Source organism: Varanus komodoensis, unplaced genomic scaffold (assembly GCF_004798865.1).
Source record: "Varanus komodoensis strain SLA01 unplaced genomic scaffold, ASM479886v1 scaffold10, whole genome shotgun sequence".
Classification (NCBI taxonomy): Eukaryota; Metazoa; Chordata; class Lepidosauria; order Squamata; family Varanidae; genus Varanus; species Varanus komodoensis.
The window spans coordinates 14970545-15114723 of record NW_025335269.1 but is presented as its reverse complement, the minus strand read 5'-3'; the positions used below and the strand labels follow the sequence as shown (position 1 = coordinate 15114723).

Below are 144179 nucleotides of genomic sequence, written 5' to 3'. Positions count from 1 at the left end.
CTTGCTTTTCTGATACTCATTTGCTTCTGCTATATATTCTTTGCCTTTTGTTGCTTGTTGTAACTCTGCACGTTATTTTGCAGGTACAAAACCTGCTTAACAGAGGCTTGTTCATGCAGAGAGTAGGAAGTGCAGTCTTTCCTGTAGAAGAGAGGCTGGTTTTGCCAGATGCTTTAAGTGTCTATGTTGCAATCAAAGGCTGGGGAGAAATGCATTTTAATGGCCTTATGCTTTTCAGATGCCTGGAACTTAAGCCCAACATTCTAAACTGGGTTTCTCCAACCTGCTTCCCTATTGGTGTTTTCTGCTGTAACTCCCAGGATTCCTGTCTATTCGTTATAAGGCCTGGGACTGCTGAGAGTTAACTCTGAAAACAGTTGGGGACACCAGGTTGGGGAAGACTGTTCTGGATCTGTACTGTTTGTGCCCCAGTGCTATAAACCAGTCATTTGTAAGGGTAGATAAGAACCTGGTTCTGTATCCTCATCCCAAGAGGATACCCTAGCCCAGCACCACCCACATTAAAAAAAAATCATAAGTGTGCAATCCATTATATGTTTAGATGGAAAAAGTCCTACAATTCTCAGCATATAGGGCCTTTATAGGGAAAAAATACTTCTAAGACTTTTCCCATCCAAACATGCATAGGATTGCACTTTAAGATAATGGGCCACATCCAGTGTTAGTCTAACCTAAGTCATACTCCTTTCAATGCTCTGTATCTAAATAAGTTTACAAGTGCAAAAAGCATGTTTGGCTGGTGCATGATAGGAGCTATAGGGCTTTTTCTAAACATGAATAAGATTGCACAGTGAGCTCATGCAGCACCGTCAGAAGCTCTCTTACTGCCTAAAGCAGGAGAGCACACATGCACCTCCACTCACCATTCTGCTTGGGCATCCATTTTCCTCCCCCCGCTGCAACCGTCTCCTCCCTTGATCCGTCTCCTGCCTATCCCTGGTCCCCCTCCATCCCAGCCTCCTCACTCCCTTGGCCACATACCTCACTCTGCATCTCTCTCCCCAACCCATGCTGTTATTTCAAGTCCAGCAATTGTGGCTCTTCAGAGATCCCACCCGTCTGCCACCTTTGCTTGCTCTGAGAGGATTTGTTGAGCAGGTGGCAGTATCAGTGGCACAAGGAGCAGGTTGGGAGGGCAGGTGATAGCATGCAATGGCAGGAGGTCCTCCTGATGGACAGGGACTGGAGCACACCATTCAGTGTTCGTCCTGCTCTGCAGCCTGAGGCAAGGGACTCACCCTTCCTCACGAGAGAGCCAGCTCCAAATGCATGCGTGCAATACTGATGGGGCAGAAATGGCTTGGCAGAGCAGTGCTTCAGAGGGAGAACAGCTGGCAAAAGAAAAGTTAAGCACTCTCCCACCCCCTTCTCTGCTGCAAAGCACCTGCTCCCATGGGGTTTTTGCGAGACAGAAACCCGCTGGTCATCATGACATGCAGCTGCAGCTTAACATGCATTTTGGCTGTGTGCAATGGAACTGGAGGGTTGGAACCAGTTACCCAGAAGGTCTGCTCGGCGGCAGCTTTGAATATAGGCAAAGGGTGGGAAAAAGTGCTCCTTCTCAAGCCATTGAGGCTGTCAAGTATTGTGCTGCTCCCTTTTGTATTTATTGTACGGGTTGGCTTGTTTTTCAGTGAGCTTTCTTTGTCAGAATAAAATACCTATCAAGTTGTTTTCAGCATTATATGGGAATAGGCAATGCAATACTTAACCCTGCTTTTGAAACCAGTGGCACTGATCTGCTGGTTTTTCTAAGCATGTGTAGCTTATAACAAATCACTTCATTGCTTGCTTACATTTGGTGTGTATTGATGGAAAGTTCCTAATATAACCCCTAATGTAAAGCATTGAAGGAGCCTGATTAGCTTAATAAATGCCATTTGTGTTTTGTAAAACTGCTTGCTTTGGAAAGGAAAAGGAAAGAAATCATACTTGTTTTTTTTAAAAAACAGGTCCCTAGGGAAAACAATTTCCATGTGAAGCCACTACAGGTAAGGACCACTGAAAGCACTCTACCAGTTGGGGTGATGATAGTGGACTAACAATATCCTTACAGCCAATTGGCATATGCTAGAATAGGTTCCCTGTGTGCGTGTGTGTAAGAGAGAGTTTGGTGCAGTGGCTAGCATGTGGCTTTGTTTTTGCTAAGCTGGAAAGGCCCTAACCTGCAGCTGGATGGGAAACCACATGTGGATGCTGACTGCTATGCATTATTCACACAAATGGGGCTAGTAAGTGCCACCTGGTACAGCCTGGAATACACACTACGGGTACAAGAAAACTTGGTACTGGTCAAAAGATGGAAGTCAGCAAATATGCCTAGTTCAATGGCTCTCATTGGCAAATATAAAACCCCACAGGAGAAAACCCTCTACAGAGGATCTCTGGACTCAGTTTCATGGCACCAGACCCCTATTTATATGCTGAATCGGATTATTCGCCTCCAAGCAGTACTCGAAATTATCACAAATGAAACCTCTCTAGCCTTGTTATTACTGGCAAAGACGAATACCCAACTCAGGACAGCAGTATACCAGAACCACCTCGCCCTAGACTATCTTTTAGTTCAGGAAAGAGGAGTATGTGGGAAATTTAATCTCAGCAATTGCTATCTCCAGATAGATGATAATGGCAAGGCCATTGAGGAAATAATTGACCGGATGAGGAAACTCGCTCACATTCCAGTTCAAACCTGGGAAGGTATAATGGACTCTAATGGTTTCTTTGGTGGGCTGTTTGGAGATTGGAAACGAGTTCTGTTTATGCTGATTTGTGCCTTTGGTGGGCTTATGCTCCTTCCTTGCCTAATTCCCATAATTAGGTCTATAGTAACTTGCACTATTGAAGGTATGATGGTGGTCACAACCAACCCAAAGGATCCCAATGCCCCGGCAAAACCCCTTGTACCGAAGGAATGGTCTTCCTTGCTTCAATGACAACCCATGGAGGCCACCTCCAGGGTTGCATATATGAAAAGGGAGGAAATGAAGGAGCCTGATTATCTTCACAAACTGCTTTGTAAAACTGCTTGCTTCAGAGAGGAAAGGCAAAAGGCTGTTGATAAAGTGAGACAAAGAGGCAGTGAGTAAAAGAAGACCCCCTACACAAGGTCTGGCACGCAGTGATCACGCTCCCCCTGTGAGGGGGTTGGATGTAGATAAGCGCCAGCACGAGGTCAGGCATGCAGTGGACATGCAGACCCCGCAAGGGGATTGGGTAAAGGGTCAGGCAGAGCCTGTGATTGGGTGAAGGAACAATGGGGCGAGACTGGGTGAAAAAAGGTTAAAAAGTATAAGAAGGGTCAGTTGGAGAAATGTGTGTGTGTCGCTTCTCGCCTGCATGTAGGGAGCGAACAGCTGGTTGCTTTGCTCAGCTGAATAAAGAAAACTGAACGAATCTCCGCCTGACTGAACCTCATTGGCACTTGGTTTAGTGGGTCTGTAAGTCACCTGGCTAGCAGGGACATCAACAGCATCCCAACATCTCCTTGAAGCATTCCTTCTTCTGTGTTAAATAATCAACCAGTTCAAACAGCATATATGGAAATAAGCAACCATATTCCCAGAGGCCTTTGCCTATGCCCACAGAAAGAGCACACATTATAATTTCCATTGCCATGCCAGTCTGTTGCAGTAAACACGACAAAATGTTTTCAGGCTCCTTAAATACTAACTTGCATCTGAAGAAATGGATCCTGGCCTACAAATGGTTAATCCACAATAGGTTGGTTTAGTTTTAGGCTGAAACAAAACTCTAGTGTTACATTACTGGACTGATTCTCCTATGTAGAAGGGAAAATGGCATTGTTCATAGCTCATAGTGGGTATCACAATAAAAGAGCATGTAAATGAACCCTTGATGCTGTACACTGTAGGAGTCTTGCTTGAGCAGATTTGGTGGCAGAACTGGTATCTGGGCTTATTGCAGGTACTGGTAAACTGGATGAGATTAGAGGTTCATCTGTGAACAAACCTAGTGTGGTATATGCTTTTAACGGCCAGCACTGTCCTTCTGCCTTCTATATAAAAGATAAAGTTCAATCTCTAAGCAAAATAATTAACAGACACAAATTAAACATTCAGAAACTAGGAGAGCAGAAGGACACATTCCAGTCTCCCAGGATTCTTCACGACTGACTTAATAGCTGAAATTCTTCTACAAATGCACTTTGAAGAGAAACTCAAACACGAAACTGCAAAATTCTAACTTACAAGGACACTTGATTCTACTCGTTTAGGAATAAACAAGGATCATGGTTTTCTGGGCTACTAGAGAGGTTAATAAGCTCACTAATCCTAAAAAGAGTGCACATTATTACAGCACGCTACTGGGGTAGACAGTCACTGGACTCAAAGGCCTACGGAGCCCGCCAGCCTGTTCCCACTGTGACCGACCGACTGCCTATGACAGGAGTACAGAACTGAATCTGGAGAGAGGCTGCCTTGCTTCCTCTGTGGGCCCGAGGTTGTCAATGGCCATGGCTGCCACCCCCATTCCTTCTGTCCTGGGAAGCTGGACTCAGTGGGAGCTAGGAAAGGCCGCTTTTCCCAGTATTGGCTAAGTCCCCAGCTTGGCCGCTCAATGTGAACGGTGAGTCAAATGTGAATGGATGCAGCAGCTGGCACTGCAAGAAGCTGCTCCTCCCAAAAACCAGTGAACTGAGGTACCTCCTCCACACGTCTCTCATTGTCCCCATCGGAGAAGGGTGTGAGGGAAGACTCACCCAATGCTGCAAAGCGTAGCAATTCCTGAGCCCCTCACTACCAACATCCCCACTGTTATTCCTAATATGAGATCCAAGATTTCTCTGTGAGCGTCCACAAGCCAAACATGGAAACTCTGTGGGGTGGAAGGTTCCACATCTCACATATTCCTGTGTAGGAATAATTACCATGAATGCTGATCGGTACTTCTTCTTCTTCTTCTTCTTTTTTTGGCTTGCTTGCTTGCTACAACTTGCTCTCTGCCGTATGCATTGCAAGCTCCTGTGCTATCTTTTAATCAGGGAGTCAACCTCTCTTCCATCCAAAGACACTTTATCATCATGTTGTTTTGAATAAGAAGAAAGGAAGGCATGTCCATATGAATTTAATATATGTGAATGCTGCTCCAGTGCTCTGCCCTTTTAACCTGCAATTCTTTATTTATCTACAGACCAGACAGAGAATAGACAATCCACATTTTTTTCACTTCAATCCTGACAGCATGCTTCATTCTCAGTCTCCTGTGGGACCATTTGTTGAAATCAGAGTGTAGTTTTGGCCTTGGATTATATGAGTGTTAAATTTATGTACCATCCCTCATAACATACAAACATGTTTGTTTATAAATTCCTTGCATAGTTTTTAAAATTTAAAAATGGTATTGGTGATTATGACTAGAGCTCTTGACTGAAATATGATAACATGAGCGTCTTCATAAAAGGAGAGGTGCTTTCTAATATCTTCCCGTCAATGCTTTGGCAATCTCACTAGCCAGTTTGCATGGAGTTTGGGCACAGTGTGTGCAGTTTCTGGGCTCCCCCATTTCCATATAGTTAAGGGAAATACAAAAGCAAAAGCATCCCAGTGTAAAAGAGTGACTTTGGGGAGGAGACTTTAACTTTTCCTTCCTCTGCAATTTCTGAAACAGTATCCCTGCACTACTCTGTGTGTGTGTGCAGACTGAGGTGTGTGAAAATTCTGAAAACTACCATGCTCACACTACCGCTCAGACACAACTAAATGCATTTAGCTTTGGCAGAACATATGCAACTTACAGAAGAAGCCCTATGTAAGGCCTTGTTTAAGCACAGTTGAAAATCACTTCTATTAATAGGAAGGAAGTGGTAAAAAATATGAAGTCATGCTTATGTCCATTCGTGCAGCTATGCAATTTTAGTTCCTGGACTTCGTGATCTTACTGGTAAGTGGGGGGCAGGGAGGGGGGCTTTGACAATCTTCTGCATAATTTCAATTGTGAAGCACAGCTAACATTTCTGTGTCTCCCACCCTCCAGTCTTCATTCCATGCCTTACAACTGCTTCTATAGGCCTTACATGTTATGGGTTTGCCAACCCATCTTTAAAAGCAACAATGCTGAGCATGTGCAGTTTTGCATTTTAAGTGCACTTCAATCATAGCACCTCCATGGAAATTGCTTCTGCTGCTGCCCATCCTCTGTTTCCATCCCTGGAGGGAGGAGGTGCATCTCAACCTGCGACACACAGTAGTACAGCTGAAGAGAGGAACTGGAGCTCAGTGGTGGAGCATAAGCCCTGGGGAGTACCTGCAGTTCAATGGTAAAGCACAAGCTTTGCAAGCAGAAGTATCCAGTACAATCAGAAGGGAGAGTGCAGGGCTCAGTGGACAAATAGCCTGGCCTCGTACAAAACAGCTTCATAAGGCAACTTCCTAGGTGTCAGAAAGTTCAGATCACTGAAGATGCTATAAGCATTAGACTGTACAGCCTAAGGAAATAGATTGCAAGTTGTGAAAGAAGAAACAACTATTAAGGACGCAAAGGCTCCATGCTAGGCTGTACATAATAGAAATTTCTGTGTGAAAGGCCTTGGCTAAAGGAAAAATAATTTGTCATCAAACAGCAGCATGTTAGAATTAGGGGGGTATGGTAGTCAGGCAGGAAAATAGGGAAGCTCTTTGCCCATTTCATTTTGCAAGTGTAGATTGGTAGCTTGTCCAGAAATGCTCATGAGGAGCCCCTAATAACCCTCATGAGCATCTGGGGAACCTCCTTTCCCCAGGACACAGTTCAAAAACCACTTAACTAAGCTATAATATTTTAATACACCTGAGCAAATATAAGATTGGAAGGTTGGTTGGTAAACACTCAGGAGCAAGTAAAGGAACATGAAAGATAAGAAATGCCACTTTCTAGATCAAGAATTCAAAAACGCTTTGAGCCTGAGGGCTGAATTCAACTAGAAGCTCCTAGGAGCCAGAATGCAGTGCTGGGTGGACTAAAAAAGAGGGACAGGGTTAAAATGCCAAAAATACCATTATAGTTTGCCTAAAAGCTCTTACTGCCAGTGTCTAATTCCTTGAAGCAGTGCCAACTCTGAAGGCACTAGTGAAACCAATCCTCAATAGGCATCTCCATTGGTAGGTATACCCTCTCACCGCCATGGTCCTCAACTGCTTCAGCTCCCAGCATTTCTGACCACTGGCCATGCTGAGAAAGGCTGGCTGGCTGGCTGGCTTATGTATGTATGTATTTATAGCTTTTATAGACCATCCTATTACTAGCATCTCGGGACAGTTTACAACAAGCTTCTGGGAGCTGAAGTCCCAGCATCTGGAGATCTACCTTCTGCCCACCCTTGTTCTAAACAATACTTGTCAAAAGTGCCTTGCAGTTTGCTGTCAAGGAAGTAGATCTGAACTTCAAAGTCATCTGTGGGTACATGTGTGGCTTAACTAAGTGCTTGAAAAAGAAATCTGTGATCAAGAAAACTGTGCTGTGGCCCACTGGAAGGAACTGCACTCTGCAGTTGAGTGTCTCGTAGCAAGACACATGTTTGGGTGAAGTTTTTGTGAAACCCAACAGAGCCGCAGTGATGTGCCTGCAGTTTCCTGCTGCTGTGTCACTGAAAGGCAGGTTCACCTCTGCCTTAATACAGCCAACATTAGTTCAAATTCAGTGCAAGATTCCCAAGGACAGCAATTGCCGTTGTTATTATACAACAACCAACAGTTGCTCCAGACACAATTCTGCATCTTAGCAAAGATCAAATAAATGATTGACTTTAGCATGCAGAATCATGAAACAAACTACAAAGAGAAAATGGCAAGAGATTGCAAAATATTTGAAAGCATGTTTAAAAGGGCACCTACTTTGTCCCTGCTTTCATTGTAAACAAAAGACAAAGCTAGAATCAATTATTTCATAATAGCCTGCTAATATTCAAATCCTGCATCTTATCCTTCATGTTGCCCTCCTTCCCTACAGCAAGTTACTTCAGAAATATCTCATCCTCTTCGAGCAAAGCAACCCACCCCCCTCAGCTATTTCCACAAAGCCTGAGAAAACAGATCAGTCGTGGAGTATGACCCAAGAGGTCAGTCCACTGGCTATTTCAGTCGTTTGTAAGACTTCAGGAGACAAATGTAGATGCTCGCAAGTTCAGTTTTGCAAAGCCTGACTGTGTTTGGCTCACACCGTAAAGAAAGCAGCAGGGTCTTCGACTCAAGGCCAGCTTCTTTCATGTTTTCCTAATTGCGATTCCACTCAGTGGCGAGCAGACTGAAATTCTGACAATCCCCATCCAAGCTGCTTTTGCAGGCTTCCTTTATCTACACAAACATTTCCTGTTCTGCTTTCTCATCCTTTCCCTGGAGCCCTATAAGGGGTTTCCTATCATCAGTCTTCTCCCACTTCTTTCACTTAGGCCCAAATTCTTCCTGCACTGTAACAAGTCTGGCTATGACATCTGTTTACACAGCACGGGCCCACTTTAATTACCACAGACACATTTCCGCCTATTACCCTTGAGTTAATATCCTTTGGCTCCCTCCACTGAACAAATGACATACCGGCATAATACAGGACATTCCTGTGTGCTCCTGGGTGAAGGAATGTTACAGGGATTGTGACTAGGAGGTCCCGATCCTATCATAATCCTTCAGCTGTTGCTGCTGCTGCAGTGGGAAGTCAATGAGGAAGAATGGGACCATCCTGCTGCAATAGTTTCTGGAAGCAACAGGAAGTCATTTTGCTAGGATGACCCATCCTTGTGAAAGCACACCGGCAGCTGGGAGCCACTAGGAGCCCCAGCATCACCTCAGAGAAGTCCTTTCTGCTTCAGCAAAGAGGGTTGTGGTGTCAGTTCAAAAGCTCATCTTGTCTAGCATCAGAGCAGGAAAGTATGATGAGGTGGAGTTTAAGCTTGACAGCCTTTGAGGTACCTATATCCCTCTATAAGTACCTCAAAGGCTGTCACAAAGAGGAAGGTCAAGATCTCTTCTTGCTGATGCCAGAGTGTAGGACACGGAATAACCAGTTCAAGTTGCGACAACCCAGATTCAGGCTGGACATCAGGAAAAGCTTCCTCACTGTCAGAGCAATACGACAGTGGAACCAGCTGCCTAGAGAGGTGGTGGGCGCTCCCACACTGGAGACATTCAAAAAGAACCTGGACAGCCATTTGAGTGGGACAGTGTAACATGGTGTCCTGCAACAGCAGGGGGTTGGACTCGATGGCCTTCATGGCCCCTTCCAACTTCACTATTCTATGATTCTAATCTGCTAATGCTCTACTGGCTCCCAGACCTGCATAAAAAGGACAAGATAGCTAAGACAGACGGGCAGATTATACAACATTCCCTTCTAGAAATCCTCAACAGTCAGCACTGAATAACAGGCCATTTGGTGACCTTCAGGAATGCCAAGCTCAGATTGAAATGGCAGGTGTGCAGAGGGCTTATCTTTAGCTCCTTTCAAGGCTTTGGAGGAGCTGAAGATAAGCCCAAGCTCAGCCCTGAATGATGAAGGAATCTGTGTGGTCCTGTGGTCACACTAGGAGACAGAGTCTACCACCAATGTGCTACTTATTTTAGGCATACAGTTGTCATAGATTGCTTCAACCTGAGGGGATAAACTATTAAGTAAATAGCTACATCTAGAACGACACACAGTAGGATATCTGGATCTGATTAATTAAAAACCAATAGCACAATCTGATGCAAAGGCAAATTTCCAGCTGCCACAAAATAGGCTTAGCTCTAAACAGCTCCTTTCTTTAACTGTGTGCTGCAAGAATCTATATAATAGCAAGATGGAAGAATCAAATCTATAAGCCCAGGCAAATGTAATAGGGAATAGCTTCACTGCACATCATAGTTCTCCCATCACAGTAAGCATACGTAGCAGCTGTATGCAGCCTTTTAAAAAAAGTTGGCATGTAGCAGGAATAACAACATGAATAATAAATATTAACCGGCTTGCCAAGTGAGGAATGTATACCAACAGGCTAGCCTATTTTATAAAACTGGGTGTTATTTATTTCTTAGCATTGGTAATGTTTCTGTACGACTATTTTCCATTTGTTTCCATACTGCAATGTTTTTGTATCCTTAATCATCTGGATTTTATGGATTCCTAAAAGGGAGAAATTGATTTCCATAATATATGGCAATTTCTTCCTAGTATGTACATGAGTCTCCAATTTGTCTTGTTCCACGCTTACATGCTCTGTCACACTCTTGCCTGTGACCTAACTAAACTCAAAGCAGTGTGGTCTATAAATTAGGAGCAAGCAGGTGGTACACAGGCTATTTGGTTTTCTGCATCCTGTTCAGGTGTCAGCAGTTGCAGAAAGAGAGAAAAATTGCTTTGGAAAAGAGCAGAGGGTTTAAAGTTAGCATGAGAAAACATCAACATGAGGGGAAGACCATGTTCTTCTGGAGAACTGCCTAGCAAAATGACACACGCACTGGTTACTTCCCTGTTTGATTTCTGTAACGCGCTCTACGTGGGGCTGCCCTTGAAGACAGTCTGGATACTTCAGATGGTGCAGCTGCCCAGGGTGCTGTCGGGGACTGGTTGTTATTCTCATATAACTTCAGTCCTCTGTCAGCTCCATTGGCTTCCCATCGAAGTCTGGGCTCAATTCAAGGTGCTGGTTATTACCTATAAAGCCCTAAATGGCTTGGGACCAGGATACCTAAAGGAACGCCTTTTTCCCTACATGCCCTCCCGCCCCGTAAGATCGGCAGCAGAGGCCCTCCTCCGGGAACCCTTTTTGACAGAGGTTAGGAGACAGAGTACTCAGAGGAGGGCCTTGTTTGTGGTGGCGCCCCAACTATCGAATGCGCTCCCTAGAGAGGTCCGCCTGGTGCCATCATTATATGTTTTTCGGCGCCAGGTCAAGACCTTTTTATTCGGCCAGTATTTTAACATATACAGTAGTTATTTTAATTGTGTTAGATTTATTTAAGTTTTTAAATGGTTTAGTTTTATGCTCAGTGTGGAACAGTTAACTTATTTTATTTAGGATTGAAATATTGTTGTAAGCCGTCCAGAGACAACAGTAATGGACGGCCTACAAATTTCCTAAATTAAATAAATAAAGACCAACTGTAATCTGTGTTTGTTTGGTAGACCTGTCTTCCAGCTTCCGTGGCTGAAACATGAAATACAAAAACAATACATGTGGTGGCTTTCTATTGCCATTTTACTTTATAACCGTCTTCTGTTCAATCTTACTCATGAGCTCTCTGTTCTTTGATATCTGTTTTCCCCCAAAACAACGTAAGCCGTACGTAGATCCGGAGATGGAAGAACTGCACCATCAGCATTTTCAGTGCAACTGAGCAAAGTCAAAGAGAATTCAAAGGAGCGAAATTAAATATGTATTACGCTGAGAAGGAGAAGAACAAAGGCATTCAATGTAACACATGCAGAGGAAAGAGTGAAATAAAAACACAACTCAGGAAAGCAAGCATGTTCTTAATATAATTTTTAAAAATGGATTGGAGGATGAACAAACAAGTATGACCTGGCATTTAAAAATGTCTTGGGTAGAGAAAAATATTAGAATTCTGTCTTATACACACACACATTCTCTTAAAGAATCCATTACTGAACAACTTCCTTAATGGATTCCTTTTCCCTCTATAAAAATGCTTATTTTCCAAAGAAATTAAAACATGCAGTTGGTGTCTTTAGCCAGACAAACTCTTTTTGTGGGTTCTGTTTTATTATTCTTTGCTGAGAAAGGACTATACCTAACATGGATAATTGGATGGAATGTTGTAAACCATGGAGTTATCTTGTAAATAGCTTTTTAGGCATTTACTGTATCCTAATATTATAAGCAGAAGTGCCCCTCTGCTTTCAGCTCCTAAGGGAAAAGCAAGAATTAGAAGAAAAATCAACCTTGCTGTAATTAAGAGAGTGGAAAGATTACTGACAGGGAGTGTGAGCCAGGTCAGGATTGCTCCTTTAAAGCTCTAATCTTGCAAAGCATTAGCTACTAATGGCAGTATATAGTTTGGTTGCTAGAAGTAGATGTCTAAGCCAGTGGGGTATAGTGATTAGAAAGCACTGGACTAATGCTGAGGAGCCCAGGGTTCAAGTCCACACTCAGTCATAAGCTCACTGGTAATCTTGGGTCAGTCACTCATATTCTGTCAGCTTAATTATGTCGCATGTTTGTTGTGAAGATAAAATTGGAGGTGAAAGGCAAGAAGAAATAGATTGTCCTGCATGTTGTCCTGAGAGAGGACAGGTGGCACTAAAATATCGTAAGATAAATTCTCCATGTTCATATGTATTTCTGGATATTTGTATATTACCCATAGACACACTTGTACCTCCCAGAAGAGTCTTCCACAAAAAGTTCTCTCACTTTGGGGAGTCATCAGATGTCAGTAAGTCACTGGGCTGGAGCCAGGCTTGCAGGTCAATCCTGTGCAGATGTAATGAGGCTTATGCACAGGGAAGTAATCTAAGTTACTTGTGCTTAGGACTCATTAAAGTCAATGGGACAAATTAATGACTTGCTATGCGGGTTTCAGTGAGAACTAAATGAAACTCACAGAGCGGTCCCACATATGTTTGAATTAAATCTCCTTGAGTTCAGTGAGGCATATTCCTGGATAAGGGTCTAGAATGGTGGCCTAACAGGTTGGATGCAGCCCAATCAATGTACAGAGGACAGACCACTCAAGCCAATCATGTATTTAGTGCCTTCTTAATAGTATGCCAGTATATCAGTGGAATAGTATTAGAACACTGATTAATATTAATATACAAACTTCCACTTGAAGATATTACAATATAAACATTAAATTTATACCCCACCTCTCTGCATGAAATATTCAATGTGGCTAATAAATACATAGCAGAAATTAGCCACATACAACAGAACCCCCATATCTGTGCCGATCAGTTCCAAGCCCACCGAAGATGCCTGAAACTGCAGATAATAGCAAACAGTAAGGAATATCCCGGGGTGGCCAGACTTGCTCAGCAGAAGAGCCCCGAACAGGAACTGTCAGATGTTTGAGAGCCGCAAAGCAGGTGCCTGCAAGCGGTGGCAACAGGCAGTGGGCAGCAGGCAAGTGGCAAGCTACAAAATAAACTCAAATAAATGATATACTTAAACTATGTACCTTTCTTTTTCTTGATTTGGTACATTCTTCCCTCAGCATACCATTTATTTCTTGCTCTATTAAATCAAGAACTTTTGCTTATAGGAAGGAGTTTCAGACTTCTCTTTGGCACTTTACAGCACTTCACGACTCGTTTCCAGGCCGAGGGTACCCACAGTTAACTGAAAATGCGGTACAAAGCCAATGGATGGATGGGGAAGTGGTCCTGCTGTATATAGTTAGTGCTTAAGGTTTGCTTTCGTCTTCCTCCATTTGAGTCCTTTTCCCTTTTGTGCCATATCTACACTCTAGGAGCTGTTTTCCGTGGAGAGAGATAAAAGAATGCTTCAGTGAAACAAACAATTACTGCAAAGCGTAATCAGATAAGAGCAGATTAACAGCAACACGGTACACAAAATCATATTGGCTGGGTTCAGACCACACAGCAAACCTTACTGTTTCTTTACAACTGTTGGTCTGAGCTTGTGTTGCTCAGTCATGCTATTTCACCATGGTAAGTTTGGTCTTTAAAAACCCTTATAAGGAACAACCGGTAGCTTTTTGTGTTGTTCAAACACAGGAGTGTGGTTTCTATGGTCCTGGTGTGCAACTACCACAGAGTTCTCTGGAATGAGTGGCGCCATTGGTAGCCTCTCCAGCCATCCAGCCAGCAGTATCCTCTAGCTAGCAACAGATGTGTGGACCAATGAGGAAGAGGCAGGGAGCAATGCAGTTTGGGACTGCATTTCAGGTGAGGTGGCTGATGGGGTGCTTGCCAAGCAGCTTGCCAGAGAGCACCACTGACAGCTGCTGTTTTGCACAGCAGTCAGAGGCACCCCTGCCCTGCCCGCCTCCTGCCCTATGGATTTCTTTAAGGCTTTTTCTTAAAGATGAGTGCCACTCAGTCAATTCCCCTGCTGCACACACCCCTGACACACACATGCACCTGAGAAAGCCTGTCACACACACAAGCTGGAGGAGTGAGAATTAGCTAGCAATGGTGCCCAGCTTGTGAGAAAGGCACTTGGGTGGTCGCCTCTGGAGCAGAAGGCCAGGGTGCCTGATCTGCTCCCTTGTCTTCCCTGCTGTGCTTCAGGGTATGAGATCTGTTTGCGATTGTGGCTGTCAAAGAGAGGAGATGTAGTGGATGAACCTAACCACCACTCTTGGCAGGCTTCCCAGAGTCATCATGACCTACATTCCAAAGAAGAAGACCTTGAAGAGTTGAGGATGGGAGTTGTGGAACTTCAGGGAGTAGAAGAGGCCTCTGAAGCACCCTCAAGGTCACTGCCACAGATTCCCAGGCCGACTAGGAGAACAGAGATGTTTCGGGAGAGTTGGGAAGGGTCCAAGAAGTGGGCAGGGAGAGCCATTGCTTTGCCTGGGCCCTGACCCAGTGACAAAGCATAGGGAGAGATGAGGTGCCCAATTAGAGGGCTTGCATGGGTCATGCCCACTGGCCCTTCACCAGCTGGAGCCACCCTGAGGGTGAAGGTCCAGAGATACTGAAAGGGAAGAATTTTGGGGAGAGGTTCCCTGTTTGGAGCAAAGGCTTATTTTCCAGCTTACTTGGAGGGCTTTTAGACTTAGTTTGTCTTAAGGGCAAAAAGAGAAGAGCTAAGCTCCCACCAGCATCCTCTTCCCTCACTTGGCATCTCCTGGGATACCAACTGGAGCGCTGAGAGGGAAGGAAAAGGTGGGAGAGAAGAGACTTAGCACCTGATTATCTGAAAGGAAGGCTGTGGGAATCACATGTGGTTGCTTGTGGTAATACAGTTTTCATGTAAAGTCATTTCAACGCTCTCCTCTTTGTCCTGCCACTCTGTCCTGCATTCCAGTTGTCCCCATAAGCAAAATCCTTTATTTGATTGTATTGTTCCCTATTGACTTCCGCTGGCTCTTCCTGATTGGTTGGCTGACATGGGTTCTCCCTCTTTCCTGAGTATACCTCCTCCTTTTTAACACTTCCTAGCCAATCCATCCCCCAGCGGTTTTTCTTGTACACTTTCTGCAATCCCCCATCCTTCTCTTTCCATGCGTGTACCCACTTTCTCCCTGTTGCAGAAAATAAACAGGGCGACAGGCATAGCATTCAGCCTATAGGAACAAAACAAATGTTAACATGCATGTGGCTAGGTTGCTGTGGGTAATAGAGATCAAATGCCCAGAGCAGCACCTTCTGTTACTGCTCTTTTCACATGACTCCATATTTTCCACAAACGGAAAACTGGAGCTCCTTGGTTCAGATGTTACAAGAAGCCACGGTGAATCATGGAAACCATACAACAGATCATTATTTCTCCCTGCAGTTTCCAGAAACCAGACATAGAATGTGTCAGGATTGGAATAAGTAACACAGTATGGAACCAAGAAAAGGAGGGAGAAAAAAGCAAAGTTTTATCCCGACCAGACTTTCAGTACACTGAAGCACATCTAGAGCTGTCAATCATTGCTTTCCCACTGCCCACTAAAAGCAGAATTCCCATGGACTGTCAACACTTCAAGGGGTGTGTTACATTTTTGGCATGTGCATCTCACTCAGTTTCGCCCACACAGTGAGCACAACATAGACAAGTCAGCAGGATTGTCCCTTCTTGGCCCTTCATGGATGCCACACACCCTTCTCCTGACATTTTGAAGTAGGTGCTTGTCAGCACCTCTTTAGTATGTGGGTGTAATTTTTAAAAAGCCCTGTGCCTGTAACATATGGCAAGTGGATTACTGCCTTACTTGCAAGTAAACATGGTTAGGAGAGAGTATAAATCTTTTTCCACTTAGTTTCCCTGCCCAGCTAGGGAAAAATACCCCCCCCCACACACACACACTGACACACTTGACTTTCTAGTCAATGTGAAATCCAACCCTTGACTTTTCTAGCCAGTTTCATAAACGGCCTAGGAAAGGCAGTATTTTGTGACATATGCACCACTTCTTCCAAACATTTGAAGGGGATCCTTTGATTCATTGTTTCCAAATACTCTTTCTTCAACTTGAGGAACAGAGTTCTTTCAGAGGACATATGGTACCCTATTTCTAGAATTTTACGGGGTGTGTCAATCCAGATGACATTTCAACTTGTAGACTTGCTGTGCTTGCCAGCCACTGCTCCATCTTTTAGTTTACCATGGAAGATGAGTTAAATAGGAAAAGACAGGACAGTTCCATGTTGTCTTCAGAATGCAAGCATTAGGACCGCTTGCTATGGAAGCACCAAGAAAGCAGCAGTGTTTACCTTTTTTAACGGTAAGTTCTTGTACAAATTCAGAACAAACACAGTTAAAGAATTGCACAGTAAAAGAATCACAGTATACATATGCATTCTTGGAATTAATGGTTGGTGCATTCCCTGAGGTCAATTCTATGCTTTTTTGGTATGGAGAACTCTTGGGGAAGGACTTGCTTTGCAGGTCATGATATAGCTCTGCCCAGCAAAGAGTAAAGAAAGTACAGGTATTCCCAGCATGTCCTCTACAAGTCCTTCCACCAAGCCTCAGTAGTGCTTGTCCTTCTACTCATCTACTGAAAAATTGATCGGTGGTTCTACTTTTAACCCCAATATTGGATTTTTAAAAATATTATTGGGGTGGAGGATGTAAGATTCAGCAGTGGCAAGACATGAGATTAATTACAACTTGATCACAACATCCTCTGGGGCTTCTTCCAAATGGAGCTCTTATGGGACCATTAACCTACCTGTTCAGGGATTTTAAGGGTGCAGACATCAGTTTCTTCAGTTCATAACCCTGTTGTGTCCCAAGTTTGTTCAGCCTTTCCCTACTGCAGTTCAGTGGGAGGAGAAGGAGAGATGAAACTGCTGCACGGTCTCACTGGCAGTCCTCCCCCCATTGAAAAATTGTGTAAATGAGGCAGGGCAATTGCACCCCCCCCCAAAAAAAAAGGTCACATCAGGAAGCACCCACTGACCCACTATGAGCAGAGGTGACGTCAAAGAACAATAGCGAGGAGCTAAAGAGTCGAGGAGCTCTTTCCAATATTCCATGTTAAATTTTCAGAGCTGTATGATAGTTAGAAACAAAGAGGGAACAGAAGATCTCAACTTGGTATGGGGATTTAAGGCAATTTGTAATTTTTCTGGACAGCATTTTTCATTATTTGTCAGAGTGGCCTTAAGGCTGGGATAGGCATTCATTTGTGCGTTTGCGGTTGGAATCTAAATCCTGAGGATAAATTAATAGGGAGCAGAGAGATGACTGGTGAGTTACAATGTCTGTCATGATAGCAACTCAACAGTTGCCTTCAAGAAAAGCAAAGGAAAATGAGAGATGATCAGCAGAAGGCTTGGGCACATATTTATATCCAAATGGTGAGCTTTTCCTGCCCCCCATTTCTCACTGGCTGGCTAAACATTTTCACTGGGGTACATGTTATAACATGGAGGGGGGGCAAGATCTGTGCTGCTCCCAGCCATGTAATATAGCTTACTTTTTGTAGAAAGGATTTGTTACCCCCTTTTCTGTGGGGTTTGACCCTTAGAATTGATCTGTGGAACTAAATTACTTTTTGGCATGGTAATAGCACATTACATTACCACTTCATAGGTGATAGCAGGAAGAATACATGACGGGAGGCCTTTTTACATACCTCCCAGCATCAAAAAGCCAGTGTGGTTCAGTGGGAGGAGTCCTGGACTGGGATGCAGGAAATCTGGGCTCTATAGTCCTCTCCCAGGCATGAAGCTTTGGTCAGCTGCTGACATTCAACCTAACCTACCTCACAGGGTTGTCGTAGGGATAAAGTGGAGAGGAGGATTATGTAACCTGTCTTGTGTTTCTTGCAGGAAAAATGGTCAGATATAAATAGGTATAACCTGTTTAACCAGCTACACCTCTTGAAATTCCCATTTATACACAACTATTAATGATGCAAAAATCAAGGGAAATGAAAACACGAAACTGACAAATTTCTCTACCTCCGTGTCTAATGATAGGAACAGACTGGATGTAAGCAAGAAGATTGACATTGAACATGGAAAGATCTGAATTAGGAAGGCCAGATGCAAAAAAGGACAGGCTCTTGCGTCATTAATTATTATGTAGAAGTGGGAGTTTTGGGAGATGTCGTGGTTAAACCAGTTACACCTCCTGAAATTCCATCTCCTACTATGTAAGTGTTGAAGATACAACTGCAGTGGAGGCTAGAAGCTCCAGCATCAGCAGGGCTACTTATCTGAACTGGATCATACTCTGCACTTTAAAGGAGTTATCCATGGTGCTACGTCCATTTTGGCAAGGCGGTACTAAGCACCATGGGTGGCTCTTTCAAACTTTTCTAACGTGTCTCACACTTTGAGAGTGAATTTTGAGGGTAGGTTCTCTCTCATTCTCTCTCACAATCACAGGATTGGTGCCTATTTGGTGCCTGGTTGGGCTTGAGACTGGTCTTCGGTCAGTTGGCTGGGTGGTTTTTAGCTGTAGGGAGCATGACAATAATAAATCGATTTAAATTTAATCCTCTGTATTGCTGCCATTGTTTTAGAAACGTTATACATTTTGTAAATTGTGTTTATTGTCTCATGTAGCTGATTTGATTTGATTTTGTTTGTTTGTATATTGTTTTATATTGTGTTTTAATGTATCTTGCATTTTTGTTGTTGTAAACTGCCCTGAGAGCCATTTACAGCTAATTGGTGGTATAAAATTTAACATAATAACACACACAGGAAAGCAGACATTGGCAAAGCAAAAAGCAGGATTACATGAGCTGCGGTTGGGTCTACAGAGGTAGTTATTTCACTCTTAGGATGCAATCCTGGGCATATTTAGATTGAAAGACGTCCTCAACCCCCAGCACGCTTCATCCAGCATGGTTGGCTGGTGTATGCCAGGCATTGTAGGTTGTCTTTCTGTCTAAACATGCACAGGATTGAACCCTTAAGATCTGGAGTTCATCAACATAGTGGGAACACCATGATCCAAATAACTGCATGATGTCCTCCAGCAGCTTCATACAGAAGACAAGACAAACATTCCAAATTCTTACAGGAATGGTGCCAATCCATCATTTCTGTTCTACAGTTTCTCTTTCACGAATGATCAGTGAGCATTCCCTTGAATTGCTGTCATGTAGCACTTGAATGACCTCAAAGAACTAACACAGTCAAGATCACCAGTCAATTTCTCCATCAATACATAGAGGAAGATCATTTTTCAAGAGTATAAAAAGCCACACACATGTCCATTTGGCCTTACTGCAAGAATACAAGAAAGTTTCCCTTAGCTAAGGAAAAAGATCAGCTAAAAACCTCTGTATTTTCCTGCCAGATCTAACAGCTCACTGTTTGAGAACAAAAATGCAACAAAAGCAGAAAAAACAGCTAATATGAATAGCGAGAAAAGAAAACTCCTGTCCAGAGAAGATCATTTTTCTTAGCCAAACAATGATTTTAGGATGTTGCTGGTGAGATAACAATGGAATGTTTGAAATATTCAAGAATGGGCAGGCATTAAAATGCAAAACCAATTACTTTGATTTTAAGAATGCAGAATGGGTGAGTGTGCACATAATGGGAATCCATCATGGAATATCACCTCGGACAATTGGGCTCGTTATGGTTTCTTTGCTCCCTGCCCCTGCCCCCCTCCCTCTTGTTCTTCTTGGTGGTACCCAGGGGACACCGCAGGAGGAATGCAGCTCTTCTCTCTGACATCTGCATCAACAGGCTGATTTTGGCTCTCCACAGCCGTCATCTTTTTTAATTACGTTACGTTTATAGCCCTCCTTTCTTCCTTTGGCAAGAAATGCAAGGCAGCTTACACGGTTCTCCTCCTCTCCATGCTATCCTCACAACAACCCTGTGAGGTAGGTTAGGCATTAATGAATCTTTGCAGTGCAAACGAGGTTCATGCTCTGAAAGTGCAGCATCTCTGAGTAGCCATTTGCCAAGAGCTCACTTGCTCTGGGGCTTCCTTACAATGAGTTGTGTTGTTTGAGTCTGATGACACAACGAGTCATTGTGGTAGGGAGAGACCCCAGAACAGACTGCTGCTTCTTATCAGGGCTCTCGGCCACAAGTCAGAATAGCACATCACTGCAACTGGGCTTGAGCAGCACAACAGGCACGGATGGCAGTGAATGGCTGCTTGTTGTGCTGTGCAAACCCAGTCACTGTGAAAGAACATTGATTGATACCGGATCGTTTCTGGTATTCTGTTATCTCAGAAAAGCAGTGAAGATCGACACCTACGCTGGTGGGAAATCTGACCCAGAGGTCAAGCAAATAACAGGATTTTACAAATGCTGTACAAACAAGAAGAGCGGGCCAGTATAATGGTGCTGGTCCTACTCTGCACTATAAAAGGACACTGCTTTTATCACCTTCACTTTTCTCTTCTGGATGGGAATGGAGAGCCCTTCGCACTAACACCCAAAAGGGATTGGCAGCTAGCCCATTGCCCCTTCTGCTAAGGAACGGGATGGAAGCAGCATTCAGCAAACATGGGAAGATTACAAAGAGAAGACAATGTAGTTTGGGATGCCTGTAAAAGTCCATTAATGGGACGGTACGATTGCATAATAAAAGCGTCATCCAGGAGGTTCCTAATGGCTTCTCTAAAGGAAGCTTTTAATCCACCACTTTGCTGAGGCTTCTGATTAAAAATTCTTTATGGGATTGAGAACAACTTTGCCCGTGGGGTTTTGGTTGGTTTTTGTTTGCTTGCCTGCTTTCTCTGCCTTTCTTTACATTCCATCATATGAGTGCAAGGAGGCATTGAAGTAGAGCAAAACTGCAAAAATACATGAGCTTGTCATACCAGTTCATTCTGCCATTTCCAGATAATACTACATATTTCTTCTTGCAAAAAAGGGCCTGGAAGTGCTTGGAAAGCATGGGAGAGGCCCTGGAGGATGACAGCATTATGAAAGCAGCCATAAACTACCATGTGCGAGGGGTCACAAGTGCACAATTGAAGTCTCATGTAGAGAAGTTCAAAGTCTCATGGCTTCCCTCAAATAATTCTGGACAATGTAGTTTTTGTGAGCTGCAGAGGATTCTGTCTTAGATGTCCTGAGGATTTTCTTCCAGAGTGACAATTATTTTATTTTATTCATTTCTATTTCTATTTTACCCTGCCTCACAAGGAATTCTAGAGTAACTACCAGGATTCCCAAAACTGTGTCAGGTTTGTAAACAACCACTCTTGTCTTCCCTATCATGTTTTCTTTCTCTGTTGTAACCCAAAAGCTGTCATGCTTTTTCAGTTTTTTAAAAAATGTTTTGTTATGTTTTCATTTCTTTGTGATTTATGTGTTCTGAATTTCTAGTAAACCACCTTGATTGTTTTTTCCAGAAAGGCAAGAAGTAAATATTTTAAATAAAATACCAAATGGGAGAACTGGAGCAGGAGGAATAGGAAGAGAAAGGGTCTTTTCTTTCCTGAACTTTTTCTTCTCTCTTGGTTTTCCACCTTCAAATCACTCCCCTGAGCAGCTCTGAAACCCATGTAGAAAAATATATAACTGTGTTTCTACTGATTTGGGCTAAAAGTGGCAGGTGGGGTGAGTGGGGAAGGACTGCAGGTGGAACTCTTGCAGAACAGAGGGAGTTAAAGTGCTTTTCTTCTCCCAGCACCATTACATTGATTTCTCCTTAAATGGCTTTTAAAAGGGGATTGGACAAGTTCATGGAGGAGGAGTCTAGTATATGGATATATACTACATTCAGTCTCACAGGCCATATATCTCAGTACCAGTTGATGAGGAATACAATTTGGATGGTATTGTTGCCCCTTTGTCCTGCTTGCAGCCTTTCCATGGGCATCTGGTTGGCCACTATGCAAATAAAATACAGGATAAGATGGAGTTTTGGTCTGATCTGGCCACGCTCTTAAGTTTTTACTTTTAAGCCTGGCTGGGGGAGGAGGGTGTTTTAATTTTTGCTTTGCTTTTTGGATCTGCTGTCAGAGGAAATCACATATGGTGAACATCATATGCCCCGAGCATGACTTTTGAGGAAGGGACAATCCAGTCACACCTGTCCTCACTTTTGCAGGGTGTTGCTTGCCCCTTTGATCCTTTCTAGTTAATTAATAAAAATGAACCAGAACTGTGGCAAAAGCAACAACAGTTACCACCTCCCTCTTTCTGCACTTCGAAAAAGGACAAGGAGGCTATGAACCCGTTGTGTTCTGTGCAGCTTTGCTGTTGCTTCATTTGCTATGTTTCTGAAACATGTACAGAAATAGAAATACACAGCTGACATCAGTTTATTACTGTAATGGGATCTCTTCCACTACACCTTTTACATTTTCCAATATTTGGATCTTGAAGTTTTGGTCTTGAAGTGAATCAACAGCTGAGTATTCTTGACCTCACACCTTATCTGACAAGAGATCATTTAGCTCCTTCTTTTACTCTAAATGAATGTCCTTTTAAGGACACTGCCAGAAAATCATATCCCACAGTGAATCACTCTGGGGGAGAATTCTTAAGGGATCAAACATTAACCTCAGAGTGGCTGATCTGAGATAAGACCAGGCTTTTATGTTCCAACTTCAAACCAAGGTGTTCTATACTACTTACCTGTGGTATGTGGATCTGGATGTCTGTGCTTTAAAAGAGCAATTTCTGAATCCAGAAAATTCATTATTTAAAACATTACAAAATTACTTATAGATGCCATTAGGTTTATACATAGAACTGATTGAAAATGTTCTGTCTTGAATGCATTTATTTTTTGTTTTCTTTGTGCACTGCTGGGAATTTTGTGTGCCATCCTGGATTGAGCACAGGCTGGAGAGGAAGGACCACCAAGATTTGTGGCAGGGATGTGTGTGTGCAAGGAGACATTTGAGTAATGTAGTTTGAGGATCTGTGAATATTTGAATTTTCACATATGGCCTGGCAGATAAGTCCTCTCAGATGTCTAAAGAAGGGGGATTAGTTTCATATTGTGGGATAGCATGAGTATAAATGCCAGTGGACAGGGATTATTAACTGTGTTGAAAGAATCACTCCCTGATCTCAGTTCAGAAACAGGCATGTATAAATGTCACATTGATATGTTCCTACTGACATGTAAACCAAAGCAGGAGACATGGATGTGTCCTATTTTACAGAGGAGAGTCCTTTGTTTGAAGAGTTACCAGGGGACTAGTTCAAGTCCAGTTTAAAGATAAAAACCAATCAACAAGCCATGGATAGCAGATTGAACAAGGCCCACAGCTAATCTGGGCATAGTTTTCCACACTACAATGAGATAAACATTATTTCAATTTCTATTATTCTAACAGAATAGTATTAGAATAATTATTCTATTATTCTAACAATAATAATTTTATTAATTGTAATAATTGATTGTATACCCTTTGAGAGTCTGCTGGGAGTGTACAATCAAAAGAATATTTGCATTATTTTCTGACATACCCGGAATACATGCCGGCTGTCGGCAGCCTCTGAAGGGTCTACAAAGATGGAGTCTGTACAAGTTGCTTTTATAACCTATCAGTTATGTACAAATTTTGGAGCAGGGTGGGGGGGTCACATAGGCAGTTTGCTGTAGGCACAATAGAGCTGAATGTGATTAAGACACACAACACAAAAAGAAGAGCCTTCACGACAGGCAAATATTAGCGTGTCTATGTTGTGCCAGCAAAGGACAGGCCTTTCAGGACAGGGACAATTAGCATGGATAAAGTGTACATGGGAAGCAAGACTTGTAACATGGATTTCTGATCAGGTCAGGAATCCCACCTTAAGTCTCAATCTGCTCTTACAGTGTCAGGATTTTAGCAGTCATATTATGGCAAAGCTTTTGCTCATTTTTCCTGACACTACATTGAAATTAGCATATCCTCTTTGGTCCTCTTTTTGGCAATTCACAAGCGGCCACTGTCAGGATGTGCATTTGCATCCATGTTTGAAGATGGACATATCACAATAGATACATATACCCAGAGGCAAAATCCACAGCTGACCGGTGGGTGTGATTTCCAATCCAACAGGGCACCTTAAGCATCACCCACAGCATGGACTTAATTTCAAGTTACTTTCCGGAACTGCAAGGGCTAGCAAAGAAGACAGTCTAATCCTATTACCTTGGGTTTCTAGCCCACTGAATCCCAAAAACCTGGGGAAAGCAACAACTTCATAATTTGATAAACTTACCAAAGTATAATGGAAGTAAAGAAATGCAAGATCAAAATTATCCCACTCCAACTGAAAATGCCTTTGCAGCAGGGATAGGGAACCTTTTTCAGGGTGAGGACTGAATTCAGTTTTGGAGACCCCAACCCTCTCAGGTTCACATTCCATTGGCAAGCAGGGCCAAAGGCAATGGGGTATAGCCTAAAATAATAATTCCGCCCCCCAAGCATATGGAGGCTTAAAGCTCTTGCGACTCAGGTATGAGATATCTGTGGAGGGCACATACTCCTCCCTTGCCTTACTTCCTCTGTATACCTTCTGTTTGTGCAACTCTGAGAAAGCAATAGGATTCCACACAAGAGTTCGTCCCAGGGGTGTGTCTCCTCTTTGTTCCAGAGGGCGAATGACAGCAGAGAAAGGGTGATCCATTTCAGGATCCCTCAAGGAAGGAGTACAGAGGTATCAGGAGAGGCAGAGCACCCTTGGGGGCCACAGTCAAGGGACTGGGAGAATCCAAAGATTCAAAGGGGAGCTGCGAGTTTCAAGTTTGTAGCTTGTTTGGCAAGAAATCCATCTAAGGATTCAAGAGGTACCTCTAGCCTACTTCAGTTGTACTGACATGGCTACCATTGCCATTGTATGAGTGGGAGAGTAGATTGTGCCCACTTTTCTCCTTCTGCTTGTAATTCCCCCTTAGCAGGGATCTTCCTCCTCTTTTCAGCAGCCAGAACTCCCTGAGACAGGTACAGCCATGAAATGACCTGTCAGGAGCCTGGGCCTTCAAGAGAAAAGACCATGGGTCTGTCCCTGCCCTTCAAAGGCAGAGCTGCGCATTCAACCAGAGAATGCCATCGCCTTAAGAGGCAGATCAATAGGGCAACTTTAAGATCAAGTTCCTAAATGGCCTATTAAGTTCATTCCACTCCATTTTTTCACTAATCAGACTTTTCAGAAAACAGAGACAATGGTGGCACAATTTTTGTGACAGTCTCCTGTATGCTCCGGGCAGAAAGGATGAATCTTCAGTGTAATGCAGTGGATCTGGGAAGCGTTATGGGAAAGATACAAATGCAGTGTACCCTACAGCTCTATTTCTTTTCTGGCAGAGTGAACCATAATCCAAAGGTCATTTCTAAGAAAGGAGGTTTATCTTTCCGGACTCAGAAAAGATACAAGAGGAATTTAGAGAAAGCCATAAATACTCTCATTTGAGCCCGGAAGATTTCAACGATTTGGCCAGGACCCAAGCACAGAGAGGAATGCTACGAGCCTTTTTAACTGGGGCTTCAGAGATTCCCACCCAGACAGCAGTCCCATCTCACAACCCCAGATGTGGCACTGTAGTCTGACACCGAGAATCCTACCCTGAAATCATTAATTCCTTATACTAAATATGAACTGGTTATTCAGTAGGATGCAATCTTGCTTTGTCTGTGTGCAGATAGGAGAGTACAGAGTGGCTTCATTAGAGGCCAGTGTGGTCCCTATTCCATCACAGTTAATTCTCGATGGCTGCCAGAGAGAACTGTGTGCTGAGGCGCCGTGTACATGGAGGGAAAGAGCTAGGCTATGCCAGCCTCACACCCAGAGGAGTTGTGTCCTGCCTTCCATGCGCCAAACAAACAGAAGTGTGCTTCTGCCTCAGGCCGCACTACAATAATTCATAAGTGACCTGGTCAGTCCATCGCAACTACCCATGGTTTGTTTAAACCACAATAGTCAGGAATGGGCAGGACTGAGTAAAAAATACAGGCAGCACCCCTAACCCCCCAAAAGCAGTAGGATAGTGCATAATGCTTAAATTATTCAGATCATTTGATAGTCAAAGAATGGGGAACTGCCAAGGACGATGCAGTGGTTAGCATGCTTGACCTCAGTTAGAGAGACCTCAGATTGCATGAGAAAGGGAGGAATGCAACACGTCCCCAAGCAGCGTGAGACCACCAAATTTTCCAGAAATTTCTTTTCCCAGGCCCCATAAGGAAATCCATTCCCCCCCCCCAGCTACTGTGAGACTGCAGCCAAATTCAGAGGGCCCACAGGATTCTGTTGGGGTGGCAAATGCTGTCCGTGTTAGTAAGAAAGCCCTGGTGCTTTGACCCTGCAAGCTTTGGCTCCACTACAACACTGGAATCTGCTCCTTGCAGATCATATTAGCGCTGCCAAATTGTCCCAGGGTACGTTCCTATAAGACACTGGAGCCTCCTTTCAGAGGGGAATTGCTAAGTCAAGGAAAGAAATCACTGAACTGTTGCTTCTGCTGGTGAAGCGACATCAGTGAGAGTAATGAAGCTAATTTTAAATCTGCCTTTGGAAAGGCTCACAGGAGAAAAATGTACCCATGTGAAATCTGACCTCTTGTCCAAATCAAATATATATGAAGTAAATCAGAAGAACGAAAGCATAAGCTCACTGCCTGCCAGGCTAGACTTGTAAGAATATATGAAGCTAGAACAATGCCTGCTTGCCTTCACACTGCTGTCTTCTGTAACTTACTGTATAAGATACTTCAGTGCAACTCTATGCATGTCTAGACAAAGAAAAGAGACCTACAATTCCCAACATTCCCCAGCCAGCAATATTTTCTATTCCGTAAACTAAGCCTAAAACAATCAACATGGACTTTTTGAGCATTCCATTTTGTTTGGTTGCATGCCGTTTATGTAAAAATTATCTTAAGAGATTTGCCGCATCAGCCAATACTCCCTCTTGTATTTCATAACTTTCTAATTACCATGAAGAGATATTTACTGATGATTTTCCATTATTTTTGCCAAACTGGTTGAAATGCACGCATAATGTAGATCCTTAAAGTAAACAACATACTTAGCCTTACAGCTCTGACCAAACAAGTCAGAGAAATTTTAAAGAACTGGAAAAGGGTATTATAAATTACTATTTATATTTTGGAAATGATACATTTCTATTTTCTGACAAATCTGCTGAATGTACGAGTATATTTGCATTTATGGGACTTTGCTGAAAGCCTGGAAAGCAGTAGGGTTCCCAAAAGCCTCCTCCTTAATCTTTGGCTTGGAAACAACAACCAAACAGAGCTCCCCCTCACGTTTTCTCTCTTTGAACAAGTTTGGATATATCTAAACTAAAAACATATACAGTCGGCCCTCTGCAGTCACAGGGTTTAGGGGTGCAGAACCCCCGCAAAAGTAGAAAGAAGTGAATATCTCTACCCCTACCCCACAAGCTTAACTCTTAATACTGTTGGCCATACATGCACTGGTAGCTGCATTCATTATAATTCCCTCTTTCAAAATGTAAATAACCTTTAGCTTAAAAAAACACCTGCAGGAGTGTGACCTGCTCCGGGGGAGCTTGCCCTGCATTGCATAATCAGCCACAATCGTGCATGGCCACAGGCCCAGTCCTGGGAGTGATGCACCATTCCAGGCCGGCTACGGCTGTGGCGGCGGCTGGGAAGGGGGGCATTCCCTGTGTAGCTGGCTGTGGCTGCAGTAGGCCACAAAACTCCAAAAACATCCCATTTAATTGTTGATGGCCAACTCGCAGATAATCATATCTGCAAAAATTGAAGTTCAATTCTACTAGTTTAACTACCATTGGCTTTCATCCAAGGAACTCTGAGAAGTGTTCATGCTGACCCTGAGAATGTCTATGTTAGATTCCTCAAGGCCACAACATCAGGCCTACTGTTTAAAAACTTTCCTGTTTCTCCCCCATCCCTTGTCCTTAAAGCCACCTAGACAAGAGAAGAGCACTCCAAAGCTTGCTTAACTGTTCGCAGCACTTTTTGTTAGTTCAAATGAAGGCATTGTCCAACTGTGTGGTTTAGATTTGCCACACCCCCAGCCCAGTCCCACCATCTTGGATTTAAATTACATTTCCTGTGATTCCTGGGGAGCGGGGATACTGTTAAACCATGGAAGGCTGTAGCGTAGAGACAGCCTGCGTAATTTTTAGAAGCCTTATTTTGTTCCACAACACTCAAAAGAGGAGAAAGCTGACCTTCAGCATCTCAACAGGAAAGGGACAGTGCCCCTATAAAGAAACAGTGTATGAACAATGTACTTGTGGCAAAAGGACAAGGACCCACAACAAGATTTACACATGAAATCAGCAACTTCGGGAAGTCCAGGTGGGGGCATTTTTGCTCCCCGGAGGCCTCATTGCCACTGCCTGCCTTCTTGCTACCCCCTCCCCACTGAATTCAGTGGCTTCTGGCTCTAAAAATATCTGCTGATTGGCTGCCTGTTTTCAGAGGCAAACCATCACAAAATGTTACAGTGGCCACATTTACCTTGTTTTCACGTTAAATTTGGTCGTTGCAGCATTGTGTGGTGGATTGTCACCCCAAAGTTTGGTGGGGATGTGTTGATTGTGGGCCGCAAGGGCTGTATGTGGCTCACTGGGTATTTGTTGGCTACCCCAATTCATATTTTCTGAGTGGGGTACAATGAGAAGAGGAAAGAACATGAATGGGATACTATTGCTGCAGCTAAATTAAGCATATATTTGTGTGCCTGTATCAGGATGCCATTGGTATGTCTCTGAAAAAGTGGGATCAAATTACTCAGCTGGTTCTTTTCAAAACCATTGGTTTCTCACTTTCTTTTCTATAAGCATTTCCAACCACATGTATGCATTTTCTAACCACTGGAAGATTTTATAGGCTCATCCTTTTAAGGTATACAGCACATGCGAATGTTTCATATGTGTTTTGCATTTGCGCATGCATGCAAGATAGCCGAAGTATGTAAATAGACTGAAAGTACCTTGCACCCAGAAAGCAGGATTAAGGCAACGTATTGCCTTCTGCTCTGTGCAGGGATGGGCTGGGGTCAGGCCAGAATTATAATACAGAAACCGCAAGCTGAAATCCTGCATCTACTTACTGAGCTCATGAAAAATTCCATTTCAGTCAGTGAAACTTTCCTTCGCATAAATGATGGCAAGCGTTGCATCCACAATGAATTACATGCCACAGCACTCCTCGGCAAGCATCACCCTCAGATTCGGTCGATGCAGGGAGTAGCTGTACTGTAGCGCTGTACTGTCCAGCGCTCTCTGTTTGCAAGTGGCAAACCAGCGGACCTTGGGGGCAACTGTATGCTGCTTGTCTTGCTCTGTGTGCTGCCTCTGCATATTATGTAACCTTTCTGTCTGGCCTTGTTTTCAGCATTGCATGAAGATGTGTGTCCAAGCAATGGTTTTGATGTTTTCCGTCTGCCTTCCCTAACCTGATGCCCCACAAATGTTTTGAGCCACAACTGCCAGCATTCCTGACCACTGGCCATGGTGGTTGTGGTTGATGGGAAGTGAAATCTAAAACAATTGAGATGTATCAGGCAGGGAAAGTCTGATTGAGATTATTAAGGGTGCCATCCTATGCAAGTTTAGCAGAAAGAAGTCCTACAGAAGGCATAGCTGGCTGGGGCATATTGGGTGCTGTGGGCCATTTTGCTGTTTAAACTTGCATAGGTTTGTACCTATGCAGCTTTTCTACATGAGGCATTTATTGTGCATTTGTGATTCCCTATTCACATTTGTTTATGGTTTCTTTAGACAGCATCTTTTCCCTCCAGTTTTGTTTCTATAAGAACCAGCACGTAAATGCAGTATTTAATTATAAATATGAAAGAAAGATCATTCTCTTGTGCATTTGCTTCATTTTGCTATACCACAGTGTCACCTAGAGGTTCTGTAACCAAAAGGCTGGGCAGGAAATGCACCTCTTGCTGTGCTCTGATTTCAGTCCTATGGCAAAAGCAAAACAAGATGCAGCAGATTAACAGCCTCATGTACAGATCAGCACATTTACCTAGGAGCAAGTCACGCTCATCACAATGGGACTTGTTTCTGAGTAAAGACCGGAGTGCGCTGTAACGGGATTTACCATCCAGAGATAATAACCATTCTCAATAAGTAAATCATCTACTCTAATTCTGAAGCTGTGCTTTTGATGGCACAGGGAGGATGAGAGAGGTAGATTAGACAAGACTAATCTAAAGACACTTTAACAGAAAGTTGAATCCACTGCAGCTCTACCCTTGAGCCAGTAGCTGAAGCTGCTCTCAGCATAAACGAAAATAAAAGCTCATCCCTCCAGGCATGGCCTCCAATGGAGCACTGGCCATTTTAGAGCCTGCAATGAGTTCTGCCTGAGTTGCTTGCCATATCAACTGAACTGATGACAAACTGCATTGACAAGCGGCATAGTCGTCCCATGGAATGAGCTGGATGCTTCTGATATGTATTGGGCTTGCCAGTAGTCAGGTAAAAACCACCATGTTATTGCTGAATTCAAATCAAAGCAAACAAAATCCTGGATATCTCTTTTAAGAATGCACTTACCAAGAAAATGTCATCAACTTAAAAGCAGAAATATGCCATAATAAGGTTCTGAAGGACAGGAACTCCAACATCCAAATGAGAGGATCACAATTCATCTTGTTGCAGCAACATCTATCAGATCAAACTCCACCCACCACTTGGTGCTCTATTTGGATCCAAAGGAGCTGGTGTGCAATGATTTCTTCTCAATATATATATATAATGTATTTGTGCCTTAACCCAGCCTTCCCTCCTCTTGTGCCTTCCAGACATGTTTGGACTGCAACACCCAGAACTCCCAGGCAATGACCCTGCTGGATGGGAATTCTAGGAGTTGTGGTCCAAATGCCTCCGAAGGCTACAAGGTTGAGGAAGGCTGCCCTGACCTCAACTACATTACATGTTGGAGGAGGGATCATGGAAGAGAAAGGCAAATCTCTGCGGCAAGGAGGACCATGAGAGTTAGGGCCGGGAGCTGCAATATGGAGGACATACCTGGTTTCCCAAACCTTCACTCTAGCTCTGTGGAATTGTGCAAAGGGGGAAAAAATTAAAGTCAAAAACAAATCACTGTTGGAAATGTAATGCACGTGATCATCACACAACATGAGGTGCAGTTGCTTTCTGGTATAGCTTTTCAGAAAGAGTTAGTCAAATAATCAAGAAAATCTTAGGTTCTGACCTTCCCTACCATGAATCCCACTGGTATTACAGTAGGAATGCATTATGAAATATGAGTTCACGGAATCATCACAGCTAGAGCTGAAATAACTTATAAGCAGAGAGCTTATTAGCCACTCTGCTTCTATTGGTGTGTGTAAATGTTTTAGTTGTAAGAACATAAGAAGAGCTGTACTGGATCAGACTCAGTGTCTATCCAGTCCAACGCTCTGTTCGCAAACCAGCTGCCCACAGGATCCCCCAAGCAGGACATGAGTACAAGAGCCTCTCTTGCCCATGTTCCCCAGCAATGGGTATACTGCCTCTGATACTGGAAGCTGCACACAGTCATTCAGACTTGTAACCATTGATAGCCTTTCCTGCATTAATTTCTCCAATGCCCTTTTAAAGCTGCTCAGCTTGATGGCCATCACTACATCCTATAGAACTGAATTCCATAGAGTATGCATTGTGTGAAAAAGTACTTCCTTTTATCTGTCCAGAATCTCCCACCTATCAGCTTCATGGGAGGACACGAAGTTTTAATTAGGGAAGTGTGAGGAATCCATTTTGGGAGTGGGAATGTATCGGATTCTGTGGGCTCAGCTCCTCAGATTGCAGTCTGCTTTGTTGTGGCCCTGAGTCTGTGTCCAGAGCAAGCACAGCCAGCAGTGGCATGGCACTCACTGGTAAACAAGAGCCCCCTGTGACGACCGTGCAAGCAGCAATCCCTCTTCTGCATCGTGTGCAGCAACTTCGCTGGTGTTGTACATGATGTGGAAGAGGGCTGCCAGTTGCCAACCTTCGTTCTGTGTGTGTTTGTGGACTAGCTCTCAGCTTGGCTCACTTGACAGGGCCAAGCATGAGAGGAAGTCGGCAATTGCTGGAGGGATGGATGCTTTGCAGCCTGAATACATCTCTAGTTCTAGTATTATAGGGAAGGAAGAAAAGTCTCCCTCTCCGCTACCATGCATAATGTTTATTTTAGTTTCCCTTTGATGACCCCTTTTTCTGAGTCTTTAGTGGCTTTTTTCATGGTCAGTGACCATAGCTGTACTCAGTTTGCAGTCGTACCAAAGATTTCTACAAAGGGAGTATAATCATGGTGGTTTTCTTTTCAGTTCGGGTCCTAATTATGCCTAATGTGGAGCTTGCCTTTTTCTCAGCAGCCATTCACTGGGTTGACATTTTCATTGAGCTGTCCACCACAACCCCAAGATTTTGTTTTTGTCAATTACAGCTAGCTCAGATCCCATCAGCTTTTTCTTGAAATTGGGATATATTTTTTTTTGCCCTAGCATGCATTATTTTACACTTGCTTAGTTTGAATAATACGTATTTGCCATTTTGATGTCAGTTTTCCCAGCTCAGATCAAGCCTTTTGTTTTAACCCCCGAAATAGTTTGGTGTCATCAGCAAACTTGATCACTGTTCACTCCTAATATCAGATCATTTATGAATCAGCTGAAAAGCAGTGGTCCTAATACAGAAGACAGAACCCTGCGGAAACCCAGTATTTACACCCCTCCATTGGGAAAAAATCTTATTCTATTCTTTAACCAAGATATTGAGTCATAAGAGGACTTCCCCTTGTATCCCATGCTTTATAATATTGCTAAAGGGCTCTTTGGTGAGGATTTGGTCGAAATCCTTTTTGAAATCCAGGTAACAATATTTACTGGATCACCACTGTCAATGTATTGATTGACACTCTCAGAGAACTCTAAAAGGTTAGCAAGATAGGACTCACTTTTTCAGAAGCCAGACTGATTCATTTTCAGTAGGGCTTGTCCTTCTATATGCTTAATAATTCTTTCAACCAATTTTCTCAGAACATACATTAAGCTAACCAGCCTTTAATTTCCCAGATGCCCTCTAGATCCCTTAACATTGATGTTACATTTGTCATTCTCCAGTCTGGTGCAGAGACTGATTTTAAGGACATATTACATATTTCAATAAGAGGGTCAGCAATTTCAGATTTTAGCTCTTTATGAATTCTAGGATGGATACCATCCAGGCCCAGTGAGTTATTAACTTTCAGTTTGTTAGTAAGGTGGAAAATTGCATCTTTTTGTCACCACTACCTGCCTGAATTCCTTCAACTCCCTTTCTGAATAAAGTTCAGGAGCAGGTGCCTGTTTTGCATTCTCTGCTGCGAAGACAGATGAAAGGAATTTATTCAGCTTCTCTGCAATCTCCTTATTCTCTTTAAGCCTTCCTTTAATTCTTTCATCATCCAATGGTTCAGCTGACTCTCTAGCTGGTTTCCAGCTTCTGAACTATTTACATTATTCTTTATTGTTGACCTTGATGATATTAGAGATATGCTCGTCCTTTTTTTAAATCTGCTTTCAGTGCAAACTTAGGTTCCTGTTTATTTCCTCATTTGGGGCATGACTACCATTTCTGAAAGAAGCTTTCTCCTCTCTAATACCTTCCTTGGTATGCTCATAACCATGCTGGTGCCCTTGTGAACTTCATGCTACCTTTCTTAACTTGTGATATATATATATATGAGCTTCCAGTATTGTGGTTTTGAGTAACCTCCGAGCACTTTGAAGGAAATTGACCTCTTAACTGCTCCTTACAACTTCTTTTTTGCACAATTTCCCTCATTTTAGAGAAGTTTTCTCTTTTAAAGTCAAATGTGTCTGTGCTGGACTTCTTTGGCAGTCTTCCACTTAAAGATATATATTAAATCTGATCTCCAATTGTACAGAGCAACATTTGCTCCAGTACACTTTTCCCTGCCCCTCCTATAGAGTTTATAGACATAACTACACCCCATTGGCCTTTTCTGATTACTACTACTGTTATTGTGAACACTACAGTTTATTTCTATAAACTGTGTAAAATACAGATAACAATGAAAAGATCAATTTCGCTACAATAAGTAAAACTCAGAGGTTGGTTTGTTTGTGTTGGGTTCGGATCTAGACTAAGAAAGTTACACTTAAATCCAACAGAAATCTGTGTCTTAACCTTGGTCCCATTGAGTGCAGATAACTTGGAGAGTAATCTTAACCTTCCATCTGTTAACTTGAGTGGGCTAGAATGGAATGGAAATGCCATAACAACATGGAAAGGAGACTCACTGCCAGAGAGCATGCCGACCTGGGAAGCCCCTCTGCAGGTAAAAATCTATTCAGGTGGTAGTTTCACCAGCGGTGCCTTTAAACAAGGCATTCTGGGGGGCAGCTTGCCAGCAGGCTGCTGAGCTTAAATCTTCTCTGCTGCCCCAAGAGGTCTCAGGAGCACGTCCATTACCTATGTCAGACTGGAGGTGTCATACATAATTTCCCTTCCATTGAAACCAAGCGGCAGTAGGGGAACTGGTAAAAATGAAAGCAAAACCTCACTGGAGCACCACTCTGACAAAAAAACTTTTTTCTGCCTGGATTCATTCCCTCATCCCCCAATTCAGGATTGCTCTGTCTGTCTAGATAAATATATCTCACACATTTAACCACCATCATAACCATCTTCCTCCCCCCTCCCCTCCCCTCCCCTCCTTCTTTAGTGTAAGTTAAGCTTCTTTGAGCACATTTGTACGAAGTTTCTGGTTTCAGGCATGTGTGGAAGTACCTTTGTGTACTTTGTACCTTTTGTATTGTGTAAGTAGTTTTGCATCCTAGGTAGTTGGGCATCCCTAAACTCATTCACTGGATATTGGCATGCGCAGTTTACCAAAAGGTTAGGCTGCCAAGTCCCCCATTTTGAAGATGGATTGTATAAGGCTATTGTTTTATATATGTACACATCCAGAGAGTAAACCTCATGAAACACAGGGACTCAGAGTAAACATGTACAGTATTCCTCTGTAAATGCCCATTTTTCAAGCATTTCTAGTAAACAAGGAAGATCCTGGATTATTGTTTGAACTGAGTTCCAACTTTCTAAATCATGTGGAAGTTTGAGACAATGTGTCAGTTGGCGCTTAAGGCAAAAACATCTTTGTGTGGAAGAGTGGAGAAAGAGTGTGATCATGTGGGGGGCATGGAAATATAAATAAAGCTACAAGTAAATGTAGTGCTCTGAATTATGATGATTCTCATGGGACCCGCAACACTGAAGTATGCAGCTGAGAAATTTGGAGAGAGTGCCAAAGGAAATGGCTTGGGTGGTACAAAACTGTGTGAACATAGAGACATGAGAAGGCCGACTGGAATCTTCCCGTACGCTCTCATCAGAGAAGAGTTGTAGAATGTGGGCTGTTGCCTCACCAGGTTCTCTGTGTTCTAGGCCAGGGCAGCCCAACCTTTTGTACCTCAAGGGCCTGGGGGCCGCACAATGAGTTGCATTTCCATATCGTAAATTAGAGTGCCTGCAATATATTCATTTAATTTAATATACACAGCTGGAGATCACAGGCCCCTCCTTCTCCAATCACAGCCCAAGCACAAGGACTGCTCCCCTAGGGTGGCCCATCCCATTCTTCCATGTTTCTCCCACCCAGAAACCCTCCCATGTATCCCCCTCTCCTCCCTCTTTCCTTCTTGGAATTGGCCTGCTGAGCCTCTTGTACTGAGGAACTCTCCCCAGTGGGACAGAGTGGGATAGGATGGCAGCCTTGGGAGAGCTCACCACACTCATGCCCGTGCCGTCACTGGGATCTGGACTGGGAGGGGAAGGGGGGGGCCCAAGTGGCAAGAGGGACCCAGCACAAGCCCTCATGGCCCTCATGGCACAAGTCCTCATGGCCCTCGTGTGGCCTGTGGGCTGCATGTTAAACCTCCCCATTCTAGGCACTAATGTGCCGCTAAATTTTATTTATTTATTTATTTAGAAAATTTCTATGCCGCCCCATTCGCCGAAGCCTCGGGGCGGCTTACAAATAAATCTGGATCATAACTTGTTATTTTTAAAACTATCTTACTTTCTCAGCTCTGCTTCTGCTTTGTAAGTTCTAAGATGCTTCCCTCCCATCACAGGAGATTAAGGTCCAGTACGTGAAATTGTGCCACTTTTGCAGAATCAGGCATTTATGCAATGCGACATCACTAGCAAATTATTCTGCACAAGATGGTAAACTGAGCAGACATCATTTTGGCAGCCTGACAAGTCTGAATACTAGCAAAGCGATTTAAGCCTGTTACAGTCCTGTAGACCCAATAACGCTGTCTTGGAAATCATATTTATTGGTGGCTTACACATTGTGGAGTGTGATCACTTTGGTTGAGAAGCAGTTGCTAAAGGCTCTTCAAGGGAGACAAAACATTGCTTTAAGAAAGAAACACAATGGACACCTTCACCTATACCAGTTGAACCTCTGCCCTGTAAGCCACACCTGGGCCATATGAAGCCATAATCTGGCCTCCGGTATTCCCCAATAGCTATGACCCCTTCCTTTTTCTCCAGCCTCTTTCCACCAACTGCCAAGTGTTCCACAGTTTTCTAGCTTTTGCAGATTTCCCCTCATTAATGTAGATTGAAATTATGCTTTGGTATAATTACTAGCAGTAAGAACTTTAAGCTAAACCACTGAAACTGGCGTTTTTGGTTCTTCTCGTATTTTGACTTCACTCCATTTCCAGAAGGATTACCTCGAAAAGGGATACATAAATCAAAGCAAACCATGCTGGTCTGTCCACTAATTCCCAGGTTTGGCTCAACACTTATAATAGGATAATGTCTTTGCATCTGCAGGCTCTCAGTGGTTAATACCTTCTGCACTTTGACATTTACCAGGACATTGTCCAGGCAAGCCTTCTTGGATATTCAGAGATGTGGAGTTGCACAACTCTGGACATATGGCTAAAAAAATAAGTATCAAAATATTTGCACATATTCAATTGTGGAAAAGAATTAAACTTAGGATCCAAACTACTGGTGCTTGGGACTGTTGGAGAGGCTGTCAATGACTTGCTTCGGAAATCATGAAAAGCGATCTCTGGTGGTAGGAGAAGCAAAGCAGGGGAATCTACCATGACTGAAAAATGGCCCGTGATCACAGCTGGGCAGACCAAACCATTTGACAGTCAACCCATCATGTGTCCAATCATACATAGAACAAGCCATGGGTTTGCAGGGTGATTTGTTACCCCAAAAATGCCACCCTATGGGAAACAATCTGAGTTGACATGACGTGGCAAATCCACCATGGCTAGTTATTCACAAAGGATTGCTGTGTTACTCACAAATCCACTCACAGAGTTGTGAATGAACAGCTAATAGACATGGTGCCAGAAGGAACAGTTCCATTATAAATTGTGCTGCACTCCTTGACTATGAAATAAATAACTCGCTTAAATGACACAAATATTTGTGATTTTTCTGCCCAATTAGCTGGTCAAGCTTAATTTTCCATTTCCAAGAACTGGTGCTAGAGTTTACTTCCCAGATATTTTCAGAAAGTAGAGCAGGTCGCTGATTCCACTGATAATCAAGTGTCATAATCTATTCATATCATAATACAGTTAAATTGACTGAGCTCTAAAAAACAGTTCAGAAGCCAGAAACCTTAGTTTCAGTCCCAGAAGCAGAAAATTATATACTCTAGATAACATGTTGGAGAAACATTCAACTTGATCCAGCAAGAGAAGGCTGTGTGTGCAAGTAGCTGTGTTCACACTGCCTATGCAGATAAGCATTTGTATATTCATCTGAGATTTATTCATTACACTAGATTGTACTCTTGATATGAATGGGGTAGTGCATTTGGTTGTGACACTGCACATGACTATTTGCCCACAACTGCAGCTTCTTTGGGGCCTATATTTTCATTCATTTGTTGATATTTTTAGTTCTATATAGAGCTCCTTTTCCGAATTTCTTCTGGGAGGTGCAGTGCCATTGATATTTATAAATATCATGCATTGCTAAAATTCCAGTCAGAATGTATACAAATAAAATACATTCTAAATCTTCAGCTCCAGTACAGCACTGATCTTGCAAAAGCTGTCTTTGGGGAAAGTCCTATCCATGCATTTTTTCACATATTCCACTGATTTTGACAGGATTGTGATTCTACCCAGGCCTCACTATTCAATTGTATATATCTCGCTTTTGGCCAAGGATTATTACACTCTTGGGATCACTCACTAACCATCCCCTTAAGCTTATTCAGTAAAGGCAAAATGTGTTGAAATGGCAAATGAATTTTTATTGCACACTATTATAACAATTATACTTATTTTAAAAGATACTAATTATTTTTAAAGATGCTCATTATTTTTAAGATGCTCATTTACCATTTAGATTCAGGCATACTAGAAAAAGAAAAATGTAATAAAAAACCAAAGAGAAACTAAAGAATCCATCAGTGCAAGAGATAGCAGTGCATGTGTACAATGTAGAGCTCAAATGAATACAGAATCAAAAGAGCACAAGATACAATCGAGGTGATTATGACCCACTTCTTTCTAGAAGCCACTTGCAATTAATATGCACAGCAAGACCTATAGTGTAAAAGAGAGGGACAAGTACTTCTTGTAGGGAGCAAACCAAGATTATGATGCCTTTCAGCAGTTTATCACACACACACAAATGTGCTAGTCTTTAATGAGATGCCACAAATGACTTTGCTTTCTTCACAGTTTTGAAGCCAGGGGGTTCAATACAACAGAGATCCTTAAAAGTTGGGTAAAAGATATCCCACGTACTGTTCTTTAGGGAATTTCTGATGATAGATTGCCAAACAGCTGGCATTGGTGATAGTGCAGTACAAGAGACTGGGTATGATGTAGCTTTGTTTTTATTTTATCACTACCTCTCCTACCATGCAGTCCCAAGCCTTACTGATAGGAAGATTATGATGGCTTTCTTTAGTGCTGTAACTTGTTTAATTTTAAACTTGGCTCTGAAATTCTATACACACACACTCAGATGTTCATATACATGCAGTTTTGAATTCTGGATTAGTGGTTTTTAAGCCCACTATTTCTAAATATTTGCACAATGCAAAATTAACATGGTTCTTGCTCAGAGCTTCACTAACAAAAGCAGGGGGGTGTTGAAACTCTTTTAGCCCAAGGGCTGAATCCAATCCTGGAGAAGTTATCAAAGGCTATATTCTAGGGATGGATAGGGTGACAGTATGCCAAAAGCCAGTACCTTCCTCACATTTTAGATTAAATGTCTTTCTTCTAGTAACTAAGCCTTAGAAGAGACTTTTCAACTTTTTGGAGTGATGGAAAATATGCAAATAACAGGAAACCACCAAATGATTGAGAGAATAAAAGGGAGTGGAGACTGGGTAAGGGGGCATGGCTACCTGGGGAACTCCAATGGGCTAGATTTTGCCTGCAAACATGAAGTTTAATACCCTTGACCTAAGGGTACCCTTGGATGGCAACATTCTGTAAGTCTAGTTGGGCATTTAGAGATGTAGCCAGGAATGTCAATAGGGAAAGCAGCTGGTGTTTCTTCTGACACTCGCTGAAGGAAACAGCTGTGCAGTGCCAGCCTCAAGACAGTTTCACACCTAAAGGGAGAAATGAAAATGATGCACAATTCCACTGCTGTTCAGGAATATAGCAACAGAGACCATAGGCAAAAAATGGGTACCCCTCTATAATCAGCAACCAACAACACCAGTTGCTTAGAGCCATATAGCATGGACAGAAGCTGCCTAAGTGATCTAGGCTGCAGAGCCTGGAAGGACTGAAATTAGTTATGCCCACAGGGTTAGACCACTGAAATGTTTCATAAGGATTACATTCAAAGTAATCATCAGGAGGTGGCCCAAGTAAAATGTTTGGGAACAACTACTGTGATACACTTCTCCTCCTCCTCCTTCTCCAATAGTATAATGTTACTACAGATAAGAAAAATGTTACTATAGTACCCAAAATGCATACCACAAAGTAATTTAAAGTATGGCATTACATCTCCAAAGCTCAATAGGACGCAGTTCTTTATTTTATCACTGTGCCTAGGAATTCACATCCAAGAGATTACAGTTTGTCCTATTCTGTGGAGAGGGAGAGAGGTTTGCTACTATCATACCACTACAGCTTCAACAAAACATCCTTTTCCTACTTGAGACAATAAGAGTATGTGTGTGCCTCTCACGAAGATTGCATCATTGGGTTCTAATCTATCAAAGCTTCTTTCTTTAGATAATTGAAGCAATGGATGTATACCAATGCAATACAGTCAACACACTACAAAACAAGAGAGGTTGGTTTTTTCCTTCATTACAATTGTTCAATACAAACTGTGCTGATGTTTACATTAAGAGAGAAATCTGACAATCACCGTCTTTTTCACTGACGTTGGACTACATCCAAAGATGGAGAAGATGAGAACACTAAAGTGCTTGGGAGCATATCACATGGTCAGCTTGTAAAAATGTCAGGCAAGCATATATTAGACTTTGGTATCTAATGTGCCCAAGAGGAAAATCACTTCATGGGTGACAATTGATGTCAGCAGCCTGCAGCAGCGGTAATGCTGTTGACATTAAAGACTCAATGAGATCAGTATAATCTGGGGTCAGGTTTCACATTGGGCTAAACTACACAGGAGTTTTTTATATCTATCTATCTATCTATCTATCTATCTATCTATCTATCTATCTACCTACCTACCTACCTACCTACCTATCTATCTCTATCTCTATCTCTATCTCTATCTCTATCTCTATCTCTATCTCTATCTCTATCTCTATCTCTATATATCTCCATCCCTTTTTCCTATTTGTATTTAATATGTTTTCAATTAAGTGAATGCTATTTGGGTAGGTTCAGACGACTACTGCAGTCTGGCTTAGTCGGTACTCTACCTACAATGCACCTGACAGATGACTGGCTGCACTGTGCACGGGGTGCTCCATGCCTCCCTCCCTTCCATCCTCGTGCAGGTATTCCACACAACAGTGGCAGGAGAGCAAGGCATGCGGAGAGCTTTCACCTCAATTCATGGGTAGATCCATGGAAAGGGCTGCAGGTGCTACAGCCAAACTTGGCAAGTGGCTTGCTCAAGCCACCTCTGTGAGATCAACAGCAGCGCTGTCCCCACCTGTCCGGCACTGAAGCCACAAGGTAGTGTCACAGGACAGTGGGGAGCGGAGCTGGTGTCCAGAGGAGGCCAAGCAGAATGCACAGCCCAGACCAGTGCTGTGGTTTCTCAGTGGCAGCCACACTGGATGCAAGGGGCAAGCTGCATCCTGCTTGGCCTCCTCTAAAAGGCTGGCTCTCTGCTGTTTAGTGCCACCCCAAGCAATGGCAGCAGAGGCCCTGCTTCTGACAGCTGCTGCCAGTTGCCACTTGGGCGTTTTGGGGTCACTGTGAGAGAGACTTGCCTGGCAGCTGCTTGACTAAAGTGCGAGGAATTTCTTGTTGCTCTTGCCAAGTAGTGCTGTAAGTAGCTTAGGTTACACCTGGACTTATCTGAATCAAAACACCACAGCAAGCCCAGGGGTGGCTCCAAACAATACAACAGGCAATGGCTTGTTGGGATGGCTTATAAACTACCCCAAATAAAGCTATGCCAGGAGGGAGGGAGCTCACTGTGTCATGTGAGCCTAGTGACTTGAGTCTAATGGGGATTACTCCCAAATAATTTTGCATAGGGACACACTTTTAAAAGATAGCTAGCATGAATATCTGGGATGTTTCAGATTAGGAATATAGGTATAACATAATGCAAATGTTTGTGTTGCATTTTTTATTAGTGGAATTCGCTTTCATGGCAAGTGTGCTGATGTTACTCATGGAAAGGAAGTGTGATTTATTTTGACATCAATGTATTGTTTTCTATAGTACCAGTTGCAGCTCCAGAAAACCACTGCAGTTTTCACAGGAGGCATCCTTAATAGGTCAGGCACTTTCCTTGTCAGTGCTCACATCAACCACAGTTACAGCTGACTCCTTTTTTTCCTGCTTAAGTTGGGGGTTGGGGACCCCTTTTAGCTGGAAGCCAAATTCACTTTTAAGATCCTGCCAGAGGTGGACAGGGGTGAAGACAGAGTGAGTGAGGCAAATGGAGCATGGCAAAAAGCACAGTGTAAGTTGAAACGCTTAGTGCCAGCAGCTAAGCCTTAGGAGAGGCATTTCACAAAACTCAGGAAATTATTGAACAGTTGGTGGTTGAAGGAAAGCGGGTGGGACCATTTGAAAAATTCCAGAGGAATGGATTGGGGCTGGATTTGGCCCCCAGGCCTGAGATTTCCCACTCCAACCACCTGGCACTTCACAGCAACCCACTATGGTGACTCACCATGACAGTTTTTTGTGATGTGCAAACCTGCCCTATGTATGGTATGATCATTGATAGGTCTTTGGTGAAATCTTCATACAAACCACTTATAATTATTTTATTCTTAAAACTAGTTTTGTTAAAGCTTAGTGGTAAGAGGAGGAGATGTGCATCCAAAGTAGGTACTCTACCACTGAGCTACAAGTCAGGTTCAATCTCTGGAGTCTTCAGGTGTGGCTGGAAAAAACCCCTGCCTGAAATCTTGCAGAGCCATTTCCAGTCAGTGTTAATACCAGTCTTAAAAACTTTCATTTTAATAACAATGAAATTTTAAAATTAGAAAAATATAAAGGTTTCCCCTTGATGATAAGTCCAGTCATGTCTGACTCTCGGGGACCGTGCTCATCTCCGTTTCCTAGCCAAGGGAGCCAGCGTTTGTCCGCAGACAGTTTCCATGGTCATGTGGCCAGCGAATAGAATCAGCGACCTTTTGATCAACCAGCACAGCAGTTTAAACCACTGTGCCACCTGCATCCCTCAGAAAAATATAAGCCTACAAATAAAAATTACAAAGAATCATCAAGCATCCTTAAATGTTACATATAATATCAAGTATTTTCAAAAAATTGCTGTAAATAAACAATTACTAGCCTTTCTACTCAGTCACTTTTTTTAGAATTTAGTTAAAATTCATGGTAGCATCTTCTATTCTGAAACAATTTTCTCAAAAATTATACTCCCTTTTAACCTGTATTTTTCCATTTGTTATTCACCTCAATAGAGAATACTAGACTTGATGGATCAAGAGCCTGACAGAGAATAAAGTAGCTTCCAACAGCTTTCAGTGTTGAAAGCAGAAAAGGAAAGAAAATGCTTCAGGTGCTACATACAAGGGAAGGCACAAAATGTGTGTGTGTTGAGGATGTTGGGTTTTACCTATCAGGCCATCCAGGGTTTTACCTTATGCATTTACATAAGATAGATGCACATTAATAGCAAAAAAAGGTTTCCATTAAATCTCAAAGGACCACATAAGGATGCTTCTGTTTTTGTTTTTTAACTACAAAAAAGGTAGTAATGGTTACATAATCGAAAATCAAACTTCATTAGCATTAGGGTAGGTATGGAAAGACTGGCAGTTCTTCCTGCTTTCCAACCTGAGAGGAGGATATGAGCGAGTATCATGAGATCATTATGACCCACGGGCTGCAGACTTTTCACCCAACAAACTTGCCCGTCGAATTTGCGTGAGAGATGTCAGCCCGGCATCCAATTTGATGCCTTTAAAATTTTTATTTATTGCCTCCTGGGGCGGCGGTGCAATCTGAATCTTCTATGCTTGTTGACACGAGGGAACTGATTGCTTGCTATTTAGCTGCCGGGTGCGCAGAAAGAGGAGCGCCCTGCAGGCCCGAACAAGGGAGGAAAAGGAAAAGGCGGCAAAGCCCCTCCATTGACACAACCTTCTTCCAGCATATCCCGACCTGCCAGCTGCCCGCAGATAGAGGACTTAGTGCCATCCTTGCTCCTACTATGCCCTCCCTTCGTCAACTCCTGCCTGCTGGAAACGCCCGCGCTTCTTTCTCAGTCCGCTCATTCCCCTCGCGCGGTTTGCGTTAGCAGATAGCCCAAACTGAACGGATCCAGCTACACATGCTATGAGAATAGCTCGCCTGTCGTAGCCCAAGCAATTCTTGCACAGTTTCAGAGCCCATCTTTGATGTGGGCAGAGCGTTCGCCGTTTCTTCCTTCGCTGCCTCTGATCACTGGCGCTGCAACCTGTCAAGGGCCCACAGCTGAAGGCGGCACTTAGAACAGCATGAGCGCTTAGAAAATCCGCAAGCATATTATTGTTTACTTTCGAAGTGGAGGAAAGGGAGGAAGAGAGACACAGATGATGGTGAAGGAGAGTGCCCGGCATAAAAATGGCGGACAGTGTGATCTTCTCTACGAGAAAAGGGAGGAGAAGAAAGCAAGGCGGCGACGGGAAAGATGAGAAAAGCGGGAGGTAGAATTGGATAGATTCTCGCGAGATCTCAAGCGAGGCCGGAAGAGGTTGCGGATGGGGAGAGTAAGCGGAGTCCACCCGCCCTTTCGGCTTCTCATTAGTACGTGTGCGTAGGCGTCGTTGGACTCTTCGGCAGTTACGCCGCGAAGTGAGCGTAGGGGCTTTGGAGAATCGGTAGGGCGGCGGTAGTAGTAAGAGAAGCACCACCATCAGACAAGGGCGGGGGTATCTCGCTCCGTGCCGCCACGGCTGAGGGGGACGAACGTCAGCAATAACAGCCGCCGCCGCCGCCGCCAGCACTATGGGTGAGTCTCCATCCCGAGCTCCTTTTTCCGTCAGTGTGTGTGGGGAAGGGGCGAGTGGAGATGCCGGCTCGGGCGGGGGCTGTGACAGCTGAGGAGGAGGGGAGGGTCCGTCCGCGCCCGTTTTGAGGCGCCCGCAGCCGCCTCCTGCCCATGACGAGGGAAGCGGTAACGGTGACCATGCCCGGGTACCGTCGCGCTTCCTGCTCGCCCTGCATGGAGGGCTGAGCGCTGCCCACCTGGTACACTCGCACGGTAGCTAACCGAAATCACGCTTGCTCCTGTGCAGTCCTGGTTTCGGGACTGGGGAAGGTGGCAGCTTAAGCCCCGCGGAGGAAACTCGCCATCTCCCTCCTTTGAACTCCTCATAACTCCCGGGATAAAGCTCGTTTCCTTTCGCTGAAGAAACTCACCCACCCCATTTCCTTTTATGCTTAGGAGACCTTTTTCTTTGAGTTTCCTACTGCCAGTCCCCCCGCTCCCCGATTTCTTTTTCTGTTCTTTTAGTCTGAGGCTTCGAGCTCCAGCCTTTGCAGTCTTTTCACCCCGCGCTGCGAGCAATGCTGGCTGCAGCCTCGCCGCGCGCGCACGCGCTCCCCATTTCCTGCGTCTTGTTTCATAGCGGGCTTCTTTCTCTTTCTCCCCCCCTCTTCGGTTTTTTTTTTTTTTAATGCAGTAAAACCAAACACGCTTGAAAAAGAAGGCCTTCCGTGCTGCTTTTCTTTCCCTGCAACCCTTCTCCCAACCACACCCCGTTTTGCCCCGCAAATTTAGGATGGATGGAATTTGATTGAGGAATTGAAGGACGCTTGAAAAATATGCGGGAGACAAGCGGGAGGGACCAAGAAATCCCAGCACAGGAAAGAGGAAGGGCAGAAATGAAGGTATATTTGGCAGTGTCAGGGGATTGGACGGATTGCAATTCGTTCTCCTCCTAGTTACTCTTGGCCTTCTATAAATAAAAGCTGTTATAATTTGAAGGCGCTTTATTTGGGAGGGAAGTTCTTAAACGTATTAAAGATTGCGAATGTGATTTTAGTCCTGTTTGGTCACACCCTGAAAGAGCATTCTGAATATATTACTGTGTGGGTGGGTGTAGCCATGTTACGTATTTGAATTAACTGAAAAGGTAGTAAACTAATTCCATCTACTTTAGTTCACCATTCTAGAGATGCCTGTTTTAGATAGCATTTCTTTCAAAAGACCTTTGGAAAATTTAAATGTTTTATGTTTTTGTTTTTGTTTTTTTGGAACTGCATAAGACTGAAATATTTCCTCATTCAAACTAAAAGAACCGAGTGCTTGTTTCATAGTAATGTAGCTAAGCACTTGCTTTTCTAGTTCTAGAATAATTATGTATGCAATACTTTTACATGTCATCAGCATTGCTTTATACATGTTTCACATTGAACCTATAAAGATAGTATAAAGTTGACTGGACTGTATCCCAAGCATTTCAAACATTTCATAATTTCAAATATCTGAAAACAAATATCATCAAAGCTTTCAATAAAAGCCAGAAAACTAGTGGCCAAAGCCTCTTTAAAACAGCTAAATGTAACTAGGATTAAGCTAGTATTTGCCATTGCTAAGTCTTTAAAAATTAATTGGAAAAGAATAGTGGAATGTTCTGCAGGCTAAGCACTCATGAATAAATTGTTTCCTATTTTGTTAACATTGGGTATATTGTAATTTGAGGGATAAGCAACTAAAATTTAAGCAAAGTGTGGGCAGCTTGTGCCCCCCCCCCTTGATGTTGTTGGGCAAGCACACCGATCAGGTCTAGTCAGCACAACTAGTGATGAGGAATGATAAGTGTAGGCCAAACTGTCCAGAAAGCTACAAATTGTCCATCCCTGCTTCACGCAGAACCATTCATTATTCTCTATAATGGTTTCTGAAAACCATGTTTTCAAGAATATCTTATCACCTAAATGTTGTGGGTGTAGTATGTTTTAGAGTTGTAGAAAGTGTAGAAACTGGCTGGATCAACACCCCTAGAAGGGAAGCTTACAACAGCTGGGATTGCTTAGCTTAGAAAAAGGATGATTAGACATGATAGAAGTGTTAAAATGCAGTGTGCTTCTATAAAATGTAATGATTGCCACCAATGTGGATGGCTTCAAGATATGATTGGACAAATTCATAGAAGATTGAGGCTAACATTGGCTACTAATCATGATGGCTAACTGAATGCCATCTGCAGTATCAGAGGCAGTATGCGCGAGTGTGTCCCATTTGCTGAGAATACTGTTGCACTCATGTCCCGCTTCTGGGTTTCCTGTGGACAACTGATGCACCACTGTGTGAACAGAATGCTAGACTAGATGGCCTCTGGTCTGATCCAGCATGGTTCTTAAGTTCTTCATGTGTTCTAGTGTGGATTCAGCTCATTAATTTATGCCTTGATACATAAGAGATGAGATGACTTAAATATCTGTACTTCTGCTTCAATCACTTCTAAAGTTGCAGTTGAATTTAAGAGTGTGTATGTTCACGATCTGTTACAAGGTGGATCATGTTATGTTGATGGCTCAATGGCAACAAAGCAACATGTGCTGCTAAAATGAAGTAACTGAAGAATTAAAAGCACAAAAATGCCTGTTGCTTTTTATTAAAAGATATGTACTTTAAAATTCCCATATATTACTAGGAAATAAACATTGGAAAAGCTCTGGGCAATTCGTTCATATTATGAAGACTTGGTCTTTAATGAAATAGCATCACATTACTTTCACATGACAGCTTTTCTATTCTTGCATCTGTTTTCTAGTTTTCACTGTTCTAGTAGGAAAGCAATGCACAAGTAGTCTTTGATGTTGTGTGTATTGAATAATACAGTTATGAGGAATGAGCAAAACTAATTCTAAGAGTATACAAAAATGTTGCCATCTGGAATGGTTGGCCTATTTAGAGATGAAAAAAGAGCAAATGCTCCAAAGAAACATGAATTCATGCTAAGTCTCTGGTTAAACTGACCTTTGGTAAATTATCACTGTGGTTAGATTCAAACTGTGCTAAAAGGAGGGTCTCAATCAATTCTATGTTTTACATGTTTAGTATGGATTACTGATGCTTTCCAATATGGGTTGAAAGTTCAGGTCTCTTTGTGCTTACATACCTGTATATAATTGCCAAGCATTGAAATTATCTGTTTAGACTAGTGAAATAGGATTATCAATAGTATTGTAAATGGGCCTATACATATGTTGTAAAAGTATAAACACTGGGACCTGATAGGGTAAGAAATGCCCTATATAAAGTTTTTAAATATCTGTAGTTCCTTGCAAATGATGAGCATACTTAAGTTATTTCAGAAATCTTGGTTCAGCCCTTTGTTAAGTAATTTCTGGCTTGGGATGCATTTGAGCACAAATAGGAAATCAAAGTCATACAGTGGTGTGATGTGTTGACATGTGACCAGGTTTTTACATGTGAGTCATACCTGTTTGATCATGGATATCCAAACACTGCATGTCATACTGCGGGAAGAACAAGAGCTAAATCATGGATGCTAAAGAGCTAAATCTGCTTGGACACATGGGGATCTCAGGAGGAGCAGATGGAATCTGAAACTCTCTGCTCCTCAGGCCTAATAGAACAAACTCAGCAGGTTAGAAAGCTCTGTGATTATATCTAGGTAAAGCTGCTTGGTTTTCAAGCACCATACTGCTGGTGGTATGAATCTTTGATTGGAAGGTTGTTAATGTAACTTTTTATTGAACCAGGAAGTGTTCAGCCTGAAACATCCTTTCCAACCAGAGCAAGACTGCTAGTAACAGCTGAGGAGGTACAGCCACTTGCCTGAAAATTATTGCTGTACTCTAGGCAGTTGGCTCTGCTGGTTTATTATGCCTCTTTGATAATACTAAGTTAAAGTCCAGTGCATATAATAATGAAGTTTATACAAAATAATTCGTATTAGCATAAAACATGCATATTGTAGTTTGAAGTTCAGCTTATATGTTTTAGTCCAAGCCATTTTTAGATAGGTCTTGGGCTAGTCCCCGAAAGTCAGAAACGAATGATTGTTAAACTTACTGGCATATCCAAGTCTTAAATTCCTGGAGAACTGTGTGTCTTCCTGAAAACCTTCAAGGAGCCATAGAAGATGGCTGAATGATTGTACCTAGTAGACCTCTAAGACATACTTTTCAGACCACATCCTCTTTTATTTATATCCTCAAAGCCCAGTTTGAATGTGGGCAGCATTGTGCTGGTAGCCTATGATTTTCAGAGCTTTTATGTAAAAGGTAAGCATATTCTAGATATTTTGTGTTAATGTAACCTTGGAGATAACTAGTAACGTTTAGCCCTGTTTGGATTTAAGTTGTTCTAAGTTGGCTCTGACCTTTTAACTCCTATCTTGCTTGCAGGATGGCTTCAGCTGTTACTTTTTGTAGATGCAGGAAGTCTTTATCACTGCAAGTTTGTTTTAATTTCAGCAATATTTTGTACTCAGTTCTGTGAAGTGGGTTTTAATATTTCTCACCTGGTCCTCTTAAATTGCTTGTTAGACTGATCCATATTACATAGACATGATTGCTCTGAATATCTACTTGGATGTTTTCTAATATTTTAGTGGTGGCGTGCTTGTTGTCAGTAAAACATATGTGATAAAACAGCTTGGCAAGTTAACTGTCAATTGTTTAGTCCATGTTAATAAGAACAGCAGTCATGGGCCTAAAAATACACAAGATTTTAAGGAAATATAAATCCCCTTTATCTGGATGCATTTGTATTCTGGAGGTCAGGTTAGTAGCAGAGTTTCATGTGATGGGCTTAATCCAACCTGCTGTTGCTGAGCAGGCTCTGGCTTATTTGTTCGTTCATTCATTTATTTAATTTTTTAAATGCCCGCCCTTTATGTTGTCTCAGGGTGGCTTACTCCTAGTCCCAAGCAGAGGATTACAGAAGCCCCTTTTCCTTATGTTTAAAGCAATTGTAGACAATTTGCTGCTTTCCATATTTTTGATTACAACTTCTGTAAACCCCAGCCAGCATTAGCCAATAGTTGGATATTATGGACATTTTAGTTCAACTCTGGATACACCAGGTTGTCTATCTTGGGCCTAAAGTCCATATAAAATTTTGAAATTGGGAATCATCTGGAAACCTAGCTTGGTGCTAATCGATTGGGTCAGCGTTCTGATTATTTGCATGCAAGCCAAGCCCAAGGCTTTACCCTTAGGAAAAGACAACTGATGGACTGGCAACTGACAACATGTGCCCCTTAACCTCCATTCCACCCCTTATGGCTTTACCAAGGCCTATAGTTTTCAGCATTAAACCTGAATCACAACATCTGAAAGTGTCACTTCTAATACAGAGCTGCATGAGTAGCTTTACTAGCACAGCATGTTTAAGAGGCTATGGAATTAATGTTGTTTGAGCCTGTGGATGGGAGAACCATTTTTGCCATTAGATGACTTGATATTTTATTGTTATGACATTGCATTTATATCCTGCCTTATTTCCTTTTGTGAGTAATCCAAGGCTACATACACAGCTTCATTCTGCCATCACAACAACAACCATGTGTAGCAGGTTAGGTTGAGAATGAGTAAAAGAAATACTGTGGAAAATCATCATCATCATAAAGGGAGAGCAAGTGAAAAGGGAGAGAGAAAGGGCCTCCAAAAATACCTTCCTACCCTGCCCTTCCGGAGTGGGAAATTGCTCCAGTATTTCCTTGCTTCAAAGAGGATGCACTGGTGAGTTTGGCTAGAGATATTCACATTTATCCAATTTCATGAGGGTCTTGCTCCCCTGCAGATGTGGAGGGCTGACTATACATGAGCTGACTTATATACAAATTTGATTTAACAAAGAATTTCCATTTTCTCAGGATCAGAACTTGTTCATAATCCAGGGTCTGCCTGTAAATCTCATATGAGACTATTAATAAACTACAGTCACAACTGTGCATGAGTGTTGAACAGATGCATAACATAAAATCTTTAAGGTTCTTGCCATTCATTTTGCTGTCCTGCTTTGTTGTTGTTTACTTCATTTTCATATCCAATAACAAACTCTCTGGGCAGTTCACAACAATTTCTTTAAAGACTTCAGAAGAAATACAATAAAAATACAGATAGCAATATAATAAAAACACAATATAAAATAGTAGTATATAACCTAGTTTAAAATTTCAAAATACAGAAATATAAAAATAGTTCACATATTTAAAACAATTGAATAAAACAGCCAATATAACCCAATACATACCATGAAACACCTGGGAACAGAGTGCAGTTTTAACTTGATGTTGAAAAGATGACAATGGTGGTACCAAGTGAGCCTCAATGGAGAGATCATACCATAATTGGTGGGCCACCATTGAGAAGGCCCTCCTCCCTGTTGCTTCTTGCTGAGCCTTCTTTGGAGTTGGCAATTGGAGGAAGGCCCCAGATACAGTTTGTAGGGTCTGGGTAGATTGGAGTAGGAAAAGATGATCCAGTAGGTATTGTGGTCCCAAGCCGTGGAGAGCTTTTTAAGTTAAAACCAGCATCTTGAATTGTGCTCAGCAAAATATAGGCAGTCAGTGCAAGTGGGCCAGAATTGGTGTTAAATGTTCCAACCATCTTGCCCCCATTATTAATCTGTCTGCTGCATGTTGCACAAGCTGCAGTTTTTGAGCGGTCTTCAAGGGCAGCTCCGCATAGAGCATATTGCATTAATCTAGACAGTACTGGAGCATGGATTATTGAAACTGGCTATCCCTGTCCAGATAGGGGTATAGCTGGGCCACCAGCAAAAGCTGGTAAAAGCACTGTGTGCCACCAAGGCCAGCTGAGCTAAAGGTAATATAAATTGATCAGGGAGCACTCCCAAACTATGAACCTTTTCTTGCAAGGCAAGTGCAACCTCATCCAGAAGAAGTTGAACACCTGCCATCTAGTCAGAGGATCCACCCACTAACAGCATTTCAGTGTTGTCATGATCATTAGCTCTCATCCAGCCCATTGTCATGGCCAGGCATATGGTTTAGCACATCCACAGCCTCACCTGATGAAGATGAAAAGAAGTAAAGCTACATATCATCAGCATACTGGTGGAAGTGCACTCCAGAACTCCTAATGACCCCACTCAGTGGTTTCATGAAAATTTTAAGCAGCTTTGGGGAGGTGGGGGGTAAGGCTTGATCCCTGAGGAACCCCATGCTAGAGAATCCATGTGGCCAAGCAATATTCCTCAAGTACCACCCTCTGAAGCTGACCATTGAAATAGGAGTGGAACCACAGCAGTACTGCCTGCTAACATCTCAGATGATTTCTCCAGAAGGATGGTTAATAGTATCAACAGCTGCTGAGGGATTAGGAGTATCAGCAGGGTATATCAGGTGGTCAGGCTAGTTTAGATTAGTTCTTAATATTTTCTGTCCAGCACCTGCTAACCTACGCTCTAAATCCATATTTTGGATATTGGCAAGTTCTGAGCATTTGTCGTATTTCCAAGTCAGAATTTGGAAACTGATGGTCCTTCAAACAAGGTGGGGATTTGTATAAGCTAACAGGAGGCCAGGTTTCAGATAAACTAGGATCTTGGGTTTACACATGATGCTAAGCTATGCTAACCAATCTCCAGATGTGTTGTATTGCATTGGCCATACTGGTTGGTGTTAGTAGGAATTGCTGTTTAGAAGATCTAGGAGGCACCAGATTGGGTAAAGCTGACTAGGTCATCTATATCAAATCTGTTTATCTGCTAGCACAAGTGGGCAAAGTAATGTGGGAGAGAACAGGTTGTATGCACCAGTGTGTATCATGCATATTGCAGTTTAATAAGGCAGAAATTCTGATAATATGACTTTTAGGAGCTGCAAATACTTTGGCTAGCTTTAATAACTTGATACATTGCCAAATTAGTGACCAGGATGGGGAGAGCATTTATTGAGTGTTTCTTTATGGACCATAGAGGCATTAAGATGTACCTCACTAATTGCAAGTACATGTGTGTATTTGTGTTCAGGGGTTCTTCTGTGTTGAAAGCAGGATTTTTGGTGGTTTTAAGGTGATGAGACCAGAGAGAAAGAATAGAATGCAAATACGTGACTGAAATATTTTTGCTCCAACATTGCTTTATGTTGTAGTTCTACTTTTACCGGTTATAGAAAAGCACAGTTTTATTGGCACAGAGGATAGACAGCTGCAGAATTGATGCCTCCACTCCTCACATTGTAGAGTTCTTATCCCACCAGAAATGATAGCTTGTAACTAGATGAGCCTCAGATTGGAATGCATTGGTCAACCCTACCTCCATGATTTGGGCAGGAAATTTGACCCTTCATTAAAATATTCCAAAACAGTTTTGCTATTTAATATTAAACATATATAAAGAAGGCAAAATCTTAGCCAAAGGAAACATTCTATCAAAAGATGCACTAGTTTTATATGAATTAACATCTATTAACACAATCTTAATTTCACCCAGTGCAGGTTCTAGATACAATACAAATGGGTTGGATCACCCCTTGCCTGTTAGAACTTATTGCAGAGATTGTCTTGATTACCTGTGAAAAGAAATAAAATTTGCTGTTGCACCAGATGAAAGGATAAACTTAGCACATACAGATATTTACAGCTCCTGCCTTCTGCTTTTTATTGTGGTCTACAGTCAATTGTAATAATAAAGCAAAACAAGCAAATAAAAAGCACTCATCCTTTTAGTTTTCTAGCTGGTGATAGAGGCCCAAGTGTTTCCTTTCTGCAGTTTCAGGGCAACTGGCAGATGGGATAGAATATAGTTTCTGGTTGGGCAGGTGAGGGGAAGGAAGCAGCCTCCCAGCTGCTCTTCTCATTGCAGGTTCATGGCTTATCTATGTACGTTAAACAAGGCATGTAAGCTGATTCAGGGCCACAAGGATCCCCAGTTGAGCATTAGGTTTGATAGCAATGCTGATATCCTGGTTTTGCTTTATATCATATGCATTTTAATTATTGCTTTACACTTTTATTAAAGCAGAAATGTTAGAATGGAGAGTAAATTGCTAGAGATATTTCTTATGGACTATACTTTTATGTTATCTTAGGAGGGCAACTTTTTTCTGTTTTCAATAATAAAGTAGTCCTGTTGGAGGGATTTTGAAATACCAGAATATTAACATGTTCTGTGTTCTTGAAATCACATATAGGAAGGGATCTTCCTTTTTTAAAAGGTTTGATAATGTTTTAACTGAAGGTTGCTTTAAAAGGATTAAAGATATAGCCATTCTAGTCTTCAGATTCATCTGTAAGGCAAAGTGGGAGTTCTTCAGTTTTAATTGGTGCTAACTTTTAGAAGACATAACCTTTGGTCTACATTTGTAGCTTAAGCAGCATTGCATGCAAGAACAGTTCTCAGCTAAGCATAACATTCCATCTCTAGTTCCTTACAGTCTTTCTGCTCATGACTATGTTACTCAGAGTAGCTTGATCAAGTACAGTTAGGCTGAATCTTTTTCCATGCTTAGGAAAGCCCTGTTTAATTCAGTGGGACTACTGCTACTGAGTAGATGTGGATAGGATTGCCATATTAGAAAGTGTACTTAGAAGACAAACATTTGTTGGTTCTTTGTGCTTCTCATAAGACTAAGTTGCTGAGCCCATTGATGTATTTGCTTACTTTTTCAGCTAAAGTACTACAGAGTTTGCTTAGATTTTAAATGAATACTTATGAATTTACTTACCAAACCAAAACAGTTACTTTCCATCTAACTTTTTTGAAAAGTTCTGGGCACTGATTACAAGTGAATAAATTAGAGAGAAAAAGATGTTAAAACATTTTTCAAAACTGAAAATTAAATCTTTTGTGTGGGATATGTGTAACTCTAATGGTCCCCATTCAGCTATGAGACTTACTGCATGATTTTAGGCCAGTCATTGATTTTCAGCCCAATTTACCTCACAAGATTGTTGTGATGATAAAATGGAAAAGAGGACTATGTAAGGTCCATTGGGCTTCTTGCAAGAGGAAAAAAATAGAAATATAAATTTCTTTAGATACAGGCACAACTATTATTCTGAATCACAGTATTTGCCACTTGTCTTAGTAAGGTACAGCTGCATAAACTAACTTGTTTACAAATTCAGCTCCCCATGACTTTGTCTGATTTGCTGTAATATGCAAGTACAGTTGAATTGTGAGTGAGTTACTTCCTCATTGCACGTCTCCTTATTGTATTGCAATGTGTACTTTAGCATTGTATTAAGTATTCCAGCATCAGTCTTGTTTGGCCCCATATGTGCTTCATGCTGTGAAATTCTGTCATACATATCTTCAGTTATCTTACAAAGAACAAAGACAGGATCATGCTACTTTCATTATGCATTTTTCTTGCTGTCAAATGTAGCTTCATTCGCACAGAAAATGTGTAGAAAGTAATGAAATTAACCACATCTGTGTTAAATTCTCTATTGCCAAGTGTTGAACTACTTAAGGAGTAAATTAGTTTTGAACAGTGGTGATATGAATGCAAACTTGACTCTTCATCATTAAAGCTATATTGACATCGCATTTTCTTGCTACAAAATCTATACAGATGAACTCTTTTTTCAGATCATTTGACCTACAAGGTTATTTCCATTGTTGAATTTCTGCTGAAGTTGCTTGTAATCTTCAGGGTGTTGGTTACATTTTCCAAACTAACAAAACTTTTTAAAGTGTTTGAAAGGTACCAATAGGCTGCTATGCTATGTTTGTCAAGTGCTGAGAAACACCGAGTTATGAGAAGGGAAAGTATTTTCTTGCCTTTGAGCTGGAGTATTCTCAGCTACTTCTAATCAGTGAAATAACCTTTGAAGGCCTATGTTTGACAGCAAATTAATTACTATAGTAATGATGTCTCTTCAGGTTGCTAAGCAACTTCATCTTTGTTCTACTGCTTACCTCTTCATTCAGAACAACAACTAATTGTGAAATCAAAAAAAGAATTAGAACACAGCACTGGTCTGTCATTAGAACAATTGATAAAAAAAATTCTTTTGTAGTTATTACCATTTTTCATGTCCACTCATTGGCTTGTATCTAGCATTACAGGCCCATTCATGCAACAGGACTTCCTCATCCTACTCCTGCAACCACCTTGCCTCCTCCTAATTATTCTTTGGAGGGTCTTCCAACCTCCTACAGCATATATGTGTGCCGAAGGGGGAGCTGCATGCAGGAAGGGAAATCTATTCTGCCACTGGTTTCTTTTTCACTGGCAGTATGACACTATTGGACCAAATCTGAAGAGTCTGCTTTCCATTCCTGCATGAATTTCCTTTGATTTGTATGTTATGTAATGGGAAAGTATATTGTGTCTGTGCATTGATGCATCAGTATCAGTGTTGATTCAAACTGGCTCAAAACAAGAAAAACTAGGAAACATGAAAATTAAGTATATTTAGATCAGTTCAAGGAAGAAGAGGGATTAAGAATTTCAGGTGTAGCTGAGCCATTATACAGCAACATGAGTGAAAGCCAGGTCCATACTGCAACATGATATGATAGTATTTCTGATTGTTGGGGGGCTTATTGAAATGTTCAGTGACCATAACATGGTTACCTGCAGTATTGCATAATAGAATTCTGTCACTACTGTGATGCACTTTCAGCTGACAGTCAACTGTCCAGTGAACTGAAGAAAATTGTTGCATGCCTCAAATTGCAGAATCCTAGATAAAGAGACCTATAGTAAATCACATATATAATTAGAAACCTTGTGAAACTTTCAAAATGAGGGCCATTTTGTTGGTTGATTGAGAAAAGTGCTGTTTTTCACATGCTGAAAAGGCTTGGCTTTAGAAAAATATAAAACATTTCAGTTGTGCAAGCCAAGTTTTCTTATTTCGACTTGCAGCACTTAATGACTTTTTCTTGGCTGCTATTTGTATTCCAAATGATAAAAACATTAGTAACTTGGCAGTTGTTGCTTCTCTAGATTGGAAGATGGCAATGAAAGTGGTTTTCTACCTTCCTCATCTTGAGCATTTTCTGCCACTGTTATGATAAACTCCCACTGAGCCAGTTAAGGCTCCATGACCATATGCCAATTATATGTATGCAAGCTTTCCCAAAAGCGTGCTCATACAGTAGCATGTAAAGTGAATGTGTTCATTTGTACCAGATAGAGAGTTAAAAACACATATTTGGATGGATGGGGGTGCATATGGGCATGTTCACACATGCCATCGTATCTTGAATATATAGCACCTTGATTTGTGGATTACACAATCAAAAACTGGAATTTGTTTCCTCTGTCTCCTGAAAAATCTATGTGCTCACTGTTGTTGCTAGTCGCGAAGTTGTGTCAGACCCATTGCGACCCCATGGACAGCATTCCTCCAGGCCTTCCTGTCCTCCACCAACCCCCAGAGTCCACTTAAGCTCATGCTGACTGCTTCAATGACTCTATCTAGCCACCTCATTCTCTGTCATTGTGCTCACTACGTGCAGGTAATATGGTGACAATTAATAAATGGCTGTTGTAGGAACATTCAGAAGCATAGTTGCTGTTTTCCATCCAGTCTTGCTCATGATTATATGTAGCAGTTGGTGGATAGAAAGGGCAGAATGTACTGCCAGGGAAGGATGCTCCCATGACAGAAAGCCTAGGGGCTTATGAAACTAGTACAGAGTTCTGCTTATAGCTGCATTGCCCCTTTGACATGTTTTTTGAAGTGCTTGTTGTCCTTCTATCCTCCATCTTAATACTTGAAATACAGTTCTGCTACCACAGCAAGATCAGCAGCTATTGTAGAATCTGTTTCAGATGCAGTTAGGAACCATGGTTTCCTGTCATGAGAATCTGCTGTGGTGAGGACATTTCTTTCTTGCTTATATGTTAGGGAAGATTAGAAGCTCCTTTTTCTGAGCTAGCCAAATGGTTCTCCATTATCTTGGAAGCTGAGAAGCTGTCATTTATTCTGAATATGGTTAATCTTGGGGTCCCCAATCTTGTTCTCACAGTAACCTTCCTGAGTGTCCTCCAGGCTTCATGCCCCCATTTATTTATTTATACTTTATATTCATTTTAAAACTGGGAAGCCTGGTATACTAGGAACCAGAACTATCTAGCAGGATCTTGAATACAAATAATGCCTCTGAGTCAGGAACTTTTAGAAAGTAAAAATGGCAGATGGCTGCAACCTGGTCCTTTGTTTTGGAGCATTCCCCACCATGCAGAAGAAAACAAAAGGTAAGCATGCATGGTTGTGTGTGTTTACCTCAGACCTCACGTGTGCCTTGTTGTTTGGCATCACTTTGTCACCCCCCATGGCATTTTTGACTGGTTGGAGTCTTCATGGCAGCCATTTTATGAGAGACTTATGTGAACTTTTCCAAAACTGAACATGTGTTCATTGGCCCAAACAGTTGGAGACTACTAAGCAGCCAAACCATAGTTTGATCCTGGATTGCATACTTTCTTTCCCACATCAGTGGTACTCCTTGTCCTCTTAGTTTTCCATTCTATATCTGGCAAAGCATATGGTGAACCATATAGTATAAACATATAGTATATAAACATGTAGTGTTTCACAGATTGCTTCTTCCCACTACTCCACTGGATCACTGAATGTGTATGGTACTGTAGTAAGGAATAGAAATGTGCAGGGGTGAGGTAGGGGAATGAGGGAGTGGATAAATTATCAGGTGGAACCAGTTTTTCCAAGGGCTATTTTCATTTCTTTCTAAAAATTGAAATTTTGGATTATGAAATAACTTTCAGTTAGAATTATAAATGAATTCTAAACATGAGGAATGGGAAGATATTTGTGTATAAGTTAAAGTTGTAAAACAAACATCCAAAATCATTTGATCCAGGGACATTTTATTAATTGTTTCTGTGAGATTGCTAGCCTAGTAATTTCTTCAATTTCTTATTAAATCATTGATGGAGATTTAGGAAAGCATCATGTTCCACTCAATTTTTCAATATGTTCAATATGCTCAATTTATCAATATGTGACTAAAATTATTATTATTATTATAACATTTCTATGCCGCCCCTTGCCAAAGCCTCGAGGCATAGAAAACATGTATTCTTGATAATTTAGATTTTGTTCTGGGCTTTGGCTGTAATGAATTTTCTGCCATTTTGAAAATGTATGTTTTGGTGTGGGTGAGCTGTATCTTATAATTTATGTACAAACTTGACTAGGGTAGGGTTGGCTGTCAAGTTAGTTAACAAGCCACCTACAACTCTAAAACAGGCCATGGATTTTGGGTGGCTTGTTAGCACTGAACAAATCACACTTGCACAGTTTGCATGCTGTGCCTGAACTGGCAATGATATGGGTTTTCTGGAAAAAGTAGTACTGGAAAAATTTCTGGAAATTTTTTCAGGGTTCTATATAATGTTATCTAATTTTTGCTCCCCAGCACACATTTTTTGTGAATAAATACACACAATATTTCATATTTAGTAAACAACTAAAATGTACTTTGTTTAAATTCATTGTGCAGTATAAATATGATCAGATTTTTTTCCAATATCTACAAAATATTTGAATTGAAATATTTGCTTAGGGGGAATTTAAATTAGCCATGCAATATAAGTTAAATTACTATATTCAAACACATTCAAAGCTTTATGTGAAAACTATATTATTTGTAGCAATGCAAATGTTTATTTTTATTTAACAAGGTATCTCTACTTCTGAAAAATCACTTTATGTACAGAGGGGTGCAAAAGTTGGTATACAGTTTTTATTATGAAAAAACAATAGTTTTATTAAGTCACAATAAGGATGACATACACATTGCAATTAAGTATAACCTCTTAGGTTCTCAAATTGCAGGCCTTCAGCATGTACCCATTCCCGTAGTCTAGTTTCTACTACAATCAAGCACACTTTGGCACAGGGTGAGGAACTCTGTATAACTCTTATAATTGTATACCTACTTTTGCACCCCCCCCAGAGAATGAGGTGGCCAGATGGAGTCACTGAAGCAGTCGGCGTGAGCTTAAGTGGACTCTGGGGGATGGTGGAGGACAGGAAGGCCTGGAGGAATGTTGTCCATGGGGTTGCAATGTGTTGGGCACGACTTCACGACTAACAACAACAAAAAATTATTTTAGTCTGTTTTATATATTGATTATATTTCCAGTGCATGGGTTTGCATTGATGTCCTTAACAAGCTAAATTTAGCAATTTTTTTTGCTGTGGAGGAGTTTGTTATCAAATGTTGGCTGCAGCCTGCCAATTTGTGGGGGGGGGGCACATGATGAATTGCATAGTGTCATGTAGGATGCGACCCGTGAAATATGGGCAAGGGATAAAAATAGCTCTTGGATGACATGCTGTTGCCCTTTCTTGTTGTATCATTTTAATTAGATTTATATCCTTCTTTTTTCTTACAAAGAACTCAAAGCATACTACATAATTCTCCTCCCCCTGCTCTTAATCTTATCTCAGCAACAACAACCCTGTGAGGTAGGTTGGGCTGAGAGTCTGTGATGGGCCCAAAGTTACTCACTTGGCTTCATGGCTAGATGGGGACTAGAACCAAGATCTCCTGAGTTCCAGTCCCACACTCTTAACTACTACACCACTCTACCTTTCAGTGAAATTAGAGTTTATTTGTGATTTATAAGTATTTTTATTAACTATAGTTGAGGAATGAAACTATTAGAAACATACTCATCACATCATATTTTTACACAGTTAAGTAAGCTAACCAGCAGTATACTATAAAGCACATGAGGTTGTTCCATTAAGCACACAGGCCAATCACTGGGAACATCACAAAAGGCAATAGAAGATAGACTGGGTCTGTATGACATGGTAACCCATCATGGGCAACTATTCACAGTGAATTGTCATGATATGTGAACTGTGACTGCTTTCTGCAGAGTTGATTTTTTAGGGGTCTGATAAACAATAGCTTTCACAAGAGCATGGAGTCTTGATTGCTGTCAGAAATAAAGGCTTTTTTTAAACAGGCTTTTTGGCCTGTTTTGGGTTTTTCTGGCAGGCACCTGTACAGCTTTGAAACATGTATATGTCCCTGTTAAAGAAAACTGTTTAATCCTGACAGAAACTATTTTACAAGAAACCCTTACTTTTGGTAGCTGTCAAATAGAAGTGGTCCTAAAAATGGGGTGGGCTGCACTTTTCCACATCCCTAAACTCCTATAGGCTTGATAAGGTCAGGAAAAGGTAAAATATCGGTTCACACTGAAAACCTAGAGGATCTTATTGTGCAAAGGGTGATAAAGATGCAACACCTCTTTCTCAAGAAAAGATCTTCTCATGGCTTTGTTTACACTTCACCACTTTATGTTTGACAGCTGTGAACTGAAAGTGAAATAAAGTATTTGAAGCCTTAGTTAATACCCATGGATGGTTCCTGCCTTGCTAGAAAGCATTTATGAGGACACTGACCAGGAAAGACATCAACATTTGGATAGTCAGATCTGTGCACTTTAAACTACCAACCACAAAACAGTTCGTTAAAAAAAAACCACACATTTCTGGCATCAAAAGATATAAATAGGTGGTGAACTAGCAACTGCATCTCCAATTGCCTCTTGGGTATTTTGGAGGGCCTGCCACTTTGGAGTTCAGGGAGAAGGGGCAAGTCAGGTTCAGCTCTACAGGTCTCTGGGATACCTGTAGCAGGACTGAGGGTGAAGGAGAAATAGACAACCCATGGTGACCCCGATTGTTTGTCTATAAACAGTACATGCTTCATAGCTTACTCTGAAAGTTTACCATGCAAACTCCCTCATAGACTTTTTGCTCCTGATTGTTATTGCCTTATGGCCATTTGATATTGTTTATCTCTTGGTTAATCTTGCTTATCTTGTAGACTCAAGTTAATTGGAATGAGAGTTCAGGATTGTCCCTCATAGTTTGTGTCAGTGTGTACTATTGATTATTTTTTGCCTAATGTGTCTTGAGAGAAAAATACAAAAGTGGTATTTTTATCACAGGGTAATTCACTGTTTCCACTGTGTGAAGTTTTTAGGGGAATGATAGAATTATACATTCTGGAAGGCCTTTGAGTCCCACTTCCCTGCTCAGTGCAGGACTCAGGTTTCCCATCCAGATTCTAACTAGGCCCAATCTTGCTAAACTTCTTAATATTAGGCAGGATTTTTTTATTATTATTTTCGTGTTTGTAACAATCTTGCAAGAAATCTGAAAGTGTGGATATTCATATGTATTTTGTTGCAGTAGCGTAGGAACTAGGTAATTTTAATTGTGTGGTCTGAACAAATGTAAGTAACTTTTTTTTCTGTTTTCTTCTTGCTAAAACACTTCATCTGTCTGGTTTTACTGAACTGCTGGAATTCATCTCATCTGGCTGTGTCTTCCTTATTCGTGGACCACTGAAATGATGGAAACATGTTGTTTACAAAGTAGCTGTAAGTATTGATTTTCTAGACAAATCTGTCTATTTTTCTACATGTACTGTTGTTGCAGGGGGATCCAAGCAGCTTTTAGCAAGGCAGCTATTATCTGGAAGGGTTTTGAATTTACCCAGCTCTTACATATCACATCTGTAAGATATCATTACTTTCCCTTTCTCCATACATAATGCCCATTATTATTATTTAGCACTACATGGAATATTGTTGTAGGAGTGGCGGGGGGAACCTACTTAATGGTATTCTTGACACTGCTAGAAAGAAGTGACACTGATTCCTGGTCATATATTTTGTGTTCTTTTAGGAGCTGATGCATATCCTAAGCACTCATTAAGATTTGTTTCTGAACAGTGATATCAGGCAGAACGTTTTTCAACATAAAAATGTTCCTTGATGATGTTCTACAATTTTAGAAATGGAAAAAATTGTATTTTTCATTAAAGATTTAGTAACCAAATAAATGGAAATAACAACATTGAGTAGTTTGGAAGTTTGTGATTATCTGAGAAACTTGACTGTAGTTCATGTGTTCCATTAATGTAAGGAAATAGGATAGTGATTACTGGCTTTCCCCAACTGTCATACATCTGCTGTCCATGACCTTGACCCCTACATTTGGCAGCAGATGTGGCATACTGTAGGTACAGTGAGATTGTATTTCTAATTGGGGACTCTGCTGTGACAAGGGTGCCTACACCCTACTGTGGAGCTGGAAATGTGGGAGTTAAAACTAGAGTCAGATCACAGTCTAGCTGTCTTTCTTTCCCATTGCAGGTTGTGCTGCAATGTCAGTAGTGCACAATGTGTGACCCTCCAGATATTTTGACCTATATCATCGGTCAGTTCTTCCTAGCAAAGGGAGTGGTGATGGTTCACAGGAAAAGTCAGAATATTTGGAGGGCCACCAGTTGCCTGCTCCTGTGTGATATGTTTCTCTGCTTTTTTTTTTTTTTTTTAAACTCTGTTCTTTGAAAGTAGTATACCTTTCTCAGCATGGCAAATCCTCTTAATGGGGTAAGATGTAGTACTGCTGCTGCAGGTTGAAACATATTAGAAAAGATACAGTTGTATATTGACTGATCCTGTGGTTGATCCATTTGGCTATTTCTTTTTCTTGTACTACAAATATTAAAACATAAATCTTGACTGGGCACTGTGGAAGCTTTACAGGAAACAAAATGATTCAAGGAAATGCTAGCTAATTAAGGTTTAAGAACATTCAGAAGATAACAAGCCAGAATTATATTTATATAGACTAAATAAACCATAATTACCTTATTCCAGACTGCGTAGCTGAGACTCTTCCAGCTCTTCCTAAAATGAGATTGGCTTCAAAATAAATAGTCACCTAGCCATGGGTAATGGATATACTGGAAGTGTGCTTCTTAGCTGGAAATTATCCTGCAAGTAGTTCTTTTTGCCCTTGGGGTCAGTCAGCATCTGCTTACCTTGAACAGAAACTGCATGAGTCTGGAGTGTCCTGGCATTGTGTATTCAAATATTTTTTAAAAAGTGACTGTAAAAGTCTTTGCAAAGAAGTGTGAATGGGGTAGGGGAATAGAAGGTAAGATATCAAAAAGACTTTTTAATAGTTTACATGTGATTCAAACAATTGTACAAATGTTCATAACAATTATAAAAACATTTTGGAAAACAAGTATTTTAACTTCAATTTTTTAAAATCTTAGCAACAGAAGAACCTTGAAGGTTATGTGGGGTTTGCAAATCTCCCCAATCAAGTTTATAGAAAGTCTGTGAAGAGAGGGTTTGAATTCACACTTATGGTAGTAGGTAAGTTTGAATTTTGATGTATGTAATTAATGAATGCATTGAATCTTTCAAATGATAACTGTATTAATCAAATACAGTTGAATGCATTGAATCTTTCAAATGATAACTGTATTAATCAAAAAGTAATGTTTAATCAATTGATCTACCTATTGCCATGTTGAATGTGAGATTTTGGATCTTCAACTTCTGACAATCATTATTGTGAAATGACCATTAGATAGTTCAGCTTTGCATGCAGTTGTGCCTGCTACAGGAGATGAAAATTCTTCAACCTGCTCTATTTAACAAGTGATATAAACTATTTGTGTTGTGGTAAAAGCTAAATAAACTGCAATTCTGATGTTGCAAGAATACTTCTGAGTATAACTCTATCTTGGATGGTGGACAGTATACTTGTGTGGCATTTTCTGTGGTTAAAGCATCTGATGAGGCTTTAACCACAGAAAGGCAGGGGTATGCGTGCTCAGAGATCATTTTCTCCCAGTGCCTTGGAGCCTGCTTGCTCTCAAGGAGACCTTTTCTATGAGCGAGTCCAAAACGATCTCCTTGCAAGCAAGCCAGCACCTTGCTATGTGTGCACATGCACACATGACAAGCTATGGTGGGCTGGATCCAGCCCACAGGCCGTAGTTTGAGGACCCATGCTTTATGCAGTTCATTATGTAAGAATCACAGATCATTACAATTTCATGTATGGAATTACACATGATTTCAATACATAAAGAGTAGAATTTGATACAGGTGAGAAATTAAGTTAAAATGCTTTGCCTTTGAATCTGCATAATTGTTTAATGAAGAGTTCTGGAATTGGCTCTTTCATCTATTTCATCTGGAATTGGCTAGATGACAACTGTCATGCTACTTGGTGAAACAGACTGCTACTTTCAAGGGTGACTGGAACTTGTTTATGTGTGTAGATGTGTGAGAGAGAACCCATGCACCTACTTTAATAACTACATAATTCAATTACTAATTAAGACCTTTTTGATCCCTGTTAGTATTTTCCTTCATAACACAATCCTGCATCACTTTCTTATTCTGCTTTTGAAATGGAGATAGGGATTGGAAGCTTTCTCTCAAACTCCATACACATACGTGGATTTACTGCAATATATAAAGTGTTTTGACAAATTTTTAACATTGAACTGCTCTTAATTTTGCCACAGTTTCAAACTGTTAAATCCACATATGAGAGCCAGTATTTAAGTAGTTAAGAGCATGGACCCCTTCAGGCACTCTGGATTCTAGTCCCTATGGAGCCGACTAGGTGACTTTGAGCCAATTATAGACTCTCAGCCCAACCTACCTCACAAGGTTCTTGTGGGGATAAGATTGAGAACAGTAGGAAGAGAATGATACAAGCTGCTTTGAGTTAATTGTAAGGAAAAAGTGGAATATAACTCTAATAAATACATGTTAGTTCAGGTATTGAAAATAAGGTAGTTTTACTTCAAAATGTGGGCTGAATGAAATTCACTTCAAGTTAGTAATGTCTCCTGCTTTAATCATACTATACAGCTTTAATTTACTCTGTTTATAGCCTGTAAGTGTTTTGAAAATGGTTTATATCCTGCCTGTTATTTTTAGTGACCCAGAGGGATGACTTCATGTTACTTTTCCAACTTCTTTGGTAGGATTTTGCTATTTCTTTACCTCAGAAAAATTTTAAGGGAACACTTAAGAAAATGGTAGCATTTCTTGTCCTGCATTATGTCGGTATGTTTAAGTTGGGAGCTCTTGGTCATGTGATAACCTTTAGGAAAGATGTTAACATGCAAGCGTAAAATGCTACTGAAAAGACTGAAATGATTGGAGCATATTCTGTATGTTTTTGGGTTAATTTCTGGTGCTGGTTTTGACTTTTAAAGCCCTAGGTGGTTTGACACCTACCTTAGGGGACATCCTTACTCCATCTAGACTTCTGATTGACATCTGAGGCCAGTCTGTGTTGAATAAAATTTGGCAAGTATTTACTACAAGCAGGGCCTCTGTGGTGGTAGTGCCAGTTTATAGAATGCTCTCCCACAGAGAGTTACAATGAGCCTCAATGGCATCCACTTTCAGGTATTGGACCAAAACACAGCACTTTCTTTAGGTCTTGCTTGGTTGTTGGCTTTGGTTAGATCATTGCTGTTCATCACTATCAAAATTGTGATTGTGGACTTAGTAAGAGGGAATCATGTGTTATTGCTATATTTATTCTTAATTCATCTTAATGTAAACTTTCTTTTTTTCTGAAGTATATTTTCATAAAATAAAGTATATAATGAGAAGCTCCTTAATACATTATAATATTACTGATGACTAAACCAGTAGTCAGTAGTTTGATATTTAACTAATAATATAATAAATACTATTTATACTGATAGTATGCTTGTATGAATGCATACTGAAATGCAATCCAACCACTTCAATTATGTGGCTTTACTTTACAGCCCTGTTTCTCTGTCCATGAATATATTCCCTGAACTGAATGGCACTTGTTCATGTATAAACAGCATTATGTGCATTAGAATTCCACAGTCAATGGCTATACAAATTAAATTGAGTTACTGTCTTTTAATCTTCAGGTCTCCTAATCCTGCCTGTAACATTTTTCACATGCATCAGAACACCAAGGGGCGGGGAGGAGGAGGAGGGGGAGGAGGGGAATGGGACAACATTAAAGCATCACATTTCTGATAGGTCAGTTTTGCTTGAAACTCCGATTTCAAGCTAGAATATCTTGCTTGACAGTGGTTGGAAACATTTTCTATCTGTACAGTTCATTTCTTTAAAGGAGCTTTCTGAGGATGTGTCCAGAAGTATCTCATGTTGCTTTAATATCAGAAAAAGCCAGGAGCATTGTGTCAAAGTACTCTTCTAATACCACTTTCCTCCTATCACAAGAAGACCTAGTGCCATATAAAAAGCAAGTCTGAAAGGCACTGTTTCAGTGTGTGATATGGAGGTTTGGATTAAAAGATTTAGAAGAGTGATTTCACTGAATTCTGGTTCATGATCCACATTCTGCCATATAAATCAAATAGTATAAGGTTATAATAAACTGATTTCAAATATAAAAGCCCATATTTGGTAACTTTGAAAGATAAATTGTTTTTGTCCTGCTCTTCTTTTACAGAAAATACAGCCATCAAAAGCACTCAATAATGAACCCCCAGCTTTCAGTTAGAAGTGTAAAAGTAAAGAATTGATTCAATTCCACATTAGTTTCTCAAATATGTACAATTGGATATCTTGAGATGACAAACCTTAGGTCTCAGCTTGCTTACATGACCAGAAGGTAAATCTCATGTTGTATAGATTTAAAATAAATTTTATTTAAAATAAAATAAAATAAAATAAAATAAAATAAAATAAAATAAATTGTTGCTCATAATGACTGCTCTTCCTCCTCCTGCTTTCACCTTAAGTGACTTAATTCAGTCTGTACTGACATAGCATATCCTTCAGTGCTCACAGCAAGGCCTCAGCATTTTAAAGTCCAAAAATTGCATGAATGAGAATTTTCCCAAACATTTGGGGGAAGGTGCTGGATGTTTTCTGCTAGGACTTTGGAAAATGGAGCCATCAATTTCAAAGTAGTGAATTACTGATAACTTTACTAAACTTTCGTGCATATAGCTTGTTGTAAAGTGGAGTAACAACAGTATAGAATTAAACTGGCGTGACTTTATAGCCACTGTTCTGTCCATGGATGCATTCCCTGAACTGACTGGCACTTGTCCAGGTATAAAAAGATGCATATGATATAGAGGGCAGAAATGTCAGGAATTCATCTGTGCCAAATTTTCTGATTTCATTATTAATTGCTTGGATGGCTGCATTTATTTTTTTATTTGATTTTATTTTTGGGGGGGGTAGAGGGGATGTTAATTTAAATGCACTCAGAAGCTGGATTTGCTGTATTTGGTTCATTTCTCTGGTTATTGGTGTAAAGTTCCTGCATTTCAATTTCTTTAGCTAAACTATTGCAAGAGATAAAAGTCAGCTGAAATATCTGTCTTCAAGAGAAAGCTGTAGAGGAACAAAGTAATTTATTAAGCTTATAACCTGAAGAAGCTGCATATAATCAATCCTGCTAATTGTTGAACCACATTGTGATTAAATAAACAAAAAACAAACTTTACCTCCAAGTGTTTAAAATACCTTCTGTTGGAGACTTTCTTTGACATTATTTTTGAATGTTAATATTTCTGTATTTGCATATTGTTTGGGCCCTTAACTAAATTCTGAATTTATTGTTGACTATATTTGTTTTTGCCACAATCTGTTGAGCACTGAGGCTCTCCTGTGCACATACATACAGTGCTACATCCATGGGATGCTCCATAAAATGTTGGTAAAATGTAAATTATGAACATCTTAAAATATAGTAATCAAATCTGGGGTGAACATATTTTGGATGTTAGCAGGAGGGGTTAAATGTGTTCAGGAACAAATTGAATGCTGAGGCAAATGTATCCCCTCTCCCTGCCTGCCCTATTTCTCTAAAACCTGGATGCATTGAATGCCCTCTAGCAGAGGACTCACACTGGGTTTGTAACAATAACTGTGTTCTCATTGCCTCATTATCCCATGATGATTTATTGAAGAGCTATGGCTTTGTTCTAATAATTCCCCACATGTAGTTTTTGGATGTGGATGTGTGGGTGAGGTCAGGTGGCCTGTTATTTCAGCTCTGGCATTAAAAGGGGAATAATACTTCAGTCCACAGATTGTTATACCCAACAGGCTTTTTGCAACTGTACATGAGTCTCTTGGTTAGGGTGGGGTAGAACTGAGTAAATTCTAAAAGGTCACATAAAGACAGTAGAGGAGACCTGTCTCACTACTTTGAGGCAGCTGGGTGAAATGATAGCTTAAAGAGGAAGTTCTGAAAGGGGATGAGTCAAAAAGATCTTGTACAGCAGCTAGTTGATTTCTGAAATGGTTAATGTAGCCTTATCCCAATTAGTTATTGGTCAGTTACATTGAATACTATTTTCTTCAACTCTGCAGAAATGCTGTAGAGGGTTGACATATTTCACATAGCTAGTTGAGCTCAATATCATTTATAAGCTACCACCAATAGTTGCTCCCCCCCCCCCCCCCCCCCCCCCCCGGTCTGTGTGTATGAAATTACTGCTGGTACCTATTGGCTTAAAAGGCTAGGAATGCTCAAGTTTGGTGTCCTTTTGGGGACTTGACAAAGCTGAAGCAAGATGTCCTAAAATCTGCAACTATGTATTAAGATCAAGTTTTTAAAAAAAAACAAATCAGAACCACCACTATGTTCTTCTGTCATTGAAGGCCAGGGTATATAGCCCCCAAATTCTTCTTAATTGGTTCACATGATGTAGTTGCTACATCAGTAGTTACAGTATTTTATCTTGTAGGGGTATGTGTAACTTTTTCAAAAGTCCCATTAGTACTTAGTTTTTTCACATTCATTTTCATTCTAACTCATGGTGATTCAGGTTTTCTATTTTTAGTTGCTTTGTACTGGAGGAACTATTTTGCATTCATTCATAACTTTCAATTCCAAGAGCAGAAAGGGCCTCTTTCTAAGCAGAATGGGCTCAAGCTGTAACCTGAAACACAGTGTACAAGTCATGAGGGGGAAGAAAACTATTAAAATGATGTAATTTTTTGTGTAGTATAGACAAAAGTTAGCAGTTTTTAATGGCCTATAAAAGGATTTGGAGTACTAGAATGCCTGAAAACATCATGCTTTTAGGATGGAAAACACCAAAGTAAAAAGCAGCAGAAGATTGGCTGCAAGCCCAGTTGAAATCAGTGAATAAACAAATGAAAACAAACAGAATGAAAGCTATTTTTTCTTTGTGTGACCCTAGCATATACCATGCATATTTAAACATTTTAGAGTGATACTTTTTTGTTTCTGAGGCTTTAAATATTAAGGCTTGCATGATTTTTTAATGGTCATGATTTTTAATTGACCCAATCTTGGCTGTAAGGGAATGCATTGGAATTTGTTTCAGCTGAGATTAAAGCAAGTATGAGTAGATGAATGCTTGGGATATCATGACCAGGTGATGGGACAGAATGTGGTTGGATATTCCTACCTCTGGGTTTGAGTAATCCATTTTACAGTGGATGTTAGAATACATGAGTAATTGCAATAGTGTTTGAGTTTAAAGTATTAATTTGTCCAATCTATCTGGATTGTTTTAAGAAGATATTATCAGCCAAGTTGGTAGAATGGAGTGAACAGACAGGTTTGCCAAGGATTGCAAGTAAAACCAGTTTCCAACTAGCCTCATGAAAGACAGCAGGGTACAGTTGGACTGCACTGGTACCTCAGCTCAGGAACTTAATCCGTTCCACGATTATGGTTGCGACCCGAATTGGTTGGGAGCCAAGTCAAATTTCCCCATAAGGTTCAATGTAAATAAGGTTAATCTGTCCTACACCATAACTTTATGTTATACATAGACAGCATATACAAGTTTTAAATAAATACACAATTTTTTTAAACCACAAAAATATGGGCCACGTGCCCAGGCTGTGGGTTAAGCCGCGGCTGCCAAGCAGCCGCCATGCTTCTTTCTCCTGTGGCGGGGATGGGCAGGAGGCACCCACTCGGCTGACTGCAGCCCTGTCCCTCGCCTCAGCCTGCGGAAGGAGGCCCTCTCCTGGCTGGGGGAGCTGCCCTGTGCCCACCTCTCCGGCCTCCCACTCCTGCTCCCCCTCCCCCTCCCAGAGCTGGGCGAGTGCCTGCGAGGGAACCTTTCTCCGGCTTGGAAGCGGGTGATGGGAGGAGCCAGGAAGGCCTTGACTGAGGTGAGCGTGCCCTCATGGCCCTCCCTCATGGTGGGTGGGGAGGTTACTGTTTGGAGTGTTCATGTGGGGAAGTTGGCCACAATCACGATGGTGTTTGTGCAGGAACATGGCTGCGATCATGGTTGTCACCTGATGTGGAGTTCGGGACCTGAGGCAAAATTTTTCCAAATTGGCCATGAACTGAGGCATTTGTGAGCCCAAGGTACCACTGTACTTGGCCAGTATGTTTTTCTGGGAGAGCTGGATAATAAGAATGCCTCAAATTTGCGGTTTTCCTGCCTTGCACTAAACTGTTTTATATTGTTTTTCATATAATGTTACTGAAACTTGGCAGGGATTCACAGGAATGTTCTTAAGTGTTTTCCTTCATTCTTGGCAAGTCATTACATGGTGGTGACTAGTAGATTACTGTTTGTGATAGGTCTCCAGGATGTCCTTCCATTCTCCAGGTTTGCTGCGGGGCAGGATTTTGTGAAGGTTTAACATTCATTTGATCAGAATATACATTTCTGAATATAGAACTCTTGCTCAGAAATTGTTTTAAATAATTGTATTGTAGGATACAATTGTATTCAGCATGCATATACTTCTTATATCACTATCCTTTAAACTTTGAACAAATTGTAACCTCTTGGCTCATTTAATATTACTTGGACATTAGTGTTAACAGGTTTCCCTGTTTTCTTGTAATGCTAGGAAAAGGCAGAAAATAAATTATTGATGGATGTTATTTTAAACGTATTCTCTAATGAGGTAGAGGACCATAGAGTTTATTCATCCAATTCAAATTATGAATGATAAATACTTCTGTCAATATTCTTTTAGCATGACCAGGTCACAGGTTTCTCTAATCATGTTTCAAATTGGTCAATTAGAAGTGACTGAGGGAGGTTCTACCAGGCAATTGTAAATAAATTTGTCATAAATCTTGAAGTTCATGGCAGTTATATTTTTTCACTTTAAATCCATCTGAACCAAGTTAATGGCTTCCTTATGATCACATATATGGGATGGGAGTAGTTGGAACTGGTCTCTCATGTACTAAAATTAGATTAATAGTCATGTTCTGTTGTTGAAAATAGAGCTACTAATTGAATCATTATACTTGCTAAAAGCACCAGTTTTCCAAATTCAGTTGAGAAAAATAGGATGATGCATTATTGTTAGAACAGGTAACCAGCCTGATTTTAATATAAATTGAATGCAGCAGATACAAATAGATCAGTGTTGTATCTTCATGACTGATCAACCTTTGTGTCTCATTTAAATATCAGGTTTAGTGAATGCAAATTTAGCTGTGTAATAAACAACTAAAAACATACATAGTTTTAAGGCTAATATTTGGACTGACAGAACTAATAATACTGTCTTACGTTCAATAGACTTTTTTGTTATTTTGTATAATATTGCTGGGCCTAAAATATAACTGATAAGTATACCTAGTAAAAATAACAGTTAATTAATAGGGCTTTCATTTTCCAGAAGTTGGATAATCTGGTACAATTGTACATTTTTTTCTCTCAGAAGTTAACAGGTGGTATAAAATGGTATAGCATCCACAAAAACATAGTCTTGCTCAAGGACTAACTGTATAATCGCAGTGCAGTTACTCCTGCTCCATAATTAAATTTACCAGACAAAAACATGGTACTAGCTTAGATGTGATAGTTAAAGCCTGCTTAGAATTCTTATATAGGAGTGACTCAGTTTACACTGGGTGACAAATTAGAAGTACATACTGCCTTTGAAGATTAGCACTTGTAGCTGCACAATAAAACTTGGGTTGCAATCATGTTGTAAAAAATTGGCTTCTGCCTTTGCAGAGCCTCCATGAGACGCAGAACATCAAACTATCCAGTTTTGTGAAATGGATCCAGTTAAAAGCAGCAAGAGAGACTACTGAAAACACTGCAACTCTTCCCATGTGCATAATGGAAACATTGAAGGAGATTTGGGAATAGGTCATACTTGAAATGAGAGGACACACTGTTGGAAGGGATTTATGAATTATAGATATGAATTATAGATAATTATAGATATAGGTGCTTGAGTGTGGCTGGGATAAGAATCTTCACAGCTGGAGAGGTACTGGCAATAGTCAGACTTTGCTCAGTTAGAACAATACACTGAAACTGTAGGATTTTAGACTGTAACTTTCCTAGAAGTTTGATTACAGTCTGTGATGTTGTTGGGAAATGTTCCAGATGAACAGTGATTATTTAGAAGATACAAGTGAAAATAGGTTACAGACACTTGTGAAATAATACTAAGTACACATGGCTGGTTTTTTTAATAGTGAAATCAGTGTCATTGGCTTGAGAAAGATATGTCCCTGGAATTCATATTTCTGGCTGTTTAGATTTAGTATAATATAGATTAAATAAACAATATAATCATGATCCAACTAAGGAATATATAACAAGTTAGTTACAACTAACAGCTTGACACCCATGTCAAATCTTCTGTTGATACCTTTAGCATTTTTTTTATTTTGGCAGACTTGCATATGCTAACTTTACGCTGATGTTAAATTATGTCAGCTTAGGCTGAATGATGTGGCTTTTCTGGAAAAAATAGAAATGGAAAATTATCCAATGCTCTCAGAATGAGTTCCACTATTACTTTGTAGTAGTTTCCTGTATATATATTTTTCAGCACCGTTTCTGCAAGTTAAATGTTTCTTCATTCTTAAGAGATGGCTTAATAAAATTTTGGTATTGTATAAGCCCTCTGATATTTCCTTCTCATTAAAGCATATAGAAAGTATTTAAGAAAAACAATGATCTTATAACCTATGAGGAAATGATTGATCAACAAGGATGAATTAAGCCCTGACAGCAACTAAAAGATGAAGGGAAAATATAGAATGAGTCTTCTATTACCAGTTGGTTTCAAGATTGAAAAGAGAAATCCAGTCAGGGAAAGGTACAGGAAGAGACTTGATGGAATTTGAAAAGCTGATTATGCAACACAAAGATCATTTGTTAGGATGATTTTACAAACAGTTACTCCAGTTTGATACTGAAATGCAACAAGCTAAGAAATGTATGAAAATTTGGACACACAACCTTGGAGAAGAAACTTTATGGAAGGAGGACATTAAATTTGCAACCAGTCAAGCACTAGGAGAAGATTGGTATATAAATTTTTTTGGTGTTGCATTACCCTGAAAAATAAAGGGAAAAAATGGACAAGCATTATAATGGAAAACGTAAAGAAGTGGATGGAAATTTCTACCAAGTGTGGTGGACTTGTAGTAAAACTGTGATTTTGAAAGCTGATACATGTGAAAATGCAACCCCCCCAAAAAAACTTAAAATTAACTTTCCTATGAGTGCTAAGAAGATGCTTTTGAATAATATGCCAAAGATGTTCTCAAATACTATGTCAGAGTTATTTAAATGTATGATAACTGCAGCAAGAATGGAAAACAGGCGAATGGAAAACAGGAGAATGTCCAACAATTGAAAATTGGAAAAATAAGTTGGCTGACTGTGCAGTGATGGGAGAACCAACTATAAAAACAGAGGACCGGTTGAAGAATTTAATGATAAATAGAATTTTTACTGTATGCAGTTTAAACAATGCAGAACAAAATGAAGCTTGTGAAATACTGTTGATGATTCATAACTGACTTGAAGTGATTACAAAATTTATTGGATTAGAAAATTATAATGACCGTATTTTTCGCTCTATAAGACGCACCTGACCATAAGACGCACCTAGTTTTTAGAGGAGGGATCCATGGAAAGCTTCCTGATAATCACAGGCACATTCCCCATCACTTCCCCATGGGCTTCATTAAAAGACGGGTTGCCATTTGAAAACACACCGACCTGTGATTAACAGCTCTCATCTGTGCCAGAGGAGGGGGGGCAGAGCAGGGCACGCTGAGCGCGTGCCGGCCAGCTGTGGTGCAACTGGGCCGGCAGCATGCTGGTGGTGGTCTTCCGGGTGGCGCAGTGGTGGCAGGTCTTCCTGGGCGGTGGGGGTGAGCAGTCCGTCTCTCCATGCGGCCGGCAGGTTAAAGCCCGCGGCTCCTCCTCCTCCGCACTGCTCCCCCTGAGCGGCACAGCTCTCACCTTCTCCGGAGGGGGGGGGGGCGGAGCAGGGCGCGCCAAGCGCATGCCGGCCAGGTGGTGCCACGTGGTGCAGGCGGGCCGGCAGCGTCCCGGGCGTCGGGCACACACACATTTGCTCTATAAGACGCACAGACATTTCCCCTTACTTTTGATGGGGAAAAAGTGCGTCTTATAGAGCAAAAAATACTGTATGTTTTTTGCGCGTGCCAACAAAGTACTGATTGACAGAATGGCAGAATGTATATGTTATAATTGTGTGAGATTCCTTGGCATTCTTATTTCTCCTTTACACTTTTCTTTTTTCTGTATTCTTTTAAGAAAACAATTTTAAATTATTTTAAAATTTATTTGTTGCACTGTTGATCCACTTGTGCTCACATGATTTGCCTTTACCAACATTTTTCTTCCTTCATTATTTTTGCTGCAGTGATGCCACTGTTTTTGGCATTAGGTCAAAGTAACCACAAGCATTAGATGACTAACAAATCTTACACAAATATTTCTAACTGAGAAGAAATTCTCTTTTTTCCGAGGAAAATGAAAGAAGCAGCAATCACAGTCTGTTTCAATTTCAGTTTTCCTTCAGTTTTTGTATTGGAGAATGATCTCAGTGTTTGCACTAAATACACCATATATTTTATTTATTTATTTAAAATATCTGTACCCTGCCCTATATGCAAAAGTGTCTCATGTACCTGGTTCAGACTCAGCCAGCAGCCAACTGCATTGCTCACAGGCAGGGGTTATACTTTATTTTTCAATTCCTGTATAGACAGCTGAGTGCTATGCCTTGCCAAGACTTGCCTTAAAAGAACAACTTACAGGCATTCATATCCTGTATTTACCTCAATGAACATGAACGATTGCATACAATAGCCAAGACACCTCTGGAGAAATGCAGACCTCTGTGATGTGGGAAATCTTCCACAGTCAAATACTACATTGGAAAATGTCCCACCCTTCAACACTTTGGGGCCCGTTGAAATCAATATTCTGGATAGAACCCCATGCATGTTGGGCTCATCCTGGGTGTTATATTGGACAGGAGTGTCCATCTCAGAAAAACTAGACAAGTAGAATTGAGGACCTAGGTTGGTTGGATTAGTCATATAGATCATCCTTGGTTAAGGGAATGAGACTGTTAAAATTATTGTCAGGCTGGGTTGCTGTGACATGCAAACCTGTGTGCACTTGAGACCTTTCTGAGCCGTCATACACGGCACTGTGATTTGGTTGTCATGAAGCCAAGTGAAATCACTTCTTCCTATGTGGATCCAGGGATTAATCCATGTTTTCTTTAATATAAAAATATTTGGATTGTGATCCTTAGGTTCACATTACTACATCTTTTTGGGCTAGGTAATAAGAGGTTCTTACAAAATGGTCCAGTCAAGGTAGTGGTTGCAGGTTGTTCTTTGTAGCTGCTAATTTGATTACAAGGGATCTTGCCTACAGCTGTTGGTTTCTTGGGGTCTACAAAGCCAGAGAATCTGAATGTAATGGTGCTTTCTGGTTTTCCTTTGTGTACTTAATATACTGACATAACCCAATATGCTTTCTCAATCTTCAGGGGTGATCTTCTTTGCTAGAAGTCCTCAGTGGTAGCACTAATTGCTTGACTGGTTAATCCCCTACTCCAGCTGTTAAGTAAGCTTTGCACAACTCTCAGTTATTTATAACATAAATAATACTACTTACAGGCAAGTTTATAACCATACTTTCTTGGTTATAAACTTATAACATATAGGATATTAAATGGTTGTTAATGCTGTAACAGGAAAAACCCTAAGGTACTTTTAGTATAGGAAAATTCAAATATGTATTTTTTGTGAGATTTGGAGAAGCAAAGAGGCCTTCTGGTGAGGGAGAAAAAAACCTGTACGGACAGCTTGACATTTTCTTTTGTGTGATAAACTTGAGAGTCTTAGCCATTGTTTGAGGACTGCTGTTTCTTATCAATGTGAGTGCAGCTTCTTCTTATGTTCCTGCCAGTGACTGCATATCTTATTTTACTATGCTTTTTATGATAAAAAGATATGTTAGTCTTCTATGGCCCCATTTTTTATAATAGGGGTGAAAGACATTATTCAGCAGTTAGTTCCTGGCTCTGATTTAATCACAGCAGAACTGCAGAACTAGGGGTTACCAAAATATCTAGGCCAGGGGGAGGGCGCAACTCTCATCAGCCCTACCCAGCTTAGTTAATGATGAGCAACCCTCTTGATGTGTTGCTCTCTCAAACCTGTTGTAATCTGACTCTACTGTTCTATGATTCTGTGATGTTCTTAAGATTTTACATTAAATTTCTGTGAGTATCTTCCATTACCTCAAAAGCAGGTAAATTTAGGTACTGTATTAGAATGCATAGCAAATCAGTAGCAGAATGTATGTTTACAATAACAAACTGTCTGAAGTAAGCATATTACAATAGCAAACTGTCTGAAGTAAGCATATTATTCCGGCCAGTTCTGTTGACTCTGTGTAATCATTCTGCAGATACATGCACACAATTGTTGTTGTTCAGCTGTTCAAGTCCAACTGTAAGTGATCCTATGGGCCAAATCTCGCCACACTTGTAGATTCTGTGCGACCTCTTTCAGCTAAATTATGCTCTGGCCTACATCATCTTTGAAGGAGTCTAACCACTTCGCTCTTTGACAACTGGTTTTCTCTTGCTGCTGAGCATTCCAAGGATGAATCAAAGGTGAATCGATAGGAGTAGAAGATTGAACCTGGCAGATTTGGAATTTGATGGCCGGTGAGATTTCCATTCCCAAAAGTTTCAGAAGAGGGGAGGAAAACATTGGTCACTCAAGCCCTATTCAGGAGTTTTACTTGTGCATTTGTTGAGTGTGTAAGGAGGTCATGCTTCCAGAGTGGTATGTGCAGGGTATTCCTGCTCTCTGGTGTCAGTGCATATGGTACAAACATCTGCACGAAAGCAGCTTTCACACACACAGCTATACACATGAAGGTTTCCTGGAACCCTGCATAATTGGGGTTTCAGATTTATTAAAACCTTTGCATGCTGTAAAGCTTCGGCCCCTGTAGAGGTTTTCGCAGTATGCATCAGTGCCTGAGAAGCAGGGCTACACATCCCCTTTTGGTTCTCTTGTCATGCATTGGAAGAACACATAAGTAGGACTTTGGGTGTCATTCTTTCCTTTTTGTCAATAGAACGTGAACACATTCTTCATAGATGCCATGGCATCTGCCCTTTCTAACTCCAGTGGGTATCCTTTCTCCTCTTTCTAATGAGAAGCTGAGGTAGACATTAAAATTTAAGAGTGTTCTAAAAGAGTAGAGATGCAAAAGGCTGAGCAAATTGTTGTGGGGTGGGGGGAAATTATCTTTGCTAATCAAACCTAACAAGAATTTCAGGGAAACAAAGGGAAAATGACTGAACAGTGAAACATGTTCAAACATGTTGCAGTATTGTTATTAGTACTGTTATAGGTTTGTGGTGGAATTTGACTTTGGCTGGCTAGTAGAAAACAGTCATTTGCTAGCAGATTCATTCAAATTTGGTGGTCCCCTGCTTATCCAAGAACATATGCCAGTTATGAGAAGTCTCTTGTACTAGGTAATTCTTATGTTTAGAAAGGTTATTCTGGGCTCATTGTTTATATCGTAATGATTATATCCCTCACAGCTACGTCAGTCTAGATGTAGCCCTTAACTATTTTCCATTGCATTCAATTGATTTTCTTTGGAAGCCATTAAGTTTAGTGTCACTGCCCTGAAATAATCAGTGTCATTCTTTCAGTGTGTAACAGCCAAATTGTAGAACCCTAACGTGTTGCTGTTTTTTGAAGTGATATTACTTATAGTAGGTATTATGCCAGATAACTCTGAGTGAGGCATGCATGTTCAAAATTAAAATCTTAAAGTATTAACAATTCATACTGGTTAGAATTCCTTTCTCCCTGAATCTTTCTGCTGATATTGAGGTCTGAGCAGATCTGTCCACAGTAAGATATTGCACTGTAAGGTGTTTCCTGAGACTCCTATCTCCTAACTTTCTTTGGGTTGCTCCAGTGCAACAGGCTGTTGCATCTCTAACTTACATACTGTTCTATTAAAACTAAAGTGTCTGTGCTTCTGAAGTGATTAATATACTGAACAGTACAAACAGGTATGCTATATTATTTATACACACACACTCACAAGAGGACTGTGCTGCCTGTCCATTCTATTTTGTTGTAAGCCTGCCGGAGAGCATTACAGCTAATAGGGACCTATATACATTGAGTAAAATAAATAATAAAATAAATTCCAGAGCAGCTTTTAAGGAGGTGCAGAGGAGACTGAACTAGGAAGAAAGGGCTGGGAATGTTTTCTCGTATAGCTGTTTGTCTTTGTACTCATACTTTCTGAATCCAACTCTGTTCATTTTACTTTGATGCCCTTTTAAAGTTATATGTCTCATAAGTATTACTTGATTTTCATGCAATATTTTTATATTTCCCAAAGTGCCTACTTTATGGCTTCAAAATTTCCTAACATTATAAGGCAGTGATCATGGGGCACCCAGTATTCATTGTCTATACATCATTCCATTTTCCTGTTCATTTATCTTGTGTTGCTAGAAATCTGCTAGAAATCTATTAGTAGCATGCCATTTTAAGTGTGTGTATGTGTCTGGGGGTGATGACACAATGACCAAGCAAATGCTTTATATCAAAAACCATGCCACTCCAACCCATTGTAAAATTAATGGGTTGAATCCAGATTTAGTCATACTAATAGATCCTTTGAAAACAGTAGGAATTAAATTAGTAATGGTTAACTGATTTCAGTGCATCTCCTGTAAGTATGACTAAACCTGGTTTCAGTCTGAATTGTGGCAACTCTCTTAATTTTTCACAAAGCAAATTCTTGTTCTGTTTCGGATGCTGACTTGGTTTGTGTTCTTAGCATTCCAGTAAATTAATGTTTTAAGTATTTGGTTATTCGTTTTAGATATTTCGATCAATAGTTGATTAATCAAATAATTAACCTAAGGTGGCCAAGTTGAAGGGAAGCAAAACTAATAGGATGAAAAGAATAATGTACATGCTCCTTCCAGTAATGCTGCTAAATGGTTACTCTTCCACTCCAGTTCTAGAGCAGTCTGCATCTGATTGCTTAGGCTCCCCAGTCAATAGCAGGGTTTTTAGTCAGTTGGTGGATGCATGGAGTTTAGAAAGCCTCTCCATTCATCTGAAGAACTGATAATTGCTTTCTGAATTAAACCAGTGTATTCTAGATCAGCAATATGTTGGCATATGGTTTCATAAGTATCAGAAAGTAATGGATATTTGTATTTTGTATGGGACAGGATAAAAATGCCTCAAACACATACATACATGCTTCATTGGTCAATAATGTTCTTTAATTTCAAAGATTAAAATTGTCCTGTTCTCTGCAGGAGTATTAAGCATTCCTATTGTTGTGTTCATAAACCTCTTAGAGAGTAAAAGTATTTTTCTGGCAATTCCACTAAAACATGTGAAGTCATCCACTTATTTGTGTTTCAAACAATTAAGAAGAATTAAAGCTATGCTGTATTTCTCTATACAAAGAAAGATGTCTGATTGTTTCTATCTTGATTAGAAAAATCTTTCTGCTATATTAGGACCTCATGTAGTAAGATTACTTTTATTCTCCTGATTTCAAACAGTAACTTGATAATGTTGATAATGCTCAGCAGCAGGCAATAACAACAAAACATTTAGCAGTACTTTTTGCCAGGATTCTTTTTTATATATTACAATTCTTTTAAGTATGACCCTAGCAGAGTGCTACTCCTGGAAAAGATCAGTGCAGTTAGATCTCTAATAAATAAATTAATCTCTGGCTTATCCTGTTGTTAGTAGATTAACTGCCAATGTAAGCTGACACCCATACTCTGATGTTTCTGCAGCAATCTGCCAGTATTTGTATTGCATTCATATTGACTGAAAGTGTTAGTTGTCATTGACTGACGGTCCTTAGCTTAGCTATTAATAATTAAAACAGTTCTAAATATGTGATTGTTTACCAACAGACGGGACAAGGTTTTAGTGTGCTAAAGACCCCATTGCATTTGTCATAGCAGTGTTCCGATTACTATCACCATTGTGGGATGGAAGATTGTGGTGAACAAAGTGGTATAACAATTAGAGTAGAACTAGAGTTAAACTTGGATTCCCAAGAATAACCCAAGGAGGTCCAAGTAACTTTGTTTATAATCTTTCGGCATTGGGCTTATTATGTCAGCCACCTTGACTTCCCTGAAAGGGAAAAAAGGTTGAACACAAATGAGATAGATAAATGATGTTTAATTCCAATAGGCTCACTGTGTAGGCTTTTCAGAATGCTTCAAGCATGTACTCTCCTCGCCACCATTTGTGAAGCTTCCTTTATGCCTCACTGTGTGTAAAACCCACATGCTGAAGCAGTGTTCCACTATGCAAAAGGCCTGTGCCCATGCACAGAGCAGCCATTGAACTAGAACATCTTTAATAAAAATTTCCAGTTTCCTTCTGAACTGGGCAACCATGGATTTCAACTTCAGAACATCTGTCTTCAGGCTCTGGTTTGAGATCCTGATTTGCTTTAAAGTGACAACCATAGTTTCTAATTTCAGAACCATCAGAAAATTATGTTTAAATTGGATTCTTGGTTTCATTGCAGCTTGTGTTGATAGAGGAAAAGGTTGAGTGGGTGCTTGATTTTTTTTATCATGGAAACCTGGATTAAAATGGGATATGGCTTGATATATGTCTTTGTGCTTCACTGTGTCTTATAGAACATGTGATTTTATTTATAAACTTTGGTTTAGAGAGTGTGTAATGCAGTTATGTTATAATATAATATATAACAGTGATCATTCTGTAATAATTCTAATTGTATTAATATTCATTTTTATAGGTGAATCTGGATTGGGGAAATCTACGCTAATCAACTCATTATTCCTGACAGACCTGTATTCTCCAGAGTATCCAGGACCTTCACATAGAATTAAAAAGACTGTACAGGTTTGTATGGACAATATAGGTTCTGTTATGTTCTAATATACACTAGACTGCAAATGTAAAAGTATTTTCAGGAGGCTAATATTTTGTTCTTCTTCATGGTCTCTGTGCATCACACATATGGGCTCTGCGCATGTGTGGAGCTGTTTTGGAAATTTTCCACAGCTGATTAAGTATTCAATGGGAGCCCAGTGCCCGTGTGTGTGTGCACGCGTGGGCACGCATGCATGCACATATGTAGTGTTACTACTGCTTCTTAGCTTAAAATAATTGCTCAGCACAGCTGAAGAATAAGTGTCTTCAAAACACCTGTTTAATCATTGGTGGTTGCTGTTGGCTTAACTATTATATATAAATAGTCTGAAGCTTTAGTCTTTAAAATAACCTCAATTTAGGTCTATTTGTATGTTTGTCTTTTTTCTTCCAGACATTTGTTTTTCCTGTGAGCTTCCACACTGTTTGATCCCAGACCCTCCAGGCTTTAGTCCTTTCAAAATGATGTGTCTGCATGATACTTTTACAACCCTGTATCCAACAGTGTGCAAGTAGTTCTCAGGTTGTGTTACAGAAAACACCCATTGTACCTATTCCAACAAGGGATTTATTTAAAACTGTTAAACAAAATGGGTGCCCTAATCGAGGAACAGGTTTTTGTTTATATATCTGTAACTTTAGTACCCTACATTTCAATCCAATAGGTTCTTAGAATAGCTTAGACTTAAAATAATATTTTTAAAAACACTAAACAGTAAAACAAAGTAACCCGGCATATGAAATGAACATATAGCACCCACAAATCCATCTGAAATGCTCTGGGAAAACATAGCTGACTTTACCCAGATGTAAAAGGATGTAAAATTAGTGCTAGATAAACTCTGTAGTCTAGAGTGAGGACTCAAAACTCAAGTGATTGACTCATGTAAGAGAAGGGGAAGGTAACAGCACTGGTGAATGATCTGGAGCAATTGTCCATTAGGTAGCATAAAATAATAGCAAATCCATAGTTGTGTGTTTAATGTGGCATAGTCCTCCATATTGGCTATTACTTCAAAATGCAATCAGTAGATGAAATTATTATTGATGTTCTTCCATACTCTTGAAAAGGTTTACTCTGAATACTTGACCGCTTACTATGTCTGTTTGACAGTTCTTTATTTCAGTCTCCTGTTTTAATTTTCCTCTTCTGTTATCCTCGCTGCTATGAAAAAGATTTAAGGTATACTATATAATAACAAAGGGGATGCAGGTGGTGCTGTGGTTTAAACTGCTGTGCTGCTGTGCTGGTTGATAGAAAGGTCACCTGTTCAAATCTGCACAATGGGGTGAGTTCCTGCTGCTCCATCCCAGCTCCTGCCAACCTTGCACTTTGAAAGCATACAAATGCAAGTAGATAAAAAGGTACCACTTTGGTGGGAAGGTAACAGCATTCTGTGCTCTGGTGTTTAGTCATGCTGGCCACATAACCATGGAGACTGTCTGTGGACAAGCACTGGCTTCCTCGGCTAGGAAACAGATGAGCACAGCCCCTGAGAGTCAGACATGACTGGACTTTAATGTCATGGGGAAACCTTTACCTTTTTATATAATAACAAAGAGACATACACTTTAAACCATACTTATTAAATGGGTCTAGAGGAAGCAGTTTGAAACTGCAGCTATTTCTATTTGTTCTACATCAGTACTTGAAAAAAAATGCACAGCCAGGCTTCTGGGGACGGTGTTCAGGTGATAGTCCTCAGAAAACTTCAACCCTGGAATAGTTCAAAAGGACTTTGTTTCCCATAGCACTATCCCATCTGTTTCTTCCAGTGGGTGGAGCAGAAGGAAGGAAGCACCTTCCCTAAGAACTATATGGAGGGCAGACAAGCAACATCGAAAGCAGCTTACCCAGCACTGGCCCCCTTGGACTTAGTTTGTCAAGAAGGCACCAAAGAAGTGATATTTTAATGCAAGGCCTGTATATTTGTGCACAGACTGTGTGCACAGTCCAGGAGTGAGGATTAAAAGTGATTATTCCTGCAAACTGCTCAGGTCATGCACTAGATCAGGGCCCTTTAAAAATAAAATGCTGAAATCCTGAAACATGCTAGCTCATTGTGTTAGCTGAGTTGTTTAGTCGTGTGATAACTATTACCAGTGTTTTATATATTCTCAAGTGGAGTTGTGGACAACACTGCCATGATCCCTGACCATGCTGGTAGAAGCAGATCAGATGTAGTCCAAAACAGCTGGAGGCACCAGTTTGTCTTGGTGTTCCAATGCATAGGCCTTTTCTAACTTTTCCTAATTAAAATGGTAAAAATATAGTATGGATGAATGCTACAACCTAAATGTAGAGAAGATGAATGGTTCTTTTGATGTTTTTTTTTACCCTTTCAAAAAGAGTGTAGTGCAGTGTACTGATTAATGTATTGAAGTAGAATCTGGATGTTCCAGGTTTTATTCTCTGGATTACTGCAATGCACTATATGTGGGGCTGCCTTTGAAAAATGTCCAGAAACTTCAGCTGATCCAAAACAGGGAAGCAAGATTGTTAATGGGAAGTGGCCTACCATAACATATTACTCCAGTCTTCTTGCAGCTGCCAGTTGAAGTTGGGGCCCAATTCAAAGCGTTAATATTAACATTCAAAGTCCTAAATGGCTTGGGGTCATGTTATCTGAAGGAACTCCTTGTCCCATGTATACCTTTTTGTTGTTGTTGTTGTTAGTTGTGAAGTCTTGTCCGACCCATCGCGACCCCATGGACAACATTCCTCCAGGCCTTCCTGTCCTCCACCATCCCCGGAGTCCACTTAAGCTCACTCCAGCTGCTTCAGTGACTCCATCTAGCCACCTCATTCTCTGCTGTCCCCTTCTTCTTTTGCCATCTATTGTTCCCAGCATTAGGCTCTTCTCCAGGAAGTCCTTCCTTCTCATTAGGTGGCCAAAGTATTTGAGTTTCATCTTCTGGAAGTATCTGGCCTTCTAAAGAGCAGTCAGGGTTGATCTCTTCTAGGACTGACCGGTTTGATCACCTTGCGGTCCAGGGAACTCGCAGGAGTCTCCTCCAGCACCACAATTCAAAGGCCTCACTCCTTTGGCGCTCAGCCTTCCTTATGGTCCAGTTTTCACAGCCATACATTGCAACTGGGAAAACCATAGCCTTGACTATACGCACTTTTGTTGGCAGGGTGATGTCTCTGCTTTTTAGTATGCTGTCTAGATTTGCCATAGCTTTCCTCCCCAGGAGCAAGCGTCTTTTAATTTTGTGGCTGCAGTCCCCATCTGCAGTGATCTTGGAGCCCAGGAAAATAAAATCTGTCACTACCTCCATTTCTTCCCCATCTATTTGCCAGGAAGTGAGAGAACCGGATAACATGATCTTAGTTTTCTTAATGTTAAGTTTCAAGCCAACTTTTGCATTCTCCTCCTTCAACCGCATCAAGAGGCTCTTTAGTTCCTCTTCACTTTCTGCCATTAGAGTGGTATCATCTGCATATCTGCGGTTGTTGATATTTCTCCCAGCAATCTTAATTCCAACTGGTGATTCATCTAGCCTCACCTTTCTCATGACGTGCTCTTCATATAAGTTAAATAGGCAGGGCAACAGTATACAGCCTTGCCGAACTCCTTTCTCAATTTTGAACCAATCAGTGATTCCGTGTCCAGTTCTCACTGTTGCTTCTTGACCCGCATATAGGTTTCTCAAGAGACAATTAAGATGGTCTGGTACTCCCATCTCTTTAAGAACTTGCCACAATTTGTTGTGATCCACACAATCAAAGGCTTTAGCATAGTCAATGAAGCAGAAGCAGATGTTTTTCTGGAACTCCCTAGCTTTCTCCATGATCCAGCGTACGTTGGTAATTTGATCTCTAGTTCCTCTCCCTCTTCGACCTCCTGCCTGTACTTCTGTTAGTTCTTGGTCCACATACTGCTGGAGCCTAGGATTTTGAGCGTAACTTTCCTAGCATGTGAAATGAGTGCAATGGTGCAGTAGTTTGAACATTCTCTGGCATTGCCGTTCTTTGGGATCGGAATGTAAACTGACCTTTTCCAATCCTGTGGCCACTGTTGAGTTTTCCATGTTTGCTGGCATATTGAATGTAGCACTTTTACTGCATCATCTTTTAAGATTTTGAATAGCTCAGCTGGAATACTGTCACCTCCACTAGCTTTGTTGTTGTTCAGACTTCCTAAGGCCCATTTGACTTCACATTCCAGGATGTCTGGCTTGAGGTCAGTGACCACCCCATCGTGGCTATCAGGGATGTTAAGCTCTTTCTTGTATAGTTCTTCTGTGTAATCTTGCCACCTTTTCTTCATCTCTTCTGCCTCTGTTAGGTCCCTGTGATTTTGGTCCTTTATCATGCCCATCTTTGCATGAAATGTTCCCTTCATATCTGCAATTTTCTTGGAGAGATCTCTGGTCCTCCCTATTCTATTGTTTTCTTCTATTTCTTTGCTCTGTTCATTGAAGAAGGCATTCTTATCTCTTCTAGCTATTCTCTGGGATTCTGCATTTAGTTGGGTGCATCTTTCTTTTTCTCCCTTGCCTTTCACTTCCCTTCTTTCCTCAGCTATGTGTAAAGCTTCCTCAGTCAACCATTTTGCTTTCTTGCATTTCTTTTTCTTTGGGATGGTTTTAGTTGCTACCTCTGGTACAATGTTCCGAACCTCTGTCCATAGTTCTTCAGGCACTAATCTAATTCCTTAAATCTATTTGTCACCTCTACTATATATTCATCAGGGATATGATTTAGGTCATACCTGAGTGTCCTAGTGCTTTCCCCTACTTTCTTCAGTTTAAGCCTAAATTCTGCAACAAGAAGCTCATGATCTGAGCCACAGTCAGCTCCTGGTCTTGTTTTTACTGACTGTATAGAGCTTCTCCATCTTTGGCTGCAGAGCGCATAGTCAATCTCATTTCTGTGTTGACCGTCCGGTGATGTCCATGTGTAGAGTCGTCTCTTGGGTTGTTGGAAAAGAGTGTTTGGTATGACCATCGTATTCTCTTGACAAAATTCTACTAGCCTGTGCCTACTCCAAGGCCAAACTTGCCTGTTATTCCAGTTATCTTTTGGCTTCCTTCTTTAGCATTCCACTCCCCCATGATGATAAGGACATCATTTTTTGGCGTTAATTCTAGAAGGTGTTGTAGGCCTTCATAGAACTGGTCAACTTCAGCCTCTTCAGCACCAGTGGTTGGGGCATAGACTTGGACTACTGTGATGTTGAATGGTTTGCCTTGGATTCAAACTGAGATCATTCTGTCATTTTGGAGATTGTATCCCAGTACTGCTTTTCCTACTCTTTTATTGACTATGAAGGCTACTCCATTTCTTCTGAGGGATTCTTGCCCGCTGTAGTATACCCGATGGTCATCTGAATTAAATTCACCCATTCCTGTCCATTTTAGTTCACTGATTCCTAAGATGTCGATCTTCAGTCTTGTCATTTCTTGTTTGACCACATCCAGCTATACCTACTCAGACCTTAAAATTATCTTTGAGGGTCCTCCTCTAGGAGCCCCCTTCTGTAAAAGTAGGGAGGGTGACTACCAGGAGAAGGACTTGTTCGCTGTGGTACCCCAGCACTGGAATGAGTCCCCCAAAAAGGTATGCCTGGTGCCTACTCTGTATTTTTTTTTATTTTTATTTTTTTTGGTGCCAAGTGAAAACCTTTTTTATTTTCCCAGTATTTTCATAGGTTTTTTGAACTTTAATTTTTAATATTTCATTTTATCCTGTACCATTCATATAATCTTCATGCAGATTTGGTCACAATTGCAATTCTTGCAGTTTTATTGTCTTACATTACTTCCCCCTGTCTTTCTGTCTTTGTTGTGTGTTTTTAGCTTTTGTTAATAGTTCCATCTATTGGGCAGTATAAAAAAAGTAAATAATACTTTGCCACAAAGCTCACTGGGTGACTTTGGGCCAGTCTCTGACTCTTAGCTCAATCTAGCTTACAGGGTTGTGGTGAGGATAAAATCAGGAGGATTATATAAGATGCCTTCAAGATATAAACAATGAAAAATTAACTATGCATGTAGATGAGACCATTGTAGATAGCTAGTTTGAAGCATCACAGTGCAAAGCTCACACTACAGCCAAAAATCTGCACTTATTCCCTTTCAGTTGTGTTCTGTAAAAACTAGCCTAGTCTCTAAATAGAGTCCTCCAAGAAACTATTTTCAGCAGCTAGTGTTCATGGGGGACAAAACTGTAGAGGAACAATGAGTATCTGAATCAGTTAAGTGTGTTTTCTCAGCTGTTTGCATATTTATCATGGTTGATCCTATGTTAATTCCCAGACAATAAATGGGTATTAAGTTGGAAGACAAAATATTTAAAAGTACATAAGTCTGAAAGCATTTGATTTCTTTTTCAAACTGAAGCAAGCTACATTCAAAGGTCTTTATCACTTCATAATTCCATAAACTTGATTTGTTTTTTTTTTCTGGAAAATTGTTTTAAAGCTATTTAAGTTCCTGAATTGGCTTCACAGTAGGTAATGCATTGATTCAGTGTTAATTCCCTTCTGTGTAAATCATATTCAATGTATAAACAATATCATATGAAATAGATATTAGAAACTTTTAAAGAAATGAGTCGGGGAAAAAAAGCTTTGAATCTTCCAGAATCTGGTTTAATACTGTGAACTTGATCTATGTGACATGCTTAAGTGCAGTGCGTGGGAAAATAACCATTTGGAATGGATTTGTCGAGTTTTAAAGTTTTAAATTCCGGGATTGGAGCTAATTTATTTTCTTTGAATCCTTTGGGAATACTTCTAAAACTAGATAGGATCCATTTGAGTTCTTAATGGAGATTGACACTAGTTTATAGTTGTTTTCTGGACCTTTTCCAGATGACGCTGCCTTGTGAGAATTTGACCATGTAAGGCTACACAAATGGATAAAGAAAAACTAAGTTTGCCAAGAGGAATGTTCATTGTGATGAACTCCTGTTCAAACTTTATAGTACAGTATTGTGTTTGGATGGTCACTAAATATCTCAAGATTCTAAGACCGTGACATTAATGGTTAGAAAAACACAAAAGTATGAATGATGGCTATAACAAGGAGCACTTCAGATGGATAGATGCATCTGCAGTGGATAGGTGTGTATTGAGTGAAGTATGACTTCATAAGCTGTAATAGTCAAATAAAGCATAATCTTTGTAGAGGAAAATATGTGTAATGTTAAGTACATGTATTTTCCTTTCTAACTGTTAGAGACTCTTGGGTTTCTTGGTACAAATACAGATGTGCAAGAAATTTGCTGGGAGGTGGGAATATGTTGGATTCCCTGGGCTCAGCTCCCCAGACTGCAGTCCACTTTATGGTGGCCCTGAGTCCACGTTCTTGGTGAGCACACCCAGCATTTGCCCCTGCAAATGTGGAATCAAGCCCCACATGCTTTACAAGCAGTGCTGCTTTCCTGCTTGCACTGCTGTCACTGGCAGAACCATCCGGGGAAGAAAGTTGGTCACCAGGAATGATGGCTGGTGCACCTGCTTCCAATGTCGTTTTGCTCTGCTCACCACTGGCACAACTGGTAGCAGCAGGCAAGTGGGGAAGAAGGTTGGTTACCAGGAATGGTGGCCTGCACATCCTCTCTTAGCTCTTCATTCCAATATCCTGACAGGAAAGGCTGTATGTTGTGCAGCCGAGGTCTGTGAGCATTTACAGACTTCCTCTTGGTTCACCTCACCTTGTAGAATTAGACCAAGCATAAGAGAAAATTTGCAGAGTGCTGCACCAAATGGCTTGATGGCATTGATCTAGAGCTGTGTTCACAATTGTGTAATATTTAGCTTGAGCAATTTTATGCACCAGGTCTCTGAGAGACATCCTTTAGGCTTCCTCCATATTTTCTATGTCCATGAACTCATGATACACAACTCATCTTTTCTAGTTCTAAATGAGAGAACATGGTAATGTGTACTGTTTTCATATCAACATCCAGCATCAGGAAAATAAAAGGCTTGATAATGGAAAGGTGCTCTTCATAAACAACAAACTTCAGGGTTAGAAACTCAGTAGAAGCATCTATTTGATTCAGCTGCTGATCTCTTATAAATTGGGCTTTGCAAGAACATATAGGCAGGTCAGGATGGTAGAACTGTCTATCTCTCAAGGTGAATTCAGGTCACAGAATTATATTGAGTTTTATCAGATTGCAATTGTCAGCATTTGTTGGAGCTCACAGGTATGTGGAGCCTTCGTTATGAAAGAACATGCCCAGTTTTAAAAAAATGTGTTGCCTCTACAACTAAAGTATCTTATTGAATGCCATGCCAGATTGGCTGTACGGGTTGATTATCAGTAAAGTGTCCAAGCTCAATGATCGAATTTGCTGTGTGTGGCTTTTCAGTTATGCTTAACGTAGTATTAGCTCTTGGTCCATCTGTAGCTAGAATGGACATGAAGATTATTTTCAGTCTTCAGTTTTCATACTGTATGTGAGCATACAGTCTCTATAGCATCACATGTGAATTTTACACCTTGTTCTTGTGCCTTAACAGAGTCAAAGAAGTACTCTTGTTGTTATGACACAAGTTTTGATAGTATGGGTCCTGTCAACATTTTCAATACAATGTAGAGGTAAAGCAAGGCTCTTCTCAAGAATCTTGTGTTCAGTTAGCTGTTGGTCACTCAGAACAATGCACACAAATAATTCATGATGGTGCTTTGGAGTAAATTCATTTACCTTGATATTTTTCAGTCTCTTCTCATTCCTCTTGAATGCATCTGCAATCTCTGTTACAACTTGGGTGGCTAGGAAGTTAGTGTTCAGGCAAAGTAACTTTTTCAGCATTGTTTGTTATAAGGTCAGTTCTTCCCTTATTCCATTAAGCTCCAAACATCAGATAGTCTCTATTCAAAACAGTTCTTTATCGGTACTTTGCAACTACAAGACAAAGTAACTTTCAAAGCCCTCTAGTATGCTGGAAGATAAGCCTTTACACATTCAAAAGAATGGCCATTAAAATCATAAAAGGAACTTCTCTCTCAAGCCCTTTCTTCTCAGTAACTCTGGTGCTCCACCCTCAGATTGGATCTGGCTGTTGAAGGCCAGGAGACAAGATTGGCCCAAGACCTCTAACTGGGCAGCTCATCTCTCCTGTCATGGGCTCAGAGACCAGGCAAAGCAGTGGTCTTCCTCCTCCTCTCCTTTGACCTTCCCATACCACCTGGTCAGTCTGGGAAACTGTGGGCAGCGACCTTGATGGCTCCCCAGTCATATTTTATCTTGCTATTGATTCTTGTATTTATTGTGTATGTATTGCATTGTAAGCTGTTCAGAGACAATTGGTATGGGACAGGATAAAAGCATTCATTCATTCATTCATTCATAAATGGTACTTCCAAGGCCACGTCTCCCAAAGTTTCCATCCCTGTTGTCTCAAGGTTCCCTTTTTCTTTGGAATCCCTGCCCTGTTGACCCTGAACTCCCTGCCAAAAGTGGCAAGTGGCTTCATTCACTGCATTGTATATCAAACACTACTAAACAATGTTTACTAGTTCTTACTGCACTTTCCTTTCCATTGGTTGCGTTGTGTTGCCTTTGCCTCTAGAAATAAAATCCGCCAGAATGTGTTTTATTTACTCTTTATTTCTCTGCCACCCAGCAGCTAAAGTTTCTGTGTCCCCTAAGCATTGCTTCACATAAAACTGTATTGTTCTCTTGAGAATCCTGGAAGTTCTTTTGCAGCTTTAGTACAGGTCTCATAATTGCCATACTATTTATATTCTATATGGATATGAGTCAAGTAGGTGTTCTTTGAAACTGGCTGAATTGATGGAAGTGACTGATTATTCCTTAGTCATGATAGAAAGAACAACACTAAAAACTATTGTATACAGACATACCTTGGAGATATTGCAGGTTTGGTTCCAGACCACTGCAGTAAGTTGAATATAGCAATATCTTGGGTCACATATTCCATAGTTATGTTTCAACTTCTATATACTGTAGTCTGTTAGCTATTAGCCATAGCATTGTGTCTTAAAAGAACAATGAACATACAATGTGGTACCTTAATTCAAAAATATTTTATTGCTAAAATATGATCATCATCATCTAATTGGCTTAATTTCAGTGTGTATTATTGTGTCTCAGGCCTAAGGAGCAAGAGAGACAGAAAACTGACCAGTGGAGCAGGCAAAACACACACGTCTTATATATGGGCACAGCTCATGACACCATGAAACAATTACTGTACATCAAAGATCACAGAAAACCAGATACACAAATACTGTACTGTATTAATAATGAAAATGTTTGAAATGCAGAGTTTGAGAATCACAATATCAAAAGTTTGAGAAACACAATAATGAACCGTAAGACAGAGACATAAAGTGAGTGACCTCCACTGAAGAAATCTCCCCAATGGACATGCATGCTCAATGGTAGCCTCTTTGAAGCGCAATACAAAGACATACTTCAGCGATATTGTAGGTTCCGTTCCAGACTACTGCAGTAAAGTGAAAATAGCAATAAAGCAAGTCACACATCGATCTAACAATTACAGAGAGCAGTATTTGAGGTGCAATAAAAAGAGGTATACCAGTAGTTTGGTATGTATGCAATGTGCCTTTTGGTGACCTGTGATCAAGTAATGCTCGGCTCCAGGTTCCTCAACTTGTGACGGTTCGATGCACAATGCTCCAAGTGTGCCCGTAATAATAGTCCTGTGAGAGGGGAAAGTTGCATCCAATCTCATCATAGGTAGAGTTGTGTTACAAACCATGCTTATTATCCCCTGCCCGCTGTCATACTTCCCATGTCTGAAATTTGGGGAAGGCCAGACTGGGCTATGATGAACAAACCTTTAAATGTATTTATTACATATGATGATGAGTCTAGTTCCCTATTACCCATCAACCAGATTTCTCTGGGAGGTGCACAAAAATATTTTTATTAGCATTTATATTTTATTTTATATACTTATCTTAATGACCTGGAGTTCTTACAGTTCAGGTAGTATATAAGCAATATACATAAGTAAATAATAAGTAAATAAATACCCAGTGATTGTTACCAGTAAGAACTTTTTTCTTAACCCCCCCCAATGGGCTAGAGTCTTGATCTCAGTCCTGTTGATAGTTGAGGAGGGTAGAGGATAAGTGTTCCCTCCTTACAGGCCTTAGAAGCAAATACATAGTGGTGAGCTCTTTAAGCTAATTGGGGCATGGCTGTTCTTCTAAGGCTACTTTTGCCAAATGCCAGGTGTGCACTTGAGCCCAGACTTGGGGAAAGGGGCTGCTTTGAGTAGCAATTGACAAAGTGTGTATGCCAACAAGGAAAATGCACAGGTGTGTTGTGGTATGCACTGTGCACAACAGATGAAGAACACCATTCTAAATTTGTTTTGGGAAAGCCTCGGCTCTACTAGTGGATCAGATCCCAATATTGCACAGGCATAGTAGGGCTCCAGGCTTTGTTAAACTGTCCACAGAATTCATATGGGAAATCAGTGCAGTAGAATTGACATGAGTACATGCCAAAGAAAGGTTCCTTTGACAACTGTGCTGACACTTTAACCTAGGAAGCTACTTGACTTGTGTTAGTTTTGCTCTCTTGTCATTGAATAATCTACTATAAAGTATAAGGAGCATTTGGGGAGGCTGGTTGAAATCCGCATGAATTACTGAAGAGGAGCAATTCTATTGGTCAGTTGTATTGGTTGTTGTATTGGTTCAGAATTCCTATCTCCCTTATTTATGATCTGATTTCTGAGACACATACAAATTTGCACAATCTCAACCTTACATAATTCTAACTTTGCTGGTCTTAAGGAGGACTAAGGAGCCAGACAGGGTTCTAGAATCCTCCTTCAAACATATGAAATTCAGCTAACTTTGTTTGGGGAATTTCAACAGCTATTACCTACACATTTTCAAACATATTTTGCAACTTTACACATTTCTTACTTTAATGAAAGCTGAGTGCCACATTCAGTGGGCTTTCTGTGCTCCTGGAGATTTATGCTGCATGCACAGCTCCTCATATATAATCTGATTAGTTAGTCATAACCAAGAAAACATGCATTACAAGATGGGTGATCGTGCCGTCCTTCCACTGGTAAAATAAGTCAGGCATGAAATATGTAGGCAATGACTTATGAAATTTCAGACAACAGATAGGAACGGAGATACAGTGTTGGAACACAGGTCTTTGCTTCTCCCTAATGGACAGGCAGATTGAATGGACAGGTTTCTGTGTATGTAAAACCATTCTGATTTGTGAGAGGAATTCTCCAAATGGCACGTGGAGGCAACTTTTGTGATTCCTTGTGCCCTTCCTGCACATCTGCTCTGGAGGTTTAGAATGTTAAGGTTTGGGGTGTGGTGCTAGGGACTACAGAGGAAATGAATCATTGCAAAAACACAAGTTTTTTATATTAAGTGAGTGGGACCCTTGACTGGATCAGAATCAGTTCCTTGAAAAAATCCCTGTATCTATAGAAGAGCAACTAGGGTTCCAACCTTCTAAAACCAATAAATAAATAAATAAATAAAAATCTACAATTCAGCAGAGAATTTTGTGTATAAAATGCTTAAAAATAAAATGTATGCATACAAACCATGAATAACATGTTTTTCTGTGGGAGCAACTGATGAGTAAACATTTTGAACTACAACAGCAAAACGAGATAATGGTGATGATTACAATTATTATTTACACTGACAATAACATTAATAAACAGCAAGAACGTTTGGTATTCATAATGTGGTGATGATTGTTTAGCATTTTTTACTTATGCGAATATCACTCTTGCATTTCAAGCAAATGGATCATCTTTTTTATTTTTTAATTTTTAGGTTGAACAGTCTAAAGTTCTAATTAAAGAAGGTGGTGTTCAGCTGCTACTAACAATAGTTGACACACCTGGATTTGGGGATGCAGTGGATAATAGCAATTGGTAAGCAAGTTTTAATAATGGAATAATGATAACTCAGAACATCTACATTTCTTTGAAGTGGTACTGAATTCTACTTTGTTTTTTTTTTCTTTTTCTTTTTCCTGTACCATTCTGTTGGCCGGAAATATATTTAAACTACATATATTTTGTTGCATTAACTCTTTCAGTTTCTCCTTCGTTAGCTCTGAGGTTAATCTTGCTTGATTGTTGACTGTGTAAAGGTTAAGGAGCTGATTGTAATCCTGTGACCTCTCAAGATTAAGTCTGATACACTGTTGAGGATATTATTTTGCTTAATTTAAATGTTTCTTTCATTTTAATACTGTTACAACAGGTCAATGCTTAGCTTAGATAAACACTTCATAGGGATGAGCAGCACTGAGCAACACAGCAATTTTCTTGCGCTTGGTCATCTTCGTTGTACCTTGCTTGCACAAAAGTCAAAAGCAGGCCAAGTCAGGATGAGTAATTGCTGCTTCTGCTTTTAAAGCAGACTGCAATTTGTGTGCATACGGCATGCACATAAAATACAGCTGCAGTTTGCCCAGTTTGTGTCATATATTATGCAAATTGCATCCATATTCTATACATTTTTGCCTTAAAATGCAAATCACAGACTTCTTTAAAAGGTGAAAGACTGTATGTTGGGTTCACTTTCACTGTAGTAAGGAAATACCAGCACAGGGTAGATAAACCGGAATCTAGGAGGCCAAGCTGAACCAATGTGTCAGATTTTGATTTCCCCACAAAGTAGTACGTAATTTTTTCAATCAATTTATTTAGGTGAATTGCCCTGCAGCTTTAATAATTTTTTTGGAGCATGGGGTTTGTCTTGTGTCCACTCCCATTTCTCTGGCTTCCCCTCTATTTGTATCATTAGTTTATTCTTATTGCCCCCACTTTTCCTTCCTGTGCCTTTTTCCTTCTCTCTTACTGCAGCAGCTGCTCCTGTATTTCTACCAGGAGGAATAATGGGCAGCCTTCCTTCCCTCCAGATTTTAAAGGGCTAATACCCCTTAATGCATGAAATAGGTGGGTGAAAAGAGAGTGCAGTCTTGTGTATTCATGAGAAGTGATCTGCATTCTAGCAGCAGAAGCTGGAATAAAATTAGGGAAAGGCTTTGTGGAAGAAGTTTGGAGAAGTGCTGATGAGTGGCAAATTGCATGCCTGTTGTCATAATGTTTCCATTTATTGTGAGCATAACTGAATAGAATGCAGATACTAATCTACAAGTTAGCTGTCCACAGAGAAAGTATTGGTTAGATATGAAAGTTAGAAGATGTTAGTCTCTGCATGACCTTCATGAACACCATATTGGAAGTATTTATATGCAGATTACTTAATATTAGGCTGAATGACTTGCTTTGATGCAGTAGATATTACAAGTTAAATTATTATTTAAAAAGTGTATTTGTTTTTTCTAGCTGGCAGCCAGTTATTGACTACATTGACAGTAAGTTTGAAGATTATCTCAATGCAGAATCACGAGTGAACAGACGTCAGATGCCAGACAACAGGGTGCAGTGTTGCTTATACTTCATTGCTCCTTCAGGACATGGGTCAGTAGCAAATTTATTTTTTTTCTACTCCCTCTAACCTTAACAAGTATATCATTCTTTCTAAGATATCTGACACTTCTTCGTCGTGGCCTCTGTGCATCACACATATGGGTGCTGCACTTGCGCAGTGCCTTAGGCTGGAAGATTGAAAGCTAACAGTTTTGGCGGGAAACTCCGCTCCCCTCCCCGCCAGTAGTATATATGGAGTGGAGTGTCCGCCATTTTCCCAGTCTTTGCGACCACCGTTCATTGTGCCTCGTGCCGCTTTCGCTCTTGTTTAGATCGTTCCTCGCCACTTTTTTCCTTGTTACTTCTTTCGCGTTCTCTTATCCAAGTTTATATATCCTTACTATAGTTCTTCTGCTGTTATTCTTGTTTGTCTTTTTCTTCTTGTTCTATATAAAAAAACCAAAAATATTATCTACTCCCTCTACACTAGCCTCTCTTTTTCCTTTCTGCAATGGCACAACGAGCAGCATTTTGCAAGTGTCTGGAGTGCGGCTCTAAGATGTCCCCAGCAGACCCGCACGATCTGTGCCTCTTCTGCTTGGGGGAAGGTTACAGGATGGATAAATACGGCCATTGTCTGGTCTTCACTAAGCAGGCCAGAAAAAATAGAATCGCTTGCGAAGGCTACTATGGGACCAGGCTCTCATGTAATCAGACCGACTGGTTGCGATGTCTTCTTCTACACCGGCTGCCTCTACTCACCTCCCGGCTTCGGCTGTGCCACCACAATGTCCTGCTTCTACCTCTGCTGCTCTGCCCTTATGCCCTTCGGATGAAGGAGCATCTACCATGGGTGACCAGCTTGCTTCCCCTCCCAAAAAGCAGCGGGAAAAAAGGAAGCACAGTGAATTGGAGGAGCCATCTTCGCATAAGGCCAAGAAAGATAAGGCCAAGAAGCTGGCACGCAAAGCTAAAAAGCCCGAGCATGCTCAACATCGCGAATCAGGTTCGTCAGCGCTCTCGGTACTGACCATTGTCGCGGTAACGATACCATCAGGCCTGACACTTCAGGTGGCCATGAGGGTTACCCCTCCAGGGTCCCCTCACCGTGTTGTCAGGGTGGAAAGCAAGCCACCTCAACAATTTCAGGCTCCACAATGTGAGTCGATCTCAGACGGAGAGATCCATGACTCCCCACCTAGAGCTAGGTCCCCTATGCCTATGCCTCCGGCATGGTTAGATGCAGAGACAGAGATGTCTCCTCCAAGGGGCCGAAGCCATTCATCTGAGAGGCACTCTGATGACTGGGACCATCCCCGCTACTCCTATTATTCGGGATGGAGAGATTACCATTCATTTGGTTTCTTTCCGGCCCCTCGGGATCATCCTCCTTCTCCAGCTCCTCGGGATCGTCCTTCTTCGGCTCCAAGGGACGCTCTACCGGCACCGGGTCATAGGGAGAGCAGTCGATCCATGTTGCCAGGAGATCCTCCAGCTCTCCAGCGCCTTACGGAGTGGACTTGGATGATTCCACCTCCCCAGATGTGGCTGTCACATCCCAGGGCCCTGGATCACCAGAAGAGCCACACATCTCCTTTGCAGAGTTCATGTCTAGACTGGTTCAGTCGCTGGAGATCAAGACTCAACAACAGCCCGGTCCCAGCACCAACAGATTCTACGATGTGGTCCGAGGTGAACAATCGACTTCTATCACTCTGCTGCTAATTACAACTTTGCGTCAAGCGATGACCCAGCCATGGGATCTGCCCGCTCACCCTCACCCAACATCAGGGAGGTATGAAGCCATGTACCAGGTTCGGGAGGAGGACATCCAGTTCCTCCTATGACATCCTAAACCGAACTCGATCGTGGTGGATTCTTCACAGGGCAGAGAGTCAAGGGGTCACACGGCTCCCCGCAACAAGGAAGAGGAAGATCGACTCCCTCACACGCCGAGTCTGTGCAGCCTCTGGGCTCGGTCTGCATATATCCAACTATGAGGCAACATTGGCGTGCTACTAATATTTTATTATGCAGCGCCTGGATAACATTTCGGCCCTCCCGGACAATCAAGGCGACCTAGCAAAGATCTGTGTAAAAGAAGCCATGCAGGTCGCAATCCAACAACTCTCGATGGCTAGGCATCATGTCGATACCGACTCCAGGGTTCTGGTCGGTGCCATCTCCCTCCGGCGACATGCTTGGTTGTGAAGCTGCAACTTCCCAGAGGAGATGAAGAGGAGAATCGAAGAGATGTCTTTTGATGGGTCTGCTCTTTTCAACGCCAAACCAGACCACAAGTTCAAATCAATACACAAGTCCAGGATGACGGCTCGTCGTATGGAGATGCAACCTCAACAAAGACGTAAGTGGTCTTGGACCCGTCTGTCATACCGACAATAATACCAACCCTGGCAACAGTTTCCGCAATGTCAGCAATGCTGCAAACAACAGCCGTCTCAGCACTTCCAACAAGGCCGTCGCCGTTTCGATGGTGATAAACACCAACTCTGATGGGCCAGGCGAACCTTTCCTCTACTCCCGCTTCCACCTTTTCCTCTCTCATTTGGGGACTGGCTGAAAGGCCGACTCCCCATTTGGGAGTCCATCACATCTGATTGGTGGGTGTTATTTATCATACAGCATGGATACTGAATAGAATTCGACATGGATCCTCTATCGAGCCTGATCTGTTTCACACCATGTTCGCCGGTATTACTGCACAAAGTTCACCAGCTCCTTCATAAAGGAGCGATTCGTCGCCTATCTCTCTCTGAAGGACTCCACGGATTCTATTCGAGATATTTTACGGTCTCTAAACGGGATGGTGGTCTCTGTCCAATATTGGATTTAAGATGCATTAATAAATGTATTATGCCAAAGAAATTTAGAATGCCCACCCTTCAAAATATCCTTCCGTTGCTGAGGAGAGAAGATTAGTTCACCTCACTGGACTTGAAGGATGCCTACTTTCACATCTCCATTCATCCGTGTCATAGGCATTTTCTTCATTTTGCCATTGCCTTGGAAATCTTTGAATTCATAGTGCTTCCCTTTGGACTGGCTACCGCCCCAAGGGTTTTTACAAAATGCATGGCTCCGGTCTGCGTGTATCTCCGTCTAAAGGGTGTTCAAATATACCCTTATTTGGACAACTGGTTGCTAGTCTCTCAGACCAGAGAAGGCCTTCTTTCCTCCATTCACATAACTTGTGCCTTGCTGAAGGACCTTGGACTTTGTATTAACCTTAAGAAATCCTCTCTTTTTCCTGCGCAGCTAATCAACTTCATCGGAGCCCATTTGGCTTCCATGGTGGTGAGGGCATTTCTCCCTCGGGACGGACAATACAATCTTGGTCTACACATTCATCGAATTCAATGGGACAGAACAGTTCCTGCCCGATCTTTCCAGAGACTTTTGGGACATATGGCTGCTTCGGTGGCTGTTGTTCCTTATGCCTGGCTTCGACTTCGTCCTTTCCAGCTTTGTTTCAACAAGATGTTTCGACCACAGCAGGACTTGCCAACCAAGCTAATTCGACTCCCGTCCGCCGTCCTACGATCCCTGATATGGTGGACAGTTTCGGCATATTTGAATGTGGGGGTTCCGTTCCAACCCCCACAACCTACAATTTGTACCGACGCATCCATGGTTGGATGGGGAGCAGTATGTTCCACTCTGTGCACTCAGGGTGCTTGGGATCGACAGGAATCTAGAAAATATATCAACTTCCTCAAACTATTAGCAATATTCAAGGCTCTACGATCCTTCGAGGACATAGTTTGACACCAAGTCGTTCAGATAACCTCAGACAATATCACCGCGATGTTCTACGTGAACAAGCAGGGTGGGACGAAGTCGGTTACCTTAGCTCAACTGTTGATGCAAATATGGGACTGGTGTATCCCGAGGGACATTACTCTCATAGCGGTTCACCTAGCTGGTGCGGACAATGTTGGAGCTGATCTGTTGAGCAGACAAATGTCGACATCCCACGAATGGGAGTTGGATCGACAGATCTGTGACCAACTCTTCCGTCTTTGGGGACACCCAGACATGGACTTATTCGCTACCCGACAGAACAGGGTATGTGAGAATTTCTGCTCCAGAGCAGGAATCGGACTGGGATCAGCAGGAGATGCCTTCATGATCCCGTGGAACAATATGACTTTCTACACTTTTCCTCCGGTCCCACTTATAATGAGAGTAGTATCAAAGATTGCTCACGATGAGGCCACAGGACTGTTGATAACTCCATGGTGGCCATGTCAAGCATGGTTTTCCACGCTTTTCCGCATATCTCACAACAAATTTCTTCATCTTCCATTCGTCCCGTACTTAACACAGCAGGAAGGGACAGTCCGCCACCTGGACTTGGCATCACTGAACCTTACGGCCTGGTGGATTTGATGAGCATCAATATCGATTCGATACCCACAGCGTTTAACTCCTCTGGGGGTACTACCCACGGGTCCGATACTTGAATTACTGCTTTGAATCCGTTGGCTCTTGCTACTTCATCGGGTTTAACGGATTTTCTGTCGGGATCGACAGTTCTCCATTCGGAAATTCAGAAGATTCTCGAATCTGCATTAAGACCATCAACCCGAAGATCCTGTGCAGCAAAGTGGCGACGATTCTCTTCTTTTGCTGAGTCTCGTTCGTTCGTTCCACACTCAGCATCGATAGAGAATATTCTTCAGTTTCTTCTAGAACTTCACCATCTAGGACTTAAACCATCCTCTATAAGGGTGTACACAGCTGCAATTTCTTACTATCGTGGCACAATACATGGATCATCCATTTTTTCACAAGCATTGATAAAAAGATTCCTCAAAGGACTGCAAAACCTCCATCCAACGATAAGACCAGTTATGCCTACTTGGAGTCTTCAGGCACTCACTAGAGCCCCATTTGAACCCTTGGCAACTATAGGTTTGCGCCTTGTTTCTTGGAAGACAGCTTTTCTTGTAGCGATTACATCAGCCCGAAGAGCTAGTGAACTGTGTGCTCTCAGAGTAGATCCTCCCTATTTGAATTTACATAGGGAGAAGGTTGTTCTTCGCATGGATCCCTCTTTTCTACTGAAGGTGGCTACTCCTTTTTACATGAATCAAGAGATCGTCTTATCTGCCTTTTTTCCATCACCATCTAATCCGATTGAGAGATTCCTACATGCGCTTGATGTAAGGTGCTGCTTAGCCTTTTACAGATCGAGGACTGAATCCAACCAGTGCTCCAATCGGCTCTTTCTTAACTATTCTGAGCAGGATAAAGGCTCTCCTGTTACCCCTCAGAGACTCTCCAAATGGATAATTCAGACTATTGTTCTGTCTTACCAACTGGCCAAGATGAACTTACCTGTAGCTCCCAGAGGTCATTCTACACGAGCAGTAGATGCTTCTTCAGTCTTTGCGGCAGGTGTTCCGATTGATGATGTCTGCAGGGCTGCAACTTGGGCTACTCCGTGCACCTTCGCCAGGCATTATCGTCTGGATGTCCGTGCGAGGCAAGATTGTTCCTTTGGAAACAATCCGCTGGCAACAAAAGTGAGTACACCCCTAAGTGAAACCGTCCAAATTGGGCATTATTAGCCATTTTCCCTCCCCAGTGTCATGTGACTCGTTAGTGTTACAAGGTCTCAGGTGTGAATGGGGAGGAGGTGTGTTAAATTTGGTGTTATCACTCTCTTTCATACTGGTCACTGGAAGTTCAACATGGCACCTCATGGCAAAGAACCCTCTGAGGATCTGAAAAAAAGAATTGTTGCTCTACATAAAGATGGCCTAGGCTACAAGAAGATTGCCAAGACCCTGAAACTGAGCTGCAGCACGGTGGCCAAGACCATACAGCGGTTTAACAGCACAGGTTCCACTCAGAACGGTCCTCGCCATGGTCGATCAAAGAAGTTGAGTGCACGTGCTCAGCGTCCTATCCAGAGGTTGGCTTTGGGAAATAGACATATGAGTGCTGCCAGCATTGCTGCAGAGGTTTGAAGGGGTGGTGGGTCAGCCTGTCAGTGCTCAAACCATACACCGCACACTGCATCAAATTGGTCTGCAGGGCTGTCGTCACAGAAGGACGATGATGCACAAGAAAGCCCGCAAAAAGCCTCCAAGACGACCACCGCCTTGCTAAAGAAGCTGAGGGTAAAGGTGATGGACTGGCCAGGCATGTCTCCAGACCTAAACCCTATCGAGCATCTGTGGGGCATCCTGAAACGGAAGGTGGAGGAGCACAAGGTCTCTAACGGCTTGGGACCTGGATACCTGAAGGAATGCCTTCTTCCATATTTGCCCTCCCGCCCCTTCAGATCGGCAGCAAAGGCTCTCCTCCGGGAACCCTCCGTGAAAGATATTAGGAGGTATACTATCCGGAGGAGGGCTTTCTCTGAGGTGGCGCCCCATCTATGGAATGTGCTCCCCAGAGAGGTCCGCCTGGCCCCATCGTTATTTGTTTTTCGGCATCAGGTTAAGACCTTTTTATTCCAGTGATATTTTAATAAGTTTTAATATTGTTTTTTTCTATGTTTTTGATTGCAGCTAGTGTGGACCGGGGATTTTATTTATGTTATATCTTATTTTATGTTGTAAGCTGTCCTGAGGCTTTTTGCGAATTAGGACGGCATATAAATATTATGACTAACTAACCAACTAACTTCCACCAGCTCTGTGATGTCATCATGGAGGAGTGGAAGAGGACTCCAGTGGCAACCTGTGAAGCTCTGGTGAACTCCATGCCCCAAGAGGGTTAAGGCAGTGCTGGAAAATAATGGTGGCCACACAAAATATTGACACTTTGGGCCCAATTTGGACAGTTTCACTTAGGGGTGTACTCACTTTTGTTGCCAGTGGTTTAGACCTTAATGGCTGTGTGTTATTTTGAGGGGACAGCAAATTTACACTGTTATACAAGCTGTATACTCACTACTTTACATTGTAGCAAAGTGTCATTTCTTCAGGGTTGTCACATGAAAAAATATAATAAAGTATTTACAAAATGTGAGGGGTGTACTCACTTCAGTGAGATACTGTATGCTATATTTGAACTAGTATTCAAACTTACAGGAAATTTTGAGGATTCACAGGTGAATGTCTGTAAAGATACTTAGTTTCTTTCTCTGTTAAAAATATTGTTGCAGCTCTTAAATAAGAAAAGAAAGCTCTGGTACTTCAGGGTTTTAATTGTGAACGTTTAGTCATACAGAATTTTTCCAGTGTTAACGAGATTCTTTTCAGGGGTCATATTTTCAGAATCACAATACTTTTTTTTTTCAGACTTAAGCCTTTGGATATTGAATTTATGAAGCGTCTGCATGAAAAAGTGAACATCATCCCACTTATTGCCAAAGCAGACACACTTACACCTGAAGAATGCCAGCAGTTTAAAAAACAGGTGACTTGAAACTTTAATATTAAAAAGTATTGCTTGTATCTGAATATCTGCTGAACGAACCTTCCATTTTCCATTACAATGTCAAGATGTAATGAAAGTAATTTATATCACTTTAGCAGGAGAATATGCTAAATGGGAGGAGAATATGCAGGAGAATATGCATATAGTTTGGATGGTGCAGAGCCAACTTCTTGCCTGAAGGCAAAAAGGATGAGTAGCGTAATACAACTCTTGACAAGGGAAATCTGTTCACTGATCTTATCTCAACAATGAATGTTATTTCTTTCCATGTATGTTTAAAATGAATGTTCTTAATTACTAAGTGGAGTAAATATCACATTATCAATCTAAAATGTGTTTGAAATTTTGCCAGTGTTGAGCTGTGTTGTTAATGTTAGAAATTTGACAGGCACACTTTTGCTAGACAGTAATGGTTAATCATTGTTGCATTGTTTACTTTTCAAGGGTAGTGGTGTATTTGTGGTTGAAAAATAATACATTATACTTGGTTGTGGTTTTTATAGGCAAGACTATGACTTACCTGCAGGGCAGGTTGTAGGCTGTAAGAACAATCCAGTCAAATCTTGTTCACTGTCAAAAAATGCCATTCACTGCTCCCAGAATTTGGCTTGCAGTTTGATTTGTACAATAAAATAGAATGCATGTTGCGAACTGAAAGCAAGGTACTTGAAAATGTTGGTCACTAACATAGATCTCTTTAATCAGAGAGAGGGAGCAAGAGCCATATCAGTGTCATATTTCAGATTCTATCAAAAGCTTTGAAATCACTGCAAAACAGATAATCAGTACTTCACAATTCTTCTTGCACATTAGCTATTAGATATCAGTGCAGCTTGCAAGAAACAATTGTCTTTCCTTGTCCTCCTAAGAGCAATGTTCCTGTCCATTCTCCAGCCCACCTTGTAGAGGATCCATGTAATGCTATTAAGGTCTCGTAGGTGGTTAATTTCAGCAGGGAAAAGAGGAAAGGCCTCTTCTCTTATTGTCTTAGCTGCCTTCCTAACATTTCTATATCTCAACTGCTCAACTGTAGTTTTTGATTCATTGGATTCATATACGCTATCCAACTTCCATTGTCCTTAGATACCTCCTCTGTCATGGAAGAATAGGAAAATCAAGCTGTAAAAAACAAGGCAGAAATCCAGGGTTATATTACAGCTGTGGTTAAGCATAATCATGTTCTCTAGTCTTCCTCCCACCTGCCCAAAGTTATTGTGTAGTTTGAACCTGAAAGCCTTATTTCCAGACAACATTGAGATTATTTTTCTGTGTCTTAGGTTTATAGGCTTTATTACCTTGAGCATTACATACATACAGGAAGCTCAAAGATCCTTCTTAAGCTATACTGAAGTTTCAAAACAGATCTTTTCATTTTGTAAATCTGAATATACTTACTGGGCCCCCAAGATATGAAAAAGTCACTGCCTTAATTTTGGGTGGTCTGCATCACTTCTAGACTGATAGGCACTCAGTAAGCTTATCAACATAAGAAGACCCCTGCTGGATCAGAACAGTGTCTCAATTCTAGCATTCCATTCCCACAGTGTCCTGTCCAGATTCCTATGGATAGCCAGAAACAGGATGTGAGTGCAATAGAACATTTCCATTCATGTTTCTCAGAAAGTATTATTAAAAGGCATAGTGCCTCTGTTATTGAAGGAAGTTTATAGCCATCTTGACTAATCTCATCCCCCTTTTAAAGCCTTCTGAGTTGGCAACCGGTGTTAACTTTTTGCCAACTACTTGTGGTACCAAATTTGATATTTAACTGTGAGCTCAGAAAGAAAGCTACCTTTTGTTTGTCCTGGATCTCCCCAGCATTTAGGTTCAGTGGATGATCCTAGGTTTTCATATTATCACACCAATTGTTCTCTAACCCAAGTATAATTTTACACATTTCAGTTATCTTCCCTGTTAGTCCTCCCCTCCCCGCAACCTTAAAAACTCCAAACTCTGTGAACTTTCTAGATAAGGGATTTTGCTTCAGCCCATGGATCATTTTATTTGCCCTTTTCAAGCTCCGAACGGATTTCTTCAAACTGGGCAAAATGGACGATAGTTTGATCTGGTGTGTGTTACTAGGAAAGGGATCTTGAGACTATGATGGGTAGTGTGATGAAAATGTTGACCCAGTGTGCAGCTGCAGTGAAAAAGTCAAAGTTCATGTTAATGATAAATGGGAAAGCTTTCAAATATAAAATAACACTATCATAATCCATTTATGCTTATGAATTGTGTGCCCACGTTAAGGAATTCTATGTACAGTTCTAGCCACTGCATCTCAAGATAACTGAGCTGGAAAGAGGCAGCAAATAGGACTGCAAGAGAAAACATTGTGAAACAGACTGCCCCCTCTGAGCACTTTCATTTGGAAATTGGGCGCGCTCACTGGGGAAAACTTACAAAAATATGTTGCTTTTTGGAATGAAAAACACTTAGATATGGTTTTTTAAATAATTTTTGTATAAGATGACAAATAGCAAATCCTGTGTGTACTGTACACATGTACACTCGCAAATTCAGTGTGCATTTCTGCACTTGAAGCAGGCATAGGCAATCTGTGGCTCATTGTTCAATTAAAACTAACTATCCCCCCTTACTTTGTTTTTCTAAAGACTTCGGAGTTATTCCAAGCCTGCTAAAACTTCCTTCTCCTGCTTGCATGTTACTACGTCTCTGTTACATATACTTGCTCCATTACACTCAGTAGAACTTGCTTCCGACTGCACAGGTGCAACTAGTAAAACACGCTGATCTTTAACAAAAGATCTTTTAACTGAAATGCAACCTGCAGCAAACAAACTTACAAATAAATGTGTTTAAACAACAGCATCAAGCACAAACACCAACAAAGGAAAAAATAAATATCCTATTTCTACTTCATTATTTTCTTCATTCTTTTAATTTCCTGTGTGCCATTCTGTCAGAAACAGTACCAAATGTTAGTGAGATAATTTTATGGATGGATACAAGTTTGTCTGAATATGTAAATGTGTAAGTTAGTTTTCCAAAGCATCTTGTAAATTGAGAATGGAGAAACTGTATTCATAATTTGGCATGGAAGAGTAATATTCAATTTTCATGTGTTGTTGGAGATTGATTTTTGAAAGCAGAAAATACTCTGTTTCATAAGCAAGTCCAATAATTGTTTCAATCTTCTATTAACACTATTTTTGTTTTCAGATAATGAAAGAAATTCAAGAGCACAAAATTAAAATATATGAATTCCCAGAAACAGATGATGAAGAAGAAAATAAGCTGGTTAAAAAGATAAAGGTACAAAAAGTGTATTGTAACAAAATAGTCATAAACAGATCTTGCCTCTCACATAAAGCATAGAACTCTGTGTGTGCACAGAACTCTGTGCAAATAGACTTGCCCATGACTCAGTGAAGAGAGGTATTCCACAAAAGGATGTTAATGCAGAGCTCTTCAGTATACTAAAGCCCCTAGGAAAGCTCTTCTATAAAAAGCCCCCTACAACTTATGCCGGAAACTGCTGCTTCCCAGCAACTGAAAGTTACGCAATGGCAACAGGGTTGTTTGTTCAGATGAATTATTTTTCCCGTACCTTATTGTATCTTTTCTTACACAGAAAAAGTGCTTGCACAAAACAAGGGATGTTTATTTTTGGTCATGATCTGTGAAACATGCTTATCCATTTTTCCCTTTTTGCTTTTTCCAAGGGAATAAGTGGTGCTTGAAGTACTTCACAACATTGGTAAATTTCAAAAATCACATTTCTCATCAATATCATGATGGAGGCCTCATTTGAAAGTGACATTAACCATAATTTAGTCTTTCAGGAATGAGTATCAGCAGGTCACTAATTTGTTCATATCTTCCCACTTTTCTGGCACAGCTGTAAAAATAAATTTGGAAGCTTTTACTTCCCAAAAATTAAAAAAAGTTATTGTATTGCCCAGCCCCCAACTGTTAATTTTAAGTATGGCTAGCTGAATCTGCCTGAAATGAAATGAAAGAAATGAGCCTAGTGAATCTGGTTTGTTTTCACTGACTGCTGCTAAGATCAACCACAAATTAGGGTTTGGACGTCGCACTAAACTGGGGTTAATCTAAATGGAAATGGAAGCTATCTTTTTTAAGTATATGGGCAGCCTGTTGCAACTTCAAAACAAAACTGATATCAAATACAAACAGTGTTTTTATTTCTTGTATCCAAGTGATCACCCATGCAATAAAGCAATTTTATTTCATATTAAGTCCGAAGTGCTGCAACATAGCTTAAATGAGATGTGATATTTTTAATCTATTGGGTCCTTTGCAATTCTTTTATCTGTGGATTGTTTTTAATTACATTAAAAACTCTTATTGGTTCTTCTGGAACTCTCAGTGACTTTTGATACCATTGACCCATGGTATCCTTCTGGATTGGCTGTCTGGGTTCAGAGTTGAAGCCACTGCTTTGCAGTGATTCCACTTCTACCTGACTGGCTGACTTCGGGGGATTACTGTTCTGTGCCATGGCAGTTATGCCATGGGGTACTGCAGGGCTCTTTTTTATCCCCCATGCTATTTAACATCTACATGAAACCAGTGGGGGTGGTTGTCATCCAGAGGTATGATCTGAGATGTCATCAATATACTGAATGATACTCAGCTCTGCCAATCTTTTTCATGTAACCCAGGTGTGGCAGTGGCCATTCTGAATCCGTGTCTTGGCTTTGTCATGGATTGGATGAGGACCAATAAATAGTCTTAAATAGCACCTATATACTTGTGTGGCCCCTGAGATCTTCCTGAGATCCTTCTCAGAAAGCCACTTTTAAAGGGGATAAACAGAGTCATTTTGACTAATTGGGCAGTATAGAAATTAAATAAATAGATATTTTTAAATTTAACTGCTTAAGAAGGCCTGTGGCACCCACAGTGACCAATATGTAGTCTTATACCAAGTAAATTCCTCATAAAAATGTAAGCATATAAAACTGTAGCATTAATTTCCCTGTCCTAGGTCTCTCTTCATTCACTGGTTCTGAAGATGTGTGTGTTATCAATAATAATATTCGGAATTTGTTTCTGGGTGGGCTTGCTTTCTTGCTTTTGGGTATAATAAAGAAATGACCACTGAGTTCAGGAACATCAGCTCAAACTGACAACAGATCTCAAGCAGAATTTTTTGTGTACCCTGCCATCTGAGATGTGTTTTAGTTGGAGATTCCAAGGACTGAATTGAGATCCTGTGCATGCAAAACATGTCTTCTGATATTGAGTTAATGCTGCTGACAAATAATATTTCAGAAATTCCTTGTCTTGTTTTTATCCAGCTTGGATATTGTATGTATTCAGAAGAATTACGTAATGTACTTTTATTAGCTTTGTCAATACTTGACACAGAAAGGGTATATTCTCATACTCTGTATTCTTATAGGACCGTTTACCTCTTGCTGTAGTTGGTAGCAATACTATCATCGAAGTCAATGGCAAGAGAGTTAGAGGAAGACAGTATCCTTGGGGTGTTGCAGAAGGTAAGTTCATAGAAATCTTGTGTAATATTTCTATGTTTGGGCAAGAAACTTACACTTTTATGTTATATCTTTGAAATGCCTTGCTCAGAGCAGTATTACTTTGTAAACTGTAATTGACAGATTATCATTGAAGGAACCAGATTTCTTCCCAGCATTCCTGACCATTGGTCAAGCTGACAGGAGCCTATGAGAGTTGGAAGCCCAAAAAATCTGAAGAGCTACCCTCTTTCCACCCCGCCATAGACAGTAATGGAGAAATCAAAGATTTTAATGGGTAGAATCCAGCAGGATGCTTACACCTCTGTTGATTCTCTTGTTGTTCAGTGCTACCTTGTTCTGTGCTGTCAAGTTGTCTCTGACTTATGGCGAGTCCACAAATGAATGCCCTCCAAAATTCCTATCCTTGATAGCCCTACTCTGCTCTTGTAAATTCAGCCCTGTAGCTTTCTTTATAGTCACTCTCATGATCCACGCAGTCAAAGGCTTTGCTGTAGTCTCTAAAGCATAGACTGGTCTGAAATTCTTTAGTATGCTCCAGTAACAAAAGTGTGTGATCTCAAGTACTCCTTCCTTTTCAGAATCTAGCTTGAATATCAGGTGTTTCTTACTCTATGTAGAGTAATATTCTTTGTTGCAACACCTTGAACATCACTTTGCTGGCATGGGAACTGAGTGTAATGATCCTATGCTGGCAGCACTGTTTTATCTCCTTTCTTGGGGACTGGAATGTAGGTTGAGCATTTCCAGTCTGTGGGCCGTTGTTTTGTTTTTCCGTGTTTACCAGTATATTCTGGTTAGGCTTTGGACTGATTCAGTCTATGCAGTTTGAAATAGTTCTCTTGGTATATGGTCTACTCTGGAAGTTTTATTCCTTCCAAATGTTTTAAAAACAGCTTTGCTTTCTCATATTACAGGTTCTTTCTCATTGGATTCCTCTTTGAAAGAGTCTGCCATCTTTTTATTGCCTCTGTATACTTCTTCTGTATATTGTTTCCACCTTCTCTTTATTTTCTCTTGGTCAGATAGTGTGTTCTCCTGTTGGTCTTTTAGCATTCCAATTTTAGGTTTGAATTTCCTTTTGATTTCTTGGGTCTTCTGGAAGAAGTTTCTTGTTTTTCCTCTTTTATTGTTCTCTTCTACTTCTTCGCACTAGCCAGTGTAATAGTCTTTTTTGTGTCTACATGATAGTAGCTGAAAAGTTGCATTCAAGATTCTAATTCTATTTATATCACCTTTTGCTTTTGTTTCTCACCTGTCCTTAGCAATTGTGAGCGCTTCTGCTATCATCCATCTAGACTTTTTGTTTCTTTTTGCTACAGGAATTTTCTTTTGGAATTCTTCCCTAATAATGTCTCTGATTTCATTCCACAGTTTTTCTGGCTCACCATCAGTTGAGTTCAGTAATGCAGATCTGTTCTTTATGTAGACGTCAAATTTCAGGAATGTTATTTAAGGTGCATTTCAGCACTATATTTCTGTCCAATAATTTTTTGAGCTTTACTCTGATTTTTGATATTACAAGCTCATGGTCATTACCACAATTGGCTCCTGGTCTTGTTTTGGCAGCTTCATTTCCTACTGTGTTCCAGTCACCTATGATTATCAGCACGTCTTGGTTTGGTGTGTTAACAATTCATACTTCTCACATTCTCTGTTCCAATTATATGTGTTGTGCAGCATCAGACTTTCCTTTCATCTCTGCATTTCAGTCACTAGACTTCCTTTTGGCTTTGATCTAGTCATTAGCGAAAGTGCTATTCATCCTTGTCCTTTGCTCTTCTCCAGTAGCTAGTTGAGTGCCTTCTGACCTGGGAGCCCAATCTTCTTGTTTCATTTTGGCGTGTTTCATCATAGGGTTTTCAAACTAAGAGAATGCAGAAGTGGTTTACCATTGCCTTCTTCTGCATGGTACTATCCAGAGTTCATGTATGTGTCACTGCCATTGTCTGTGAAAGATTCTCTGCCAGTGTTGCCCTCAAATACCACTACTGCCCATTAGCTGCCCTTCAGAAGTCTCTTTGCCCCATCACCACTAGAGATATCCATTCTCTCCTGCAGATGCAACTGTTACTCCTGAAGAGGGTGAATGCATCTTAATCTGTTGTCTCCATTTTGATGGTCCTGCCCAGTGTAGCTGAGTTTCTGGGCAAAACTCAAAATGAAGAAAAACTTACACCTTGCAAAGAAGCATCCTATACTGCAACATTTTGGTTCAGGGCCCCATTTGTTTGATTTATATTCTGTTTTCCTATTTACATATTTGAGGTAACCAATTAACTTTTTTTTGTTGCAGTAATTTTGTGTATTTTGAAAATATATCCACATATAATGATATCTTGATAGTTCAACATAAAAAATGATGGCTAGATTTGCCTCAGCCTCTGCTACTTTTCTTCAAAGTCAGTAGCAATAATGGTGAATGGTGGGCTGGCTTCCATGCCTTCCCCCAGCCCACTTGATGCTGACAGATGTCTGTTGGTTGTATAAAATGCAGTATTTTTCTTTTACAGTGGAAAATGGTGAACACTGTGACTTCACAATTCTAAGAAACATGTTGATAAGGTAAGCAAGTGATGCCCAACATTGATATTGGAAATAGAGTTTGAAGAATAGAGTTTTTGCTGAATGGGATGATGAGGTTTTACAGTTATGCTAACCAAGTCTGTTGCAGTTCCATATATTAGAGATATGCTTCTTCATTTACAATATAAGGATATTAAACTAAAATATTTACAGAATCATTTGCATTTTAGTGTATACCTTGTTTACTATCACAAAGTGCAAATGGCTTGTGTAGTTTTTGGAACTAGTTGTCTACAACTTTTGACATTATATCTTTAAAACTGGAAGACTAGAGCTAGCTATCTGCTTTTGCAACCCTGTTGAACGTGGTAAAATTATCTCATTTATTTTTGAAATATCACTGGAACATAAATCTTTAGAAATATTTTTATTATTTAATTAAAGAAATCTATTTTTTGTGTACTCGGTTGCCTTTTCAGTGTGCATAATTGTTGGCGTTCTTGTTTCAGTTGAAGTGATGAAATGGTGGGGGGCGGGGCGTTTTCTTGTAAGCCTTTGATTTGTAAAATGGACTAGATTCCCTTACTGCAATTATGCAAGCAAAGGGACATTTATTTGCAAATGCCTGGAAGCTGTAAAAGCCAGCAGTTGATATTTTATCATGCTTTGGAATATGAATGTTGGTGGGGATATATAGGCTTCCCTTTGGAGGCCTAGAAATTGACATGAAGGCCTTAGGTAGGGAAACCATAGCTTTAAGCCCTGATCCTAAGTATGCATCAGGCATAAATCGAAATATATATTAAGAGTTAATGGATGCACAAATCTACATCTGAATTATATCTACAGGTATAGTTTCTTGCTTATTAGGTAAATATATGTAGGATTTACCAGATGTGAAAACATTTTCATATCTTTCTGTTAGCACAATAAATTGTTGTTTGAAACTGAAGACATTGCAAAGTCGTATTTCAAAGTTTTTACAAATTAAAATTTAATACTGCATTTATTTGATGCTAATTAAGAAATGTATGTTGTTGATGAATTGTCCCTTTTCTTAAATAGAACTCACATGCAAGACCTGAAGGATGTCACCAATAATGTCCATTATGAGAATTACAGAAGCAGAAAACTGGCAGCTGTTACGTACAATGGAGTTGACAACAACAAAAACAAAGGGCAGTTAACAAAGTAGGTGGCACTATGACTTTTCTCACAGGTTTATGGCAGATTGGTTTTGGATTGTATACTCTGCCATTCAATCACATATTTAAGGGATCATAAAGTACCAAAGTAATAGTCATGATAATTTTATACTTCTAGTATCAGAGTGGCATGTGTCTGAATACCAGTTGCTGAGGAACATCAACAAGAGAGAGACAGATACTCTACTTGTATATTTTTCCTAGGCATTTGGTTGTCTACTGTGAGAAATAAGATTAATGGAATACATAGGCCTTTGGTCTGATTCAGCATGGCTCTTACATTCTGTGCCAGTCTCCTCCAACTTGGTTTCTCCCAAATGTTACAGACTTTTAATTCACATTAGCCCCAGCCAGCATGTCCAGTGGTCAGGAATGCTAGGAGCCGTAATTGAAATTTACAGGGTATCAGGCTGGGGGAGGATCTTCTGTGTATGGTGCAGCCTGATGCATATTCACTTAGAAGTCAATGGGACTTCCTTCAAGATTAGTATGTACAGGATTGTAGTCCAGATCTTTTGATATATTCATGGCTTTTTATGCGATTGCATTTAATAAAGCTGTAGATGAACCACTCGAATGCCAGTTGAAATTCTGTGAATTTTAGCTATGCTAATATTATTTCTGTGTAGCTGTAGACTTCAGTGATATGAATTTAAGCATTTAGTTCAGCATTTGCTTTTGGCATTTGTGTGTGCATGTATGAGTGAGGCACTTTAAAGTCCAGTAGGGAGAATTATTGAATCATTAGTGCTTCCTCATGCCCCTAGAGGCAAGAATTCAGCATTTCAGCTAAATTGGATTTTAAAATCATATCGCTACTTGGGTGCACAGATTGCTCTCTTCTAGAGAACCGTGTATTGCTAGAAAAGTGTGGCTTTACCTGATATATACTTTTCTCATGAAAGAGATTTGAGTTTCCTGATAAGACTCGCCTAACACCTATTCCTCTGACTGGCCTGCCAGCATAAGAGACAGAGATAGTTGCTTGCTATGCATGCAGTCAAACTGCTTGTTGGTCTGTTTCAGTCTTGGGCAGAACTTTTTCCTGTCCCATTTCTTCCTGATCCTTAATACCAAGGATTTATCTGGGGACCTCCTGCATGTATGCTGTACCATTGAGCTGATCATCAGCAGACCAGAGCTGTTGCCATGAGCTCATAACTTGGAGAGAACTGATGGCTGTTGTGCTGAAACGATAAAGTTGTATAAGCAAACTGTGGTGCTACTTCAAGCCTATCCCAGACAGGAAGGTCAAGAACTAGAATTGTGTGGGCTGTTCTTGTTGAGGGTTTTGGAGCCCAGTTTTGGAGTTTGAGCTAAGGTTATGGGCCATGTTATTGTGAAAATATAAACAAGATGCTTGTGGATAAAAATGTTCACAATTGACCTGATTTAGATACCACAGCTGAAGGAGAGTGGTCCTCCATGATTCCATTCTTGTACTTGATTGAATAACTCTTTCTTTTTCCACTCATCTTGTCTGGGGGTCAAAATATTCCCTTTAAATTTTCCATTATATCACGTGTTAATTGAAGACTTATGAGACAGGAGTGGCAACACACAAGTGCACCAAGTATGTCCATTACAACACACGACATATTGAATTATGAAACACATCCGTTTGTTATCAGGCGCTCACGTTATTCATGTGGCGTCTGTACTCCAATTGGTCATTCATCAATAAGTGTTGAGTTCATCTGTTTACATAGGTGTTCACCTCTCATCCAAATGCGCCCGCTTAGGTATTTACAAATAATTATAATTTATATTATCATTTATTTCATTTATTTAAGTATTAATGTCAATAATAATATTTATATTTATTTATATATTAATATTGTTATTTTATAATGCATCCATCATGTGTTGCAATGGACATACTAAATGCATCCGTCTGCTGATAGACTTAACTGGGGCTTATTTTTGGGGTAGGACTTAAATTATGAGCATATCCTGAAAAATCATGCTAGGGTTTATTTTCCGGTTAGGTCTTATTTTCGGGGAAATAGGTTACTTCCAAAGAACATGTGGTATAAAGTGTCTTACAAAGATGTCTAATTATACATAATGTCTTTGCCTCAGAAGTGGATCTGGGGGTGCAGGAATATACATAGCAACTCTACCTGATTGAGCATTGGTTTTGGTACCTCAGCTTGCATATTCTTTGAAGTAGTAGAAGGGTGCTCACGCACTCCTCAGAAGGGCAATGGGTTGCAATTATCAGTGCAACTTATTAATCAGCTCCTCATTTTCTTGTTGCCTTCTCCTGTCACAGACCTTAGGTGTGTTCAGAGTACTTAGAAGTAGAGCTGGGGAAGAGGAACGATTTCTCCCATTGCAGTGTAGAGAGGCAGAGACTTGTGCAGGAAAGAAATCCCTGATGCCTCTCTTATGAACTTCTAAACCAAGCAAGGCTGTAGTGAAGAGTCCAAAGGATTTTTCACTGGGATATTGGCAACAGAGATTATGGGAGCCTACATAAAGGGCCAGCCATGGTAATGTTTGAACTAGGACACCGATACTAATAGGATGAAAGTATTATCAATATCCCAAAATAGAGGTTCCTTTCCCTTTTGCAAAAGGTTGTCCTGTTTAACCTATTCTGAAGATGCTTTTAGATAAAAATAAACATTTATTTATCTGTTTAGAGAGCCTTCAGACTAGTTATAGCAGAATATAAGTTGAAAAAATGAATAAACAAATATAAGGAGTTTAATAGCCTGTGGTTGCAACATACCATCAGGCATACCAGAATGAATAGAATTTTAATATGACTTCCAGCCTAGCCTCTAGCCTTTGTTGTGGCTCTAGCAACTTTATTGCCCTGGTGGGCAGTTTATGTCTAGGCCAGTCTTCTCTAACCTGGTGCCCTCCAGGCTACATTATTACTATTCCCAGGCAGCATGGCATTAAATTCCAACTGGAGATGCATGAACAAGTGATGTTTGAGATCACCTGGATTTTCCGAACATCATCTTGCAACTTGACATCCACACTGGCACCAAGCATCATGATTCTGTAGTCAAATCAACAGCTTCACCACTTTACATTCTACTGGCTTCATGTAATTTCTATACAACATAGTGACACTTTAACCTTAGATTACTCATTTGTGTGTACAAGAGATAATATCTCTGCCAGGTAAAATTGTTTGCCTTTTACAATCACAAAGAGGTGCAAGACTGTGGTGGTTTAACTCTCAATGTTTATTTATTTATTTATTTAAAACATTTCTATGCCGCCCCATTCGCCGAAGCCTCGGGGCGGCTCACAACATAAAATTAAAATATAATACATCCAAATATACAAATTAACAATATAAAATAAGTCGCCCTGGCCAGATAAAATAAGCAAATAATATTAACAATTAAAATGATGTTTAAATAGAAAGGTATTCGCCTGGTGCCGAAAAACAAATAACGACGGCGCCAGGTGGACCTCTCTGGGGAGCGCATTCCATAGATTGGGTGCCTCCGCAGAGAAAGCCCTCCTCCGAGTACCTACCCTCCTAATTTCTTTCACGGAGGGTTCCCAGAGAAGGGCCTCTCCCGCAGATCTCAAGGGGCGGGCGGGCATATATGGAAGTAAGCGCTCCTTCAGGTAACCAGGACCCAAGCCGTTTGGGGCTTTATAGGTCATCACCAACACCTTGAATTGGTCCTGGACTTCAATGGGAAGCCAGTGAAGCTGACGGAGGACTGGAGTCATTTGAACATAACGCCCAGTCCCCGTCAGTAGCCTGGCAGCTCTATGTTGAACCAATTGAAGTATCCGGACCGTCTTCAAGGGTAGCCCCACGTAGAGTGCGTTACAGAAGTCCAGACGGAAAGTCACCAGCGCGTGTGTCACTGTCGCCAGGCAGTCGTACTCCAGGTAGGGGCGCAGCTGATGGATCAGCCGAAGCTGAAGGAAAGCGCTCCTCACCACTGCTGTTACCTGAGCTTCCAATGAAAGCTCTGGGTCGAGGAGCACTCCCAGGCTGCGGACCTTTTCCCTAAGAGGGAGTGCAACCCCATTCAGGACTAAGTTCAGTTCACCCTCTCCGAAGCCCGATCCACCAATCAACAGGACCTCTGTCTTGTCTGGATTGAGCTTCAGTTTATTGGCCCTCATCCAGCCCATTACCTCGGCCAGGCACCGGTTCAGTACAGCCACTGCCTCACCTGGATTGGTGGAAAACGAGAGGTAGAGCTGGGTATCATCAGCGTACTGATGATTCTGCAGCCCATACCTCCTGATGACCTCTCCCAGCGGTTTCATGTAGATGTTAAACAGCAAGGGGGACAAAATGGATCCCTGCAGAACTCCATGGCATAGCTGCCATGGTGCAGAGCCATAGTCCCCCAGCACCACCTTCTGGAATCGGCCATTGAGATAGGAGCGGAACCACTGCAAAGCAGTGCCTCCGACCCCCAATCCCGCTAGCCTATCCAGAAGGATACCATGGTCGATGGTATCGAAAGCCACTGAGAGGTCCAGGAGAACCAACAGGGACGCACTCCCCCTGTCCTTCTCCCTGCACAGGTCATTGTACAGGGCGACCAAGGCAGATTCAGTACCGTACCCGGGTCTGAAGCCGGACTGAAATGGGTCCAGATAATCAGTTTCATCCAAGAGAGCTTGGAGTTGTCCCGCCACCACCCGCTCTAACACCGGTTAAAACTAGTAGTGCACTATAAAATCCATCAGATGTTGTATACAGATGAATAAAAAATAAGACTGTTTCTGCTGCAAAGTGAATCTTAAATTTTCTGTTCAAATGGAGTTTGCAATTTTTTAAAGATACTCTTTTCGGGGAGAAGTACATTTTCTTACAAATTGTGGTGATTTAGGTTGTCTAGCTTGCATTGTAGAAATCTTTTTTCTGTAAAAAGTTAGATTCTCTCAATATAATACAAATAAAGTTTGGCCTGCTTTATTCAAATATTCAAGTGTTTCTGGCACATACATGTATCTTAGGATGGGGTATACATGCTGGATTTTAGATAAATATTGAAATTATAAGTGCAAGGTTGCTTTAGGAAATGTATAGAACATGCTCTGTCAAAGTTTGGTATTATTAAAACCTGAGGTAGCCTTTTCCTTAAACATCCTTTAGCAGCAGACACTATATACTGAGCTCATAAAACTAGTTAATATCCTTGACCAATATACCTGGACATTGGTCCAATATACCTGTAATGATTTTGCTGGCCAGAATGTTCAAATTTTAACTTGAAGATGTAACCAAAGGATTCTTAACCAGCTGAAATACAAATTTTGTGGGAGTGGCCTGTTTCAGATTGTCTTTAATATGCCTATGAGTAATATATTAATAATTTGGTCCTTCATACCAGTCTTCTTCAGCATGGACAATCTGGTAAACAGTGACCTGCACAAAGGGAGTCTTTTGATTTAGAAAGTCAATAGACCTCATATGCTTGTTAAAATTGCAGTTTGGCCCCCTAAAAGCTTTTTCTAACAGGTGAATGAAAACTTTGGAGTTTAGATAAGACTCGGGGGATGCTAGTTTAGGAGATCACAGGCAACAAGATCAAATATGAATACATGGCACAAGGTATGAGTTCAGATTCATATTCCTACATCTGCGCTAGACTTAGCTCTGATCTTTGAATAATTTCAGCATTTGTTATTTCTTAGTAAAGGGATATCAAAGGATGATGGGGTGTTAAAAAAGTTGAGCAGAATGATTCTGTGACGCTGCTAACACAATCAGTGTTGTACCTCTGGTTGCGGTGCTGAACTCTAATTGGGATCCTTTACTCAGCAACTCATCATATGTATTATTTTATCCCTTTTTGTAAAGAGTGAAAATCTTAAAAATATATATTCTTAAAATTAAGCAAAATACATGATGACTGTACCTAATCTTCCTCATTTAGTGTTTTCATCAAGATAGCTACCCGGTCTGTAAGAAATGTCAGACAGGATTCTCACCCTTTCAAAGACACTTTGCTAAGGATAGGGCCAGTGTTTTGATTACAGCACTGACAAGAGTGTTATGGTAGTCTCTTGCGCTTAAAGATATGGAAGATGTGTTACTGTGGGTGCTGAGGAGAACAGGAGGTTTCTTATAAGGTAGAATATCAGATGTTTCAAGCCTGTAGAAAGCTGCGGAAAATCACACAATCTTAGGGAGCTGCACATGTCAGGTCAGAGTTATAAGTCCTACTGAGCATGTGGGATATGGTAAAATATGCTTTAAAACATGCACTTCTGCTATGCATGTTCAGTGACTGGCTTTGCTTATGTGCACAGAGTAGCTTTTGTTGGAACAGGCATTTGCAGTAGAAAATAATCTATAAAAGGCACACAAGGCATAGTTTGAGTAGCTTCTGACTTCTTTCATTTGGAGTTTTTCTTGTGAAAGTCCAAAATTTTCTCAACTTTTTTTTTATTTCAGAAACTTTCACATGAGTTGTAGGACTTTAAAGTCATGTATGAAATAGTTTGAATGGTTTTATAAAGCTAAAAGAACATGTAAAATGCATGAAAAAAATCTAATAGTTGCCATGTTACCATCTGAACTGAATTATAGTGGATATTTTCCATAAAAGCCTTTGAGACCTCTGCTGGCCAGTTAAATGGAACTTCTGCAGTATCAGTTACTTCATTCTGAATATGCACACTAGTAATATAGGCTTACAGACAGTTGTGAATTGGTGTTTATTTTGAGATGTTATGTGAATGTCACTAAAATATTTAAATTCCTATTTTAAAAGCATGCATTACTCATTGCATACCGACACAGGTAAATTGTTCTTGAAAGCTTTGCACACCAGATCTGCAGTAATTGTGTAGAGCTCTTGACTAACAGAACATTGAAACCAAAACTTAACTAGCTTTAACTAACCATCTGTCACTTTACAGTGGAAATTTTGCTTCTGTGGAGCATATAAACCATAATAGTTTCAAAACCATAATGAATTTGCTTTTTAAATTATTGCTTTTTATTTTTGTGGTTTTATTTAAGCATGCTAAGCTTCTGTATTTTTTGTTTTTTAGATTTGACACAGTTGAAGGCATGTAAGTGGTCATTTAATATTTCAAAAGACTTAAGAAAAAAAGGCTTAAAACAAACAAGGCTTTTAATGTTAACTGTACTTTTTAAAACTTTAATTTCACGTGGAGCATTTGTTTTGCTTTAGTGCTTTTATCCCAAAACTTCCCTAACAAAGTTAAATATTTTTAGTGACAAATACAGAAATCACTTTATATTCACAAAGAAAGTAGAAGGTCATCTTGGTTGTTACCAGATAGGAAATTCATTTGCGCTTTTTTATACTTACATGTACAGCGTGTACAAAATGCTTTGCAGGAACTTGTCAACTTCTTTTCTTGCCTCTGAAGTTGTAGTTGGCTGCTAAAGCATTTGAAAGCATTGGGATTATCAAGTTGTAGTGCTGGTGAAAAAGGCAAATCTATCAGTATCATATAAATAAATGGCTTGCAGAGGCTCATCTTTCCTTCTGTTCTGGTGTTGCGTTCCAGAGATAGCAGTCAACCTGGTTTGATCATTAGCTGGACATACCCTCCATCCTCCTCCCCATGGAAAGGAAATAGTTATTTGGACATAGTGTTTCTCTGGCCCTCTGCCTTTAAACCCATTTCAGGGTCTGGGAGATCCCATATTCAAGCATGATGCAACTTCATTTGTAACTTGCTTCTGCAGAATCTAAGAGCCGAAGTCGCTGCCTTGGTTGAGCGTTCTCTCTGGTACACAACTCTCAGATAGGCCTTTTATGTCTGTTAAATTCCACTAACTTGAGTAAAGATGTCAGAAGCTGATACTTTCCTTAAGGGTTCTGTTTTGTAGTACTTGGTTCTTCAGTGTGAAAGGAAAGGCCTATTTTGAAGAAATCTGACCATAGTGAAGTCTGCTCTCATTTTTTTAATTCATAGGATTCTACATATTTACCTGCATTGGAACCACTCTAGGCCATGGTGTAATTTTAAAAATTCATTTGGAGAAATATGGAAGCATTCAGATTTTCAATAACATTCTGCTTATTGAACACACTTGCTGTTTTCTAGTGATGGTAATAAGTTTTCTGACAGTTGGATGGAAAGGGCATCTTTCTTTAATAAAAAAAGATATTTTCTCACTGAAAATAAACTCCAGTAGAGATGGCCTGTTTCTCCATATGTGCATAACCATTGCGATAGTTATAATTAGCTATTCAGTTGTTGCTTTAATCACTAGATAAGAGTATACAATCTTTTAAATAAATTTGGCTTTGGCTTAACTGCTATTATTTCAGTAAAACCTCAAACATATCAGCTGATAGAAGCTGCTTGCAGAAATGATCGCTTCTTTCAGTGTTTCCCTGATTTCTTTGCTTACCTGTGCCTCATGCTCGGATTCCTAGTACCACTCTTTTGAAACCTCTAAGCTCAGTCTACCATTGTTTCTTCCATTCTCTGTAAATTATGCCAAATTTACTTGTTGGTCTCTCTGATTCTCTCAAGATTTCATAGTGTAGCAGCCTGTATTGACCAGATTAAGGGTTTATTTATTCATAGGGGAGTGGCTTTTGTGCAAACCATTATACAAATGGTTCTAGAAGATGTATAAGGCTGCCCCTACAAATATCTTTTGGCAGCTGGTGAGGAATCTGTTTCCTAGCAATCAAGTTGCTAAGAGGAATTGCTAAGAAGCTGCTGCTTCTGCTGTACCAAGGTTGCTATCTTGGTGGAGTTGAGGAAATGTCACAGGCAGCTTTTGGCTGCTGCCTAGGATGCTGTAAATGATGAGGAATAAATTCTAGCCCACACATCTGGGTCTTTTAAAAATAATTTATTGAGTTCATACTGACCAAGTTTCTACCATGATTATAATTTTAATAAAAATATTTTATAAAATATCAGTATTCATTTAACATAACTCTAGGTGGTATAGTGAACATAGGCTTTGATTTAGTTGGCTGTTCCTTCACTTACATTTTTTAAAATATTCATTTTGCATGAATGTCCAGGCAAGTGATGATAATTATATGTATTAAATGTACTCATATCATTGGGCACATTTGTTGTTTTTTTCCTTTTCATATGTAGATATGTCCAGATTTTAGCATGTTCAGATTGTAACCTAGAGTAGATTCTGGTATTTGAAGTTCTGTGTAACATGGATCCAATACCTAAAGTAAGAAATTGTATACATGTGACTGAATATAATGGATCAATTAAATTCTGCATCTTTGTCTAGTATATAGTTAGAGCTTTTGGCAGGACCCTAAAGGCCTGTGTGCACTTGTGTATGTGCATGCACAGTTTGTAGATTCTCTTCCCCTCCCCAATCCTAGTAGCAGCTACACCTTAAGCCTCATTCTAGTGCAGTTCCTATAGTATTGCAAAACAGCAGTTGAAATTTCGTTGTAAACATTTTGTGTTGTAACTCATTTTCTTGGGAGCTTGCATCCAAACAATTGACTTGTTGGTTCAGTTAACTGAGAAATTAAGTCCCATCCCCCTCCCGTCACACACACAGGCGCACACTGTCATCTACTTTACTTTCATTGCACTCTTAGGGTTGTCAAGTTACAGTGTACAATTTCCCTGCAAGGCTTGGTACTGGACCTAACAATGTCCTCTTGGTGGCCTATCCCACATGCTCCAGCCTTCTCTTTCTGCCCACCTCCTTTCTGCCCCAAGTGCACAGTTTCAGTCCTCCTTTCCCATTTTGCCCAATCTACCTACTTTTGCCTTCAGATCTTTCTTTCTTACTCAAGCCTTGCCTAACCTAGGTCTTCCTTTCATGCTTCTTTCCTCTGGTCTCCTTGTTTCTATATGTCACAGAACCTCTTCCAAGCCCTTAGCCTGCCAATTATGAGATTTTGATCCCAGCTAATTTGACAGGAAATTCTCGCACAGAATCTGCTCTGCAAACTGGATTGCTCCCTTACCTGTGGACTGTTCTGAGCCATTGCATCACATGAATCTGTTAAAATTGGTGGTTTCAGCACCACAGTAAAGTTACAATAAAAATGTGTGGCTAAATAAAATTGTAGTAGAAAACCAGTAAGTTATCTAATCCCAAAGCACTCTCATTGAGATACGATGTTCTGTATAACACTTCTCCAAGGTTGGCCATTATAAGTCCACCAGGCATATCTGTGGTATTAATAGCTCACTACCCCAGTTTAGTGCTCCCTACTTCCCAATCTGCTTTTCCTTGGAAATTGTACCATTTTAAGTGAAACACAGACACGCACATCCACCCCCCCCCACAACAGGATTTCATGTTGCAAGCTAGATGTTCACATGTTTTTAAATGTTATTACTTTGTTAGTCACTCATTAACTGTGGATTACTTCAATATCAGAGTGTTGCTTGCTTTCTTTTGGTATATATCTACTGACCTTTCTCTGATTACTTATCTGCAAAAGAAAATTGAATAACCAACTATTTGCTGTTGTTTATGACAGGAGCCCTCTGGCACAAATGGAAGAAGAACGAAGAGAACATGTGGCAAAAATGAAGAAAATGGAAATGGAAATGGAGCAGGTCTTTGAAATGAAGGTCAAAGAAAAGGTTCAGAAACTGAAGGACTCTGAAGCTGAGGTATATATGCCTGTGATAGAGAGCTTATACTGTAGACCACATCTGGATAAAGCAAATATTATAAGTAGAAATACGTGTACTACAGAACAGTTTTCACTCAGCATTCTGAACATGCCATTCAGTAGATACTGCTTCAAGTGGATTCCCAGAGGAATCAGAGAAGTTCATTTGCGTATGCATGTGGATGATCAATACATCCCTATTCCTTTGAGCCTGGCAACTGTAGACACACATCATTTCCAGTGACTTCTCATGTTGTGGATTTCCTGGTCATGATTTTAAGCTTAAGGCAAGTACCTCTTCCAAAAAATGCATGTATATAGTCTTACGTTCTTTCTGGTACCTCTCATGTAGCTTAGTCATTAAATTTTTGTAGAGGTGTTTTTATACTATCTAGATTTATTTTATTTATTTATTTTTCGATTTATATCCTGCCTTTTTTCTACAAAGGGCTCAAGGCAGCTTACATCATTCTCCTCTTCCATCTTATCCCCACAACAACAACCCTGTGAGGTAGGTTGGGCTGAGAGTCTGGCCCAAAGTCACCCAGTTGGCTCCATGGCTGAGCGGGGACTAGAACCCAGATCGTCTGAGCCCCAGTCCCATGCTCTTAACCACTACACCACACTGGCTCTCCAGTTATGGTAATAAGTAATATGTTGATCTTCCTGAAAGCATAACAGTAATTATTACATTACATTTATATCTTGACCTTTTTCCTCTTGCAAGGAGCCTAAGGGAGCTTTCGTGGTGGCCTTTTCCATTTTTCCTCACAACAACTCTGTGAGGGTAGGTTAGGCCAGGGGTTGGCAACCTGTGACCCCGGAGCCGCACGTGGCTGTTGAATCCCTCTGCTGCGGCTCCGTTGCTCAAAACACAAAACACGCACCGGCACAGCCGCTGATCTGCTCGAAGCTCCACTCAGGAACGCAGCGCTAGCTAGTTAAGTAAATCAGCTAGTTAAGTAAATCACTACATTCCTCTGCTAAACAAGCTTCCTGCAGGCTCTCATGTTACACCAAACGAAATGCTGCTGAAAAGATTATCTTTGTCCCAGTGTAATCTCCTTCATCTGAATGTTAAAAGCTGTGCTTGGGAGTGTCACAATTCACAGCACTTGACCATTTATCTGCGCATCAGTCACTAAACACACCTATATCTCCAGCTGATCTGCGGACCTGTGCTGGTTTACTGAGCTCCCCTCACCCCCCCCCCCCCCGTAGGCCAGCCATGGATAAATTGAAGAAAAGTTTCTGAAGAAAACCAAATGTTTAATGATACGTGGGTAGATTCATTTGCTTTTACTGCTGACAAACTTACGGGGTTTCATGTTCATGCAGCCCTTTAGCACTGACTTTGACTCTTTAGGAAGCTGTTCAAAATATATGAAAGGAGTCCTACTAGTTTATAATGTACGATTTAAAATAACAGTTTTTAGTGACTGAACAAGAGCTGCAGCTAAATCATAATGAAGATATACATAGCATTAAGGTAAAAAACACTATATGCAGTGTTATCTTCATTTTAGATGTCAAAAGGGTTTTGCTGCTCCCGGTGTTCTTTTGTGTGGGAAATGGGTCCAAATGGCTCTTTGCGTGTTAAAGGTCGCCCACCCCTCGTTTAGGCTGAGAGACCATGACTGGGCCGAAGTCACCCAGTAAGCTTGAGGGCTGAGTGGAGATTAGAATCTGGATTGGACAGGTCCCAGTCTGACACTTTGATGGCTGTCCATACCAGCTCATAATTGATAGTAGTGCCACATTTCAGAAAAGGTCATCCTGAGCACACAAAAGTGGATTCAGAGGAACAGGAAACTCTGTAGAAGGTTTTGATACATGAGAGGATCAGAGCATGTGTACAAACAGGCTTAGTATGGTACTATTACTGCAGCTGATACCGTAAGGCTAAATTCATTAGCCAGCTCAAAATATTGTCTGTTTTTAAAAGGAAAGAAAACAGCATATAAGTTCTTAACACAGGTTGGGCAGGATGTGAAGCATCAAATAAATGGCACCTGGTTCAGAAGTCAAAATGTAACCCTAAAGGGCAAACCGTGGGTGGATTTGCATGATATGCTTGGCCACTCTGTGAATAAGCTGTGCGGTATGACTTTCTCATTGAACAACCTAAGGGGCACCCAAGGGGTGATCAGGCCCACTGTGGCCTTTTTCTCCATTTATTTTCACTCAGTTCTTTATCTGATACATTAATATCATTTATGGCAGGACCATTTTATTTCCCTTTCTCTGTTCTGATTGCTGCCCTTCTCAGTTCATCACTGGTTGTTGTTGGGGTTTTTTTTTCCCAAAGCCTCAGAAATTCACAGTTGGGATTTTTTTTTTTTTGGCAGTCTCAGAAAATTGCATGGTTGTGTTCCTATTTTTTTAATCATTATTTTTGTTTGGCCTGCTTTAAAATATTAGAGAGTGTAGTTAGAACCACTTGTCTTGATCTGCTTGGAAGGAGTGTAGTGGGGCCCCCAACACTTGGCTTCAAATTTCTTAATAACTGCTTCTGGCAGCTTTGTATAGATGCTAAATAACACCAGGGACAGCATGATGCCCTGCAGAACCTCACAGTTCGTTTGCTAGGGTTTTGAGGAAAAGTCACCCAAGATTACTGTCTGGATTTGGTCCTGTGGAGAAGACCAAAACCAATGTAAGACAGCTTCTCCAATACATTACCCATAGAGTCAATCCAAGAAGATTCCACAGTATCAGAAGGCAATGGGAAATTGAGTAGAATTTGCCAGGGTTGTATTCCCCATCTCCAGATAAAGGTCAGCCATTCAGTCCTACAAACAGATTGAAACCCAGAAGGAAATGTATCTAGGTAATCAGTGTTCTTCAATAGTGCCTGCCATTGCTGTGCCACAGCCTCTCAAGCGCCTTCCCAAGAAAAGAGGCATTTGCTTCTGGGCAGTAGGTATCAAATATCACTGAGTCCAGAGTGGAATTTTCAGGAATGATGGCGCTACTGCCTCCTTGACGACAGCAATAACCATCCCTTCATGCAACAATGTATTTATCACTCCCTGAGTCCACCCAATTAGACATGCTTGGTTAGCTTTTATCACCCAGGAAGGGCAAGGATGAGAAAGACCTTCTGCAAGCACCTTGTCCATATCACTGGGCTGTAAGAACTGAAATTGATCCTCCAAATTGGGCAGATAATGTTATGCCAGACCTCGATTAGAATTGCACAAACAACAGCATTCAGTTTATTGCACAGACCAGCGATTTTGCCCTTAAAGAGTGATGCAGAATGTTCACAGTGGGTCTTTGAGGCATCCAGAGCCTCATATCCATTGGGAGGAGTGTTAATAGCCTGTAAACCACCCAGAAGTTGTCTGCTGGGTGGATACTCATGGACCAAGTGGAGGCAGCAAAGTAACACTCCCTTGCTGCCTGCACCACCATTCAATAGGCATGATGACACACTCTAGAGCATGTTTAGTCATTTTCACTTTGAGTCTTACACCATTTGCACAATAGCCAGTGTCCAACCTGTTTCATCAACCACAGTTCTCCAGTACACCGAGGAGCAGAGTGGCCTCTGCAGTGTTGGAGACGGCAGTAGGGTGTGATGAAGTTTATGACCTTCCACATCTCACTCTTCCACAATGTGAGACAAGGGTCTTGGCTGAACCACCAGCTCTACCTGCTGGAAATTCCTCAGGAGTATTAAAAAATCCATTGGATTTCATCAGTCTTCTGGGGTGGATGCTCTGAATGGACCTTTCACCCCTGCAGGAGAGAACTAATGCTGTGAGTTCAGACCTCACCAGGAATTGGTCTAACACTGACAATGGGGTTACTCCCCTCCTCAATTTCCAGGCTACTCATCTCATAACCTGTAGCAAAGACCAAATCAAAAGTATGCCCTGCTTCGTGTTTTGGGCTGATGACAAACTGAGACAGCTTGCATGAACATCGTACAAACCATGAAGCCTGGAGCTTGGGCTCCAGATGCAATCTCAGCATGGAAATTGAACGCACCATCTTGGGTTCTTTCAACGCCACACTTGAGGCCACCTCTGCAGGCTCAGTCAAGGAGACTGCTGAGCAGCAGGACGGCTAGCACACCAGCAGCGTCCCCTCTCTGTCTCTGTGGACCAACACTACGTGCAGCACTTAAATGCTATGCACATTCTCCTTCAGCAGAAAGTAACACGCATTTAGTTCAAGGCATACATGCAATGTAAATATACCTTGCATATATACCTCATAAAATTGCAGCTAGTGGTTATAACCAGCCTGCCCAACCCACTTGGCAGCATAAAAAAATCCCTTTGCATTCCTCCACTACATTCACACTCTTACTCCAACTCTCTTTTGGAGCAATCCAGACACTTAACCACTCTAGCTCTCACCCAAAATAAATTGTGTTTCTGTCCACCACAGGGTCCCATCCTGAGCTAAGGAAGCAGCCACAAAAAACAAGTCCAGTAACCTTGTATTTTGCCCAAGGCGGTCAGGAGCATCTAAGGGCCACCTCCTGTCACACTAAAGCACCTAAAAATGCAACACTGACAAACGAAAAGGAGGTGCTCTTATTCTTGTGGCATACCAAAGGGATGTGCCCCCTTTGGTATCAGCCTCTTCAGTGGCACCTCTGCCAGCACAGCCCCGCAGCAACCTACAAATGCAGAAGGCTGCTGATTGCCAGGCCAGGTGGGTCCAGTTTGCTCTGAATCAGCCTGAGGCTAGGAAAATGTGCTAGCAGGCAAGGGGTGGGGAGGAAGTTTGCAGTAGAAGTAACAGACAGCCCTTCTTCCCTAGAAGCCAGAATCTTTTTGGGCTCATGGTTCTGGGCACCTTTCCACCTCCCCATCCCAGTTTGTTCCATTAACAACTTGTCTGTTGGTCCCTGGCAACTGTGCCTGCATGCAGTCTGGCCTTGTCAGGCTCTTGATTCCACTTTGCTACTCCCTTTGAAAGTTGAAACAGACAAAGAAATTGACCAGCCTGCACAGCACAGGAGGTAGCTATAAGAACATACTTGTGGAAGACCAATGAAAAAAGTACTAACAGATTACACAGTTGCACCATTTTCTGGTTCCAGTGCCAGTTATCCCAAGATGCCACTGGGGGTTTGTTGGAGGGGGGTGTCACTGGCAGCAACATGGACACCTGCCAATTAACTTACTAGCTGATCCCCACAGCTCACAATGAAATTGCTATCCCTGGTTCAGATGATAAAACACATCATGGATTGTATAACCCTTAGAATAAGACATGGGTTTTCAAGAGTGGCTTGTTGCTGAAAATAAACTACTCTGCAGGAAGCTCTCTGGGTTCTAATGAAATATCAACCCACCTTGCCTAGTTATCCATGAAGAAACCAGTGCCACATACAGGGTCTGAACACTATAGAATTTAACATGGAAAAGAAATCTTTAATACATTTTGTGGGAATAATCAATTATAGCTTGGTTCAGATGTCATGACAGCCCACTGTGGATATTGTAGGGTGGTTCTTCCTGTAAAGTAACAGTGAGCCTGACAGCTTCAATGGGTATCTCCCCACCCCTTGTTCCTTGAGGTGGCATCCAGAGGACATGGGGGTGAGGAGGAATGAATCTTTTCTGACAGCTGTAATTGCAGGTCAGTTTTGACTTTCTGTGGCTGTCCCTTTAAATTTCAATTCAGCCCTGTTTTCCTTTAAACACTTATTTCCTTTTTAAAAGAGGGTAGAGTGTGTTTTTACTGATTTCTGAGCTGGGAAAGAGACAAGATTGTTCACACCTGGTGAGCAAAATGAGAGACCACCAGAAGAGAAGCATCTTGCTGGGAAGGGGTTGCTGTTTGTGAAAAACAGCCCTTTCCTGGCTAAAGCAGTGTAGTGACTTTGTTTTCAATGGTTGGATTGTCTTTCATGGGGCAGAGTAGAGGGGAGGGATTTCCAGCCTCAGGTGAGGTGATGTGTGGGGGCTGCCATCTTCAGTAGGGTAATGGACAGCCACTCTGGGCATTGCTCAGGTGAAGCTGGAAATCCCTCCTCCCCATGGAAACCAAACTGCCCATTGCAAGCAAAGGTGTGGGAAACTTTGGCATGCAAGGGTGTTTTTCACAAACAGCACTCACTTCCTGACAAGAAGCCACCGTCTTTGGTGGCGGCTCAGGAGTAGATCTCTCCAGATGCTGACAAGAATGTCACCTCCCCTCCGCCTTGCTGAGTCCATGCACACTGCCTTGGCAAAGAGGAGTAGATCACTGCCATCCTAGCTAGCTGCTTCAAAAGAGACCTCTGGCGTGAGCCAGCAAGGCTATCCAGAAACAACTTTTTCCTTTTGTCGAACCCTTTATTGGTAGGGGAAAGCGCATTACCCTGTTCTCTCCCCTCTCAGAGATGGCTAGCCAAGGGCAGCTGGCAGTGGCAGTTACCAGACCGCCACTTCATAAGAGTACAAAGGGATTTTTGCTGCTCTTGCCAAATGGTTCACTGACTGTAGTGTTTACCCATGGTAAGTGGCTTATAGCCCTAGGACAGGCCATGTGCAGTCACCATTAGTAAAATGAACCCTGTTGGCACAAAATGACAACCCACCAATTTGAACAAACAAGGATGAGTTGTTGTATCATCTGAGCCTGGCCAGTGTTACCTGCATTCAACTAATTTAGTTTGTCCAGTCCAACATGATAGCTGATTATTATTGTTTGTCATTAAAAATCTTTATATTGCCTTGGTCCTCATCAGATGCAAGTGTAAGCAGGTTTCTTGTGTAGTACTGACCCTGTTGTAGAGGCATTGAAAGAAAGTAAGGACTGTAAATACATTGTTTTGAACAGATTTCTGGCAAAATGGTCCATCTTCAGTACAGATGAGTAGTTAACCATGCATTGCATTCTTAATTTTTTTAGCTTCAGCGACGTCATGAGCAAATGAAAAAGAACTTAGAGGCTCAGCACAAAGAATTGGAGGAAAAACGCCGCCAGTTTGAAGATGAAAAGGCAAACTGGGAAGCTCAACAACGGATTTTGGAACAACAGAATTCTTCAAGGTAATTAGGGGTCTTACTGCCATGATCGTGGACCATACAGTTCTGCTCTATATTTTGGAATTATGCCTGTTCCCATAGGTGCATGGAAGGGCAGCATATCCAAATGAATGGCATGCAGCATTGCACAGTCTTTACCTTGATTTTTATATGAGCAGTTTTTGCATTTAGCATGCACCTTTATCAAAATTCTAAGCAAGCCACATAAATGAAGTATCTGTAGATGTTAGGAATTAGTACCTGTTTGGGCTAACCTATCAGTCCTCTACCTCATTATTACCAGAATATCTGACTATCTTTAGACAAGGAATTGTGGCTTTAATGGAAGTCTTATGTCTAGATCTTAAAATACCAGACGTTAGCAAAAAGTAGGAATTACATGCAGGTCTAGCAAAAAAAAAAAAAAAAAAGTTCACTTTCTCTGGAACATCTGATAATCATAAATTTAGTAATTAAATTTTAGTTGTCTCTCTGCCTCATTGGGTAAAATGGCATATCATGGGTGGTGATTACTTTGCCATGACAGAGGATGTACTCTCAGTATGCATTGATACGAAAAATGCTCATTATAACTATATTTTGCAATGGCATTTCTCACATTTGGATTTGACAGTTGGGAGAGAAGCTTCTTTTACTGCTGGCCACTTTTTTCTTGTCCCAGACTAACAGTAAAATCCTGTATATCCTTACTTGGAACTGGTGAATTTTACTCAACTGGTCCAGTGAACCTAGCAAGTGGGCACATACATAAGATTGCAACCCAGGATAGTGTGACTGGTAACCTGAAAGAAAAATATTAAAATTCTATAGCATTATATCTTTAGTAGGCTAAATCACAAAATCATGTGCAAGGTCACAGAATGTGATAGGTAAGTGTTGAGCTGTGCTTAAATGCATAAAATATTGCATCTTAATATCAGAATATTCTTGTTTTTTGTTTTTGCTTTTTATAGAACTTTGGAAAAGAACAAGAAGAAAGGGAAGATATTTTAAATATACTTACTGACCACCAGTTATGTATTAGTTGCCAATATTCCAGCCTGGACATCAGTGTGTGTTGGATCTGTTTGACCAATCTTGCACCAGTTGTATCCATATCTATGGATTTAACAGCATGACAGAATTTTTTGTTAATTTGGTGGCACTTGAGATGCCTTGACTTGTTTAGGGTGTTGTATACCTAGGAAAACAAAACAGCTCTAAGTACTCTTTTTTAAAAACAAAAGTCATTTTAATGCTAAAAAAACATTTTACTGTTGTACAATCATGTTCTGGTGGTTTGATTTGTTTACAGGATATTCCAATAGACAAGGACTTGGGATGGTTTTCCATAAGGATACATTGCCATAATATAATATGAACTATACTTCTATTATAAAAAATTCCATTCAGTGCAGCATATATAATAATGTAATTTAGTCTAACACAGTTGACCCTATTTTTGACACTTCCATTGTTTAAAAATACACATGGAAAGACAAACGTATAGGCTTATGAGGCACCTAAAAGCTTTTTATAACAACCCTTTTTTGTTTTGGATTCTTTAAATATATGCTATACTCATTTAGTAACTACTTTAGCCAGAAAAAATTCATTACTGCTTCATTTTTGTAATAACATATAATTTAGATATTTTTCCATATATTGGCCCTGCTAAATAGAATGTAGTTTATTTCATACAGTAGGAACCAGTGAATAAAACTTTTCCTTTAACTCCCTTTTTACATTTTATGGTAAGTAGCAGGAAATGCATTTATAGGTCATTTCTAGGAATAAATGTGGAGTTATCTACCAACCTGTTTCTACCTGTGCAGTCTGTCTTCTAGAAATGAGAATCATGGCCTCTTGAGAAAAGTCACCATTTTGCATTTAGCTGTAATTCATATACTGCATTTCTGTATTTTTGTTTGTATTGTAAAAAGTCACATAATAAACAATGTTGTGATGTAACATACTCAAGTCTGGCTTCCTTATCCTTTGATAAAGCCATCCATGGCATTTCATCTTTGTTTTTATTGCTTGTTGGTGACTTTTTCTGTTGTTCATACCCCTTAGCTAAATTCCACATTTCTAAAGCACAGGATTGTTCAGCTTATTAACCACCTTTTATTTTATTTTATTATTTATTTATTTGGAGAACTTATATGCCACCCCATTCGCATTGAACACTTGCAAATCAGAATGATCCCATGAACATTCAACATCAAAACAATGACAAGGTATTTGGCTTGACACTTGAGCAGTTGGAAGGCACTGAGATGGAAATGCAGGCATCTTTGCCTTGTTTATCTCACATTGGTTTGATACACACAATCCACTGTAGTTTAGCACCCCTTGTAAGTACATAAGTAAACCAAGCCAAAATCATTGTCCAAGCAAGAAACCGTTTTCTTAAGAATTACTTCACTTGAAATGATTAGGATATAACTGTGCTTTGCAGAAGCAAGAAAGAGATTGTTCTTATAAGTGGAAGGTCCCTAAATTATATCTATTTAAAATTCATTCAGCCAGTTGTTAGATCTTGGTCTATTACAGCAATTTCCCCCAATACACACATCAGGAATAATGCAACATGTGGCCCATGGATCGCACGCAGCCCCTGCTGCCCCCCTCCCCATTTAGAGAATTAAAATGACCATTCTGTGGACTTGTTGACCTTTTGAAAACAAGATGATTTTCACCCCTTTTCAGCACCATCACCATCCCATTTTTAATATTTTCATTGGGCTGGTCAACAATATGGAGCGGGGGCAGTCTGTGAGAAGGTCAGGAGGGCGAAAATGGCCCCAAGGGCTCCTGAAATTGCCATCCCCTGATTTAAATGAATCCATTTGTACACTCCTGCTAAGCTGGTGACTGATGAACATTACACATAGACACCACTGGAGAAACTGCCCAAAAGTAGCTCAAACTGCAGATGTATCTAAAAATGCAGCAAACACACCTTCTGTTGACTACCATGCAATCCTGAAATACAAAGAACAATGACTTTGTTTTTTTTCACAAGTTAATGTCTTCCTGGTTGTTTTACTATTCTAAGGAGTGTTTGATTTGCAAAACCTGGTATAATTTTAACTGGAAAATGGCATGCTAGCTAGTTATTGAAATGTTCTGCAAGAAATAATTACAGCTACATAATGACAATTGCATTGTATTAAAAGGTTAAGTAGAATGAACTATTATACCAACACTTTTTTTCTGAGAAGCTTAAAATATGAGATGACTTCAATCTCCCCATCTTAAGATACAGGTAAACTACATGAGTTTGTAATTCAGCATTCTAAAAACTACAAACTACAATAAAAAATGATTGCCCAAAGTGCACATTTAATTGTGTAGGCTTCCTCTCACACCTGCTCCCTTTTAAAAATAAAATAATAAGACCATGGTCTTAACGGTGAAGTATTTTATGATAATATAGTTGAGCATACTACAGTTAGTAGGATTGGTGGGCAGGGGGAATGTTGATCTTCATTGAAGATAAGTTGACGTCTTAAAATATTCACCTACTTGCCAATATTGTACCTTTCTTTTCCAGGAATGGTCTGTGTGTCTGAGCTTGCTCAACTAGAAAGAATTATTTCTTACTCAGGTGCAGTTAGCAGTAAAAGAGCTTTGCTTATATCTAACTCAATGGGCAGCATAATCCAATGTGGCTCTCCAAACACAGAGGGTTCTGGGCATCCTGTGAAAGGAGGAAAGAACTTAGAGGTGAAGCTTGCCTCTAGTGGATCATCTATGTAAATGTTTTGCTCCAGAGCGTGAGGACAGGAGGCTGAGGCCTGGGGTGGGGGGCAGGTGGTGCAACTAATTGCCTATTAATAGCATGTTACATCTCATTGCGATTATACATAGCTTTTCTTGGATAAGTGAAGGTACCTTTAGGTGGACTATATCTGGAATGCTTCTGTAAATTCAGAGATGTTATTTATTAGGCCACCTGAAAGAGCACAAAAACATGTACAAGTTTTCAAGATCTCTGGATCTCAATGCCCTCCTTTTTGTAACATCTTGCCTGGCAGTAGCTAGAAAGCTTTTCTTTTTTGGGACCTTTTGGTTGGTCTAATGCAGGTACAACACTAAAATGAATTTCAGACGTTTTTCTTACGGTCAACACACCTTTGTTTTCATTTCAAGGCATGTGCTTTCAGTGTGCTACACATTACTAACATGGCTAGACATTAACTAAACCTAATACAAAGTATTTTGCATAAATGACAGTAGTAGTATAGCAGAATAAAGTGTACTATTCCAAGCTGCATATTGGAAGTTCCAGGTTTTTAATGTCCCACATTAAACATTAAATCCCTGCAAGTAGAAAACAGCAGGCAATGGGCTATTTCTGATAACACACATTTTTGCAAGCAATTCAGTGATGGTGACTAAATGCAGACTTAGATAATTACAAGCATAATTACATTTGTGTGAATGCTTTTGATTGGATAACTTCAGTGCAAAACTCTGGGAAGTATGACTTTCAAACGATAACAATTTCAGTTCACATAGTGATTTGAAAGAGCAAAGTTAGATAAGTTTACCTGAAATTGCAAACTGGAAAAAAATCCATCTCTCTGTCACATAGGCATTTTCCTGTGCACCAGGAAATAGAGACAAGCAACATTACAAGACTTTGGACAGAAGGTGGCAGCATTTTCCGCATTTGTGGGATGGCTTTTTGGAGGGACAAAATGGCTTTTATCTTTCAGAAAATTGTTTTCAACTGAGAAAGTAACTCTGCTCTTTACAACAGTGCCCAAATTATATTTTATTTCCTGTGTTCTAAAGCTGCAAAGAAAAGAAAAAAGCTCATTTTTAGCGTTGCAGGTGGAAGGAAAGGGAGCATTGTTGTAAGTTAGGCAGGAGTGCCTTCATTTACAGTCTTTCCACTAGCACTTTTTCTCACTTGGGGAATAAATTTGTGTTAGTAATGACTCTCCCGCTTTTTGAGGCACAATAGCCTGCTCCAGAAAAGCAGTGCTCCTTGCTTACTAATGTCCAAGCTTCCTTTATGCTCTTGCTGCCGGTTCCTTGGAGCTATTTGTTTATTTTACTTATTAAAGGATTTGGATGGTTACCTTTTCAGGGCAAGGCCTCCCAAGGCAACTTGCATCAAAATACACCAAAATAATACTACAGACTTAATTCTGTGCCTGCATCTTTTCCCTCCCCTGCTCCCACATGGCCCACTTTTACACCCCAAATGGCAAGGCATCCCACAGAATAGATTTTGGCAAGGTTCTGTTAGTAGTCTTTGGCCAGGAAAGACTCCCAGGAACATCAATAAAATGCTTTAATGCAAACATGAATTTTTTTCCTACTGTTTTAAGACATTTTGAGGAAACTGCAAAAAGGCTAATGGCTTGGATCAAGGTTTAGATGCATGCAGCTGGGCTGGAACTAGACCCCAGCACAGCAATCCTCCAGCCCCTCTTTGCTGCATAAGCAATCCAGGGACATGGCTGAATCCTGAGGGAGGGAACCTCCCAACATTAGACAGAAGCACCTCTGCCGTTCTTTCAGGGATTTCCTCCTTCCCTTGATTCTGTAGTCCTGCCTCATTCAGCAGGCCTCACCTTACTTTCTGCCTGGGTTCAAAGAAAGCAACAAGCCAAGGTGACTTGTTACCATTGACAGACTATTGTATTGACCAAACATTGTCATGGTATCTCATCATGGTATCTTTGGTCTTTAGAAACCACAGTAAGAAACATTGGCTTATAGTTTCTCTGTACCACCATTGCTAATTGTGTTGTTTGAACTCAGAATGGTTTCCACAGTCCTAGTATGCAAATACCAAGCAGTCCCTTGGAAAGAATGGTAACTGCAGAAGTCACTCCAGCCATCCAGTCTCTGACTCTGGACTAATGAGAAAAAGGCAGTCAACATAGACGGGGAGCAATTTAGGTTTGAATTTCAGGCACAGGGATTAATGGGATACATGCCAGCACCGCCCCAGATTCTCAATACTCATGCAGAGTTCTGTGAGATGGGCAGACCAGAAGACCCAGCTTTCCTCAGCAGCTTCAAACTACTCATGAACAACCTGTGTTAGAAACAAAGCATGGCTTACAAAGCTGCTGGTTCTGAATAGCAGGATGGACCAGCTGTTCAAAGTGAAAAAAAATCTCACTGTGCTAATACACACCCTTGTGTGAGCTGAAGCAGCTATTCAGAGCCCAAGCCACATCTTTCAGTGCCAGTGCTCAACTCTGTGGTGTGTGAAGAGAGCCAAGTTCTGGAGAGCATATGTGGAGTGTTCTTCTCTTGCCACAGAAGGGGTTGGATCAAGACTTGATTATTTGAGTAGATGCATGGAATCAAAGGGACAGACACAGCCTCCTTGATATCATTGAGTCTGCTCTTAAAAATTGACTACATTTCGATTCCACGCAAAGTGTGTGTGTGTGTATGGTGGCTTGATATACGCCACTTGAAATTAACCACTGAACTAACACACCACTGCCAAAGGATCCAGTCTGTTGCAGTGAACCTCCCCTCGCACTAAATCCTCTCACTATGGGGACTGTGCTTGCCATTTCTGTTCAGTCGAGAAGAAAGGACATGAGAGTCTTCTGTCTCCCATCACTCTGAATTCCTCAGACTTGTTTAGTTCTGTGCCTTAACCTTGCCTGTTGGATTCCTCCCAGCTGCCAATGAGGCGATTCCAAGGTAGCCAATGAGCGGACAGACGGGGACTGAGCCTACAATGCCTCTCTGCAGTGAGCCCATTTGGCACCAAGTTGGTGTGACTTCCAGAGTCCCTGTTACAGCCAGCTTGGCAGCATCTAGGTCTGCGTCGGTGCCACTTAGTGGGGTGCAGATATAGAACAGCACAGCCTGAAAGGGATGGCGAAACACACAGTTTGTGATGCAATCCATTTGTCTGTTTCTAAAGCCCACTGAGTTTTATTTCCACAGCACCATTCGCAGTAGCGTTATTTTACACTTCATCTGCTCTCTCAGAAATCCTGCAACAAGAGTGCATTTGTGGATATGTTCAAGTATGGAGTATCAGCATAAATGCCACCTTAAGGGTCTTTTCAAGTATGATCCCCTCTTTTTGCAATTCCCATCCCAGGGTAGTTCACTCAGGATCATCACAGTATGGAAACTTTTTTAAAATTTGTGTGTGTTATCCTGGTATTTTAAAATCAGTTCTTTTATATAGACTATGGTTGTATACGATTGTGTTCAGTTAGTGGATGTTGTTACAGAGCTTCGACTGGAAAGTGGCCAATAACTGAAATGAATAAGCTTGTTTGGTTACACTGAGGGCCAGCCTAAGCCATTTTGCTGCCTGAGGCAGAGCTCAAGATGGCACCTGCCTCCTCTTTCCATCTATAGAAGCCACCTGGACTGGCAATTGAAACTTCATATTTGCAATGGGATGGTGCCCTCCACCACAACTCATTTCAGGGGCTCAGGACAAGCTGTGTGATGGATCCTACAATAGAGCAGTACATCTGGGGGGTTCAGTGGGGAAGGCTACCCCTGAGCACCCAGCCACACTCTGCTAAGAGTCGAGGCGCCCAGGGCTTTCCTTCCTTTTGCCTCTTTGTGTCCCACTTCGTCATCTTTCAAGACACTATGGAGTGGCTTCTGCTGGCAGCAGACATAACCATCTGCAAAAGCGCAGCACATCATCAAGACAAACAGCAGCATAAAAGAGAAGCACTGGAAAGGCACTGAGTGGCAACATGGATTAGCAACGATACAAATCATCCATGGGGAAAAATGCAGCCATTTGAAAGCTGGTGCCTGAAGCCGGCTTGCTGCCTGGCCGGTTTCCCTGGGGAGATGTTCACAGCTGAAGCACCAGCCAGGAAAGCCTCTGCCCTGCAACTCAGGGTCAGAGCAGCTGCTGCACATGCAAAGTCCTGCCCGCAATCCCTGCCTTCTCTGGGCATGCCGGAAAAACCCCTGCTTAAAACTCCAACAGGCCACTGCCAGTCGACATCTGTGCTGAGGGAGATGGACCAAGCGATTGGCCGAGTCAAAAGGATCCCTCCTCCTCTGCTCCCCCTAACCTTCGGCATGTGACACAAATGTAGGTTCACACAGGAGAGGGTTGTCCTTCAGGTACCCCAGTCCCACACTGCTGGACGTTGCAAAGAAATGTTTGTACTGTCTCCTCCCAGTACTGCCAAGAGTGATGGGGCAGCATTTAATTTCGGAAACATTCAAGCAGAGGCTAATGTTTTCAAAGCAGGAGCCATGTGCTCTGGGGAGTCCCTGACAGCATAGCCCTGTTGCTGGGTGGGTACAAGAAGTGACTTGCATGCTGATGGAGCCAGGATCAACCCCAGCCAGGATCAACCCCTCTCCAAATGGAGGTGGTATTGGCTCCTGCATGATATCCCTGCAGGCTGCTGGTGGCCACCTGAGCAAGATGGGGGGCTGGCTGCAGAGTTCCTTCCTTTGGAAAGAGAGAGAGGGCAGAAAAAAGGGCGGAAGGTGATGCTGAGCATGCATGGTTAAAGGAAGCAAGAGCTAAAGACCTACCATTCCTGCAAAAGGTTTTTCTTTGCTTTTTATTTCTGGTGTTTCTGCACCTCCCTTTTAAAAAACTGTATATCAGAAGGAGGCCAAAGGTAACCTTTATCCAGCAGAACTTTTTCCAATTGCAATCTGCTTAAAGGGTTCTCTGGCCAATTTAGCGGAAAATAAGTTTTAAAACTAGATTAGATAGATAGATAGGTTGTACCATTTTTTAAGTAAGAGAATAAATAGATATTCTCACAGAAATTGCAGGGCCCTGAAAGATGAGGCTTTTGTGTCATAGTGCACACAGTGACTCCAGAGAGGTCTCCACAGTCGCACAGTGACTGCACTCCCTGGTCTCGTTCCAGAGTCCTGTGTAACTGCTGTGAGAGGCTGGAGGGAATGGCGGAGGTGCAAATCAGGACCTCGCTGATCAGGACAAATGGTTCTGTGCGCTGTCCAATCTGATTTGCATGAGATGATAGCCTGCCATGGCTTCATTTACCCTCAGGGCTGTCATGTCCTGCCAGGTGTCCGTAGGCACCCTTTTTTGAATGGTACCACGGGTGCTCCTACTCGCCAAGGTTTGGCGTGTTGTGCAAACCAGACATCACGAGCTGTTTGAAAGGATAATCACCACAATAAACCCAAAGCAACCTATGGATTACTTGGAAGGCGGTCTCAACCCTTGCTTAACGCTCTTGCATGGCATGGCAGGCCGTAAGTGCTCAGCCACTGCCAAGATCCACGGGGAAATGTATTCATGGTGGCTCGGTTCGCACCCTTCACTCTCTGTATACGTATCAAAGAAAGCTCCTTGAGGGGTTGATTCACTGACTGGATGTTCCAGGCCTGCCTTCCCCAACCTGGTGCCCTGTAGATATTTTGGACTACAATTCCCAGAATCTCTCCCTCCCTCCCTCACACACACACGCATCCACACACCATTTTTTATCCAATTGTTCCTCCAAGGTGAGATACATAATCATTTATTTATTAGATTTTTATCCTGCCCCATTAGCCATAAGGGTGGATTACAAATCAAAAAGTTTACAATAAAATAACATAAAATAACAACATTAATATAACATTAATATAATGTTAATATATTAATGATAAAATCTAACAGGTAAAACTACACCATTGTAAAGCTTCACAGAACTCTTGATTTTATCCTTACCACAGCCCTGTGAGGTAGACAAGGCAGAGATATGCGGAAACACATGTAATTGCTGAATCTTCCATGAGTTACTGGGCCATTGTGAAGCAGCTCAAAGATATGCAACCCTTGAATGTAATTTGACTCATAACGTACCAGTGTGATTTTAAAAAGGAATCTTTTTTTTTTTTTTTTTTGCTAAGGGTGCAACAAAGATTTGCTTTCTCACAATGCAATGCTTTGTCATTCTTCCAATTCCAACAAAAATGCTGCTGCAAAGAAAGTTTGGGTGATGTTTTGCCATGGCATGAAGAAGATCAGCTGACAAGTCTCCTGCCAGCTGGCAGGACTATTTTCTGTCTAAACATGCATAGGATTGCATCCTTGATCAAAAGGACCTTGGGCAGCTGTCATGGGCAGGACCTGTTGGTAGCCACTGAAGAATGCTTCTGGAGCAGTTATGCCCCAGGTTTGTCTTTCCTAACCTGGTCCCCTCAACCCCCGAAATCCCTGGGCAGATGGAAGTTGAAGTCCAAAACATCTGGAGGGCACGTGGTTGGGGAAGGCTGTTCTAGGCAATCTCCATGGTTTTCCGCAAAATTAATTAGAGCTGGCGGAGCAACAGTGAGGTACATTGTGTAGTTATGGAAGTGTCAGCTGGCATAGGTCTTGTTTTGTTCTGCTGCAAGAAACACCAAGGCGGCAGAGCAATGGACCAACCTTTTCCAGGCTGGTGTCCACCAGCCGTGTCGGGCTAGTGCTCCCATCTTTACAGCCAGTATCACGATGGCTGCAGGGTGCCAGTCTGGAGAAAGATGAAATGGACCACCCTTTGGGGAGTCTCTAAGGAAGGCCTGCAAAGGACGTCAGCTGCAGCACGGTAAGCAGATTCTCCACTTGACTGAGCCGTATACCCACACTGGACCATGTACCATCACTTTCTGGAACGGACACCCATTGGGTGGGCTGACAACCATTCCAGGTGAGGCTAGCAACAGGCTCACCTAAGGATAGGAGAGGAAGCCGTGCCTTTTCCGTAAGGAAGACAGAGCGGAGAAAACAGGGGACTTGAAATCAAAACAGTTATGCAAGAACAGGTCAGCATCTTCTCATGGAATGTCGCTGATCAAAATAACTTGCAAGTATTCCTCTCTCCGTGTAAAGCAGCCTTATTACAGGAAAGATGAATACGCAGGAAATAGTACCCTTCCCATTTAATTTTAGAAACATTCATGGCCTTGTTGTGAATAAGTTTCCCCTCGTCTCTTCCTGTTGACTAGTGCTGGAAAGGTTAAGATTTAAGTCAAAGGCAGTTTGTCCTCCAGCCAGCACTAGGACACTGTGTGAACATCTGGCACAATCCTTTTAGTGTCCACCTTCCCCTTCCAGAAATGTTACCGTATTCAAGCTGTTCCCATACAGAAAAAGGCTGGGGAAGACATGACTGATTCCTTTGCAGTAAAAACCTATCTATATTTCTATATGCACACCGCTGAGGTAGGGGTGAAAAATCCAAAACTCCTCACCCTTTCAAGGTAACAGTTCCCCTACAGCTTTTTAAAAAACCAAATTTCCCATAAAATGATCAGCCTTCATGCATATAAATCTGGGAGAGGACTTCAGGTTTTTCAACAACTGGGACAAATACTTGATTCCTTTTTTTAAAAAAAAATCATCTTTATTATATTTTACCTTTATTCCTCTTGCAGGGAACCCAAGGCAGCTTACAAGCTTCTCCTCTGCATTTTGTCCTCGCAACGACAGCCCTGTGAGGTAGGTAAAGCCAAGAGTCTGTGATTGGCCCAAAGTCACCCAGCAAGTTTCACAGCTGTGTGGAGATGAGAACCTGGATCTTCTGGGTCTCAGGCCAATATCTCTGCCAGACTGGGGATTTCTACTCCTGGATCTGTGTGTGACAAGTGTTTTATTAAGCATCTCTCAAATGTCCTTTCCCTTTGTAAATCACCTTTAGTGTGATTGCTTTTATCAATAAAATTAACAAACTCAGGACAACAAACAATAAAAGAGAGGAACAATTGTACATAACTAATGTACGTGCATGTTATTTCCTACTTTTCTATCCCTACAGTAATTAAATTCATTAATTACAAGATAAAAGGGAGAAAAAAAGTTGGTGCTTCAAGGCTTGTGACAAGTGCCTTGATGAGCTGTACTCAGAAGCAGATTTCAAACTGGGAACCGGGGGGGGGGGGGGGGGGGGGGCTTCTGCAAAGCCAAGTCTAGACCAACCTGCCCCACTAGACTGAACTTCATGCTGAAAAGAGACCCAGAGCAAGATATCTCTAGCAGATTGAAAGAACACAACCAACCAGGCAAGAGGACATGCTTTATAGAACTTATTTACCCCCATTGTTAATGTGCTACTTCATGTCTTCAGCTGCCTTTATGGGTACACCCTCTCAAGTTGTGCTGGATAGAAGAACTGGCCCCGAGGGCAAGATTGCAACCTACCCCCTGAGTCGGGTCTGTTGCTAAAAAGCAGCCAGTGCAGGTTGGAGAACAGACCCATTATTTTAATATTTAATTGGTTTTCATGTGGTTTTATATTATTAAATTACTGGATGCTGTGCCATTGGTTGCTTGTTGCAAACCGTCCCAAAACGCCAATAGCTGGATGGTCTATAAAAACTTTAAATACATACATCTGTACAAGATTTCTATTTCACCTATAGTAATTTTTCGCCTATTGCAGCTTTACATAGAAATTAACAGATTAAGTTTGGGGGCAAATTAGTGCCCTCTTTTCTAGGTGTTGCGTGTTGTCCTGTTTGGCAATGTGTAAGTGGTGAACTAGCTGTCGTGCCTGCCAATTCCTCCTGGGCGGGCTCACAAAGAGGTGGCTGTAGTCAACAGGGGAGGTTGCCTCAGCGCTGCGGCCCTCCTCAAGGGAGGATTGGGGTGCAGACAGCTTCTGAGCCTGAGCTCCTAAAGGGACCTCCTGCCCACAGCGGCTGTCTGAGAATCCAGGAGGAGCACCCCAGGCCATGCCCCTTCTCCTTCCACCTGAGTACGAACCCCCAAAGTACAGGCAGAGTCATCTCCCCTGATCCAGTGCACCATCCACATGTCCTCATCACTGAGTTTTGATTCAGAGAAGGACTGTGTCCTTCAGTTATCCAAAGTCTGGAAACTTTGCTGCAGTGCCCTTCCAAGCATCCCGAATCCAGCCTTCCAAGAACCATCCAACTGGTCTTGTGAGCCCAAGGAAAATTTGTTTGCCAGGAATAGCAATGCCTACTCTCACCCACAAAGCAGGTTGTGATCCCAGGCATCACGATCCAAAGGTGGCTTGCTCTAGAAATGCAATATTATTCCAAGTGAGTGAAAATTTCTTGTCTGAACCCTAGCAGGTCTTTTCATCCTAGCTATAGTGTTTTGGAAACTATCGTTGTGGGGGCCATGCTGATCATTTGAGAAATCTAGCAAAACCACTGGGGGTGGATGATTACCAACGTGCAGTACTCCAGGTGTGTTGGATTCCATCTTCCATCATCCCCAGCTGCATCTTCAGGGCAGCCAGGTTGGGGAAGGCTTTCCGGGATGGGGGATGCATGGCCCCCAGGCTAGCACTCCCCTCACCATTGCGTAGAATAACTAGGGGTGATGGAAATTGTAGTCCAACAACATCTGAAGGGTGTTGGGTTCCCCACCCTTGTTAAACTCCCACCCCAACTGTAGTAACTGGTACCCCTTTGAAAAGGCTGTACTACTCTGATCCCTGGGGCAAGGTCCTTGGAGTTCACCTGAAAAGCTTCTGCAGACTTGACCTTTGTCCAGCTGGTGAAATACACCCTCAAACATTACATCATTTTGGCTAACTCACAGCCCGGCACATTGATGGCAAGTCCACCTGGGGTCAACAAGTCCATCAAAGGCCATCAAGAACCTCCCCCTTTCAGCCCAAGTCTTCATTAAGCTGCTGCAGAGCCTTGTCTCCTTGAAGAGGCAACGAAGACTCAGCTACAGAGGGGGAAAGTTTAATCAAATGTCTCCAGTCTGCCCTTTTCCAGGGATATTTTTCTTTGCCATCTCAGACTCTCACAAACAAACTGGCCAGACTTGCCGTTCAAAAACACTGCTGTTTTGTAACCCTTTTTGGCAAACAAGAGGAAGCTTTTGTGCAGTCTGAACTTTGTGCTTGTTTAGTAATTTGTGGTTGCCTTTCTCCATGGGGTCACTCATCCGAAGCTGTCCTAGCATGAGCCGTGGTGGAACAAACCATTGCATTTCCCGTTTGGTTCTTCACTCAGTCATTGGATGGCTACTTA

The 144179-nt window shown here is 41.1% G+C and overlaps 1 protein-coding gene across 3 annotated transcripts; it reads left to right on the top strand.

Moving 5' to 3' along the window:
* The first annotated feature begins 44394 nt into the window (after positions 1–44394).
* Positions 44395–132204, top strand: SEPTIN7 (septin 7). Of its 3 annotated transcripts, none has more exons than XM_044454540.1 (15): positions 44395–44639; positions 61967–61971; positions 63663–63765; positions 81528–81634; positions 94448–94548; positions 95974–96108; positions 103335–103452; positions 106657–106749; positions 108866–108962; positions 111473–111524; positions 112551–112676; positions 119696–119716; positions 123115–123250; positions 130114–130253; positions 131204–132204. In XM_044454540.1, the coding sequence occupies exons 1-15, from the start codon at positions 44636–44638 to the stop codon at positions 131241–131243; spliced, it is 1278 nt and encodes a 425-aa protein (XP_044310475.1). In that variant the 5' UTR covers positions 44395–44635; the 3' UTR covers positions 131244–132204. The 3 variants fall into 3 exon arrangements, with proteins under 3 accessions (XP_044310475.1, XP_044310484.1, XP_044310491.1); XM_044454549.1 differs by lacking the exon at positions 61967–61971 and adding an exon at positions 45602–45603; XM_044454556.1 differs by lacking the exon at positions 119696–119716 and having other exon boundaries at positions 44396–44639.
* Positions 132205–144179: the final 11975 nt, after the last annotated feature.

Bases quoted from the DNA above. Each gene is read 5' to 3' on its own strand.
- SEPTIN7 (XM_044454540.1), top strand. The intron at 81,635-94,447 runs GTTTGTATGGAC...TTTAATTTTTAG, and splicing joins GAATTAAAAAGACTGTACAG to GTTGAACAGTCTAAAGTTCT. The intron at 123,251-130,113 runs GTATATATGCCT...TAATTTTTTTAG, and splicing joins TGAAGGACTCTGAAGCTGAG to CTTCAGCGACGTCATGAGCA.